Source organism: Schistocerca serialis, chromosome 3, assembly GCF_023864345.2.
Source record: "Schistocerca serialis cubense isolate TAMUIC-IGC-003099 chromosome 3, iqSchSeri2.2, whole genome shotgun sequence".
NCBI lineage: Eukaryota > Metazoa > Arthropoda > Insecta > Orthoptera > Acrididae > Schistocerca > Schistocerca serialis.
In genome coordinates, this window is record NC_064640.1 from 831,484,581 (window position 1) to 831,628,759 (window position 144,179).

Genomic DNA, 144,179 nt, shown 5'->3' on the forward strand with positions numbered 1-144,179 from the left:
CGAAATTTAACTGACGGGAAGAAGATGCTGTGATATACAAACGATTAGCTTTGCAGAGAATTCACACAAGGTTGGCGCCGGTGGCGACACCTACAATGTGCTAACAAGAGGAAAGTTTCCAACCGATTTCTCATACACAAACAGCAGTTGACTGGTGTTGCCTGGTGAAACGTTGTTGTGATGCCTTGTGTAAGGGGGAGAAATGCGTGCCATCACGTTTCCAACTTTGATAAAGGTCAGATTGTAGCCTATCGCGATTGCGGTTTATTGTTTCGTGACATTGCTGCTCGCGTTGGTCGAGATCCAATGACTGTTAGCAGAATATGGAATTGGTGGGTTCAGCAGGGTAATACAGAATGCCGAGCTGAATCCCAACGGCCTTGTATCGCTAGCAGTCGAGATGACAGGCATCTTATCTGCATGGCTGTAACAGATCATGCAGCCATGTCTCAATCCCTGAGTCAACAGATGGGGACGTTTGCAAGACATCAACCATATGCATGAACAGTTCGACAACCATTGCAGCAGCATGGACTCTCAGCTGAGAGACCACGTGACACTTCATCACAGACAGGAGTGCCTGCGATGGTGTACTCAATGACGAACGTGGGTGCAAAAATGGCAAAACGTTAGTTTTTCAGATGAATCCAGGTTCTGTTTACAGCATCACGATTGTCGCATCCGTGTTTGGTGACGTCGCAGTGAATGCACATTGGAAGCGTGTATTCGTCATACTGGCGTATCACCCGGTGTGATGGTATGGAGTGCCATTGGTTACACATCTCGGTCACCTCTTGTTCACACTGATGGCACTTTGAACAATGGATGTTACATTTCTCATGTGTTATGACCCGTGGCTCTATCCTTCATTTGATCCCTGTGAAACCCTACATTTCAACAGGATAATGCACGACCACATGTTGCAGGTCCTGTACGGGCCTTTCTGGATACAGTAAATGTTCAACTGCTGCCCTGGCCAGCACATTCTCCAGATCCCTCACCAATTGAAAACGTCTGGTCAATGGTGGCCGAGCAATTGGCTCGTCACAATACGCCAGTCACTATTTTTATGAACTGTGGTATCGTGTTGAAGCTGCATGGGCAGCCATCCAAACTGTGTTTGACTCAAAGTACAGGTGTATCAAGGCCATTATTACAGCCAGAGGTGTTTGTTCTGGGTACTGATTTCTCAGGATCTATGCACCCAAATTGCGTGAAAATATAATCGCATGTCAGTTCTAGTATAATATATTTGCCCAATGAATACCCGTTTATCATCTGTATTTCTTCTTGGTGTAGCAATTTTAATGGCCACTAGTGTATAATATATTTTTCATTTTGTGAAGTACACAATTTTACATTTATGAATATTTAAAGCAAGTTGCCAATCTTTGCACCAGTTTTAAATCTTATCAAGATCTGACGAACTATTTATGCAGCTTCTTTCCAACAGTACTTCATCATAGGTATCTACATCAACTGAAAAAAGGCTGAGTTACTATTACTATTGTCTGCAAGGTCATTGATATACAAAAGTTCTGGGCTCTGATATGCTTCCCTGGGACATACCTGAAGATACGTCTACATCTTATGACGACTCTCTACCCAAGATAACATGCAGCATCCTCCCTACAAAAAGTCCTCAGTACAGTCACAATTTTCACTTGTTATCCCATATGATCATTTTTTTGACAATAAGCATAGGTGTGGTACTGGTTTAAATGTGTTTCACAAATCAAAAAATACTGCATCTACCTGACTGCCTTGATTCAAAGCTGTCAGTATGTCATGTGAGAAAAGTGCAGTTGGATTTCACATGATCGATGTTTTCAGAATCCATATTAGCTGGCATTCATGAGGTCATTCTGCTCAAGATATCTCATCATGTTTGAGCTCAGTATATGTTCTAAGATTCTACAACAAATTGATGTCAAGGATACTGGATAGTAACTTTGTTGATTACTTCTACTACCCATCTTATAGATGGCATGTGACCTGTGCTTTCTTCCAAGAACTGGAAAGGATTTTTGTTTGAGGATCTATGATAGGCTATAGTCAGAAGGGGGGGATAAGTCAGTCATATATTCAGTATAGAATCTGATAGGGATTCAAACATGCCCTAGAGCTTTGTTCAGTTTTTAACAATTTCAGCTGTTTCTCAACACCACTGATTTCATTCATATTTCCAGTGGTCCAAAGATTAAATTGGGGCAATTTTTCTCAGTTTTCCTTTGTAAAGGAACATTTGGAAACAGAGTTAAGCATTTCACCTTTTGTTTTTCTACCCTCAATTTCAGTTCCTGTTTTGTTCGGTTGGGACTGGACATTAAATTTACAATGACCAAAATTTCTTTGGGCTTTTGTGAAATATCATTTGACAATATTCTGCTACAGTAGTCACTGAAGGCATCACATATTGCTCTCTTGACAGCCAAATGTATTTCATTCAGCATCTCTCTATCTATAGCCCTACACTTTGTTTTACACTTACTATGCCGTAATCTTTGTTTCCTTAGAAGTTCCATAACAGTGACTGTATGCCTAAGAGGTTCCATCCCATTACAAACTGTTCTACTGGGTACATATCTATCCAGTGCATGGCCAACTATTCTTTTAAACTTGAGCCATAGTTTCTCTACATTCTGATGCCCTGTGCTCAGAGGTTCAAGTTACTCATTGAGGTTTGACACTATTGACTTTTTATCTAATTTACTGTACATATATATCTTTCTGCTTGTTTTGGTTGAAGGACTTATTTCAGTAGTGGTACAAGTCCATTTTTGTTCATTCTGAGATACAGAGTGCTAAAGTTAAATGAGCACAGAAAAATCTGCATTTGAGGTACCAAAAATATTCAAGTATATACACTTGAATATTTATGCTATCTCAACTGCAGATTTTTCAGTACTCTTTTAACTTTAGGACTCTGTATCTCAGAATGAACAAAAACAGAAAAATCTGCATTTGAGGTACCAAAAATATTCAAGTATATACACTTGAATATTTATGCTATCTCAACTGCAGATTTTTCAGTACTCTTTTAACTTTAGGACTCTGTATCTCAGAATGAACAAAAATGGACTTGTACCACTATTGAAATAAGCCCTTCAGTTGTCCTTTGTAAGCTGGTAATCACAACTGCATCATAGTCATTGATGCCAGTTTAGATGCGGACATCCTCAAAGAGGTCAGAGCTGTTTGTTGCCATTAGATCCAACACATTTTCATCATGAATGGGGTCTTAATTATCAATTCTAGGTTGTTTTCAGAGAAGGCGTTTAGTAATGTTTCACAGGATGTGTTATCACATCCACCACTAACAGAACTGTAATCTTCTCAATTAATAGTTGGATTTACTAACTAACTAGCTCACCACATCTTTTGGTCAGGTGGGGCCCACTACTGTCTCATGCAGATGTAACATTGAAACTTTGTGTGGTCAGCATGTTCAGGGTGCTGATTCAGCTATCGATAGTGCTGGAAAGGTGTCGTCTATTCTTACTCATGGCAGTCCCATAACTGCGCGATATGTGATCCTGGATGACCTCCCAACTTCTTTCTTCCTTCATCATGCGAAAGAATTGCTCTGCCTGTTTACTGTACTTGATCTATCTTGAAAGCTCAAGCTAGTTCATCCTAAGACTAGGCTCGCTATTTCTGCTAACAGAAAATACTGCCTTTCAAATTCTAAAGCAGCTTACTTCTTAGTAAAGGTACTCAGCCAAGTATCGAAGACTGGACCCCACATCTGACACCAGTTTGTATGTTATAATCTGACATGGGTCACAACATACTTAGTTAGAAGCTTACGTTCATATCAGAGGTGACGCGGGTTTTGATGTCATCTGTCATTTGGAATTGACTTCATGAGAGGTGAGATGGTGATGGGATCAAGCTGAGATTTTCCACTTCTTTGTGGTTGGTGACAATATGGAATAACTTTAATGTCAGGCTAAGGAGGTAAATACAGTGATGATAAGGAAATGATACTGCGTGCCTCCTTACTTGTCTGTTTTTTATTACTTCTTCATATGTTCAAAGTGAACATGCAGAAGAGCATAGACACTGGTTTATAACTTCAGTAAGTGTAAAATGTGTTTGAGGCTTACCAGATTTTACAGTCAATTACCAGAACAAGTAGCAACCCCAGCCTGAAATGCAGAAACTGGTTGTCAAAATATTCTTCCCAGTATTCACTGCTCAAGTAACAGAGGAAGAAATCTACATTTTCATCACTGTAGCTCCTACTGGTTGATGCTAAGCAATGGTTAGAGTGCACTTGCTTCCTAGTTTAGAAGTAATTTTTTGGCTGTGTGATCTCCAAAGCTGAGTTCAGTGGTTCTGTGGTATATTTCATTTGTACATTTATGTGCATATGAGAATGGATAGGTGAAGTTTTTGTGATGTGTGTTCCTGTTTATATGGTAGGTTTCAAGTTAAAAGTTGACAAGGGATTCAATAAATCAATTATTTGCTTAGAAGCCTTTGCAAAATTAATATTAAAATCACCACATTGAATAACCCTTCTGTTTCTTTGCATTGATCTGGCGAGTGATGTATCCAAACCTTTCAGTAAAATATTTGCCCAACCAGTTGCTGCTCTGCATAAGCAAATTATGACTAACTTTTAATCAGGTATTTCAATTCCTGACCCTTGGTTATCTCTTGAGGAAAATATATATTAACTAAATATATATAATTTCTTACGAAGATATGGGTATCGCCATATTTATAAATGTCGTATGAAATTTCTATTCGTCATGCTAATATTATTTTAGGCACAATTTTTCATTAATTTTCTAGAAAAATCTGAAATTCACTTTGTTTATTTGGAAAGGGTTGTAAATTCTGATGAAATAAAAAAAAACAGGTTAGTATTTAATTTTGAGATCTGCAACATACTTGAATTTGGAAATGCTCTGCAAAACTTCTGGAACTGACTATTAGCTTTGCTGATTCCAGTATTTACATACAGAGAGGATATGAGGTCATAGTTCTTTCATGGTGTAGCTATTTTACCAAAATAAATATAGGGAAGATAGTGAGAAATCCTGAATGGAATGTGAACAACACAATGAGTAAAGACATCACTCACCATACAGTTCATATGCTGAGCATGTGATACACATATAGTAAAGAAACACAACATTAGATTTCAGCTTACAAACTTTTGTTCTCCTTTGTGCAGAACCACACGATGAAGAAGAATGCAAATCTTAGCTAAAAATTGCAGCATTTTTATATGGATTTTAATTGCTCAACATATCTACAACTCAGTTATAGTATATATTTATGATTCCACCATGTCAGGTTATTTACATAATGTACAAAATAAATTAGCTTTGTTTTGTGAGGTGTAAAAATGACTCACTTTTGGTTAGCCTTAAGATATAGCAGGTAACCATCACACAATGAAAGTAGTGCATAAGGGCATGATTCTCTCTACTTTTATCTTATTTAACATTTTGAAAACTCGTTAACAGCCATAGAAGGCAAATAATAAAAACTAAAATGTCATTTGTTTGATACTGAAATAATTATTTCTTTCGTAGGATAGAAGGACAAACTGTGTAAGACACTAAATTAAATTCTGAAAATAAGTGTGAAGGTTTCAAAGAGAGAGGAGGCATCAGTTTTTCATCATTCAGTATCTTTTCATAAGGGCTAAACAATATTGAAATCATATTGAATTTTATTCACATAATTTGCAGAAATGTAAAAAGTGTAATTATGAATTGATTGACTGATTAATTGAGAGCATTTATGGGACCAAATGGCAGTTACCCACAGAAGAAAGACGGTCTGCTAAAAGTGGATGAATCCAATCAGGGGAGTCAAACTATAAAACAAGGAAGTGAAAACACACACAGTAAAAGGTATAAAAGGTTAGATCAAATCTAAAAACTGGAAAAAAAGAGTGGTCTTTCTATGGGAGACTGGTCATGGAGTCCCAGCCCGAGAAAACATGAAGATAGGTCCCAACCACAACCACCTTGCCCCTGCTCCAGGAGTAGAGCAAAACCTTATGTCTGGAAATAAAACCCACTTTCATTGAGGAAACCGAGGACCAGTTCAACCGTGCATGAATCATCTGCTAATATTAAAATTAAGGAATCTGGAAGACTATACTTAGAACAAAGGGCCAGAAGAAGGGGACATTCCACCAATATGTGGGATACCATCAGTCAGGCTCCATAACAACATTGTTGGGGTGGTTTGTTACACAGGAGGATACAATGGGTGAGTCAGGTATCACCAATGCATAGACAGCATAAAATAGTGGACTCCTTTCAAGAGGAGTGGAAGGAAGAGTGCCAAACCACATTAGTCTCCTTCATTGTGTGGAATTTATTATCGAGAGAAAGTGGCACACCAAAAGTCATTCTGCTTTTGGGCAAAAAGAGATTTCACATAGATCTGCATATCCTCAGCTGAAGTCATGAAAGGGAATGGAGGGTAAGTATTGGCTTCTCTAGCCAAACGTTCATCCAGTTCATTACCTGGGATACCCAAATGACTTGGGACCCAGGGAAAGACAACTGAGCAGGCAGCACAGCCAAGGAGGAGAGAAGGTCATGGACAGCAGAGACTGAAGGATGATGAGAGTAGCATTGGTCAATTGCCTGCAGGCTGCTCATTGAGTTGGTACAAGTCAAAACACTGTGGACAGAGGCCTGAGTAACAAACTGGAGGGTCTTGGTAATGGGTAGCAGCTCTGCTGTAAAAACACTACATAATCTCAGCAATAAATGTCATTCTAAGCCAGTAGGACACTTGAAAGTGTATCCTGCTTTATCTGTTGTCTTAGAACCATCAGTGTAGAAGAGTGCAGCACCCTGGACTCCACAAGGATGGAAAGTACAAGATGCAGGGAGACCATAGGGGTGACAGAGACCTTAGGACCCTGGAATAGGTCAGTTCTAATCCATAGTCTAGGCATCAACCAAGGGGGTGTTTGAGAGGAAATACATGGGGCGCATTCCAGTGAGTGGAGATGGAGATCCTGACAGAGGGAGCTGAGATGCATTCCTACCGGCAATCTCACCCATGGACGGTGATCGGGAGGGAGATATCCCTTGCTTGTAAAGAGGACAGGGTACACTGGATGGTCAGGAAATCTGCGAATGGCGATTGCATAAGAAACCAGGAGTTGTCTTTGTTGTATTTGTAGAGGGAGAATCCCCACTTCTGCAAGGAGACTGTCAATGGGACTAACAAAAGAGACACCAATAGCCAGACGCACCCCTCAATGGTGAACAGGATCAAGTATTTTCGGAGTGGAAGAAGCCACTGAGCCATAAATCTGAAGTCTACAATCTAGTCTGGACAAGACCAGAGCACAGTAAAGATGGAGCAGAGAAGTTCGGTCTGCAGCCCAGAATGTGTGGGCCAGGAGAGGAGAGCATTAAGCTTCTGCATGCATGCAAAATAAGGCCCAAGAAATGGGATGTGTGACAACGTCTAGGAGCTGGTTGCCTAAATAAAGTTCTGGATCAAGGCATACTATGGGTTGATGACAAAAATGCATAACCTGCGTTTTGGAGCAAGAAAACTTGAAGTCATGGGAAACAACCCACATAGAGGTCCATTGGCGGCACCTTGGAGCCAGTGCTCAGCAGAAGCTACCGAGGGGGAGCTGCACCAAATGACGCAAAAATCGTCGACACACAATGCCAGGGTAACCAGATATTTCAACAGAGGTTACAAGCCCATTGATGGCTATGAAGAACAGTGTGACACTTAGTACAGAACCCTGCAAGGTACTGTTCTCCTGAATCCAAGGGGTGCTGGGTGAAGTGCCAACTCGAACCTCGAAGAGCCGGTGCGATAAAAACTCATGAATAAAAATATGAAGGGACCCACAAAAGCCCCAGTCAAAGAGGGTAGCTAAAATGTGATGGCACCAAGCCATGTTGTATGCCTTATATAGGTCAAAAAAGACCTTGACAAGTTGCTGGCAGTTAGTAAAAGCCTGTCAGACTGCAGTTTACAATCTGAGTAAATGGTCAGTTGGAGATCATTCTTCTCAGAAGCCACACTGACATGGGGACAAAAGGTCACGAGATTTGAGGACTCAACATAATTGAAAGCTAACCATCCTTTCACGAAGTTTACAAAGTATGTTCATCAGACTAATTGGGTGGTAGCTGTTAAGAGACGTTGGGTTCTACCCAGGCTTAAGGACAGGGATAACAATACTGTCTTGCCATTGTGAGGGGAGGCACCCATGAGAAAAATGCAGTTGAAGACCCTACATAGATACTGCCTCTGTGTTACGTCCAATTGTTGGATCATCTGGTTGTGGATGGAATCTTGGCCTTGGGTCATGTCAGGTGAAGGGGTAAAAGCCTGCAAGAATTTTCATTCAGTGAAGGGTTCATTATAGGGTTTAGCTTGGTGAGGGTTGAAACAGAGGGGGTTCTGTTCAACTCAGTGTTTCTGCTATAGAAAGGTAGCAGGATAGAAAGAGGATGCCAATGCTGTTGCAAAATATGTCAGAAAGTGTTATGTGAGGATCATTGGATAAATAGCAGAGCACCTTGGAAGATAAGCCCTTTGGCAGTTGACTGTCGCTGACAGCCCAGAAGGCTACAGAGTTTGGACCAAACCTGTGATGAAGAGGCATACACCCCCAGGCAGGAAACATAGTGCTCCCAGCATTCCTTTTTACTCTGCTTAGTAAGGTAATGAGACTTAACACAGAGACACTTAAAAGTGACGAGGTTGATCTGTGAAGGGTGTTGTTTAAGTCACTGTAGCACCTCTTGATGGTCCTAGACAGCGACTGCTATGTCCTTGGTCCAGCAAGGTACCAGTCGACGACAAGTGGGACCTGTTGATAGGGGAAAAGCAGTGGATGCAGCACGATGAATAATAGCAGAGTGGCCTGCACAACTGCATCAATGCTATTTGAGAGAGAGGTGTTGAAGTGCACCACAAATGTATATAAAGGCAACTGGCCCTGTGGAATGCCCTATGTGGGGATATGTCTGACTGGCAGTGGCAGGGGAATAATAGAATCACTGGAAAGTAGTCATTGTCACAAAGATCATCATGGGGTGACCAATGTAGGGATGCCATGAGAGCAGGGGAGGAGACTGTGAGATCGACAGGAGTAAAGGTGTCATGAGCAGCACTGGAGTGGGTAAGCAAACTCTCATTGAGGAGACACAAATCAAAGCCTGTAATAAGTTGCTCAAGTAGAAGACCCCACCCGACAAAGTTGCACTCCCCCACAGGGGGTAGTGTGCACTGAAGTCACCAAGGAGGAGATACAGGAGCAGGAGTTTCTGTATTAAAATAGACAGTTCAACATAAGGAAGTGGCCTATCCTGAGGGAAGTAGATATTGCAAATGGTGATTGCCACAGTTGTCTGCACTTTAATTGCTATCGCTTCCAAGGCAGTATGAAGGGGCATCCACTCACTGATGACATTGGCATGAACCAAAGTGCAGACCCTCCAGACATTATCCCAGGGCCAGCATGGTTTTGACAGAATGCTTGATAACCATGAAATGTTGGGGAGTGGTCATGACAAAAGTGCATTTCTTGAAGAGCAAGACAGAACGAAGAGTAGGAGGAAATAAGGTGTTGTATTTCTGACAGGTAATGATAATATCAGTAGCAATTCCACTGGATTATCATGTGATGAGAGTCCAGGTGAGACAAAGAAGCCAAGGGGAGGTCATGTCACTCAGTCTGTGGTCATCACAAATGAGGATGGGATGACATCCATAAAAACTGGACCTGATTCAGGATGAGGAGGAAGGGGCGAAGCCCCTCTGGAAGCTGGGGAAGTCTCATCCTTTTACTTGTGTTGCTTCTTCTTCTCCCTCAGAGGGATGGAGGAGGCATTATCAGTAATGAAATAGGTGGCAGTAATGTCAGGATTGGATAGAGAGTAAGTGGCTTTGGAGCCCTCAGAGTGCAGGTCTCTTGTCTGACCTGAGGATGCAAGCTTCCTGTCCTGAGAACACTGGGCAGGGGCATTCTGTGAGGGAGCCCCATCCCTAGCAGGAGCCAAAGAAGAGGATATCTTCCCTGGCTGAAGAGGAGGAGGAGAAGGAGGAGGAGGAGGAGAGGTTTCTGGTGGGGAAGGGATGGGGGCTACTGAGTGTGTGGAAAGGGAAGGGAGGCAGGATGGTGAAATGGGGGAGGGGTGAGGAGGGGGAAGACGTAACTGAGGCAAAGGTAGAGGACAGGTTTACAGGGCGAAGTCTGTCAAGCTTTTTACAGGCCTCAAAGTAGCTGAGACAGTCAAGGATCTTGATTTCCTGAATTATTTTTTTCTTCACATACACTGGACACTTGGGTGAGAAGGGAGAATGGAGAGCACAGCAGTTAACGTAGTTAGGTGGTGTGGTGTAAGGGCTGCCCACATGAATAGGGTGGCCACAGTCACCATAGATGGGAGTGGCACCGCATCGTGAGAACATGTGGCCAAACTTGAGACAACGGAAGCAATGCATGGGAGTTGGAGTGTATGGTTTCAAGTCCCATCTGTACACAATTGCCTTGACCTTCTCAGGCAGGGTATCCCTCTCAAAGGCCAGGATGAAAATGCAATGGTCCTTAGGGTCTTTCTGGGCACACCAGATAAAATGAACACCACATCATCCCAGATTAGCTCAAATTCATATCGAACTGGAGGAGATGGTCCTTATGGAAAGTTACACCCTGTGTTGCATTGAGTTACTTGTGAAGAGTGATAGTCACAGGGATGTCTCCTGAATGGTTGCAGGCACAGAGGGAGGCTGAATAACTGGCAGAAGTTGTCTTTAAAAGGAGAGAGCCAGATCTCATCTTGCTTAACAACTCAACTTCACCAAACTTATCCTCAATATGTTTCACAAAGAAAAAGTCTCCCCATCAGTCCCGGTACAGACCAAGAACTGTGGAAAGTATTTCACCCCAAGCTAATGGGTCTGGCCCTCCTCCCCGGGGGTAGCCAAGGAGGGTAACACCAGGAAGGCAGAAACAGGAACTGAGACAGAACTATGTTGAGGAATAGACGCAGCCACAGAAGAGCAGATAGAGAATTTAACATGTTTCATGTGCAAAATGTCCACCCTGGCAGCACTGACTCTGAACAGGGGTTAGCATGGTGGGTGCCACCCAGCCACAGCAACACCACCTGGCAGGATGCTCTTTGCCAGGAGTTCTAGTGGCCCGAAAAGATGGGCAACCACTCTTAGGCTTGCACAAGACATTCACAGCACAAGTACCAGCAGTATGATCCCTTTTGTGTCAGGGAGCTCAGCCAGATGGGTACATAACAGCCCCACCACATGGACTGGCTATCAAGCTGGTGATCTAGCAAGGACGCGAAAGGGCTATGGCAGGGAGGGAGGGGAGGGGGGAACAGGGAGAGGGAGAGGGAGAGGAGGAGGAGGAGGGGGAGAGGAACCCATGCCAAAGAAACTGGGGAGGGAGTTATTCCCCACCTGGCTCACACTACAGACTTTAAATTTAGAGATGGATGTTAAACCCCTGAGGGACACCAAAAAAGAAAAGCCAAAAAGGAGGAGGAAAAGCAACTAACCAAAACCCAAGAAAAAGCAAAATCATGAGGATAGCCGGGGCAATATAAAGAAGAACACCAAGAGAGGGAAAGGAAGGGGCAAAGAGAAATGAAGAAGGACAGGGAAGTAGAAGGAAGGAGAAGGTAAAGCAGCCCAGAAAAGAATAAAGGCTGGAATAGCTTGGGGTCCTGTGTGCACCGCAAAAGTACCCACAAAAGAGCCATGGGCCCAATGGGGGCATAATTATGAAGCAAAATATTGCAAGAGTTACTAATGCAGATATAGTTCAAGACAAAGTTTAACAGTGTTTTTACTATACAAAATCATTACGTTCACACATGGGAAACAAGTATTTTGGGTTTAGTTTAAGACTTCCAATTGATCACTGTTCCATTCTTAGTACTGAAGCTCCTGTTCCAAGTTAAACAAAAATATTTTGTAAGCACCAAATGTCATTAATACTGCTTGTTCAGTACAACAAAAATTATCAGATTGCATGTAATGTCCTGCTGCTGATTTGGAACACAACAGGCAGTGCTCTGTATGTGGTACCAAAAAGAAACACACATCAGACTAAAAGGTGTCCAAACACTCAATCAGTACATATTGTACCCCTATCTGGCAGGAACATAGGTATGTATTCTCATATACAAACAATCATAAAGGTGCCAAATGACATCCTGTGATATTTTGTCCCAAGAATCTTGGCCTTTTGTTGCAATCTGACAATGATTCTTGGGGAACAGGAGAATGAGAAGTTCCCACTCCATCATGTCTCATATAGGTTCAGTTTGTGAGAGATATGGTGACAATGCTGGCACGAACAGTCATTGTGCACCACAAAGAGCACATTGTGTGGCAGCAGCCATATGTGATGTGCACTGTCCTTCTGAAAAAAACACATCAGCTTCCTGTTGAAGAAATGGCAGTAGCACAGGGATAACAGCCTGTATGATGTAGCAGGCACTGGATACTTTACCCTACAAAAACACCAAATGTGACTGTGACTTGTAAATGGTGGCCACCACGCTGTAAAACCTGGGATGGGATCTGTCTGTCATGGGCAAATGCACTCTGGAATACGCAGATCCCCAGGTCTGTGACATACAATGTACATCCATCACTCACATACAGACAGAACCTATCCTCATCACTGAAGACAACAGAGTCCCATTCCACTTTCCAGTCTACTCTTTCATGAGATCAGAATAGCCACACTTAGTAGTGTCATGATGTCAGTGGTAGCCTGGGCAGTGGCACAAGTGATCTTAATCCTTCTACAGGCAAACAGTTCCAAATGGTTGCTGATGGCACAACAGTTGAAACATGCACCGTGATTTTGTTCCTGGATGATACTTGATTGGCCACCACTCATTGCACAGTGCATTGATCTAGATGTGTGTCTGTACCATACGGATGTCCAGAACTTGTTCTACAGGTGTAGGAATATTTCAGACCACTGTTTAAAACAGTGACAAACCACCAATACACTGTGTCCAAGATGTGCAGCGACCAGTCAATGCATCCATCCAGCTTCCCACAGAGCCACAGTGTGACCCCGTCATATGGCTGAAGCCGTTCAATAGGAGGACATACTAGACACTGGGGCAAGGTTGTTACCTAGAATTGATACTGAAAACACTGTTCACATCTAATCTCAGCACAGTTACTTCCTGCAGAGCCAAAAAAAAGAGAGTGAACAGACAGGCCTCACTGATGACCATGTCAAATTAATCACTGACACTACAACCTATCAGTATGAACGTGTTGTACCCTGTTGTGTCAGAACACAGTCCTTGAGGGTGTTACATTTTTTTCTGGATAGCTTATGTAAATGTTACCTCTTGTAGAAGTGTAAACTTTGCATGAAACAGTATGTAAATGACACATATGAAGTTATTTGACATTGGTTCTGTTATGAAGTATGTAGGTAATCAGATGTTGCTGAATTATATTATTCCTAAAGATGATAATTTTCAAAAGAGTTACAAACTGAAAACTCTGCAACTGCAGATTTACAGAGTCCATACAAATTTATGAATGTCCTGCTGCTGATTTGGAACACAACAGGCAGTGCTCTGTATGTGGTACCAAAAAGAAACACACATCAGACTAAAAGGTGTCCAAACACTCAATCAGTACATATTGTACCCCTATCTGGCAGCAACATAGGTATGTATTCTCATATACAAACAATCATAAAGGTGCCGAATGACATCCTGTGATATGTTTTTCTGGTGATACATAAAGCTAGTATCCAATAGCGCTGAAAACCATTTGGTGTAGAACCTTGGAACATATTCTAAGTGTAAGTGTAATGAGGTACCTTTAACAGAATAGTCTCCTCCATGCCAATCATCATGGGTTTCATAAACATTTGTCATGTGAAACCAATTTCGCACTTTTGTCACACAAGGTCCCGAAAGTCATAGATCGAGGGAATAAGGTAGATGTAGTATTTTTTGACTTCCGAAATGCATGTGACTCATTAAAATATCAATACTTATTAATGAAAGTATGATCATATAGGGCATAAAATGAAACTGGTGACTAGGCTGAGGATTTCATGATAGGGAAGACGCAGCATATTAACTTGGATATAGAGTCATCCACAGATGTAGAAGTAATTTCAGGTACGCATCAAGAAAGTGTGTTGGATTATTGCAGTTGATGTTGTATATTAATAACCTGGCAGACAATGTTAATAGTAACATCAGTTTTTCATTGATGACACAGTTATCTACATTGAATTAATATCTGCAAAGAAACTGCACAATTTTTCAGTTGTATTTTTATAAGATGTAAAAGTGGTCCACACCTCAACAAATTGCTTTAAATGTAAAATTACGTGCTTCACAAAACATAAAAGCACAATATCCTATGACTATAATATCAATGAGTCACAACTGGAACCAGTCAACTCATACAAATGCCACAGTGTGATAATTTATGATGATATGAAATAAAATGGTAATACAGGCTCAGCTCTAGATATAGGTGATGACAAATTTTGGCTCATTGGTAAGATGTAATGACTCTACAAAGAAGATTGCTTGCAAAGCACTTATACAACAAAGAGTACTGATGGGGGATATTGAATATGAATGAAGAAGAGCAACACAATGGATTTATTTAACTCACAGGAGAGCATCGAAAACATGATGGAAAACTTGAACTGACAGATATTTAAAGATAGACATCAGCTAATGAACAGAATCTCATAATATATTATAGCCACCAATGTACATGCACTGCTCCTGCAGGATCTCGAAAGGGAAAATAAGGGTAATTATGAGGGTTGGAACTTAAATAGTGGCAAATATTTATTTACAAACGATACAAAAGAGTTACATGTTTGCACCTGTTGCTGTCTTTCAAAGTAGTCGCCAGTGTTGTGTAGAACCCACTGTCAGCGATGTGGAAGGTGTAGTATACCATTAGCAGAGCCTGTTTTGTTGATAGTGCTGACTGATTTCTCACTTCGGAAGATTTGCAATGATTCTGAGTGTAAATGTGACTGAACTAAGTTGTATAAGGAGTTTTCTGTCACAAACTATCACTACATACTGCAATGATGAAAATAACATTGAATAAATGCACATGATCTTTCAGTTTATAGGAAAGTGTCTAATAAATTGGTACACAAATGGAGAGAAAAACTAAAACTGCATTTCCTGTTCATTATGCAAAGTAGTAATTTCCAGACACAATATTAAGATCAGTTAACCATGAGATGGAATGACCTGAAATTGGTACATGTTTTACATTAATTTGTACCTAGAAATTTACCATTAAAATAACTGAATACAAATCAATGTTTAAAAAATTTTGTTTCTTAGTGAAGTTCTGTATGGCAGTAAGTCCATACAGAACCATTATGAAAGTGCTGATAACATTCGGTTACACAGCACCTTAACTTATTTTCTTCTTGCATGGTTGTTTTTCACCTGATATTTAATTTATTACTATAGTTATTTTCAGTAACTATGACTTAATGGAATACACTTCTCTTCTCATGACTCATTATTGGCAAATGGCTGTTATCTTTGTATGGACTTGAGGCTTATATCTTTAGAGAAACATATCTTATCTTTTATTCTACTGTCATCTTATTTCATCTAAGGAGCAACACTGCAGATAAGAAAGAAGTGTGTGAGTGATTGCTCCAACTGTTTCACTAATTTCAGAGTTGTATGTGCTGTGTGTTGTGAAAATTGGTACTGATTTATGAAAGTGATTGATATTTTGGCTCTAATTTTGCCAATAGTTTGTCAATGTAAATGCACTAAATGAATCCAGTAAGTAAAATTATGTGGCACTAATTTTTGGTAGAGCTTTTTTTATAATATTAATGTTTGTATCTTTAACCAACTGATCACATTTATCTACATTAATCCATGACACTGCAAATTCTAACATGATGAGATGAATGATGGAGTAGTATTTTTTTAAAAAAAGATTACCACCTTACTGAATGCATAAATATGTCACAAACTAATACAGATATATAGAGCTAAATGTTACTGATTATATTAGAACAGATTTTTGCATCTTGCTTTATAAAAATCAAAGTAGCTAGGGATAAAAGTGTCAGGGATCAGAATTTCTTGCATGCTTTTTATAGCAAACTGCTCAAATTCAAATTGATTTATTTGCATGTAAATAACCATGGTAGGGTATAAGACACAATCAGTATATATGTCATTGTACAAATTATTTACATATACAAATATTACTACATAAATAACCATCCATCAAAATAGTCCTAAGTTTGATTTTATTCCTTGCGTATAAGCAGTGTCAGTGCCATAACTATGGTGGCAACTTATACTAACAACTGCAAACAATGGCTGTGCATTTGACCAGTCAATTGTGAGCAGGCAGTGTTAAGTAGTGGACATGTAGTGGTAGTGTGCAAACGTTTTTGTGTCACAAATTGCAATGGAGCAAAATGTCAAAATCAAGTGTTCAAAATACTCTCAAGACTGTTTTGAAGAAGAGAAAAGTGTATGAAAAGTTTATCCTGTACATATTGATTTCAAAACATAAACAAAAACTGTGGATGCCTGCAGTAACTTGATTGAAATGCAGAAAATGGACAATTATTTTCTGAAAAAAAAAAAAAAATCATCTTGAGTGATGAGACCTTGTAATAATAATACTGTATGGTCACTGGCCAGGAGAAAATCATTTGGATGCCACCTGAGCAACTTTCATTTCCTGAGTCAACAGCACTTGACATCCATCCAACTACTAACCAGGCCCAACATTGCTTAACTTTGATAATTGGAAGGGAACAGGTGTTTCCAACGTGGCAAGATGATTAGTCTGAGACTAGGTGTTATAAATAGAAACCTATCACAAATGAGAAAGTGCAAAAATTCACATGAAGAGTCAATCTTTTAACGACACAACTGACACCCCACCAGTGTGATGCATGATTTTAAAATATGCCCAAGAAGGACTTTTTATAGCTTTTGATAACAATCAAAGTCAAAATATGTAAGTCATATTGGAAGAATAAAATTGTGGTCAAGACATCTCAAAGTGTTTAAGTGGATCCGGTGACTGCTTTTTCTCAAAGTGCTTGTATGCAAATTGTAACTTTTATGACCGTTTCACATGGTTGTATGAACATTCTGTGCACTGCACTCAAGTGGGGGGTGACTATTCAGAACATCTGGGGAATTACAACTACAATCTTAACTTTTTACACTGTTTAAACTTTTAAAAGTAACTGAGGTAGCTTAATAAATGTTAGATGGAAAACAGGCAACTACTTCAATAGAAAATTATGCTGTAATACTCATACAGAAAGACTCTGTGGTAAATTGGCAGGAATTTTATATTGCCTAAGTAAACCGAAGGACTGCGTGAGTAAAGAGCCATTATTAAGGTATACTATGTCTTTTTCCATGTACGCATACATTATGGAATATTCCTTAGAGGAAATTCTGTCAGGGTAAAAGAAGTGTACCTCTTACAGAAGAAAGCCAATAGGTATAATGTTAGTATAAGTAACTTAAATTCTTGCACCAATAATTTATTCTGCACAAAATAATTACAGCCTCTAATCTGTTATGTATTTAATACTATACTTTACCTAACTTTGTTGATTCCATATACTACACAAGAATACCAATAAATTTTTATCTTTCAACATTTAATATTGATTATTTGACTCATTTATTCAACTTGATGAAATTGTGTCAGATTTGTAAGTGAATGTGATGAGCTGTTTGAGATATATTAACTATCAACATTAGAATATTGTGGAAAAATTTAACACTGAATACTTTTCATCATTTCACAAGCAATGTCTCTGTAAAACGTTTGCTCACCAAAACAGAAAAAAAAAAAAATCTTTGTCATTCTCATTACTTTTGTCAGAGCTGTGAGTAACCATAAAAATAATTTCAGTTTCTGTTTGCTTTCTTGTGGGAAATTATGAATGCACTTGTATACAAGTCTATTTTTATATGATCTAAAATTTTTAGTTTCATTCTGTAAGTAAACATTTTGGTGGAAAACATGTAACAGGTCATCTGTCTCAGTAAATTATATAATAGCAAAATGTTTAAAATGTTAAGGCCACCATACAGACTATGGCAATGATAGATGTCATTAGCACTCTAAAACAGAAACTTCTAGAGAACCTATTTAGAAAATGAATAATTTTTTGAGGTCTCCTCCTGAGAATTTCCAGGACTGCAAATGCTATATACATATTTTATGGGGAAAGATCATTTTCATATTGTTTTAATATTATCAATAATGCATCTACTAACCTGATTTCACACACATCCAAACATGAACTTTGCAACAGATATTTCAATATTTTGAAAAGAAAATGAGTTATTTCATTTGAAATTTGATTACTGAACGTGTATTACATAGCTTCTAATAACTGGATGTCTAAAATCCAAAAGCCTATCATCATCACTATACTTCTCTGCTTACCACAACAGAAATATAACTCTATGCTGCAGGAGAACACACTTAACTCGGAAAAATAAGCAAAGCTGTAAAAATATTTAGTTGGAATACAGTTTCTGCTTTAGCAGTGTTATTATGAATTGAAGTATAATACGAAAAAGCTGACAGTGATGTTCATCTCAGTGCAGTGAATAAATTTTGGAAAGAGGAGTTCCTCTATCTGAAAGATGAAAGATCAAACAGCTGTGATGCTTGTTATATTTTACACATCAGGCATCTGAGTAGTTATAAATGATTTTCAACTGTGTATTCAGTAAAAGCTGCCAGATTCCTCAACTCTGCCTGAAGTATGTATTTTATGAACACAATCAGTACAATAAATGTTATGTTAATTGTAAGGAGTAATGCAACAGACACAGATGAATTTATATGTCAATCAGCCATGCTCATATTTTACAAACTTCAAAAGCAGATGCTACTTTTCTGCCTTCAATGCTGACCACACAAACTTATATCAAGACTGATAATGGAGCAAACTTCACAAGAAGAAAAACGAAAAAGAAATTTCAGTTTGATGAATGGGATGTAGTAAGGAAAATGTAAACAATGTGTTAACAGTATATTTGTTACAGCTTTGACAGTTGAAGTGAAAAGCATAAGATTAATAATAATCAGTCACTTGATGCATACAGTCTATTCCACAGTATTAGCAGTCAGTTGTTACATATTTTTGTTGAATGTCAACATGCAGGTTTATTTCCACTCATTTGTTACTTCTTTTATTCACTCACAATTATGCCCAAGTCAGCAAGTGTATATATTGCATGGCTTGTTGCTCAAACAGGAGAAAAAATTAAGATGTATAAAACATTCTAGAGACAGCACAAACTTTAAGTAGTTAGAAAGAAACACAGATCCTCCTAATAGAATCTTCTGGAGCCACATACAGAATTTTGTCTCAGCTAGTAATGTAAGAACTACTGGACCATTTCTTCATAATATATATGACTAATCGACTATTTCCAGAACCATAGTGAAGTGACATTCGCTTGCCAGGTTTGTGCAAGAAAATACAAAAAACAGACTCTATTTTATATTTCAAGCAAACTTATAGTGATTTTTGGTTGAAGCATGACATGTGCGTTAACACCCATACTGGTATGGAATGCTCAGCAGCAGCAGTGAAAACAAAACCTAAAGTGGAAGATGAGTGTTGATGTTGGTGTCATCCATATGACATAATGTTTGTCTTGCTCCTTAAAGAGTACCCTGGATATTATGAAATTAAGCAGAACATACTGTCAGAGAGATATGGATAATATTATGTGCTGTCTTTGGAAAGGGTAAAGACAAGAGAAGCTATATCAACAAATATTACAACATATGAACTGACAAAAAATGTTCTCATTTTAAATCTAAGTAGAGAGAAAATGTCATTTTTTGTGGTAGCTGGCACAACAATTTGTAAAAATCAGTTAAAATATGTGGACATTTCACATAAAATTTTGCATGTCAAAAAAATCAGTTCTATGGTATTTTCAGTTATAATTTATATGCAAAGCTGTTGTGGGTCAGTCCGGGTGTTTGTTTGGTTTAGAATGCTCCTCGTCTCAAGACGTTACAGTTTTAGCTTGGTGGAAATCAAAATAATCCTCTTGCAAGGCAACGCTGGTAGGGGTTCTTGTAATAATTGCAGGAAAATTCAGTGTGATGCAATTTTCATTTCTCATTTTAACAAAAGGAGGAATTTATCTGTATGTTAAACCTCTTGTATACAACCATATTGTAAAGTATCCTGAGATATGCAGGAAGAATAATACCATGATTCACTTTCCAGAGGCCCTGCCACAGTGGTAACACTGGTTCCTGTCAGATCATCGAAGTTATGCACTGTCGGGCTGTAGGTTGGGTGACTATCTGGGTTCTGAATCTGACGAGCACTTTTGGCAAGTGAGGGGCACTCAGCCCTTGTGAGGCTATTTGAGGAGCTACTTAACTGATAAGGAGCAGCTCCAGTCACGAAAATTGACAATGGCTGGGAGAGCAGTGTGCTGATCACTTCCTTCTCCATATCCGCATCCAGTGAAGCCTATCTGTTAAGCATGACACGGTGGTCAGTTAGTACCACTGGGACTTCTGAGGCCTGAAGTACTATGATTCATCCACATTCAGGCAGAAATATGATTTGTTTAACCAGACAGCACATTCAATATCCACCATTGACCAATACTTATGTCTCTCCAATCCACTGTAACGAAAAAATATCATAGGTAGGAATGGCCTGCGTTCTCTTATCTGCAGATCTATTTGAAATAACCATGCAGTGCAATTCTCTCTGGAGCAATCATTTCAAAATGAGTTAGAATGTTCAAAAATATAGGAAGGATAGATTGATACTTGCTGCATAAAGTACACATTCAGTTACACAATGAAAAAGTAACACTGCAAATATTTGCAGCTTTTGGACAAAGTTCTTCTTCAGAAGAACACAGGAATGTTCAAAGGTGATTTGCTTCTCCATATCAAAACAATTTCCTGCAATGAGGTGAGATACAAGAAGGTGGTATTAGTCTGTCATTAGCATCTCTCCACTATATATCTGATGCCTATTATGTATCTACCACTGCTGATAAACCAGTAGCAGAGAAGGAGCTGACACTATTACAAAAACTGCCAGATCTCTCGCAGACTAATATACTTGAATTCTGTAATCCTCTTTTGCTCCTGTGTCACTTTACCCTTCCACTCCAAGGTATATGTAGTGAAAATAAATGGCACTACACTATCCTAACTCTGCTGACATCATCTGTATTAGGGTACACTTCTGAAATTTGTGGTCACTGTTGTAGCTTATTCCAAACAGGTTCTTGCAACTAGTATTACCCCTGTGTATCATATGGATAATTTTTTGTCCAACAAATGTAGGCCATTTACTGTGCAATATTATAAACATTAATAACAAATCAGCTTTTACAATGAGCAATGAAACATAATGCATCAGCCATATGCCATGAATTAATAGAATAGTACATGCTATGTTGAGTAAAATCCTTAAGACATCCTGACAGCCATGATATGAAAAGATTCTTATCTCAACAAATATAATGATGAGGAAAAGATGGTCTGACTCTTGCAGATATTTATTTATAGATTCATCCCAAAATTTTCATGTTAAGCAGTAAAATTATTAGCTAACACTAATTTGAGACTGGAAATAAACACACTATTTCACTCTTACAGTAAAAATAAAAAGGTACACTTGAGACTTAAACCTACTGAAAAATATCTTAACTGCTCTATCACAAGGTTAAAGCAAACTCCACTAAACAGTCAATAGTGCATCTATTATGAGAACAACATTTAAAGAATACTCTTTTAGATAAAGATTTACTAAGACCAATGGAGAAGTAAGATATCTTAATGGATTGTGTTATGAAACAAAATGTTCTTTAGCAATAAATTTCATCATCATCGATTTCGATATGCTATGTCTTATTGCTGCCACAACTCATCTCTATTTTGTGATGTCCACTTCATTTCTTGATCATTTTCAGATTTTAGCACCTTCAATAGCTCTTCTACTACGATACTTTCTTTCTTAGCCTCCTGATTCTTTTCTTTCCCAGAATTTTTCATTCAGATGTAGTTATCATGTCTAAACAACCAACCAAAAAATATTCTGTTTTTCAATAGCTATGAGGTCTCTTGGCACACTGATTTATTTCACAACATTAGATTTTCTTTCTTTCCAGCTTATCCTCATTAGCCACATCTGAAACTACAATTCTATCACTTAGAAGCTCAATCTGTGCTCAACAGTGTCCAGGTTTCGTAGCCGTAAAGGATAACATTCCAATTAAAAGTACAATTGTTACAATACCCAATGCAGCACAGTACTCCATATACAGTGAACAAAAAGAACTTACACACAAAGGCACATGAGCCATATTGATGTTAAACTTTACAACAGACTGCCAGTATGCACAGAAAATTTGAATATGAAAAGAAATTTGAAGCAGAACTTAAAACAGTTCCATTTGAGCAATGATTTTACTGCGTAAGTGACTATGTTGGCCAATAATATTTTGTCGATATGTTTATGTAGAGCCAAAATTGAAAAGGCTGTCCTTTGGTCCTTAAATTTTCGGTCATCTTTACATACCTAATGGACAACTGTTAGTGATGTAAAACTTTTAGATTATCATTGTTGTATATAAAAGGATTTGATGCTTAAGGAGGGCAAGACTTATGATGAACAGACTATGAATCTATTATGTTATGTATATATTTGTATGTCACATTAACCTTGTAATGAATTGACATAAAATTTATATGTATATTTGTTCAACATCCATACAACATTTGTTGCCTGCAGATAGATAAAGAAACAGAAAGAATACAATAAAACACCACAATATGTATTGGTTCACCACCAGCATCTTCTGTATTAGGTATTTGGCTTACCATTATAAGCTACTGTGTTCTTCCAGTTACTTATACTGAATAATCCAACAGAACTAAATTAAAAATCAAAATCACATTAAACACATTAAATTATGGAAGATTCCTTGGATTTTTTCACTTCTGGGTGATTGGTTTCTTATATTTGGAACTGGTACTGTCATCAGAAACCTGAATATAATTATTCAAGCTATGCTACTTACAAGTATAATTATTTTTATTTTTATTTTTGACAACAGGGACATATACCACTATGGCCTGTGTGAAAAAAGTTAACGAAGCAAAAAAACACAGTGATGAGCTGGATAAGCAGCTGAAAATATGGCACAGAAAGTATGAAAAAATAGTGAAGTTATTACTTCTTGGTGAGTGACCAAACTATTTCATATAGAATCAACTAATAATTACAACAAAATGTACCTTAGTTAAAAAACACTTTATGCTAATGCTTTGGCCTCTGAGTACCAGTGATAGATTAATTGACTCTTCTGTGAACAAATTTGCCAGGAGATGTTAAAGAATCACATAATTTTCTTGACCCTTCACTGGAGATGTTTCACCTTCAAGTAACATTTAATGTGACTTATGTTCTGCACTTTATTTGTAGGTGCTTATTGGATCTAGTACAAACACTCAAATTCGTTTCCACCATAATTAAATACCTCTGGTAAAACAAATGCTTTCTTTAGCATACACAGGATTATTTTAGTACATGTGAGATGTCAGTAATAGAAAAACTGTCACTGCCTGAGAGAGCCATTTATAGACAGCAAGAAAATGTTCCCTACACAGTGAGTTTCTTGCTGTGAACATACACATCCCTATAGTAAATGAGCAATGCAGTTATGAGAACTTTTTTCCAGCGAGACTTTGACTTTATATTATGGCAGAAAGAATGAATATATCATATGTGACAAGTGTTTAACTGTGTTTTTATGGAGCTTTCATTCAAAACCATTATTGCTTTCCGTAGACTGTATACTTATTTTATCTAAGCATGTTTCTAGAGTAATTTCTTTAAAAGAAAATATGACTAATTCCTCTATTAGAGTGTAGCAGTCTTTGGAGACATCTTTTACATAAAATAATTAAAAAAAGGCAACACACTGATATGCTGAGTAAAGAACCTAATTTTTCTTGCTTCATACTTGCATATATCTGCCAGTATATCAGCATTTAGTAAAAACATCTAACATGTGGTACCTGAAATCTTTTCATTTGTTGCTGTCTTATGGGATAATTTATTCGGGGGAATACACTATATACTGAGAAAATTTTGTCCTGAAAAATGTGAACAGTAGGATATTTTGTAAAGTTGATAACAGATTGGTATGCAGAGTCTTTTTCAAAGAAATCTGACATCTGAACTGATAAATCCATACATTTACTCTTCAATGACGTTTTCAATACATGATATATACAGATAATCAGTTGCATAAAGTTTATTTGTAATAAGCCTTGACCAGGTTTTAATACCATTAGGGGTAGCTTCTTCTGAAGGAATAAAGTCACAATACATTAAAACTATATGTGTAAATACGAGCTAAAATGCTCAAGTCAAATAACAGAAATCATAGATGAAGTCCTCCATGGAAAACAGCAAGAATTATTACACAGGTATGGCTTGTTATAAGAACAGACATTGTACTTGACGCTGAATTTCTGTTCTTATAATAAGCTGTACTTGAGGAGTAATTCTTGCTGTTTTGCATGGCAGACTTAATCTATGATTTCTGGTATCTGACTTGAGCACTTTCACTAATAATATTTGGAAATGAAATGAGCGTACGGCATCGTTGGCCGGGAGGCCCCATTCGGGGATGTTCGGCTGCCAAGTGCAAGTCTTATTTCAGTTGATGCCACATTGGGTAACTTACGCATTGGTGATGAGGATGAAATGATGATGAGGACAACACCCTGTCCCCGAGCAGAGAAAATCTCTAACCCGACCGGGAATTGAACCCGGGCTCGCTCGCATGGGAGTCGAGCATGTTACCACACAGCTAAGCAGGTGGACATAATATATGCTTATAGTTTTGACAAAAAATGTAACTTTATTCCTTCTAAAGAGATGCCCCCAGTGGGTTTGTAAACTGGTCAAGACATATTACAATAAACTTTCTGCAAGCGAATGGCTGTATACATCATTTATTGAAAGTTTGTTTATGGTTGCTGCCGTAAGCCATGTTTAAAATTATCTTCAATGACACTTGTGACTACTAATTGAACTGCACAATTAGGTAGTCAACTGCTGAGTACTGAGTAGTACAACTGGAAATGAAGACCTGTTTTTCTGGTGGGTTTTTAATGTAAGATTTAAGATATTCTTTATGCTCACTTTATTAAAAAAACTGAGTAAAGAAAATACGTTTGATATCACTCAAGCAAAACTGTTGTTGATTGTGGTAAGATGTAGCAGCTGGTGTACAGTGCTCTCCAAATGCAAGGAAAATATCTGGTTTCCACAATTGCCATTTGTTGCAGCAATTTATCTGAATAAAGTTTTTGATAGAAGATACACGCAAGTAATCTAACATTGTGCTACATACAATAGGATTTGTGGTGAAAACTTACCAGTAAATTCTCCTGAATTCACCTTGAAGTTGGCCTTAGTCATTGTGGATTATGAAATGTGTGAATAATCACTTTTAGTGAGGTGAGATCACCTATAAAGAATAAACTTGTTGGGGGATGGCTTCAAGGCATGATCTCAGTGATTATTATAGTGGGAAGGCCACTGGTTGATCTTGAGACAGCCCTGTCTTTCACCATAGTTGCAAATATAATATGATTGGAAAAAGGGTAGTATCACAACAGAACAAAGCTGTTCTTATCACAAAACTAGCTGTGTTTGTCCATTGTGGAGGTAATAGGAAATGTGTTGGCACAACAGTCTTCATTCAAATGCTGAATAGAAAGAAGTTTTCTACTCTTGCACAAATTACTTCAGAACTTGCTAGTGCTCCAGGTGTGCAAGATTCACACAGAATCAATTAACGACAGTTGCACAGTATAGGTCTGCAAGCCCCAAAAAATGTTGAATGAACTCTAATGACTCACTCCAGCTGTCATGTCAAACTATGGTGCCATACTTGTATTTTGAATCCACAGCAGTGTATTAGGGTGATATTTTCAGTTGAACCCATACAATTGTATATTCTTGTTGCTGAAAGTAACACAAAGACAGTAACTTGGTCTGATAATATGACTCTGAACAAGAATAAGGCTGTGGGAAATGAGGACTGAAGTGGGTTCTGTTCAGATTGCCTTCTCTGTGTAGAAATCCGCATGTTTGTCAAATGGCACTCTAAACAGTCACACCTGTCATTTGTCCACAATGTCATTGAACAGTGAAAGCTGTCAGATTCTGGTCATCATAGTAACATCCAGTTACTGAGGGGCCATGATGTTAGGACATGCTGAAGCAAGACTCCTCCAAAAACGCTACGTCATGCAATGCAGCATGCCTGAATGGCATTGCCATGCCTATTGTGCCCACATGTTACACAGCTCCTCCTCAACCTATGAGAAGACGAGTGGGTAGGATCTCATCTTTGTTGCTGGAAGGAGGTACACCATAGATGTGTTGTGACTTCAGTATTAACAGTTTTTTGTTCATCACTTTCAGCCCCTCTTCTTTCCCTCTGTACCTCAGCAGCAAGGTGACGGCAGATAGCAGGGGGAAGGGGGCGGCACACTGACACATTAGGTAACTTGTTTCTCTGAATTGCCATGTGCCCTGATATCTTTCAGAAGGACGCCTTCTTGAGCTTTTGTAGGTGGAGAAGGGTGTCCTGCATATTCTGGATTACTATAGTTTCTGGGTACAAGTGCTGTAGAGATTGGAGGGCCCTCAGGGCTTTGGAGATGAAGAGGCAATTGGCAGTCTGAACAAATTTCATCTGCTCCAGTGCCCTCAAGATTCTGCATAGAACACAGTGACTTCTCTAGATACGCAGAGCAGCCACTATTTTTAGTTCCTACTGAGTAAAAAAGGAGCGCTGTGTCAGTGGTTACAAGAGGGCATTCTGAGTAGGCATGGCGATTTCCACATGGAGAGACCAGCTGGGGGCCAGCAATGCAAAAATGTTGGTAGAGCAGAAAGGTAGCAAGATTGTGGAACTAGCAGGCCAGTTACTACAACCCTGAGCTAAAGGCTTTTTTTGGTGTATGTGTTTGTAAGCGGTGCTTTGGCAAAGCAAGAAGACACTGAACTTGTATAAATACCCATCATTTTTAGCCAAAGGGATCTCAGCTTGACAGCACTATTTAGAAAGGGAGAACTACACCAGGCACTTTAGCTACATGGATCCGCCAGAATCCACCACGAGACCTGATTCCCACCAACAATGCACTGAGTACTTGTTCCAAGCCCATCACAGTGGACATAGCGCCTTCTGGTTGATAGGTCACCTCTAGACTGACTCCACCCACAGCCAGTCTTCTGCACTGAGGGGGAGCTTCTTTACAACCTATGCCTGGGTGAGCATAGCAATGCTGTACACCAACGCTCACAAGGGGGACGAGGGGGGGACGCCACTACCGTGGGTGGTCTACTGTTACCAGAATCACGGCGGGTCTCCACGTCTATCGGCACGTGCTCATCGTGTTGTTGAGGTGGTACACGTGTGCCACGGACTCCACATGCCACCATTCACAACCCCACCACACAGGTGCTGTACGACTGCGCTCCTAAGTTGATGCCTGTTTTCCATTATAAGAATCACAGCGGATCTTTGCACCATCTGCGCTCTGTGTGTGCCTGCCCTAAATTGCAGGCCCAAGCTAAGAATGTACTTACATACTACTGACTCTGCATGTCAGCATTCCTGCCCCATCACTGACGTCAACCCGGCCACTGGCCACCTGTTGCATCAGTGCCGCTGTGCTCACTGCTGCTAGCACGCACTGGGGAGGGGGGGGGGGCGGGTGTGGTGTTGCTGCTGCAGAGCATCGCTACAAGAATTGTAGTTGCTTGCTAATAAAATGTATGACTATTAATGGCGTTTCCTTAACAATTACCAGTCACCTTTCCGATGTCAACCCACTGCCTCGCCGGCCAGTGTGGCCGTGCGGTTCTAGGAACTTCAGTCTGGAACCGCGTGACCGCTACGGTCGTGGGTTCGAATCCTGCCTCGGGCATGGATGTGTGTGATGACCTTAGGTTAGTTAGGTTTAAGTTGTTCTAAGTTCTAGGGGACTGATGACCACAGATGTTAATTCCCATAGTGCTCAGAGCCATTTGAAACAACCCACTGCCTCAATTCAACACTGCCACCATAGCGGTTAACCACCCACAACCTTTACATTGTTTTGTCTGATGAATTAACCGTCACTGAGACGTATGTCTGCAGCTGGACGCAGCACCACGTTATTGACACAGCTGTTCTATATCTACATGATTAATCTGCAATCCAAAATTAAGTGTGTAGTAGAGGGTTCATAGAACCACCTTCAAGCTTTTTCCCCATCATTCCACTCTCTAACAGTGCGTGGGAAAGAGGAACGGTTAAATCTTTCCATGTGGGCTATGATTTCTTTTATGTTATTATGAAGATCATTTCTCTCTATATAGGTGAGCAACAAGCAAATATTTTCACACCCTGAGGAGAAAGATGGTGATGAAATAACATGAGAAGACCCTGCTGCAACGAAAAACGCCTTTGTTTTAATGATTGCCACCCCATGTCGCAGATCATATCCGTGGCACTCTCTCCCCTATTTTGCGACAATACAAAACGAGCTGCCTTTCTTTCTTTGAACTTCTTCGATGCCTTCCGTCAACCCTATCTGATGCTGATCCCACACCACACTATAATACTCCTGTAAAGGGCAGACAAACGTAGTGTAAGCAGTCTCTTAAGTAGACCTGTCGCATTTTCAAAGTGTTCTTCCAATAAATAGCAGTCTTTGCTTTGTTTGCTCCAACATATGATTTATGAGATCGTTCAATATAAGGTATTCGTAATTGCAATCCATAGCTAATTAGTTCAATTTACAGCCTTTTGACGTGTGTGATTTATCTTGTAGCTGAAATTTAGCGGATTCCTGTTAGTACTCATGCGAAAGACTTCACATTTTTCATTATTGAGGATCAGTTGCCACTTTTCGCAATATACAGATTTTTGTCAGAATCATTTATTAATTGGTTTTGATCAGCTGATGACTTTAGAAGATGGTAAATGACAGCATCGACTGCAAATTACCTAAGGGTGATGCTCAGGTTGTCTCTTAAGTCGTTTATGTTGATCAGGAACAGCAGAGGACCTATAACACATCCTTGGGGAACGAGAGATATTACTTGTGTTTTCCTCGATGACTTTCTGTCAGTTACTACGAACCGTTAGCACCGAGAGTTACAATGAGGTGAGTGGACGAACTGTTTCGTTTCCCTTCTCCTGTTTTAGTGTTAGGGGGAAATAGATTCAAGGTGGGACTCCCATCGTAATCTGAAAGTAATATTTATGAAGCCAGAGGAACTGACTGATTTGTCGCAATTTCTTGGCAATACTAAGGAGCACTATTTTCAGCCAGTGCGTTGCTGTCAGTACAACCTACTAGACCACAATCCACCAAGTGTGTGTCGAAATCGGTGGAGAGCTTCACAGAGAGCAGAAGTTACTCATGATATGCTGTAAGATGTAAGTCAGTATCCTATGGTTGGAAGTGTTTAAGCGATTAATTTTTCTTTTTGCTCCTGTTCTTAGTGTACTTGGTTGTGGACTGAGGATAAAGTTTCCACAATGACAGTCTGGGACGCAGGTTGTTTCTGGACAGGAGGCGATTCAGTCATCAATAAATCAGGTAGCTCAATTGAAGGCGGAGATGCACAGACAAACAGATAGGGCATCATCCAGTGTGGCTACTCCATTGGTGCGCCCAGCTGCCGCTAGTTTAGTTACGCCCTTTTCTGGCAAATCAACTCAGGATGTACAGTGAGCTGTAAAAGTAATGGGACAGCGATATGCACACATACAGATGGTGGTTGTATAACATACAGAAGGTATGAAAGGGCAGTAAATTGGCGGAACTGTCATTTGTAGCCACGTGGTTCATGTGAAAAGGTTTCCGACGCGATTATGGCTGCACGATGGCAATTAACAGACTCTGAACGCGGAATGGTAGTTGGGGCTAGTCGCATAGGACATTCCATTTCGGAAGTCGTTAGGGGATTCTGTATCCCGAGATCCACAGTGTCAAGAGTGTGCCGAGAATACAAAATTTCAGGCATTACCTCTCACCACGGACAATGCAGTGGCCGACTGTGGGACGTAAGACGAACGCGTCTGTTAGTGAAGTGCGGCGAAATCTGGCGTTCATGAACCATGGCAGCAGACGGCCGACGCGAGTACCTTTGCTGGCAGCAGTACATCGCCTACTGTGTCCCCCTAGGCTCGTGACGATATCGGTTGGACTCTAGACGCCTGGAAAACCGTGGCCTGGTGATAGGAGTTGATGGTAAAGTTCGAGTGTGGCGCAGACCCCACGAAGCCATGGACCCAAATTGTCAAGGCACTTTGCAAGCTGGTGGTGGCGTCAAAACGCTGTGGGCTGTGTTTACGTGGAATGGAGTGGGTCCTCTGGTCCAACTGAACGGATCATTGGCCAGAAATGGCTATGTTCGGCTACCTGGAGACTATTTACAGCTAACCATGGATTTCCTGTTCCCAAACAACGATGGAATCTTTACGGAAGACAGTGCGCCATGTCACTTGGCCAGAAGTATTTGAGACTGGTTTGAAGAACATTCTGGACAATTGGAGCGAGTGGTTTAGCCACCAAGACTGCCCGACATGACTCCTATCGAACCTTTATGGGACATAATCGTGAGGTCAGTTTTTACACAAAACCCGGCACAAGGGACACTTTCGTAGCTATGGACGGCTATAGACGCATCATGATTCAGTATTTCTACAGAGGACAGGACATCCAACAACTTGTTGAGACCATACCACGTCGAGTTGTTGCACTACGCTGGGGAAAAGGAAATCCGTCACGATAATTGGAAATATGCCATGACTTTTGTCGCCTCAGTGTACAGGGTGATTATAATTAAAGTTTCAGTTTCAAAACACTGTAAAAAGAAGAACTATTGCTCAGAATGACGTCTAATCTGAACAGCATATTAGTAGCTCAGGGGAAAACATTATGAAAACAAAAACAAAACTAAGGAAAATTTTCGCACTAGATGGCGCTGTAGGCGTCATAAGGTAAATGAGTTCGACTAAAAAGACAGATGCATCGCAATACGCTCCATGAGTTGCACATTAAACCAATCGTACTATGCAAATTTGGCGTTCAACAGTTGTGGAACTGTTAGTGATGTAAGCCCATTCATCATGGCGGGGTCGTATCACATCGGATAGGAAAAATCGGTTTTTAATTGTTCTGAGGTCAAAACCTGCATAAAAAGCAGAAATGACATCGTATTTTAACTGCACTGAGGCCGAAAATAAGAATGTAATCAGTTTTTAACTGTCGTTGGTTTGGCGCAAGGCATGCTCAATATGCCGCCCACCGTTTTCTGCAACTAATTGAAATAGAGGAAAAGCATGTTCCACAACAGATCGGAATCACTGAGGGGTCACGCTCGGAATGCGTTCTGCAATGCGTACATTCATTTCACCTACGTTTGGAATCGGAGAACAGCATCTTCCGTATAACACCAGAGCCAGAAGTCAGTCGGATTAAGATCAGGTGATCCGGACGGCCAGGCTGTAGGGCAATGGCGACTGATAATTCTAACATTTCCGAAATGCCTCTGCCGCACCGCTTCAGTGGGTGCGCAATGTGTGGAGGAGTGCCCTCTTGCATAAAAATGATCCTACTAACTCACCCACGTTGTCGAAGGGTTGGAATGACGTTGGAGCGTGAAAGACTCTCATAGCGTTTACCAGTGACGGTACTGGTAACATGATCTGCGGGACCTATTTCCTCATTTCATTCATTACTGTTCCATATATTGTCTGTCCTTCGAGATGGAAATCATAATTCCATTATCATAACTGATTATCATTGATCGGCCGGCCGGGGTAGCCGAGTGGTTCTAGGCACTACAGTCTGGAACCGCGCGACCCCTACGGTCGCAGGTTCGAATCCTGCCTCGGGCATGGATGTGTGTGATGTCCTTAGGTTAGTTAGGTTTAAGTAATTCTAAGTTCCAGGGGACTGATGACCTCAGAAGTTAAGTCCCATAGTGCTCAGAGCCATATGAACCATTTGATTATCATTGATCATCATTCCATGGCTTTTTATTGTCCATTTCCACGCCAGCAAGAAATTCTAGAGCAAATGTTTGTCCTCCTGGCGGGTCAGCGTCAAGCAACTCCTGAACATGGGAAATCTTGTAAGGGTAGCAATGCAGGATGTTTCATAGAAAATTATGCACCGTGCTCACAGACATGTCCAAAGTTTCGGTAATTTCGCGTGCACTGTGTATCTGCACACCGCCGCTCGATCTCTCGTGCTATGCTGTGGCCATATCTTCCACTGACGTCGGATCAATTGTTCCTTCCCCCCCCCCCCCCCCTGACACATTGCACTTAAAAAGAAAGTGTCTTTTCGAATTCGTAATCATTTTCTCCAGACCACTAACAGACATCGGACCAATACCTTTTTTCACACCCTTGAGCGTCCGGAACTCTTGCACAGCTTGTGATGCACAGTCACCGTTCGTGTAAAAGAGCTTTACCAGCAGCACGCAATACTGCATTGAGAGAGTCATGCCGAGCGTCTTAAGACTCAGACTGAGGAACAGCCAAGTACCCTGAGTCTTTTATTTTGGATATTCTGCCGCTTACAGTACCATCTAGTGATAAAATTTTCGTTAATTTTCTTTTGTTTCCGTAATGTTTCCCCCTTCTTCGATAATATTACTTTCAAATTTGACGTCATTCTCAGCAGTGGTTCGTGTTTTACAGCGTTTTGAAAGTGGATCTTTAATTTAATCACCCTGTATTAGCTGGAAGCAGCAGCAAAGACTAGGTGTTGGAACAGATGAACAAATGGCTCTGAGCACTATGGGACTCAACTTCTGAGGTCATCAGTCCCCTAGAACTTAGAACTACTTAAACCTAACTAACCTAAGGACATCACACACGTCCATGCCCGAGGCAGGATTCGAACCTGCGACCGGAGCAGTCTCGCGGTTCCGGACTGTAGCGCCCAGAACTGCTCGGCTACCCCGGCCGGCGAACAGATGAACAGCTGTTGCAAATGGCTAAGTTAAGATTGACAAGGGGGCAAAAGCATTTGTCAGATATAATGAAGAGTCGAGAAGTGCACTAACATATGAGCAATTAAGACAAGGTCTCCAGCATAGCTATAAGTAGTAGAATAACGTGAAGTTTTTCTGGGAACATTTATGTGGACTATTACAGAAGTACAGTGAATGAGTGGAAAGTTTCATTGCTATGGTAAGAAAAGTCAATGTACATACTTACTAGTTAACGGGAAGTGATGAAATGAATAAAACTATCTTCCAGGAGGCCGAGCGTAGAGTACTAGATGCCTTGCTGAGGGGTCTGCTGCCTGATATGTCTAGAAGGGTTTGGGCAGGTATGCTGAAAGACCTGAACACTGCCAGCAGGATAGTAACGAGGCTAAAGTAAATAGAATAGTGACAGGGTTGCGAAGAACAGGCGAAGTAATTTATCTACTGACATAAGGCATTACAGGTGTGAGTCTTCAGGGCACATCTAGAGGCAACACTGCCAGCCACAATTTGAGATGTGTGATGTGGTTGGGCACTGATGGAGGGATTGTGGAAATAAGGGAAGGAACGGACAATGGCTAAACAGTCAGATGTTAAATGCAAACGGTAAACATAAGACCGCCGAGTGGCGTTCCCATTAAATTTTAATGCTACAGAGATGTATGTAGAAGTATAATGTGGCACAGTAGGAGTTGTAAGTGGTAAAGAACATAAACGTTTGTCGGACACAGGGGCACATGTGTCAGTGGCAAGTCTCGACCTTACAGGCAGGAAACAGTTAAACCCACCGAGATGTAGTTTGTGTGGAGTGGGAGACAGATGTGGAGTCACTAGGTTCGGAAGTATTGAGTTTGCAGGAGTATGAGAAAGTAGTGCCTCATGTAAGTGAAAGTTGCTGAGCAATCCTGGGACTAGACTTTCTGTTCAAGCATCATGCCAAAATTGTCCTTCGACGATTATGGTGGAACTCACTTCTTGATATCGGTCACTTTCCACAATGTTTGGCTCCCAAAATCGTGTGCTACGTTCCCTCCAGATGCGAATCCGTCGAGAATCATTCTCCAAACCAAACCGGGACTCATCTGTGAAAATAACATTGGCCCACTGTTCGACCGATCAGGTGGCATGTTGACGACTCCACTCTAGACGTTCCCTTTTGTGAAGACGCGTCAGAAGTACACATACAGCAGGTCTCCGACAATAAAGGACACTCTCCTGAAGCCTTCTGTACACCATTTGCTACGATACAACAAATACAGTGGACGCTGCGACGTCAGATGCCAGTTGCCATGCAGTACTAGGCGGGACTGTCGTTTCCTTACAACCAACGGTCCTCTCTTTCTGATGTCACACGTGGTCGTACTGGTCTTCGGGGTACAGTTTCGGTCTCGATACTCTGTCAACACATCCGAGAAAGAACAGAACGATTCACATTAAGCCATCGGGTGACATCAGCTTGCGACTGTCCTGCTTCCAGTCTTTCTACGGTCCTCCACGGCAGGCAGTCTGGTAGGCGTCTTCTCTGTGCCATATTGCACCGTCTGTGACTGTGGGTGTGGGACTACATAGCAAATATTACCCCATCGGTAGGTGCCCTGACATCATCGTTGACGAGTGGTTATCCGTCGACTGGGATGCTGTCTTCCGTGCAGAATACGATCGTACAGACACCTTTGACAGTTTGTATGATTATGTCGTGAATTAGACAGAAGATGGGGAAGTAGGGGTTTAATGCTTTAATTTTGGACGTCAGTATATTCTGGTTCAGTGGAGGGCTGGAGTTGTCTGTTAACATTTGTGTGATAGAATCACAACAATAGAATGATGTACTGAATGCATCGCGATGTTTTTACACAGAGAAGTATTGTACATGTATAAGAAACCAACATTGAGCGAGTATACCCATCAGTTTCAATAATTTCGGCACCAGTAAGAGAAAGCTAATCAAAGGATTGTTGGTAGCGAGTTTAGACAGTTTGGACAAAGATGATTTGGGCATGTCATATGTGGGACATAGTCATACACAAGTCAACACTACAGCTGCGTTAAATGCAAAGGTGGAGCATTTGAAGGGAACAGAGTCTGTAGAAATGAAGAAACTGTTACTGAAATCTGAAGATACCTTTAATCCTCAATTCCATTACCAGGACACCCATAATGCAACATAGAATTCCAACAGAAAACGAAGCACCTGTATATTGAAAACCGTATTCTGTACCTTGGCATTTGCCCGCAATTATGGATGGCTTCATTAACTAACAGCTGAAAGATGACATAATACAGGAGAGTGCTAGCCTTCGGGGAGCAGCTGTCATTGTCATACCAAAAAATCAGTGGTTGGAACAAAAAAGTACAGATTTTGTTGCGAATATCGACATTTGAATAGTAACTCGATAACAGATGCATACCCGATACCAAACACTACGAAAACCTTCAGTAACTTAGGGCAGTACCAGTAATTCTCTATGATAGATTTAAGGAGTGGGTATCATCAATTGGAGGTGGTTCCAGGGGACTGGCCAAGGACAATGTTTCCAGTCCCCTGGGGGTCATTACCAGTACTGATGAATACCATTCAGGTTAAAAAATGCACCAACGCGTTTCATCGATTGTTAGATGGAGTATTGACAGGGTCTGAAACCTCGTCAATGTATAGTGTACCTTAATGATATAATTATGTTTTCAACGGACATGAAGGAATATCGACAATGGTTCAGGGAAATTTTGAGGACATTACATTTCACACACGTTATGTTAAATGGGGAAAAGTGTCATCTTCCCTGGAAGACGTGAGTTATCTCAGACATGTGATTAGTTGGGAGGGTGTCAAAATGGGCTCCATATTAATATAAGCAATGCGGGATTTTCCGGCTCCTAAGACAAGCAAGGAGCACAATCGTTCCTGGGATTGGCCAATTATTATAGAAAATTCGTGAAGGTTCAAATGGTTCAAATGGCTCTGAGCACCATGGGACTTAACTTCTGAGGTCATCAGTCCCCTAGAACTTAGAACTACTTAAACCTAACTAACCTAAGGACAGTACACACATCCATGCCCGAGGCAGGATTCGAACCTGCGACCGTAGCGGCCGCGCGGTACCAGACTGTAGCGCCTAGAACCGCTCGGCCACCCCGGCCGGCAATTCGTGAAGGAATTTGTGGATATTGTAGATCCCCTTACGTAGCAGTTGAAGAAGGGTGTAAAATGCCAGTGGTCAGCGGAGTGTCAAGCCGCATTTGAGTGGTTGAAAGGGGCTTTGACATCAAGTCTAGCGTCGATATTTCGGGATTATGAGAAGGTGTTCTTACTATCAAGTGACCCTTCCAACCAGATACAGTGGTGTGTTTTAATTCAAGTAACCCATAGGGAGGAACATTCTGTGACATACACTAAGCTGCTTGTGAGATAATTAATTATTCTATGTAATATTATAGGGGGCAGGGAACTGATGGGTGCTTGTGATGGTTAATGCTTTTCAGAGTTGTAATAGTTCATGTTTGTTGCGTGGAATGTTTTCGTATTGTGTGTGTAAATTGTATGTAGTAGTCCACGTGTTCTGACTCAGTGGAATACCACGGGTAACTTATACACTCCTGGAAATTGAAATAAGAACACCGTGAATTCATTGTCCCAGGAAGGGGAAACTTTATTGACACATTCCTGGGGTCAGATACATCACATGATCACACTGACAGAACCACAGGCACATAGACACAGGCAACAGAGCATGCACAATGTCGGCACTAGTACAGTGTATATCCACCTTTCGCAGCAATGCAGGCTGCTATTCTCCCATGGAGACGATCGTAGAGATGCTGGATGTAGTCCTGTGGAACGGCTTGCCATGCCATTTCCACCTGGCGCCTCAGTTGGACCAGCGTTCGTGCTGGACGTGCAGACCGCGTGAGACGACGCTTCATGCAGTCCCAAACATGCTCAATGGGGGACAGATCCGGAAATCTTGCTGGCCAGGGTAGTTGACTTACACCTTCTAGAGCACGTTGGGTGGCACGGGATACATGCGGACGTGCATTGTCCTGTTGGAACAGCAAGTTCCCTTGCCGGTCTAGGAATGGTGGAACGATGGGTTCCATGACGGTTTGGATGTACCATGCATTATTCAGTGTCCCCTCGACGATCACCAGTGGTGTACGGCCAGTGTAGCAGATCGCTCCCCACACCATGATGCCGGGTGTTGGCCCTGTGTGCCTCGGTCGTATGCAGTCCTGATTGTGGCGCTCACCTGCACGGCGCCAAACACGCATACGACCATCATTGGCACCAAGGCAGAAGCGACTCTCATCGCTGAAGACGACACGTCTCCATTCGTCTCTCCATTCACGCCTGTTGCGACACCACTGGAGGCGGGCTGCACGATGTTTGGGCGTGAGCGGAAGACGGCCTAACGGTGTGCGGGACCGTAGCCCAGCTTCATGGAGACGGTTGCGAATGGTCCTCGCCGATACCCCAGGAGCAACAGTGTCCCTAATTTGCTGGGAAGTGGCGGTGCGGTCCCCTACGGCACTGCGTAGGATCCTACGGTCTTGGCGTGCATCCGTGCGTCGTCGCGGTCCGGTCCCAGGTCGACGGGCACGTGCACCTTCCGCCGACCACTGGCGACAACATCGATGTACTGTGGAGACCTCACGCCCCACGTGTTGAGCAATTCGGCGGTACGTCCACCCGGCCTCCCGCATGCCCACTATACGCCCTCGCTCAAAGTCCGTCAACTGCACATACGGTTCACGTCCACGCTGTCGCGGCATGCTACCAGTGTTAAAGACTGCGATGGAGCTCCGTATGCCACGGCAAACTGGCTGACACTGACGGCGGCGGTGCACAAATGCTGCGCAGCTAGCGCCATTCGACGGCCAACACCGCGGTTCCTGGTGTGTCCGCTGTGCCGTGCGTGTGATCATTGCTTGTACAGCCCTCTCGCAGTGTCCGGAGCAAGTATGGTGGGTCTGACACACCGGTGTCAATGTGTTCTTTTTTCCATTTCCAGGAGTGTATGTTGACAAATCTGTACAAATTTCGAGGTGCACCGCTCGCTTGGTAGCACATGCGAAAAGAGCAATATGTGATTTCTGCATTTCTCTTCCCACTTTGATGAATAATGGTCCAGAAAAGTCTATCACCATGACAACAAATGGTTTAGTAGGCGTAGCTCGTTCCTATGGCAGTGGTGCTTCAATTTTTTGCCCTTGTGGGTTATTCAGGATACACACGAAGCAAAAGTGTCGGACTCTTTCTATTGCCTGGCGCTCTCTGAGGATCCAGAATTCAGTTCAGAGTTAGGGAAGTACAGAACGAACGCCAAAGTGAAGGGAGCGGATGTGTGTCTCTCGAGTTACCAATTGTGTGAAACGGTTGTAACTGTCAAGGAGCACTAGATGTTTTTGTTCCCTGTCATGGATATCGCACTGCAGTCGACCCCCTAGGCGTATCAGTCCGTCTTCCACGAAAGGGTTGTACCATGTGGTCTTAGACTCTCTGGTCAGTGGTAAGTTATTCTGAAGTGTCTGTAGTTTTCCGGCGAAGGATTCTCTCTGGACTACTCGTATCCAATACATTCAGGCAGCGGATCGTTCAGTGGTCATAAGCTCTCCCGAATATTTCTCTTTCTGGCGAATGTTGTATAGAAACGGAGAGACCATGCTCCAGTATGGATGAGCCTCTAGTACGACCCGTATTTAGATAGGTTCATGAGGCTGGTCGGTGTAGATATCAACAAATCTTGGCTGTGGTTTTTCTTCGTCTTCTCCTCATGAGGCAGTCGGTCCACTGTCACCGTATCAGATGGCCAACACTCAGGAAGAGGTGTAAGACAAGGCTCTGAGTGAGAGACAATCTGTTAATTCTTTGGAGGAATACCTCTGACTTGTTGATATTTGTCGATGTATTTTCTTCTGTGACAGGAACTGAAGTTGTTGTTAGTACACTCTGTCATTACTACATTTTCAAGGCACAACACTTTTTGGTGCGGAAACCCGGGACGGAGCAAGCCGAGAAGAACAGAACTATAAAGATGAGCAGGAGAACAGGAGTGGGCACGCATTTCTCGTAGAGCGCAGAAACGTAAAACTACAACACTGTAATACTTTTGGAGTACTAGCTACCAGCAGGCTGGACTGTGTCGAAAGAGTTTGCTAAGAGGAAATACTTGCCTAGTGTTGATTTTAATTTGGTTATAACTGTTGGTTTGGTGTTACCCATGAGCATTTGTTATGAATAGTGGTAAGACTAGTCTTTTGGGTGGCCGAGATGTTCAATGGATGACAATGGAGATTCTTTTGGACTATAGCGCACCTGTGAGAATAATGGCAAAGTGCCATTAAGCGATTTATGTGTGATGCTAAATAGAGGATTTAAGCAATTTACGGCACGGCGAAGCTTTGTCAGTGGTTACATGGATTAGTTGGAGTCAGTATTAGCATTCGAATTCTGTTTTGTGTAATTTTGTGGAGAATTTATTAAGACAATTTACTGTTAAATAGTTGTCAAGGGATGTTCAAGTGGAATTAACAATTTGGTAACAGTATTCTCTAAGTCTGTAAGTGGACTTTTGAGGAAGTTACTGACCATGTATAGATGAGTATGCAGTCAATGAACCCCTTGGTTAAAACTAGTTAATTTTAAGGAAAAGTACTTATTCAATCTGTTTCTGGAATCGATGTTACAACTACACCATTATGATCCTGAAGGAAAACGAGCCAGGACAGTGTGGCAATCGCCAGGTTCTCCTATACCAAAAAAGGTGAAAGTTGTTCCACCTGCAGGGAAAGTGATGGTGATAATACTTTTTTGAGTATAATTACCAGCATGCAGTTTCCCCTCACACTACCTGTTACAGTAGCAAACTAAACGTTAGTATTGGCTAAACTGAGGAAGCACATTGGAAGGAAACGACCAGAAGTTTCTTGGACTGGATGGCAACTGCATCATGACAATGTACGACCTCATGTTGCAAATCAAGTCATGCCGTTTCTGGCTCATTTCAACATTACCAGTGTACTGCATCCGCCTTATTGCCTCGATCTTGTACCGTCAGTCACTAAAGGGAAAGCTTTGGGGCATTTGATTTGAGAACTCTGAAGCAAATACTCAAGAAATGTGAGGCGATTCTCAAGGACCTGTCAAAGAATGGCCTGCACCATGTGTTTGAGGACTGGCAGAGACGCTATAAAAAGTACATGCAAGTGGGAGATGAGTACTTTGAAAGTGATCATGTAACACGAAGTCTGCGCTGCTGACCACTAATACGTCTCCATTGCTGGTGCCTTCCTTATGGACACAATTTATCATCCAGACCAGAAGCTTGACACAGGCAATTGAGAAGCATGGTTATACATACTACTCGCTGTTCTCGTACCCTGCCGTTTACGTAATCTAAAATCATACTGCACGTTGTGCTGCAGTGATTTGACACTGAACCCGAATGTGAGGGTAAGTGTGTTGCAAATCCCGGCCCGATCACCCAGATTTAGGTTTTCCAGTGCCTCTCTAAAACGATTAAAATGAATATTGAGATAATTCCTCTTTACAAGATTTTCCTCCCCATCTTTCTCCTATCCAAGCTTATGCTTTGTTTGTAATAACCTCGTCGTCGACGGGACGTTGGAACCTCATCAAAAAAATGGCTCTGAGAACTATGGGACTTAACAGCTGAGGTCACCAGTCCCCTAGAACTCAGAACTAATTAAACCTAACTAACCTAAGGACCTCACACACATCCATGCCCGAGGCAGGATTCGAACCTGCTCCGTAGCGGTCGCGCGGTTCCAGACTGAAGCGCCTAGAACCTCTCGGCCACTCTGGCCGGCTGGAACTTCATCATCCTCCCTATTTCCTAGATTGCCATCTCAGTGCTCTGAAACAAGCGCTTTCTAAAATAAAGGAGTGGTTTGATTTTTGTGTGGATCATCTGTCGCCTAAACTCCGGCTAGAGGCCAAGGACTTGTGGAATACCCTAGTCTAAATAACGCCGCTGTTTCGGTTGCCAAAGATGGAGCAACAAGCTGCTAGATATGTGGCGACTTTATTTGGATAATTAGTGTACTATGAAACACCTACACTGCGCAAGCCACCTTACTGTAGCAGAGGGGACTTCCGTGTATCGTTGTCACTTTCCCCCTTTCCCGTTCCAGACATGAATGGTGCACCGTATGATCGAGTGCTGGCAAGAATCCACGTGAGATCAAATCCCTCTAGTTTCACTTTCAAGGTTTCTTTGTAGGATATTGGTAGGAGAAAGCAATATATTGCTTGACTCTTCTAGGAAAGTACAGTCACGGAACTTTAACACTGAAGCACACTGTGATGCACAACGTCTCTCTTGCAGCGTCTACCACGGCGGTTGGATGAGCATCTCCAGACTACGGCTTTGTAAGCCATCTCCTTCGTGGGTCTATTACAGTTCCTGAGAATTCTTTAAGCGAATATCAAGTCTGCGAAGTGCTTTTCCTAGGGTTAATTTTACATGGTCGTTCTACTTTAATCCGCTCCATACACCTGCTACCAGGTATTTAATGTACACTGAAGAGCCAAAGAAACTGGTACACCTGCCTAACATCGTGTAGGGCCCCCGCGAGCACGCAGAAGTGCCTCATCATGACGTGGCATGGACTTGACTAATGTCTGAAGTAGTGCTGGAGGGAACTGACACCATGAATCCTGAAAGGCTGTCCATAAATTCGTAACAGTACGAAGAGGTGGAGATCTCCTCTAAACAGCACGTTGAAGATATGCTCAATAATGTTCATGTCTGGGGAGCTTGGTGCCCAGCGGAAGTGTTTAAACTAGGAAGAGTGTTCCTGGAGCCACTCTGTAGCAATTCTGGACGTGTGGTGTGTCGCATTGTCGTGCTGGAATTGCCCAAGTCCATCGGAATGCACAATGGACATGAATGGATGCAGGTGATCAGACACGATGCTTACGTACGTGTCACCTGTCAGAGTCGTATCTAGACATACCAGGCGGCTCTTATCATTCCAACTGCACACGCCCCACACCATTATAGAGCCTCCACCAGCTTGAACTGTTCCCTGATAACATGCAGGGTCCATGGATTCATGAGGTTGTCTCCATACCCGTACACATCCATCCACAGCTTGAACTGTCCCCTGCTAACATGCAGGTCCATAGATTCATGAGGTTGTCTCCATACCCGTACACGTCCATTCACATGTTTCCAGCCATCAACAGTCCAATGTCGATGTTGACGGACCCAGGCGGGACGTAAATCTTTGTGTCGTGCAGTCATCAACGGTACATGGGGCCTTCAGCTCCGAATGTCCATATCGATGATGTTTCGTTGAATGGTTCGCACGCTGACACTTGTTGATGGCCCAGCTCTGAAATCTGCAGCTATCTGCGGAAGGGTTGCACTACTGTCACGTTGAACGTTTCTCTTCAGCCGTCGTTCTTGCAGGATCTTTTTCCGCCCGCAAATGTCGACGATTTGATGTTTCACCGGATTTCTGATATTCACGGTACACTCGTGAAATGGTCGTACAGGATAATCCCCCCTTCATCGCTACCTCGGAGATGCTATATGCCATCGCTAGTGCGCCGACTAATAACACTACGCTGAAACTCACTTAAATCTTGATAACCTGCCATTGTAGCAACATTAACCGATCTAACAACTGCGCCAGGCCTTGTTTTCTTATATACGCTTGCCGACCGCAGCACCATATTCTGCCTGTTTACGCATCTCTGAATTAGAATATGCATGCCTATACCGGTTTCTTTGGCGCTTCAGTGTATGTGACAGCTTCCAAAGATTGTTCGGTAAAGATGGGTCTTTCTGCCTACTTATCGCAATACATTATATTTTTTAATGCTTAGTGCCAATCCCTCGCCAACCGTCGATCGTCTGCAGCTATTCCTTCATTGATTTATGATATGGTTGCATACAGCAGCATAATTTGGGAACAGCTTCATATAGCTTCCGCTATACGTCACTAGGTCATTTGTTTACATTGATGAACCAAAATATGATGACGACCTGCTTAGTAGTGTGTTGCTCCATCTTGGGAAAGCAATACTTAGACAGTTATCCTGCCAGAAGATGTCATCGCCGTAGGGGAAGACTTCAGACACGGAGGAATATTGGTGGTCCACAATATTACCAACATAGTCCACAGCTATCATGCTGCCTTCGATTACTACCACAGGTCCTATGGAGCCCAGGTGAATGCCAAAAATCGTTCAAATGGCTCTGAGCACTATGGGACCTAAGATCTGAGATCATCAGTCCCCTAGAACTTAGAACTACTTAAACCTAACCAACCTAAGGACATCACACCCATCCATGCCCGAGGCACATTTTGGCAACCTGAGGAAAGACATGCATGGATGTCGGTTCCAGTAGGACTAGTAAGTGCAAGAGTGGGTGCGATTTGTGGAGCAGTCAGTTTCCGACCGCGCTCTTCGAAACAGGAATTGATCGCCTCTCCTCCCAGTGGAGTAACTGTCTTAACGTGTGTGGTGATTACTTTGAATGACATCATTTCATGGTCACGTTGTGGCGGACGTTTTACATTTGACTAGCTCTTATAATGCTGACGCCACAAGCTTGCGTCTGTGGCGCAGTGCATCCTTCAGCCATTCGCTTGGATGACAGCTAAGCGGGCTCGATCGTCGGCCTAATGTATCAAAAATGTGAGTCATCTGACCAGGTGACACGTTTCCATCGATCCACGGTCCGGTCTCAAAGAGACCGCGCCCACTGTAATCGCAATTGACGAAGTCCTTGGATCAACATGGGTACATGTAGGACTGGTCTGCTGCGGAGCCCAGTTTTCAACAATGTGCGCTGCACGGTGTGCTCGGAAACACTTATGTCTGCCCTATCGTCAGATGCGACAGACGGCCGCCCATCCGACTTTACAGAGCGGGTAAGCCTCCCAGTTGCACGTCCTGTGTTGAGTTGTGGACCTCCAACGCTTTGTCGCCTTCTAGCGTTTCCCCCCTTCTTGAACCAGTTTCCAGAGACGTTCACGAAAGTAGCTCGCTAACAGCCGATGAACTTTGCCGTTTCCAAGATGCTTGTTTCCAGGCACGGAGACATAACAATCTGCTTTTTGTCAGATTCACTTATACCAGTGGATTTTCCCCCATCTGCGGTCACATCGTCGCTGGAATGATTCCCCATTAGTCCCTGATCCGCTTATTTGCTTCCGTTACCACGTTACGTTCCTGAAACGCCACCAGGTGACGTTTAATTTTGCACTGGGCAGTGGTCATAATGTTTTGTCTCATCACTGTATATAGTGAATAGTAATGGTGCTATTACACTCACTATGAGTGCGTCCCAAGTTCTTTTCCGCCTGCAGATTTCTCTCCCTTAGAAATGAAGTACTCTGTTATATTTGCAAATTTTGAAGGAATTCTTCAATCCAGTCACAAAGCTGGTCTGCTACGTCGTATGCGCGTACTTTGTTTATTACACTACCGTATGGAACTGTATCGAACGCCATCTGAAAGTTACGAGGTACGGCATCAAGTTGGGTGCCGGCATCTACTTCCTTTTGGGTCTCGTGAAAGAAAGGAGCGAGCTAAGTTTCACACGATTATTGTTTGCGGAATCCATGTTGTTCTTACAGAGAAATTTTTCTATCTCCAGAGAGGTCATCCGAGTACAAAACGTATTCTAGAATTACACAGCAAACTGACGTCAGCGATATACGCCTATAGTTTTGAGTGCCTGTTCGACGAACCTTCTTGAAAACGAGAATGATGTGCGCGTTTTATCGGTTAGTAAGAACGCTTCGCTCCTCCAGACGATTGTTAGAAGATGGGCAGGTTCTTTCACATGAAGTAAAGGAATTTAACTAGTACTGGACGCAGTTGTAGTTGCCCCTCTTTAGCTAGAAAAAAGGAGTTTGTGTGGTAGATTGTTGACCCGAGACAAATAGGAATCCGTGAAGATAAAATCTGCGGCACAGAAAAACATAATATTTGTTGAAGGAAAACTGCTTATATTGGTGTGTTCTTGCACAAAACCGAGCCATGTGGGGTCGTGATTGAAGCATTTACATGGTACACAGAAGGAGACGGGTTGAAAATCCCGTGTCGCCTTCCAATTTATGTTTCCTGTGGTTTCCCTAATTCACTCGAGGCAGCTACCGGATGATTCCTTTGAAAAACACACGGTTAACTTTACTTCTCTGTTTTCGCCTTATCTGAGCTTGTGGTCTGTCTCTAATGACCTCGATGTCGACGAAATGTTAAACCCTAATCTTCTTACTTTGCTCTCGTTGCCGAGAGGACTAGTTACGGATTTATTCGCGATTAACAGGCCACCGCTCTCTTTTTTATAACTTTTTACACTCTTCCTTGCCCTCCTTATGTTTAAAGTCATCAGTTTTATGAAAAACATGTTTTTGCCACTGACTGCTACTGAAAAGTACAGGCAGTTTTCAACGTTTATATTAGTGTAACTAAGATGTTATTGCCACTGAAAATCTGTAAAACGTAATAATTTTTGTTTTCTGATTTGTATCAGGAACTGGAGAGTCTGGTAAAACAACAATTTTAAAGCAGATGAAAATTCTTCACATCTCGGGATATACTGTGAGGTATGTTATACAATGTGTTTCCTAAACTGATTAACCATTTCATGCCTGATTATTTATTCACAAAATCTGAAACCTTGTGAGTAAGCTACAGTTTCAGAACATCGTGTATATTGCATAAACACATAAAAATCATTGGATAATGGTGGAAGTACTCAGCTGAACGAGAAAAATTGTGGTAGGACTAAAACCTGTGATTCGTAATAAAATAGGAGAAGCACACTGTTGTATCTTTAACATTTTGGTGCTTTTAAAAGAAGTAGAAACAATCACTGTTTTCGAAGATTTTTGATGTCTCATAAGAGCAATTTGTTAAAAGAATATTGTAACAGATTAGTGAAGCAAGGGCCTATTTGTATATTTAACTTCCCATTTTAATATCTCATACTGAGACTTATACTGGGAGTTACAAAAAGGTACGGCCAAACTTTCAGGAAACATTCCTCACACACAAAGAAAGAAAATATGTTATGTGGACATGTGTCTGGGAACGCTTACTTTCCATGTTAGAGCTCATTTTATTACTTCTCTTCAAATCACATTAATCATGGAATGGAAACACACAGCAACAGAACGTACCAGCGTGACTTCAAACACTTTGTTGCAGGAAATGTTCAAAATGTCCTCTGTTAGCGAGGATACATGCATCCACCCTCCGTCGCATGGAATCCCTGATGCGCTGATGCAGCCCTGGAGAATGGCGTATTGTATCACAGCCGTCCACAATACGAGCACGAAGAGTCTCTACATTTGGTACCGGGGTTGCGTATACAAGAACTTTCAAATGCCCCCATAAATGAAAGTCAAGAGGGTTGACGTCAGGAGAGCGTGGAGGCCATGGAATTGGTCCGCCTCTACCAATCCATCGGTCACCGAACCTGTTGTTGAGAAGCGTACGAACACTTCGACTGAAATGTGCAGGAGCTCCATCGTGCATGAACCACATGTTGTGTCGTACTTGTAAAGGCACATGTTCTAGCAGCACAGGTAGAGTATCCCGTATGAAATCATAATAACGTGCTCCATTGAGCGTAGGTGGAAGAACATGGGGCCCAATCAAGACATCACCAACAATGCCTGCCCAAATGTTCACCGAAAATCTGTGTTGATGACGTGATTGCACAACTGCGTGCGGATTCTCGTCAGCCCACACATGTTGATTGTGAAAATTTACAATTTGATCACGTTGGAATGAAGCCTCATCCGTAAAGAGAACATTTGCACTGAAATGAGGATTGACACATTGTTGGATGAACCATTCGCAGAAGTGTACCCGTGGAGGCGAATCAGCTGCTGATAGTGCCTGCACACGCTGTACATTGTACGGGAACAACTGCTTCTCCCGTAGCACTCTCCATACAGTGACGTGGTCAACGTTACCTTGTACAGCAGCAACTTCTCTGACGCTGACATTAGGGTTATCGTCAACTGCACGAAGAATTGCCTCGTCCATTGCAGGTGTCCTCGTCGTTCTAGGTCTTCCCCAGTCGCGAGTCATAGGCTGGAATGTTCCGTGCTCCCTAAGACGCCGATCAATTGCTTCGAACGTCTTCCTGTCGGGACACCTTCGTTCTGAAAATCTGTCTCGATACAAACGTACCGCGCCACGGCTATTGCCCCGTGCTAATCCATACATCAAATGGGCATCTGCCAACTCCGCATTTGTAAACATTGCAGTGACTGCAAAACCACGTTCGTGATGAACACTAACCTGTTGATGCTACGTACTGATGTGCACCGAAGTCAGCATTACCTTCCTTCAATTGGGCCAACTGGCGGTGAATCGAGGAAGTACAGTACATACTGACGAAACAAAAATGAGCTCTAACATGGAAATTAAGCGTTTCCGGACACATGTCCACATAATATCTTTTCTTTATTTGTGTGTGAGGAATGTTTCCTGAAAGTTTGGCCGTACCTTTTCGTAACACCCTGTATAGGAGTAGAATCGTTTACATTATTTTGTGTCACTCAATGTTTCTGTTATACTTGTCGTTGCGCTATGTGCAGTGTGTATTAATCGTAGCACTATTGACATTCATTGCGACTGGGTCCAAGTAACAAAGTAAACGTAACGTACTCATCATACTTCTGTGCAGTGAGCGACGTGAAAAAGTAGCGGAAATTCTGCAGAATGTTCACGAATCAATTTATGACATCGTGAGAAACATGAGGCTCTTGAATCCACCACTGGATCTGGAAAATTCGAACAACGAAAAGAGTTTAAAATATATAGTACAACTTGGTCCTGATGGCCCATCTACTTTTTCTGAGGTATGTATTTTTATAGTTATCTTTGAAGCCAAACGTGGAGAGCATTCTTTATGTTATGTGAACTTAATTATCTTGAAAACATGTGTTACGTGGCTTACGCACCAGAGTACGTTTTGATCAGTGTCATATTACTAACTAACAAATATATTAAATTATTACAGCTGAGGTTCTCTACTTCTAGATTGGAATACAGTCCATTTGACATAATACTCAATGGTAACTGCGTATATTTTGCTGCAACAGGTCAGCAATATCGGATGGGAGTGTAAGTAGGTAATAGGCTTTGGGATTGTTTCAAGCGGCCTCAATCATTTCAAATATCTGCAGAGGCTACAAGAAAGGGGCTGGCATAGCGTGTGCCTCCCCGGATCAAACAGAAATTTCAGCACAATCATTACTTTTTTAAAACGACAGCAACTCAACTCACCACTTATCACTTTCAACGTCACGGTTTATAATAAAGAGTTACAATTACGGAAAATGTTTTACAGATGTGCATCTACTTAGTCTCAGAATTTGGAAAAGAATTTGTATCTTGAATTACATAAAAAATCAGAACCAATTGTTCCCGGGACGACAGGCAGCTAATTTACCTGCAGCAGCTGCCAACGGGACGCTAATGTTTTTGTTCCATGGGCGTAGCCGGTTGCTGTAAACTGAGCAAAACAATACCGTCAGCATGACTACATACTGCTCTCTCACATATAAATTTAAAAGTGGCTCGAATTGTTTCTGCAAGGGACACTTCAACCGTGGATGTAATCATGTGGCGAAAGTATGCGATGACTTTCTGTGACACATCTCGGTCAACGTTAATCCTCGATGTATCACACCACATGATGACTCCTTTGACCAACTGAGAGAGGCTCTGAGGAGCTATGTTTAGTGGATGTTACACGTAGGAGACAAAATAATTTACAAATGACAATGTTTACTTGTTATTCCCATGAAAGACTGATGTTTGATACCAACGTTGGCTGAAGAAGCAGCGTGTATTCCCTATCTTGTTCCTTTCTCTTTCCTCAGCCAATAAATTATTTTCGTGCATTTTTACAGTCTTGTTTTTATGTAGGTACATTACGTTTGAGCATGAATTTTCGAGACGTTTTAAGCATTTCATACGCTTATGACACAGGTCAATCACTAGCGTCTGCTTAATTTAACGAATTCGAAAGAAGCACTGGCGCTTTTGAAAAAATTGCAACTCGAAGGATATCTGTGACTGAAATCAACGTCATACCACAAATTAAGCGCACGGCAATAGATAAATAATTAGGATTACCGAACTGCACACAATATCTGATTTAGTGATATGGTGCAAAGCTCCCACTTGCTGCGATCAGAATCTCTAAATGTCGTGGCGTGTGATCAAAGTTGGGCCTGGATGTATTATTGTAGAGTCTCCCTTCAGGCGATTTGTTTGCGAACCCACAAAGCAACAACAGTGTTTACTGAAAGGATCGACACGAACAAGCTGACGACCGACAACTTGTTGGATCTGCGGTATGTCAGTCGGAAGTGTATGCCAGGAAAGCAGTGTTCCTCGCCTTTTATTAAAGAAGGCTTTCAGTTTGTTCTCCTTGTGTGACTGGATATTGTCCTACTGAAATATGATACGTGAAGTTGCTTGAACTAGAGGCAGTAAACCGGGCAAAAACCTACCTTATGTACCAGCATCATGTATTGCTCACATTGCGTTGTACCGCAGATTTAAAACACGGAACACTGGCGTAGCAACATGCCTTGTACGAGGAGAAGTGTTCCAGAGCGACTAATCAGGCTCCCAGATACAGCTAACTCATTAAGCTCTGTTCGAACTCACTCACACGCTAATACTGCGTCTTTGGGTGTCGAAGACGCATGCAGTCAGTTACCTTCATGTTTCCACTTCGTCTGATAGCTCTTCATGACTTAGCTAGGCGTACCACTGCCTTCTGCAGTCAAGCAAAAGAGGATGCTGCTGGGAATAAGCCATCGCAATCTCTTTGAAGGACTGATCATTTATTGCTGGTCAACTGATCTACGCATCCTCAAAGATTGACTTTATTCGGGCCTTTGTTTCTGTCGTATATGTAGTTTCCCCCATACTGTCATTTAGGAATACGACTGGTTGGATACCTGCGCTATGTAACCTGCGAAATAAAATTGTTCTTCAATCAGTCTAAAGAAGAGTGCAAATATTTTGTAATATGTTCGGAACAGGAATACTTCCAACACGTTGAAGCTTTGTGGAAAGACCGCGGTGTCCAGATGAGCTACCGCCGATCAAACGAATACCAGCTTATCGACAGCGCAAAATAGTAAGTAACAGACTTAGGTTATTCTCTTCATGTCTTTGCTACTATAATGTAGAGTGTCTTCATACAGTTTTCATACTTACAGCTTTCTTGATCAGCTGGAAACTCTGAAGCGGCCTGACTACGTCCCTAGCGACCAGGTATGTTAGTTTCAAAATTCATGATTTCTTATTTATTCACCGAAAATTTTGTATAAATTAACTTCTTCGAGAACTTTACGGCAAAGGAGTGTCAGCAATTAAAAGTAAATTCTTTAATTTCTCTTGGTAAGTATTGATTTTTTATGCGGTTCATAAACATTGCATGATGTGGGCGGTTAGAAATAAGGAACATTTATGAGGAAAACTACCTGGAAATATAGAATAAAAATTTCAAAACCGTACAAAAAATCGCTCTCTTCACAGCACAGTAACTATCTTTCAGTAGGCACCACTGACAACTTAATCACCGTGTTCTTATGATCGTTGTCAGCAGTAACTGAGTGTTAAGATTGCCAAATCTTGTGTTCAGTATTCAGCAAGTGTGTCACATATTCATTAAAATCTTTAAATTCAAGATTTCCTCTGTTTTTTCTTCGTTTTTTACCTCCGATAACTGTTTTATCGTTCGCTTTAAGCGTCAAACTGTGCCTTATTTCTGGATGCAGTCTCAAAATTTGGCTTTTCTTTCAGCCTGTCAACTAGGTAAAGTTCCGCGTTCTGACCCTAGACGGGCCGCTCGGACCCGACCGACGGCTGTCATCCCCTGCCAATGGCTTTATTGGATGAGGTATGGAGGGGCATGTGAGCTGCACACCGCCCTCCCGCTCGTTGTCGGGTTTCTCGACCGTGGAACCGTTACCAATTGTTCGAGCAGCTCCTCAGTTGACCTCACGAGACCGACTGCACCCTGTACCAGTCCTCCCACCAAAGAAATTCCCTGGCAGTACAGGGAACCGAATTCGCGTCTCCAGCTTTAGGTCAGCCGCGCTGACCACTCAGCCACGGAGGCAGACTACGAATTTACAGAGTTTATGGTAATTAATGGCGAAAACCGAAACAAGTTTCTACTTTTACTTATGTAGAAGATTTAGTCTTGTGAAGTCGGATGAATATGTTTTAAGGACCATGTACTTTGCGAGTGGCACTTTGAACGAGGCGTAGTTCCTTTTTACACCGACGCATCTCACAGGAATTATCGGAATGGGACGAAAATCGGTAGATGTGACGTGTATGAAGAGTCAAACAAATGTTTACAATTTCAGAAAAATTGGATTATTTATTCAAGGAAAGACCTTCACAGACTGAGCAAGACAATAACGCGTCGGTCCACCTTCGGCTCTTATGCAAGCAGCTATACAACTTTGGCATTGATTGACTAACGCGTTGGATGTCTGTCTGACTGATATCGTGCTAAATTCTGTCCAACTGGCGCATTAGATCGTTAGAATCCCAGTTGGTTGGAGGGCCCTGCCCATAATTGTCCAAAGGTTGTCAATAGGGGAGAAATCCGGCGACCTTGTAGTCAGGTAGGGTTTGGCAAGTACAAAGACAAGCGTTAGAAACTCTCTCCATGTGCGGGCGGGCATTATCTTGCTGAAATGTGAGTAAGAAAAATGGTTCAAATGGCTCTGAGCACTATGGGACTTAACATCTGAGGTCATCAGTCCCCTAGAACTTACAACTACTCAAACTTAACTAACCTAAGGACATCACAAACATCCATGCCCGACGCAGGATTCGAACCTGTGACCATAGCAGTCACGCGGTTCCGGACTGAAGCGCCTAGAACCGCTCGGCCACCGCGGCCGGCGAAATGTGAGTCCAGGATGGCTTACCTATGAAAGGCAACAAAACGGAATGAAGAATATCGTCAACGTACCGGTGTGCTGTAAAGCTGCCACGGATGACAACCAGAGGGGTCCTGCTATAAAATGAAATGGCATCACACACCTGCACATCTGGTTGTCGGTCCGTATGGGGGGCGACCGTCAGGTTGGTATCCCACCTCTGTCCAGAGGTCTCCGGACACGTCTTCGCTGATCATTGGGAATCAATTTGAAGCGGGACTCATCTCCGAAGACAATTCTACTCCAGTCAACGAGATTCCAGGCCGAAGACTGTCTGGAGACGCCCCGGACGGCAGTGGGATACCAACCCATCATATAGCCCCACAACCATGAGCGGTAGTCTGAAATTGTAATCATTTGTTTGTCTGTACACATACATCAGATCTACCGATTACCGTCCCATGCAGATAATTTCCATCTGGTACTTTTGTTTTCGCCTTAGAGTGTATGTTTAACATTTGGAGAGACGTTTTAAGCATTTCATACGCTTATGACACAGGTCAATCACTAGCGTCTGATTAATTTAACGAATTCGAAAGAAACACTGGCGCTTTTGAAAAAAATTGATTTGTTTTATTTACTGTATTAGGTAAGTTACACTGAATCAAATAATTACATGTAGGTATGGCTATAGTTAAGAAGTTGCATAGCACATTTTTACAAAGCATATTCGTCAGTTCTTCATTAGGTTATGAATCGTTATTCATTGTTTGGTGGAACTACTGTCAAATGATGTCTACTTGTACTTGATACATTCATTTACGTCTTCATTTCAGCGACCACTTTACGAGATTTTATGCATTCAAACTGAAAGAAAATTTTTATCAGTTCTGTCGTGCTGACAACTATTGAACTGTCATGACGTTTCCACAGTGTTCACCTCTGCACGATATTTTGTTTCTTTCTAGCCCAGATTTTCTTTTTCCTTTTCTTTTTTCTTTTTCTTTTATTTTTTTTCTTTTTTTTTGGTCAAGTGTCTTCATAGGGATACTTAACATGCTCACTCTAATGTAGGTGTGTTCGTGTGAGTAGGGTTTTATTTTGATTTTGCTGTTCCCTGTGAACTCTTACAGGACAAAGAACAGAGGCTCACTGCAGAGATCTCTGCACTCATGCAGAAATTTTTCTGCTGTGGGTACATTATGTGTCAAAATTTTCAGCGAAATGTATTAATCATAACCGTGATTATGAATACTTATTTGTTCAATGTCGATTACATCATACAGTAAATAAAGCAAACTTATTGGTGACGATGCAGCAGCACCGAAATGTTCCTGTGTATAAAAAAGAAATAGACTATTGCGGTTTTCTCTAGGCGGTAGCCTCAGAGACCTTTCTCGTTAAATAGACATGGACGTAAATGGCGACCTGAATGAAAGGAAAACAAACCAAGTGGACAGAAACTTATATTACTAGAGGAAGTGAGATTGTTCTCGCTCGCTTTAGAACTTTTACATGTGGAAACATCAGAGATAATATTAGAGACAGGTCTGTAGGCGTGTTCTGATAGCTTGATGGTTAAGGCGACTCAAGCAGTAAGGGATAAATCATAGTTCAAGTCTCGGTCTGCTACGAATTTCCAAGTGGCGCTACCTCTTCTCTGCATTGCAGATTCAGCATATGTGAACGGTTTGTACTGATACCATGCCAGGCTATTGTATCTTCACTGATTTCATCCTCATCAATCCATTCATTTCATGTCAATTCATTTCATTCAGTTATAATTTTCGAATAGTTTTGAAGCCAGACGAACAATAGGAATGTCGAGTAGTCAAGATGGCTACACTGGTCCCTACGCATGGGATGATCTGCTCACTGTATCTCTCCTCTGCTGCGCTGTGCGGGTCGCGGGATCTCTCCATGTAATGTCTCTGGCATGTTGGCTGGAGGGAGTGTGACGGTCGAGAAATGTAGCTGCGATGCACCCAGCGTTCCTCTTTCGATTCATGGCTGATCTAGGTGAAGCAACGGTCAAATCATTGGATTCGAATTCTTCAAACGCCAAGTTCTAACACCCATTCGATGATGCAGATAAATTATTTTCGTGGTTTTCCTAAATCGTTGAAAGCACCTTCCTTTGAAAAGAATACGGGCGATTTACTTCTCAATCATTGCCCGATCTAAGCTTCCATCTCGTCTTTAATGACTTCGTCATTGACTTAAAGTTGAACCCTAAAGTTTATTCCTTTTTTTTCTTTCGGGTTCGAGGGAAAATTCAACAGATCTGTTTTCTTTTTAACATTCGTGGTACGTGTCACTTTTTACTCGAGCTAGAGAAATAAATATGATTCCTGAGTTTTGAGATAAATAGGTTACAGTTTTTTTATTTACTGAAAAAAAATTAACGAAAACTACAGAAATCCTCAAATTTTTATTTATATTAAAATCTGATGGAGACAAAAATGAAAGGTTACTTGTCATTTATCGTAAGATGACAGACGTTTTCCTTTCGACTTTTAACTAACAGATTTGTTTCAGGATATTCTTCGCAGCCGTAAAACGACTACGGAGATCCAGAAAATAGAATTCTCCCTGAAAATTCCGAAAAGGTATGGTGGGGGATCTCAGACATTTTGGATGTTTGACGTCGGCGGACAGCGAGGGGCAAGAAAAAAATGGATACAGGTAAATATATTGTAATAATTATTTTGTATTGCTACTTGTTCATAAACAGATAAGCCGTTTGCAATGTCTCTCACGTTCTCTTGATATAACATAAGAATCATCATCTGTAAAAGTGCGAGCCGTATTGATAATTTAAAGATCTATCGTTGGCCATAAAGCGATACTGAATTTGCAAGTGTTATATAGTTCCAAAAGTTTTAAAGTCTCACGAATATCAAGACATACACTGATGAGTTAAACAATTATGACCACTGCCCACAACGAGACAATGTAGCTGATAGTGTTCGGTGCACTAATGGAGAATCGTTCTAGCGATGATACGGGGTACAAATGGGAAAATTCACTGAGATAAGTGACTTCGACAAAGGACAAATTTTTATGGCCCTGGGCTTGGCAAGTAGCGAAACTGGACGGCTGTTCGCGATCTACTGTCGTGAGAATCTGTCGAAAGTGGTTGGGCAGGGGAAATCATGAGTGGACGACAGGGCGTTGGACGTCTACACCTCTTCACAGAACACGTAACCACTGATAAGATATTCTCCTAAACAAACTGAATAACTCGGGGCGTGCTAGTATCTTCTAATGTAATGGCAGATAATACACGGCGTGCGTACTTCATTGGTACAGCGCAATACTCCACATGAGATTAAATGCAAAACAATGAAACATGCGAATGCGAATAAACACTTGAAAACTACACAAATAAAGAAACATTGGCAATTAAAAGCAAATGGAAAGGACTAAAACTCTAACTTTTACTTAATTAGCATTAATAGCAACCGTTTGCAATTATAAGAACTGTGTTATAAGTTTATGAGGCCGGCCACTGTGGCCGAGCGGTTCTAGGCGCTTCAGGCCGGAACCACGCTGCTGCTACGGTCGCAGGTTCGAAACCTGCCTCGGGCATGGGTGTGTGTGATGTCCTTATGTTTAAGTAGTTCTAAGTGTAGGGGACTGATGACCTCAGATGTTCAGTCCCATAGTGCTTAGAGCCATTTGAACCAGGTTTGTGAGCTTGCAAAATTATTATGATTATGGAAAGAAATTGTTCAATGAAGGAAAACCAATTTTAATTATTGTTCTGAATGTTATCGAAAACAAGGAAGAATAGCATTCCGATATGACAATTTACGATTAAGTAAAATAAATGACCAAGAAAAGTTACTGTTGTTTGCATATAAAGTATTTTCGCATCACTAATTAGAACAATGTTGTTCGCGGTATCTCCTATCTCCGGTATCTCCACCTAGCTGACGCACTAGGCAAGTCGTCGACTTCCGCGACGTTAGGCCATGATCCTTGAACGTGCAATCCCATAATTGTCATTGTCATGATGAGCTCCTTGGTCGTGGGCACCTGTTGCGAATTTAACAGAAACACTCGACGTTTGCAGAATTAATTCCAGTTTGCATATCTGCATGCAACCAAGAGCATAAGACACGATTCTTTTGGTCCAAATGGCTCTGAGCACTATGGGACTTAACATCTGAGGTCATCAGTCCCCTAGAACTTAGAACTACTTAAACCTAACTAACCTAAAGACATCACACACAACCATGCCCGAGGCAGGATTCGAACATGCGACCGTAGTGGTCGCGCGGTTCCAAACTGAAGCGCCTAGAACCGCTCGGCCACATAGGCCTGCTCACGCTTCTTTCCATTAGCGCGTGACGTAACCTGACGTCATAAATTTTGTTTGTTTGTTTGGTCTGGAGGAGGAGACCAAACAGTTAGGCCATCGTTCCCATCGGTTTAGGGAAGCCTGGGGAAGGAAGCCGGCCGTGACCTTTCAAAGGAACCAACCTGGCATTTGCCTGAAGCGATTTAGGGAAACCACTGAAATTCTAAATGTGGATGGCCGGAGGCGGGTTTGAACCGTAGTCCTCCAGAATGAGAGTCCAGTGTGCTAACCAATGCGCCACCTCGCTCTGTCATAATGTTCGGTACGCAGCTTAACCACAATATTTAGATCTATGGTTTACTATTCGATCGCGGCGCGGCACTTTCCATAGTATATCCGTCTGCTCTACGAAAGTAAATCAACGTATTTATTCTGTCAAACACTAGTCCGCGGTTGATACTGAACAATCAGTGTCGTGTACAATTGTCTACGTAATCATTTCAATCACGCGGCTGTCAGCACATTCACAGTTAGAGTTATTTGTATCAATATACGATAAGAAAATGAGTTACTATAGTTTCTGCTTGATTTCACAGATATCATTGCTGCCTACGATCGAAAGCAGTATCTTTACGACGTCCACACGGCTTACCGTTCTGCACATCAAAGTTTTATGCTTAGTGATTCAAAACGCAGTTCCGGGTAACCATCAATTTGACACGTCAAGTCACTAGTTCTTTAACAGCGGTATACAGCGGAATCATAAATGTAGCGTTGTTAAAACACTAATAATTTTCACCGGCCACGAACACAATGCTTACCGTAACTGTAAACGCGCGACACGACAGTCTCTTCTACTCCGTTATTCTCGCTCAAGACTCTTTGTTGGTGCTCTCCCCTGTCGACCTGTCCATATGTTTCTACACCTCTCATACATCTCGCTACATGTAATATTCTCAAGGATTCTGATTATATCGATTCACAGTTTTATAGGAGCAACAGCTTCATATTATTCTGTTCGTTGAAAATGAATTCAAACGGCATGTCAATAAACGTGAAAACATACGCCTGAATAAAGGAAAATGGCAATCACATTCCTAAAAACTACCTTACGTAAACAGAAACATAATTATACAAAGAAATATCCTGAAATAACCGTTTCAATGTATCACAAAAATAAGGCAGAAAAAAGGAAAATAAAGTACAGAAAAAGGAAAAATAAAGTACAGAAAAAGAAAAAAAAAATCCATATCGGACTGTGTTATCTACACACCCTCCACAAGCTCAAGGCATACGTCGGCACACTGGACGCACATTCGGGAGGGCGACGGTTCAATCCCGCGTCTGGCCATCCTGATTTAGGTTTTCTGTGATTTTCCTAAATCGCTCAATGTAAATGCCGGGATGGTTCCCTTCAAAGGGCACGGCCGACTTCCTTCCCCATCCTTCCCTAATCCGATCCGATGAGACCGAAGACATCGCTGTCTGGTCTCCTCCCCCCCCCCCCCCCCCCAAAAAAAAAAAACAGCGTACGTCGGCGCGACTCCGCGGTCCTAGGCAGCGGCCTGATGACGTTACGAAAGGACCGTTTCGTGGATTCATACTGATTTGTTATAATTAAAGTGCAATTACTCACAGCGGTCCAGCGTTGCCTGTAATTACCGTATCGTAGTGCAACATGGTTCTAATGTGTTAATGCGGAACCGATTTACGTTGGAAAAAAATTAGTTCTAGTTTTGGCCACTAGGAGCAAATCTGGTGCTGTGAATGCAAGAAACACGTATAGAAATGTTTCCATATGTAATGGATTAGTAATGGGACATGGGTAGAAAATCACGAACAAGTGAGAAAGGCACAATATTTATTTTATTATTGAAATGGCTCTGAGCACTATGGGACTTAACATCTGAGGTCATCAGTCCCTTAGACTTAGAACTACTTAAACCTAACAAACCTACGGATATCACACACATCCATGCCCGAGGCAGGATTCGAACCTGCGACCGTAGCAGCAGCGCGGTTCCGGACTGAGCAGCCTAGAAGCGCTCGGCCCAACGGCCGGCTATTTTATTATTAACTGCCACTTACGCAGTCTGTTCAGTAAGAGCACCGCCCTTGTGATCAACACTTGTTCGCAGCAGTTCTTGTGGAATCTGAGCAATGTGCTACTATATACTGGTCTTCAGATCAGGTAGAGACGGGAAGTGTCCATCATAAATGCTTTCGCTTACGTATCCCTAGAGAGAAAGTCACATGGGTACAGATCAGGCGATCTTGCATGCCATGTGTCTGGAAAAACCTCTGTAGATAACACGTTCGTGGAAGGTTGCGTTAAGCACATCTTTCACTGGGCGAGTGGCATGAGGTGTTGTCCCATCTTGCATGAAAACAGCGGTTTCCACAAAGTTGCGTTCTTCTAAAGCAGTAATCACATACCGTACAAAGGGGTCTTGATAACCTACACATATTCTATGGGTATATTCTCTTCAAAGTAGAACGGACTGAGAATAAAGGTGCTTGTGAATCCAAACTACACAGCCACATTCGGAGAATGCAGTGGCTCCACAACACATGTTTTGACAGTACACCAAATTCGGCAGTTTTGTGTATTCTCTGCGCGCTGTAGTGTAAAATGTGCCTCGTCACTCCATTGAATAGTATCCGGCCACACGTCATCAACTTCGACCAATGCCAGGAATCGAATAACAAATTCAGAACGTTGTTGCGCATCATGAGGTTTCAGTTGCTGCACTGTCTGGTATTTGTCCAGGTACCAGTGTACAATAGACCGCAAAACTTTCCGTACTGTTGACCATGGGATGGACAATTCTTGTGATACTGCACAAGTACTAGCACTACCTGGAGCATGTGCTATTGGTCAGTTACAGTAACAGCAACCTTGTTAGTAACTTCCACCGGGATGGGAGGCCTTCCTCTTCGAGGTGTCACATCGAGCTCACCCGGATTTTCGAATGTCATTACACTTTTGTTTACAGCATTTAATGAAATCGGACGCCTCCTCAGACTTTTCAGTCGTTGAGAATCTCTCAGTCCTTCATTTTAACTGGTGCCATTCACACAAAACAGTTTCACTAACAGTGCTCGATCTTTCTTAACAGTAGTCAATACTATTCACTCACGGTATGGTTCAAATGGCTCTGAGCATTATGGGGCTTAACTTCTGACGTCATCAGTCCACTAGAACTTAGAACTACTTAAACCTAACTAACCTAAGGACATCACACACATCCATGCCCGAGGCAGGATTCGAACCTGCGACCGTAGCGGTCGCTCGGTTCCAGACTGTAGCGCCTAGAACCACTCGGCCACTCCGGCCGGCTCACTCACGGTATGGCTTGTCAAATGACGCCGTGGACGTCATACTGTCATAAAAACAGTGTAAATGGTTCAAATGGCTCTGAGCACTATGCGACTTAACTTCTGAGGTCATCAGTCGCCTAGAACTTAGAACTAATTAAACCTAACTAACCTAAGGACATCACACACATCCATGCCCGAGGCAGGATTCGAACCTGCGACCGTAGCGGTCACGCGGTTCCAGACTGAAGCGCCTTTAACCGCACGGCCACACCGGCCGGCAAAAACAGTGTACAACGCCAGGTTTGCACCTGGTGGCCACCGTTGTAACTAATTATTTTTCCAGCGTAAGTCGGTTCCGCATTAACGCATTAGCATATCTGCCAAGTTTCCCTGCCATACGATAATTACAGCCTACACTGGACCTCCGTGAGTCGTTGCTTTTTATTTATAACCACCCATTATAGACAGTTCGACTTGCTGATGTAGTTTTGAGCCTGTAAAAGCTTTCTATAGTTAAAGCCTGATACAGGGTGACAATTATTGAACTATATGAAAAAAAGGTAAATTGATAATAAACTGCGTCGTGCACACACTTTATTCAACATGTAAACGTCACTACAGATATTCGGTTTTAGGTTATGACATGTTCGATATGCCTGCCATGACTGACGATGAAGTCGGCGCAGGCGAATAGCGAAATTCTGCATGATCACTGAGGTGTCGAACATTGATAGTGTCGATGATCTCCTGAATGGCTGTTTTCAGCTTAGCAATGGGTTTAGGGTTATTGATGTATAAATTGTCTTTAATATAGCCCCACAGAAAGGAGTCACGTTTGTTCAGATCCGGAGAATATGGCGGCCAGTCGAGGTCCGTGACAGTGGCCTCTGGGTACCTCAGAGCCAGAATGCGATCCCCAAAGTGCTCCTCCAGGACCAGAACATCGAACACTCCCCTGCTTCGATGGGGTCGAGCTCCGTCATATATGAACCACATCTTGTCGATATCAGGGTCACTTTGGATAATGGGGATTAAATCATCTTCCAAAACCTTCATGTACCGTTCGGCAGTCACCGTGCCATCAAGGAATATGGCACCGATTATTCCGTGACTGGACATTCGACACCACATAATCAACCGCTGAGGGTGAAGAACTTCTCGATCTCGGAATGCGGATTCTCAGTCCCACAAATGCGCCAATTTTGCTTATTGACGAACCCATCCAAATGAAAGTGAGCTTCGTCACTGAACCAAACCATACAGCGCATACTAATTGACATCATGCCCCGCAGCCAACCGTGCAGTTTGAACGTCCTAACGCAAACCGTTCAGAAGTTATGACGATTTTATTTCATATGGTGCAATAACTGTCACCCTGTATGAAGACTGCAGCAGTGGAAGACGATACGTTAAGCAGAGAATTATGCCTTGGACCACGGCCTTATGCCAATAAATCCAATATCAGTAAAATCGCAAGTACCGGCCATGAAACCCTACATTGCATTACTTGAGTATCAGCTTGGCGTCCGGCCAAGGTGTTCATGGCGTAACACATTCCACGTCCTTTGGAATATTTGGCTGTTAGTATGGCAAGAACTGTGTTTCTGCATTCGAAAGAGCCCTAAAGCAGATATCAATTTGCAACTACGGGTGCAACTGTTGCCAAAAATATATGTATATTTACGTTTGTAAATAGGCTTGTGGTGGTGGCTACAAAGTGAATCAGAATCAGTTTTCCTATTCCATTCGCAGATGGCATGCGGGAGGACAGTTTATATCGCTGTAAATCCAAATTTTTAGAGTTTACCATTCTAGTCATTTCGCAAGGACTCATATTGGAACGCGGTGACTCTGTATTTGGAGAGTAACGCTCTTTACGATTCATGGAGTCTTTCACGTTGTGTCTCCCATCGGATGCTGTTGGGCACTTCTGTTACTCTTTTGCCGCTGATAAAACCAGTACAGAACAAAGTGCCATAATAGCGTAGCTGATGCACATGCATTCACGAGTAGGGGGTTCAAATTTCCTTCCAGCCATGCAGAATTTGTTTATCTTCGGTTTCCCTAAATCAGTAAGGCGAATGGTCGTAAGGGACACAAATGCTTTCTGTCCACAACCTTGTCCTATCCAGGTTTGTGCTCCGTTTCTATTGAGCTCGTCAGCTTCCTTTCTCAAATCTGTAATTCTCACAGATCTTGGTTCAATCTTCAGCATCTTCTCCGCTAATCCAATTTAGAAGAAAACGTATTTTAAAAAAATTATAGTAAAATCTTCTAAAAAATTGTAGAGTCTGCTTGTCGATGCTAATCCTCGTCTATAGTGGAATCAAGGTACAACCGGTTACGCGATAGTGAATCGCATCTTCAGGAAAAATGGTTCAAATGGCTGTGAGCACTATGGGACTTAACTTCTGAGGTCATTAGTCCCTAGAAGTTAGAACTACTTAAGCCTAACTAACCTAAGGACATCACACACATCCATGCCCGAGGCAGGATTCGAACCTGCGACCGTAGCAGTCGCGCGGATCCGGACTGAGCGCCTAGAACCGCTCGGCCACTGCGGCCGGCCATCTTCAGGAAAAATCTACAACAGCAAACATACGAATTATGGGCCTGTAAGTCAAAGAACTAGTAACGCCTACTAATGAGGAGGTTAAAAACTTAGCTAGATTACAGTAAGCCATTAAACGATTACGATTTCCCAACGTTCTGTAAGGCACATTCCTGGCAACATCAAATGCAATGAATGTTGAAATATCCATTAGTAATCTTAGATACTTATCGGTCACCACTGAGGGACATACTAATGTGGACCTGAAAAATAGGGTGGATAAGAGGAAGAACACGAAACTGGATCATAAGAATCCAGTAAATATTGTTTGTTAGCGACTTACAAGTGTTTAATTCCTGATAGTACCCAGAAAAATGGCTATCTCGGCCGTGATGAAGATATGATAACATCGTGTGCAGACAAAACCGCTAGGAAGTCGTAGCAGAAACTGACGCGGCCGATGGGTCGTACTGCTGCACGAGTGGCGGTTGATGCCGGTTAAGGACACGAGGCTTATATAAGGCCGAAATACCCTATTTTGCCGGGTGTTGCTTGTCGTTGGTGACATTGCTAACACTTTTAACACAGTGGTAAAATTCTGCGTAGTGTGTTTACTTTTTCAGTTTTAATTCTCGTATAAAATCCTCTAATTAAAAATTTAAAAAAAAATGGTTCAAATGGTTGTGAGCACTATGCGACTTAACTTCTGAGGTCATCAGTCGCCTAGAACTTAGAACTAATTAAACCTAACTAACCTAAGGACATCACACACATCCACGCCCGAGGCAGGATTCGAACCTGCGACCGGGGCGGTCACGCGGTTCCAGACTGAAGCGCCTTTAACAGCACGGCCACACCGGCCGGCTAAAAATTAAAACTCATTAACATACTTGTTATTAAAAACGGCTTTCGGTCCCAGAAACAACTAGTTTAAATTAGATTAATGATTAAAATCGCAAGGTAAATCAGGAAAATAGCTAAATTTAGTAAGGGTTATAAACTGACAAACAATAAAAGAGATATCTTACTCCTCGTTCGAACTCTATAGATGAGTCAGATGGACTCTGCCGTTCCCAAGGGGGTGGGTCGTTCTTAAATTATTCCGAGCAGATGCTCCTCGTCATTTTCTGGTTATGGCAGACTCCAGTTACTGAACAGTAATATTTCTGTTCTAACAAGGGTTGTCTATGAATTGTCTTAGGTTCGGAAATAAACCGTCAGCACATGCACACTACTGGCCATTAAAATTTCTACACCAAGAAGAAATGCAGATGATAAACCGATAATCATTGGACAAATATATTATACTAGAGCTGATTACATTTTCACGCAATTTGGGTGCATAGTTCCTGAGAAATCAGTACCCAGAACAACCACCTCTGGCCGTAATAACGGCCTTCATACGCCTGGGAATTGAGTCAAACAGAGCTTGGATGGCGTGTACAGGTACAGCTGCCCATGCAGATTCAACACGATACCACAGTTCATCAAGAGTAGTAACGGGCGTATTGTGACGAGCCAGTTGCTCGGCCACCATTGACCAGACGTTTCCAATTGGTGAGTGATGTGGAGAATGTGCTGGTCAGGGCAGCAGTAGAACATTTTCTGTATCTAGAAAGGCCCGTACAGGAACTGCAACATGCGGTCGTGCATTATCCTGCTGAAATGTAGGGTTTCGCAGTGATCGAATGAAGGGTAGATCAACGGGTCGTAACACATCTGAAATGTAACGTCCACTGTTCAAAGTTCCGTCAATGCGAACAAGAGGTGACCGAGACGTGTAACCAATGGCACCCCATAACATCACGCCGGGTGATACGGCAGGATGGCGGAGACGAATACACGCTTCCAATGTGCGTTCACCGCGATGTCGCCAAACACGGATGCGACCATCATGATGCTGTAAACAGAATCTGGATTCATCCGAAAAAATGATGTTTTGCCATTCGTGCACCCAGGTTCGTCGTTGAGTACACCATCGCAGGCGCTCCTGTCTGTGATGCAGCGTCAAGGGTAACGCAGCCATGGTCTCCGAGCTGATAGTCCATGCTGCTGCATACGTCGTCGAACTGTTCGTGTACATGGTTGTCTTGCAAACGTCCCCATCTGTTGACTCAGGGATCGAGACGTGGCTGCACGATCCGTTACAGCCATGTGGATAAGATGCCTGTCATCTCGACTGCTAGTGATACGAGGCCGTTGGGATCCAGCACGGCGTTCCGTATTACCCTCCTGAACCCACCGATTCCATATATTGTGCTAACAGTCATTGATCTCGACCAACGCGAGCGGCAATGTCGCGATACGATCAACCGCAATCGTGATAGGCTACAATTCGACATTTATTAAAATCGGAAACGTGATGGTACGCATATTTCCTCCATACACGAGGCATCACAACAACGTTTCACCAGGCAGCGCCGGTCAACTTCTGTTTGTGGATGAGAAATCGGTTGGAAACTTTCTTCATGTTAGCACGTTGTAGGTGTCGCCACTTTGTGTGAATGCTCTGAAAAGCTAATCATTTGCATATCACAGCATCTTCGTGGTGTAGCAATTTTAATGGCCAGTAGTGTATAAACTTTACAAAGAAATTCCTTATAACGTATTGTTTATGTAACTGGGATTAATCCAAATATTTGCGGTGTTTATTCTTCAGCGTTTTGTTCTTTTTACCTTAGTCTTCAATAAAACAAACGAATAACACATGTTTATTTGGATTAACTGATTTTTTTGTATAAAACCGTCTAGATAGAACTTTTGCAGCCCGTCGCTCTTTATGTTCCTATAATCTTAGCTGCCGGTATCTGACGATGACAGTAGCCGAAACGGCGTTATAAATAAGGAACGGTTTAATAGCAATCTAGACGGTTTTGTATACAAAGTATTCGTATTTATCACAAACTCATACAGCAAAAGCATTTCCTTTATTAAAAGTTAAATAAATGTATTTGAGGTCCAGATCCAAACTATGCAAACAACTGAGATGTGCACAGCAGTGAGTACACCCCACTGTACGAGTTTCTTTCCCTTTCTGTTCGCGAATGGAGTGCGGGAAGTACAACTGTTTGAATGCCTCTGTGTGATCTGTTATAAGCCTAATATTGCCATTGGTTTGCAGGTTTTCGACGGTATTCGATCAGTACTGTTCCTTGTCGCATGTAGTGACTTTGATCAAACTTTGCGTGAGCAGACATCTACTAATCGGCTGAAGGAAGCTTTGATTCTGTTCGAGAACATGTGGTACAGCAGGTACGTAACCATCTCGGTTGATATTTAGGCACAAATGTTTCGATTTTTACTTATACGCGTTATCATTGATTACATTGTTTACCTACAGAGTATATGACAATAGGATGAAAAATTCTTGGTCTGGCACACAGATGATATGAATGATATCATCCAAATTTTGTGTTTTGTTATGTTTTTATATCCTGTGCAGGAATTCAGTGAAAGTTCAGTGATATAAGTGGAATAGTTCATACGAAATTTTTAAATTAATAGTGTTGCGCGCACTTCGTTGAAATGGATAAAGTGGAACACCATGCCGTCATAAAATTCTTTGTTCATGATTGTTCATAGCCAGCGGTAACTAACCAGAGTTACTAAGGGTTTCCAAAATTTCTGTGCTCTTTTTTCAAGAGTTAAATGAGGATGGATGGATTCAAAACTTGAAGTACTTCTGTTGAAAGTAGCCGCGTGATCCATGAACCGAAACTGCATCCTCAGATGAAAACATCGAGAAAATACACTATGGTATTGTATAACGGGTGTTTCCTGGTTCATGAAACAGTAGACGCCGTAGGCGTATAAGAAAAATGAGCGTGATACATTTTAGATGTAAAATTATCTATGAAAAAGCTTTGTGCAAAATAGGTTTCGCATTTGTTGAATACGGCAAAAATGAAATGCAAAAGCAGGTCGCAGTAATGTCGAGACCGTTTCGAATAGAGTGTTACTGATTTTGTGCACTGATTTGTTACTATGGATGAGACGTGGAAGGCCATAAGTGAAACAACAATCAAAACAGTGGATTGAACCTATACGCCCTGCTAGGAAGACGACCACGATTTCTGTTGCTTGCCGGGATACTGACTTGCGCTCTTGGGAACATTCTATATGACTAAGGAACAAATACAGTTTGCGCTGTATTTCTTTGAATAATTTGTAGAAGGAAATCACGCACTATATAGCAAAGTACCTAGATGCCGCATCATGACTGTGCAGCCCTTGAATTCCTCTTTGTTTTTCGACTGAAAATCTTCCCTATATCTCTTGAAAGAGGCAACAAAGAACATGGGTAAAGCAGGTCTAGATATGTAACATGTCATTTGCCATCTGTCTCTGAAGACAGGAAATGAACCATGAAATCCCGACATGTATCGCCCACATGAAATACCATTCACTCAAATTCTTTTGTTACGGCTGTCTTAAAGTTCAGTTCTACTCCTTTAAACTAATACCAAAAAATAAATTCTTGCTTTCCCGCTTTACAGTTAATCAGTTCGGAAAAACAGATCTTATCACTCTTGCGCGCAGCTCAAAGCCTGAAACAGAGATAGTGGTGGTTTAAACTCAAGAGGCATTTGTATTCGGATTAATCCAGACATGCAGGTTTTGTTTATCGAATACAAAATCTACATGTCCGGCTTAATATATATACTGAGATCTTTACTCAAGGACAAAAGTCGATATCGACAAACTGTCTATCGGCTTCTGTCTCGGGTTCTTCGGCCGACGTTCATCTAATGATTTTTCTGACGTTTCGCCAGCACGAGTGGCTGGCATTGTCAAAGCTTCACCTTCCATTGCCGGTGGTGAACTGGAGCCGAGCTCGCGGGCGCAGACTATATGTACCTGGCGCGCCAACGTCCGAGGGCTTCTCCGCGGTCATTTCCGGTGCGGTTCTCCTCTTGCTACCTGCGACGGTCGTTCGCTGCAGTACGGGAAGCCAGGATCCGTTTACCTTAAGGCTTTCCTCTTTCTTGTTCAAACTGTTCGCGTGTTTTTGTATTTCTACAGCTTCTCTGAACAAGCGCGTGTGATAGTGGTTCTCTACAGCCAGAACTTCCGTGTCGGCGAATTTTATTACGTGGTCGGTCTCATTCAGTGCGTGCTCTGCCACGGCCGATTTCTCCACCTGTCCCAACCTGCAATGTCGCTTATGCTCTTTGATCCTGGTGTTAATGGATCGTCCAGTCATTCCGACATAAACTTTTCCGCATGTGCATGGTATGCGGTATATTCCCGACATTGCAAGTGGGTCTCTTTTCTCCTTCGTCGATCTAAGACACTCTTTGATCTTCCTTGTCGGTTTGAAAATCGTCTTTACGCCATGTTTGCACAATATACGGCCGATTCTGTCCGTCACTCTGGGAATGTATGGCAGAAAGGCCGTACCCGACATTTCTTTTTCTGGTTCCTTACTTCGCCGAGTGTTTGGCTCTGTTACACTTCTAATATAATTTGTGGAGTACCCATTGCTCCTCAGGACAGTTGCCAGGTGTTGTATCGGTCCGTGTGAGTCGGTTTTCGATGCACGCTGTGTCCCAGGTTTTCGCCGTCCCTTGTGACCAGCACATCTAGAAATGGCAGTTTCTTGTCCTTTTCTACTTCCATGGGAAATGTTATGTTGGCATGGAGGCTGTTCAAGTGTCTTAGGAAGTCACCGATCTGTTCTTCACCATGGCTCCACACGGTGACTTCCTAAGACACTTGAACAGCCTCCATGCCAACATAACATTTACCACGGAAGTAGAAAAGGACAAGAAACTGCCATTTCTAGATGTGCTGGTCACAAGGGACGGCGAAAACCTGTTACACAACGTGTATCGAAAACCGACTCACACGGACCGATACCTGCACAAACTGTCAGATCACCACCCGAGCCAGAAAACAGGCATGATTAGTACGCTCGTAACGAGAGCATGACGAATATGTGAGCCGCAACACCTCAAACGAGAAATGCAACACCTGGAAACTGTCCTGAGGAGCAATGGGTACTCCACAAATTATATTAGAAGTGTAACAGAGCCAAACACTCGGCGAAGTAAGGAACCAGAAAAAGAAATGTCGGGTACGGCCTTTCTGCCATACATTCCCAGAGTGACGGACAGAATCGGCCGTATATTGCGCAAACATGGCGTAAAGACGATTTTCAAACCGACAAGGAAGATCAAAGAGTGTCTTAGATCGGCGAAGAAGAAAAGAGATCCACTTGCAATGTCGGGAATATACCGCATACCATGCACACGCGGAAAAGTTTATGTCGGAATGACTGGACGATCCATTAACACCAGGATCAAAGAGCATAAGCGACATTGCAGGTTGGGGCAGGTGGAGAAATCGGCCGTGGCAGAGCACGCACTGAATGAGACCGACCACGTAATAAAAATCGCCGACACGGAAGTTCTGGCTGTAGAGAACCACTATCACACGCGCTTGTTCAGAGAAGCTGTAGAAATACAAAAACACGCGAACAGTTTGAACAAGAAAGAGGAAAGCCTTAAGGTAAACGGATCCTGGCTTCCCGTACTGCAGCGAACGACCGTCGCAGGTAGCAAGAGGAGAACCGCACCGGAAATGACCGCGGAGAAGCCCTCGGACGTTGGCGCACCAGGTACATATAGTCTGCGCCCGCGAGCTCGGCTCCAGTTCACCACCGGCAATGGAGGGTGAAGCTTTGACAATGCCAGCCACTCGTGCTGGCGAAACGTCAGAAAAATCATTAGATGAACGTCGGCCGGAGAACCCGAGACAGAAGCCAATAGGCAGTTTGTCAACAAGTGGCCACGAAACCTCGACAATTTGATAAAAGTCGATATATCTCCTGATGCAACGAGGAAATGCAAAAGTTAAAGAACTGCATTTTTTACGCGCGGTTGTTTACACATAGAGATCTGACAGGACTAAATAGTAATCAATACTGTATTCAGAAAGGAAGGTCTATCGAGGATGGAATACATGTGGCGCTAGAACTACTCGAGAGTAAGACGTCTCGCCCTGCCGTTTCAGTGATGATCGACATTTAGTTCGCTTTTCATTACTTGTGGTGCAACCTAACCCCCTTTTCACCAGCCTCAGGGAGACGGGAGATATGAGGAATTTTTAGCTATCTACGATATTACTACAAAATTCGGAAGGTAGATGGGTCACTCCGACACAAGCTTTAAGAAATATCGCAAATGAGTGGTTACACGTGTGCGACTGTAGGGCTAAATTTTGGGTCATAGTGATAATGCCTCTTCTTGAAATATCAGAAAATATATCATTTTATTCATTATGGAGTGGTTGATGAAATGCTGCGAAAATCGTGACTCGCAGCAGCAAATGTTGGTTTACAAAAAGCAAAATCATTGTTAGAAGCATGTCAATAAGTTATTGAAGCACTAAGCTGATTGTTGATTCAGTGGATTACAGAGCACATATAGAAGAGAAATGTAAAGAAGCTCTCAGCCTGATACAGAACTGGTGTTGAGCAAAAGCTGCAAGTGGCAGAAAATAAAACAACTTACATGCTCATGAAAGTATGTGTATATGCCATATTGCTCTGTGAAAGTAGGTATACAAGGCACTAAAAATTCTATCCGTGCACTCCTACTCCGCGGATAAACACTTCTCAATATTCAACACCTCCATCTCACTCCCCCCCCCCCCCCTCCCTAAATATAGTGATATCACTATATCGTTTGTCACACCCGCCGTTGTCCCATGTCACCTTAACTGGGAGCAAACTGTGGGATGTGATCAAGAAGGCACTGGTCTCGCATTCTGACGTCGACGGTAAATTAAAGTATAATATTGCTCTTTTTTACCCTTGGGAGATACTTCAAATCCCCATCCGTTCATCGACATCAAGGATTTCTGTGGTTTCATTAACTGACTTAGGACGAACGACAGAATGATTCACTTGTGTAGTTCTCGGCCATTTACCGGTCCCCACCTGTTCCAATGAGAGCTTGTGCTTTGGCTCTAATGACCTCACCAAGGGATCATTCGTCTCTATGTTCTTTCTGCTTTGGAAAGTAACCATCGCTAAATTTCCGTCGTTAACATCGCTATCCACATCGACACACCATCCACATTATCGTCACTAGTGTTTTCAAATGAACGTTATCAATATTAATTATATTTTATTATGTTTTAATCCTTTCAACTGCAAAAAGGGATGATCACTGGCGTTTGGGCCACGGGAGGCAGAATTATCCAAACGACAAATTATTTAAACTCTCCATATGGTACGTTGGTCAAAGTGTTTTTTGTGTACATTATTGGAATGGAATAGTCTAGGGATTTAAAGGGCGACAATTATTGAACCTTATGAAGTAAAATCGTCGTAACTTCTGAACCGTTTGCGTTAGGACCTTCAAACTGCACGGTTGGCCGCGGGGCATGATGGGAATTAGTATGCTTTGGTTTAGCGAAGAAGCCCACTTTCATTCGGATGGGTCCGTAAATAAGCAAACTTGGCGCATTTGGGGGACTGAGAATCCGCATTTCGCCATCGAGAAGTCTCTCCACCCTCCACGAGTGACTGTTTAGTGTGCAGTGTCCTGTCAAGGAATAATGTGTATGATATTCCTTGATGGCACGTTGACTACCGAACGGTACGTGAACGTTTAGGAAGATGATTTCATCCCCATAATCCAAAGTGACCCTGATTTCGACAAGATGTGGTTCCTGCAAGATGGAGGTCGACCCCATCAAAGAAGGAGAGTGTTTGATGTCCTGGAGGAGCACACTGGGGACCGCATTCTTACTCTGGGGTACCCAAAGGCCACTGGCATGGGCCTCGATTGGCCGCCATATTCTCCGCATCTGAAGACATGCGACTCCTTTTTGTGAGGCAATATTAAAGACAAGATATACAGCAATAACCCCAAACCTATTGGTGAGCTGAAAACAGCCATTCAGGAGGTAATCGATGTTCCGACACTTCGGCGGGTCATACAGAATCCCGCTTTTCGTCTGCGCCACATCATCACCAAAGATGAAAGGCATATCGAACATGTCATAACCTGGATCCGAACATCTGTAGTGACGTTTGCATGATGAATTAAGTGTGTGCACGCCGTAGTTTGTAACTAATTTACGTTTTCTTCTTATAGTTAATTAACTGTCACCGTGTACATACTATTGATTATGAAGCTGAACTTCAACTCCGACTGTGTGTGGAATTCAATCAAATAACGCAACAAAAAAATGGTTCAAATGGCTCTGAGCACTATGGGACTCAACTGCTGAGGTCATTAGTCCCCTAGAACTTAGAACTAGTTAAACCTAACTAACCTAAGGACATCACAAACATCCATGCCCGAGGCAGGATTCGAACCTGCGACCATAGCGGTCTTGCGGTTCCAGACTGCAGCGCCTTTAACCGCACGGCCACTTTGGCCGGCAAATAACGCAACAGATTACAGTCCAAATTAATCAGTAGCATCCAGATTCTTGTCTTCAGCAACTGTGCAGTTAATAATGTTGGGTGTGCTTGTGTCTTGTAAGTTTCCCTACCTCTTTTTCGTAATACTACAGTTCATTTAATTTGAGACAATAGGATATTTTGATGGGAGGCAACTTACAAGAGAACACGCTCGGAAAAATGATGAAATAGTGTGTCTACTGCCCATGATGCGCCTGTAATTAACTTCCACACAAAATTAATAACTAGTGCCGACAATGATTCTCTGGAATAAAAGACGATATTCCTTGACTTAGCTTATTAATCTTCAAACGATAGAATATGCACACATCAAAAAAAGTTTTGCATCACATCGGTTCCGAGAGTTCCGGAACCTGTACAGAAAATTGGAATAGAGATCAACATAAACATCCGCCCTTTTTATTGCTCATGAAAACCACACAGAGGCGGTGGCCCAGATTGCTGTTCACACCAGAACCTCTAATACCCAGTAGCACGTCCTCTTGCATTGATGCATGGCTATATTCGTCGTGGCATACTATCCACAAGTTCATCAAGCCACTGTTGGTCCAGATTGTCCCTCTCCTCAACGGTGATTCGGCGTAGATCCCTCCGAGTTGTTGGTGGGTCACGCCGTCCATAAACAGCCCTTTTCGATCTATCCCAGACATGTTCGATAGGGTTCATCTCTGGAGAACATGCTGGCCACTCTAGTGGAGCGATATAGTTATCCTGACGACAGTCATTCACAAGATGCGTACGATGGGGACGCGAATTGTCATCCATGAAGACGAATGCCTAGCCAATATGCTGCCGATATGGTTGCACTATCGCTCGGAGGATGGCATTCATGAATCGTACAGCCTTTACGGCGCCTTCCATGACCACCAACGGCGTACGTCGGCCCCACATAATGCCATCCCAAAACAGCAGGGAACCTCCACCTTGCTGCGCTCGCTGGACAGTATGTCTAAGACGTTCAGCTTCACGGGGTTGCCTTCAAACACGTTTCCGACAATTGTCTGGTTGAAGGCATATGCGACACTCATCGGTGAAGAGAACCTGATGACAATCGTGAGCGATACATTCGGGATGTTATTGGGCCCGTCCGTACCACGCTGCATGGTGTCATGGTACGAAGGTTGACCTCGCCTTGGACGTCGGGAGTGAAGTTGCGTATCATGTAGCCTATTGCGCACAGTTTGAGTCGTAAAACGATGACCAGTGGCTGCACGAAAAGCGTTTATCAACATGGTGGCGTTGCTGTCAAGGTTCCTCCGAGCCATAATCCGTAGGTAGCGGTCATCCACTGCAATAGTAGCCCTTGAGCGGCCTGAGCGAGACATGTCAGCGACAGCTCCTGTCTCTCTGTATCTCTTCCATGTCTGAACAACATCGCTTTGGTTCACTCCGAGACACCTGGACACTTCTCTTATTCAGAGCGCTTCCTGGCACAAAGTAACAATGAGGACGCGATTGAACCACGGTATTGACCGTCTAGGCATGGTTGAACTACAGACAACACGAGCCGTGTACCTCCTTCCTGATGGAATGACTTGAACTGATCGGCTGTTGGACCCCCTCCGTGTAACAGGCGTTGCTCATGCATCGTTGTTTACATCATTGGGCGGGTTTAGTGACATCTCTGAACAGTCAAAGAGACTGTGTCTGTGATACAGTTCTGGGAACTGGGGTAATGCAAAACTTTTTTGATGTGTGTATTTCTTTCTCATTCACACTAATTTAATTAACAAATCAAACCCCCTTTATTGCAGAGATCCCACGTTTCTTTAATGTTGGCTCAATACGAATTACGTTACAGGACTTGTTGAGTCCATGCGATTCGAGCTGATGCACTACGCTGGGAAAAGGAGGTACGACGCGATATTAGGAGGTATCTGTGACTTTTGTCACCTCATTGTATGTGGTACTAACACAGTGGGTGTCTGACTTACTACTTCATTATGGCTAATAATGATTTTTGCTGGTATTGAACCCAATCTTTAATACAGACTCAGATTAGGAATGGTGTTAGCTTTTGTCACTGACAACAGGCTGTATTGGTAAAAAAAAAAAAAAAAAAAAAAAAAAAAAGGCTCCAATGGAAATGAAAGAGTTTCATGCTCCATAGCGAGCTTTGCAGCTACACAGAGAAGTGTTAACCCTGTTAGCTACAATTATAAAGGGATTACTCATCTAGGTAACAGATATATTAGTAAAAAGATTAAATTTAAATCAAATAGAAAGAGAAAAACGCAGCTAAAACTATGTGTGAAGTGAATCTAAATTTACAAAGACTTCTCAGGAGAAAGAAATAGGAAATGAAATAGTTCGTAGAAAGCTCTCCATTACATGAACAGAAAACTTCCTTCCTTCAAGATAAACGAAATTACAGTTAGTGGTGGAGACTATTGTTACGTAACTGGCAGGATACCTAGGAACACATTAGGGTTTTAGATCGGTACTTCATTCTAGTGACTGATTTCAGAATCACATGAAACAATGTGCAGTAGATACCTTCATAAGCAGTTTTCACGATTTTTTTTTACAGTTTTTGTAGTTGTTAGATATGAGATCGTGTTTCACACAAGAATTGTAAGGACTTCGCGTTCTGCATAGTTAAAGGCTGTATAATGGCGCGCCTTTTCCCCACAACTTTACCAGCATATGCTTTACACACGTATATGAGACACATATCTTCCTCTCCCTCTCTCTATCCATCTGCTTCTTCCCCATCTCTCTTTGTTCATCCCCTCCCCACCGGCTCTCTACCGAACCCCTCCTCTCTCCCTGTCTCTCCTTCCATCTTCTCTCCCCTCTATGTCCATGTACTACAGTCTCTCTCTCTCTTTCCATCTCCTCCATCCCCTTTTCTCTGACTATCTTCTCCTTCCCCCTCTAATCTACTCACCTACTCCTTCACCCTCTTCCTCCCACCTCTCTCTCTGTCAATCTTCTCCTGCCCCCATTTCTCTTTGTATCTCCCTCCCCCCGCCCTACTCAACAAATCCATCTCTCCCCACACCCTCTCTTTATCCATCTTGTTCTCTCACTTTCTCTGTCACTCTCCTCCTCCCCCCTCTCTGTCTATCTCTTCATCACCTTCTCTCTGATCATCTCCTTCTGCTCCCTTTCTCTGCCTGCCTCATCCCCTCCCCTCCATCTTCTTCTTCCCTCTCCGTGCATCTACTCCTCTCCTTTTTCTCTCAGTCCATCTCCTCCTCCCCCTCATACTTCTGCCCTTCTCCTCCCGCTTCTCTCTGTGTCTACCTCCTCTTCCCATATCTCCCCCTGTTCATTTCCTCCTCTCCTCCCTCTCTGTTCTGCCATGCTCATCTGCATGTATAGCCCTTGCAAAAAATCGATAAAGCAGGCCTGTACTACTCCCACAGCACGGCTGTCGTCCAGGGCAGCCTACATATTGGTGGTTGTAAAACAGTTTCTTGCTCCTGATATATAGGCTGCCTTCTTGCAAAGCAAGTCGACATGGAAGGACTACTCCCACTCAACATGCCTCTCGTACAGGGCATCCTTCATATCAGGGACTGAAAAATATTTTTTCTCAAATCTACATTCCTATGGGAGCTAGGAGATTCTAGCCCCGCAGTTCTCATACTCGTCAAGTGTGCTGTTTGTGTGCAAAGTTTGGTTGAAATCGATTCAGAGGTTCTGGATGAGATATTGGACATACATACATACACACGCTGCTTTATACATAAAGAAAGCTATGTGGAATACATTGTTAATTCTTCAGGCACAGAATTTTATGGAGAGTAAATTACTATATGTTCTTAGAACCCTTAATACAACATAGGGATAGTGGAGCCACACTTAACTGTTTGTGCGTCATCTTGTACCTTGATACAGAATTATCTTCAATTTCAAAATTTATTTGACTTACACCTGGTTTTTTGTAATACTGCTGCTTAATTTTATTTCACTTACTGCTTGTTGGCGTGTATTACAGTAAAATGTAACAGATAGACTATTCAATAGTAACAAGATTTTCTTGACTGCAGTACTTTTACATTTCAGTTGAATGTTTGTTCCTACATACATGACCATGTTGTGCCTTGGACGATGTTTTTATATTTGGAAAAACTTTGATATTCTGGAGTAATTTTCGTAATTTCAGAGAAAGACTGCTTCGTGTAAAAAGAGAACGCCATTATTTAAACATGGAATAATAAAATGTACTAAATTTATATTACCGAGCTGGCTAAAGTTGAAAGTCTGAAACATGTAGCAAGGTACGACACTCTATCTTACTTCAGATATTGCAAATTGAGAAATTTAAGACAACATGAAAAGGGTTGGCACACAGAACTGTAGGTCCTATAGATCGCTCAGAGGTTTCAGTAATCTAGTAGAAGAAAACCACTTATACTCATTGGTAATAAAAATAATTAATTAATGAAATAATGCCATAATTTGTTGTGAGGCTTCTCAGGCATGTTTTAATTGGAAATTGGAGCATGGTAGCTAAATTATAATATGTATTAACAGTAAATAGCAAAACTAATAGGTTAGAAGATATATCAGAAAAAATTGAAAAAGAGCATTTGATATAACCCGTACGTGGAAATCCAAGTCATTTGATAATGTAATAAAAGTTTCACCCATTAAATACAAAGGTTTACTTATATTTCACATGCAATAAGGATATTTCAAAGATTGCGAGTTATGTCACACTGATATACAAGGGACGTCCACAAAATAAGTTCCATTTGGTTATGTAGAACAAACGTGTACAGATACAGAAATAAATATTTGTTGTACAGAAATCTACAGCTGTTAAACTACTTTTCCACATAGCTTCCGAAATTTTGTAGGCACTTGTCATAGCGTGGCACATTTTTGTATGTCTTCTTCATAGAAGGTTGCCGCATGTGTATTCAACCATGTGGTAACATGTTCTACCAGCTCGTTGCCATCGTTGAAATTTTGATCACAAAGGTTAGATTTTAGGTGTAAGAAGAGATGAAAGTAGCTAGGAACGAGGTCCGGGCTGTATAGAGGATGATCAAATGCGGCCCAGTGAAATTCCCGTTAGAGTTGTTTGGTCACATTCGCCGTGTGAGGTTGGGCATTATCGTGGAAAAAAGACCACCTTTTGACAGTAATCCTCGGCGCTTATTCTGCATTGCGCGGCGCAATTTTTTAATGGTCTCGCAGTAACCATGCCCATTGATTGTTTGGCCTTGTGGTAAGAAATCAATCAGCAAAACGCCTTTTCTGTTCCAAAGAACGGTGCACATGACTTTTTGGGGTCTCAAGATTAGCTTAGCTTAACCTTGGTTGGGGATGAATTGTGGCTCCATTCCACTGATTGCCGTTTTGTTTCAGGGGTGTCGTACGATACCCAAGTTTCATCCCGCGTGACTATCTGAGAAAGAAAACCATCGTCTTCTTCATTGTAGCGTCTCGAAAACTGAAGTGCACTGCCCATCCGTTGTTTTTTGTGTTGTTCAGTAAGAATTTTGGGTACCCAACATGAGCAAAGTTCTCAAAATTTCAGTTTTTCAGTAACAATTTCATGAATTAGTGATCGTGAGATTTACAGAACTTCCATAGCAAGGACACTTAGTGTAGAGTTACGGTTGTGCTTAATCTTCTCTTCAATTGTGTGAACTAGTTCATCAGTAACCACAGATGGGGGTTCACTTCCTTCTTCATTGCACATATGATCACATCCTTCATTGAACTAGCCGGCCGTAGTGGCCGAGCGGTTAAAGGCGCTACAGTCTGGAACCGCACGACCGCTACGGTCGCAGGTTCGAATCCTGCCTCGGGCATGGATGTGTGTGATGTCCTTAGGTTAGTTAGGTTTAAGTAGTTCTAAGTTCTAGGGGACTTATGACCACAGCAGTTGAGTCCCATAGTGCTCAGAGCCATTTTTTTTCATTGAACTGTCTGACCCATCTACCAACCATCGAATCACTTATAGCATTTTGTCCATAAACCTCGCAGATTTGCCGATGAATTTCCTCTAGTTTAACTTTCTTTTCATTTAGAAAACGAATCACAGATCTGATTTCACACGTGGTGGCATTTTCAATTACTGCTAACATTACAAAGAAGCACTACAATGCACATGTCGGCAGCAGCGATCTGAAAATGGTGTACATTTCTTCTCCTTGAGTCAGAGTAACTGCCGCGCATGCTCGGAACTGCAATGGTAGCTCTGCTGCGGATAGAAATAGAAACGGAACTAACTTTGAGGATGACCCTTGTATTTGCTTACAGTTTCAGAAAACAGAGGAAAATGCTGATTCATTTTAATTTATTTAGGAAGACTGTTTCTCTTATTGAGAAAAAAATTAAGTGCAATGTCATTTCAGAGGGTTTAAAAATGAATTAATGGTCCGAGAAAATTATGAATATAATATAATATATATAATATAACTGATCTATAACAAAAGTATGTTATGTAAAACTGAGCTACATGGTTTATGAAAAAGTAAATCTCCAATTTCATGTTGAAATTTAACTAGCGAAAATATGGTCTAAAAACCTATGATTTCAGGTTTCTGCAAGAATCAGGAATTATACTGTTTCTGAATAAGCAAGATGTGCTAATGGAGAAGATAAAGCAGGGGAAGAGCATTAGACAAAATTTCCCTGAATATGACAGCTATATAATGAATCCTAAAGGTAAATCACTTAAAACGTTTGGGTAGGTAGTTTAAAAATGATTCATAGCAAACCAAGCATTATTGAAGTATGTTATTCTCACATTAAAAATTATTTTTCTTGTATTATATTTAATTTTTCTTTCCTGACATTTGTACTAGATGTTGATATTTTTTTATAGTATGACCTTGTTGAAGATATTTATGCTAATAGTTTTGTGCAATATGGAAGTGGTAATTAAAAAATGAAAAAGTATTTAATAAAAAGAAAATAATGTACATAAGTATAACAGAAATTAGTGTAACCTTTATGCTTGCTGTATGATGAATGTAAAATTCAACAGATAGAAACTGCATCTACAATTTTTGCTTGGCTCTTGCCACTCACCTGGCCTCAATTACACTAATTTCTCCTTTCATTGTTTTACTACCCATACCTCTATATTGGTCTCTGGTACACATTCAGTTGTTTATCATTTTTTTTCTTTCACTTATTTCTTTGCAAGTTTTCTTATATATTGTTGGTTGATCATTTCTACCATTTGTATCTACTTTTTTCTTTAAGTGCTGCTACCGAGTTTTATTCATCAATGATTCTATTTCTTGTCAGTGTTTCTCTGATTTCCATGTGTCATTTCACATAAGGGCAGAAAAAAATTAACGGTTATAAGAACATTATTGTTACTTTAAATAAGGAAAATCTTCATTCAGTTCACAAAAATTCTCTTTAATATAATATGTTTCTAGCATTCATCCTAGCTGGTGATGTCTTTGTACATTGTGTCTTCATGTTTAATTACAGTCAGATGTCATAATTTGTTACATCAAAATGAGAATTTCTTATTCAGCAACTTAAGTACTGCATGGTTGTTATCAACTGGACAAAACAGTACATCCACAGCTACACTTTATTGGTTTTATTTGTTCATATTTCATTCTGAATATTCACCGTATCTAGAAAAACACCTTCATTAGAGAACAGTTTGATAAAAACAGACAATAACTAAGTGACCACAAGATAAGTCATCAGTACCAACAAATGATACTACACAATGGCAATGATTATTTAACTTACTGAAAAAAAGGTGAAATATTTTGGTTCCACAACCAATCAAGTAGTGGATACAATAAACGTTCTCTTTTAGTCAAAACTGCAATAAATTTAATACTGGAAATATGGTAGGTATTATAATCATATAATACATACATATCTTTGTTACAATATGTGTGATTCAGAAACAACCAAACATCCAGTACACAATGTGCAGGCTTTTTGTTAAGCATGAAACACAAGCCAAATTTTCACCTTCAAACAGCATGGGTAAGTCATTTATTGTAAAGTAGAGGTATTGTTCTATTGTTGAGCAATGAATTTTGATGACTGGAAATACAATTAATTAAAAAGTCACTGATGCTGCCACAATATGAAATATTGTGGAAGTACTCTTAAAGGAGACTACTGAGGAGGGGCAAGGAATTCTTGGTTGTAAATTTGCTGTTATATATGTTGATCATATCATAGATATTATCTTATATCTGTTTTTAGTGTATCATAGCTATTCCTGCTTTGTTACTTGTTCCCAGAAGGACAGGAAGGACTTGGGTATTAAGCTTCTATTGTAAAATTTCTTAAAATCGTCTCACAGGAAATGCCTTATCAGTGTTGATCAGTGTATTATGATTATCCTTTTCTGCTATAAATTCATCAGTACATATTCAGCACTTTATGCACTTACCTACAGAACATACTACAGCCCAGTGGTTTCTGTAATACTCCAGAAGTGGTAAAGGAGAATATCAGAAAGAAGAAAAAGGGAAAAAATTCTAGCATTTAGTTTCCTTTGGATTTTACCTGTTGATAGTGTGATTAAAATCCATTGAAAAAAATTTTATAATTCTTTGAACAACAATGCTACATGTATGTGAACACACGAATTATTAGAAAACAGTAAGATAGTAATTTTGGTTATCTCATCTGTTTATTAGCTACTCTGGTAGTGAAAAAGCTTTCCTGTTGTGTCTGAATCTACATCAAAAGTTACAGAGCTTGCATCAGTGCATTTCAATAAATTATGCTATGTTCACAAATTTAGTTTGCTATGTGTAATACCAGGAATACTTTTATTGTTATCGTAATTTAAGGGAATACATCTGTGTTGGATTTTCACAGTCCAGGCGATACGATAGTGAATTATTACAACCATGTTGCTTTCCGTAGACATCTTTTATTTCCACTTAGTACAATACATAGCATCTGTACGACATGAAAGCACAGTGTGTACTACCTATGGCTCCAGAAGAGCGCGTATACATCTTCTGTCAGCGAAATTATTGTTCAGAGTCCCCCACACATCTTTACAAGAGGGTGTATTTTAATATACATAGGCGTATTTTGTAGCTATGCATGACACATAATCAATATGTGGTAAGTTATCACTACATTTAGTTCTTCAAGAATGTGAGCTAATATACAAAGTTCTTTCAACAATTAGTTATCATTGTTATAATGTACTACATCCGTTTGTACATACAGTAGGTTTAAAAGACTGCAACTGGTCAAATACCACCAGATCACAGAGAGATGAAATTAAAACTTTTTTAGGAACCCATATTGACTTTTTTATAAATTAAATCAACACTTGTCAATCACTCAATCACTAATTGAAATTTAAGAGTTGAAACAAGTCTACTTGTCTTCATATCATTTCAGAGCTATTTAAGATATTTTCATTTTATTTGAAAGTAAAGTTGTATTTTAATTATTATGAAAAGACGAACAGTGTGTTCTTAACACATTTTGACAATGATTTTAATTATCCAACAGATGGCCGTTCTGATGATGAGTACCTTCGGACAAGATCTTTTATCAGAGACCTTTTCCTTGTAAGTGATACAGTGTATAAAACGTAAATTGTTTAAATAATGTTACTTATTAACTTCATTACTACTTAACTGAGTTCAGAAATTAATTACTTTACTTAAATATATTGAAAAGCTGCCATATTTTTAAGAAAATTCTCCACTTCGAACATATTATATTTTGTTTGAGGGACAACAAAGCCTATTACTTTGTTTTTGTGATTGTAGTGTGTTGTAGTGTGTTTATAAAATTAATAGAATGTAATTCGATGTTTTTGTAAAAGAGTATTACAGTTTGACCAACATCACATACAATATTCAAGTAACTTACTGCTGGAAAATGATTATCATATCGAGAAAGTGGCATGCATCAAAGTGTTATTCTCTGATCTTCAGATCAATGTGTCTCTAATATGTTGCCATATATTGTCATTGTTGAATGGAATGTCAAGACAATAGTGAAGGAAGATTATATGTTTAATCCCCAATCCTTCTTTAAGCTGATGACCTGTGTTAAGAATACCTGATAATTATAGCCACTGAGGTTATTAGTAATGCTACATGGTTCATTGAGACATCATCATGCATGTAAAGCATCTAATAGGGTATTCAAACATATTCTGAAATGTAGTGTTTCTTGTTGACCAGAATAAACTACATACCAATTTTTTATTTCAGCTAATAGTGGCTCTAATGGTGTGAAACTTTAACCATGTCTTGACTAATTACAAACGAAAATGCTTGCCGGTATTAATGATGTATGATTAGACTTTATTACAGTGAATACTCTACTACTGAGTGAAATATTCATTCCACAAACAAACCCTAGGGTATTCCCCTAGAGTAAGCCATTTTATGCCATTTTCTCCCTTGTTTATCTCTGACCTATCAACACAATTTCTGATAGAGCACGTTCAGAATGCATTGGTTTTGGAATCTTAACTGTTGCACTCCATTCTGTTTCTCTATGCTTACTTTGTCTCACTTGGGTTAGTATATTGCTTCCAGGTAGTGAGATGACACAATAATTAAGTCTCTTATTTTACAGGACTCTAATTCCCACATAGCCTTCTTCATTCAGATTTTCGGAGGTTTTCTTAAATGTTTGATGCTTAAGACCATTCCTCTTGATATCTGTGGAAGATACATTAGCACATTTTTTCTTTGTAAACGTGTATTCTGTATTCTTGTTTTATGGCATGTTTTTAAGAGGTGTATATCCTCTTCCCACCTACCTACTTTCCTTCTTGTCTGGGCAAAGAAATCCCTGTAGGTAATCTAGACACAAGTTTTATAATTGTTATGTATTACCCTGAAACCATTGTAATATTTAATACTGTTCAGCAACCTTTTTAGGCATGTTTACATGATCTAATCTTTTTCATTTACATTATTTAGGTAATACATTTTCAAAGTATTGTAGTGTTTGAAATGTTATCTAAGTAGGATTTTAAGAGTTTTTATTTTTTCAGGGAATTACAACCAAAAAAACACCTGCACATCATGAATATGTTGTATTCCATAGAGTCTCATTACCTGTAGAGGACGTTATTAGGAAGAGAGGTTTCTACTACCATTTTACAACAGCTACAGATACTAACAACATAAAAATGGTGTTTGAAGATGTCCATTCAATGATATTAGCTGAAAATTTGAGTGTTGCTGGACTAGAGTAAAATGACACTGTGTATTAACATCCAGAAAAGATTTAGCTGTTGGTCTGAAATTTTTTAAATATATGCATATAGACTAAAGTGTCATATGATGGTACATGTTTCAAGCTTTAATGTGACTATACTGTATACAACGTAAATCATAGCAGTAGGCTCAGCACATTACAGCAAGTTTATTATCACTAATACTAGTATTGTATACACCAAAAAATTGGATTAACAGCATTAAATTGTAATATTCTCCTCTGGTTCAATCATTTGCTTTGAAATAACCACATGTTTAGAACAATCAAATCCTCACTTTGAGAATAATCAGAAATGAGAAGTGATCTGAAACCATTATTGTACTTCAAAAAATGATATATCTTTAAACTTATTTAAATTTTTTGTTTTTAATGTATGTGCATGTACATGGCTATTTGTGCTCATCTTCTTAAAGTGTGAAATGTTTCAAATTTCAGCATATCAATTTAAGTATTTATTGAAATAAACAAAAAAGTGCAAAAATTGCGTTTTATAGCCTATTTTGTTCTGAATCAGGAAAATCAGGAAACGAAATTTCTGCTGTCCCACTTTTTAAGTGATGCAGATTGATTGAATGTAAGATACTTTGATTTTTATGGTTTTCTCATTCACCCAAATTTGTTATACTACTGGCCTGTAAGTTTCCATCCATTTTCAATTAGAGGCATACATGATCATAAACAAGTCAATTTTGTTGCTTAAGCTTCTATACGCAAATTGTGGTGGACAAAGATATACATCCGGAATCTCAGAAATTGGGCACTTGACAAAATAGTGCAAAATTAGATGTTTGGAGTAAAGGGAATAAATTTCTCATGTATACAAAACAGAAAAAACCTAATGATGAAGTATTAACAGCAAGAAATACATGTAAGTAAACAAAGAAATTCTTTTTGTAAGTAACTATTTGCATTTTTAAACATCAAAAATATTTATATACTTGCAATTGCAAAATAATTCGAAAAAAATTGTAAATAAAGCTCATTTCATATAACTGTCATTAAATATAGTGAATATGGACTAATAAATAATGATAATGATGATGATGATGATGATGACCCTGAAATACAATAGTAGTATACCTTCGCAAATGGGAGGAAAGATGATGGTATCCAATTTCTGAACACCATTCTGTGTATCATTGCCCTGAGCCATTTTCCAAACCTCTCTAATGTATTATGGAACTTGTGACAGTTGTATGTGCGTTGACTGTTTTTATGGCCTTAGTGTCAGTCTACTGAAAAATAGTTCCTGGGTTTAGTTTCTGCTAACTTGTTTTAATTCTTCTGTTGTGGTGAGTTCTAATTTGAAGTATAGTCAATCTCATGAGGTCAGCTTGGATTGAGTTATATAAATAATTTATTTAAAAGAAGTCACTGACACAAATCATTGATGTTAATTCCAGATGAAGGGCTGTGGGGTGCATGAAATTATATTGCAGTATTGTCAATGTTGTAAGACACTGCTGACAATGATTCATCCATTTTTTAATTATTAGATGAACAGTTTATATGCTGGCAAGTGTGGAAAATTCTACACTTGCTGTTTTGAAGACAAACACAGTGATATATAGGACAAAAAATTGCCCTGGCTATTTGCATCTCACAATAAACATTTAGCATATCATTCAGTGGTAAAAAGTTGCAACAATAAACTACTTGCACTACAACCTTACATATAACACAAGTTACAGATTGTCCCCTAATACCATTAGTTGGTCATGCACTTTCCATTATTTCGTTTCATACATTGAGTATATTATCATAGTTACGACATGTATTTTAAAATACTTATAGGAAAGTGCTTACCGTCAATGAACATCTCATCTAAACTGATTTTTAAAATATAGGGCACAACAAATATACTTGTTTTAGAAATGCAAGGAAATATATCTACTTATTATATGTGGAAAAAATCTGATACAAAAGTGCAGTATTTGTCAAACAGTTGTTTGTTCAAAGTAACAGGAAAACACACTTACAAAGCACAATAAGGAAGAAGGAAGAGAAGGCAGACACAAAGAAAGGAAAAAAAGGTACATCACAGAAAAGATACATGATCATAAATTTGATGTGTATTTTTATGATTATGCTATCTTCACAGGCGCTGTATTAATCACCTAAGGTATGGTGGGATTTGATTATTTCTTCAATTTCTTACTGCCATTTTCACTGATTTTGGGAAATTCCTCCAAGTCTGATTTCCTATTAAATTACAAGGATAACTTCCATGACAGAAATTGCCAGTATTTAATTTGCTGGGATAGGTTCATTGCAAAGGTATCCAAGTGCTGACAACATCCTCTTACACATTTATCTAAATATGTATGGTAATCGTTCAGATTGATGTTGTGAAAACACTAATGTCATCTGAGTCTAGCATTATATCCAAACTACTTTTTACAGCTTTGTCCCCTCACGTCAGTTGTCTATGCCATTGACCAACAACAGATTTAACAGCTCTTAACAATCCATTATTCTTCTTTTCTTGGGTAGTTTTTACAGTTTTACATAGTTACCTACAGGATAGGCATGGAACAGCTGTTCTTGAAAATATATTAATGAAAGCTCTAGATACTGTCGCCGCAATCTTCATTAGCCATTCAGCTAAATGTATTTCTCCTTAACTGATTCTTCCATCACTTCTTAGCAGAATAACTTTGTAATTACAAATGAATAGCACAATGTTGTGTATGTTCTAAGGAATTAATTTATTTTTGTTAACTGCTTAATAGGTTATCATCAGACTGTAATTGATTGTTCCCATCAACGAAGATACAATATTTGTGAAAAATCTCAGAAAAAAATAGAACACATCAAGAGAAAGATACGAACACAGAGTAAATGTAAACCTCGACAGTGCAGTAGTAATGCAATTAAAAATGTTAAAGTACATTAAATTTAGCGTAAGTGCAATATAGTCAAATGACATTACAGTGCTAATTCTAATTATAAATTAAGCTAAAACATTAAGAGTTTCTGGGAAGATATTCCTCAGTGAAGCAGGAGTGGCCCAACAGAAAGTTATTTAATTCAGTCTTAAACTTCACTATGTCAGCCACATGACATTTAGCGTGTTGCGGTAGGTTATTGCGTACTCATGTATGAGGGGTCTTCAGAAAGTTATTTTGTTATGGAAAGTCAAGTCACCTTTATTCAATGCTACACTACACTTCAAAGTTACGTTGATGCATGACACTACTTTCCAGCAGTCACCAACTCTCAGTAAACAACGGTCAGAAAGTTCTACCAGTCGTTCAATTTCTCGACAACTTGGTAACGGAGCCATTCCAGAAGCGCTGTGCGCTCATTGCTGCAAAGTCTCCTTCCCCCCAGACGTTCTTTTAGCTTGTCGAAAAGATGGAAACCGAATGGATTAACGTATCCTTCCTTTCTGATCAGAATCACTCATATCTGGGCTGCCTTGGTCAAATTGTTGGCACCATTCCACTACGACTAGACGCGGCATTTAACTTCGTCTATATACCGCCAGAACTTCACGGCGAATGTGTGCAATTTAAATGTTTTGCTCGCGGGAATCGTACTGTTCTGCACACTTCAAATTTGGAGTACGTTACCAACTGCTGCATCGTTTTAGTCGCATCCTGCAATGCACCTGTTAACCGTACCTCATCGGAACCGCCCCTGTAGAAAACCTGGAACATGTACTCTCTTCTGGCAATGTGTCAGTCGTGTTGCGCAATGACATTAATGTGAGACGAAATGTGTAACTTACTTTATGAAAAAACTACGTATCTGACTCCTATCATGCCATCGTTCGTGTGTAAAGCTTCAGTAGATGCAACAGGATAATTCGTTGACGGACCCAACCTGCCTGTTTCATTGTACAACAGACAATGGGGATACCTAGAAGGTGTAGTGCCGTTGTGAGACTAGATGTCGCCATTTTGAACGGTTCCTATGATTTCAGGCTGTTGCTGTAAGCTGTCAGATATTTATATCAACAATCGAATAAATATTCATTTCTTTATTTCAGATATTTATTTCTAGGTATTCAGCTTAGGATCCTCTAGCACCTATAAAATGTAGAATTTGGGACAACCTGTATAGGCTACCACGTTGTGTTCCCTAACAAGATTAATAGAATATCCGGTGAATGGCATCAACCGCCTTGAAGTGTGTCTAGAGCGAAATCTGAGATTGCAAGAGTTACAATGTGGCCATTTCTCAGTAAAAGTAGTTTGGGATGTTGCTTCTGTAGGTGTAAATACAGCAGAAAAGAACTACATGGCTGTGTCGATGGCTTAATAACTGGCCCCGACTACTTCGATGTAAAATAAAGTTATAATTTTAGGCCTATACAAATTTCTTCTTATCTACTAAACTGATGTACTGGAAAATTTTTATTCTGCAGTGCAGCTGACAAGTGCGTGAGGAAACAGTGAGCAATGCCCATGCAGATCTAGATATTACGGTCAACCAATAGTGGCTCTGATTTCGGGTCAAGACTGATGTCCACTCTGCTACGTGCAATTCCAGAGCATAAGAATAATGTACCTTGAAGAGGTTGACAGTGCGATGAATCAGATATATGTAAAGTATTTAACAATCATTTTCTGAGGGTTGGTGGTGAATTAAATGAAAATTTAGTTTCTACAGGGAATCATATAACTCTCATTGAAAATGCGTTTCCGAGATTGATCTCTGAAATACGCCTCTGTGATACAGACAAGGGGGAGATTGCGTCAATAATTAAGTCACTGAAGACTAAGGACTCTCATGGATATGATGGAGTGCTTAGCAGAATATTAAAGTACTGTGCTGCACATGTTAGCCCTGTATTTAGCCATATTTGTAATTTTTCCTTTGGGAATGGTCAGTTTCATGAAGGATTTAAGTGCTCAGGGGTAAAGCTGCTTTATCAAAAGGGAGAAAGGGATAATGTAGACAATTTTAGACCTATTTCTATGCCATCAGTATTTTCAAAAGTTATTGAAAGGCTGTGTATGTAAGGATAATTGATCATTTTATATCACATAATTTTCTATCATATGTACAGTTCGGCTTTAGAAGTCGTTTAACAACTGAAAAGCTATATTCTCTTTTCTCTATGAGGTACTGGATGGGTTAAACAAAATGTTTCGAACGATAGGCATATTTTTTGATTTAACTAAGGCGTTTGACTGTGTTGATCAAAAAAATATTGCTCCAGAAGTGGGACCATTACAGAATACGGGGAATAGCTCACAATTGGTTCATCTCTTACTTAGGCAACTGACAGCAAAAGATCATTATTCACAGTGTTGAGAATGGCTGTGATGTGGGGTCTGAGTGGGTTACGGTCAAGTGGAGGGTGCCCCAGGAATTAGTGCTGGGACCACTCCCGTTCCTTATTTATATAAATAATATGCCCTCTAGTATTACGAGTAACTCTAAAATATTTGTGTTTGCTGATGACACTAGCTTGGAAGAAAAGGATGCTGTGTGCAATATTAGCTCGCTTTCAAATAGGGCAGTTCATGACATAAGTTCTTGGCTTCTAGGAAATAAACTAACGCTAAATCACGGCAAGACTCAGTTTTTACAGTTTCTAACACACAATTAAACGAAACCTGACGTTTTAATTTAACAGAATGGGCATGTGATTAGTGAAACTGAACAGTTCAAATTTCGAGGCGTTTAGACAGATAGTAAACTGTCGTGGAAAGCCCACGTTCAGGATCTTGTTCAAAGACTTAATGCTGCCATTTTTACTATTCGAACAGTATCTGAAGTGAGTGATTGTTCGATACGAAAATTAGTCTACTTTGCTTATTTTCATTCGCTTATGTCTTATGGTATTATATTTTGGGGTGATTCTTCCCATTCTAAAAGGATATTTTTGACTCATAAACGGGCGGTTTGGGCAATAAGTGGTGTAAGTTCACGAAACTCTTGTCGACCCCTGTTAACGAATCTGGGTATTTTGACATTGTTCTCTCAACATATATATTCCTTACTGTCATTTCTTGTTACCAATGTTAGCTTATTCCCAAGAATAAGCAGTTTTCACTCAATTAATACTCGGCAGAAATCAAACCTGCATTTGGATCGGAATTCCTTAGCGCTTGTGCAGAAAGGTGTGCAGTATACTGCTGCATTCATTTCCAATAAACTACCACTAGAATTCAAAAATCTTAGCAGTAATCCACACGCTTTCAAATCGAAACTGAAGAGTTTCCTTATGGGTCACTCCTTCTACTCTGTCGAGGATTTCCTTGAAAAATTGAACTGATTCTTCTTGTATTGTTGCTTACGTTTACTTAAACTTATGGCTTGACTTTTTTCGGATTCATAAACATTTTATTTTATCTGTTATTACTTTTATGTTATAATTTCATGTACTGAAACGTTCCATGGCCTTGGAGATTTGCTCCTCAATTTGGTCCTACGAAACTTGACGTGTAAATAAATAAATAAAAAATGAAATGAAGAATCTGGAATATTTTAGCGCTACTGTACTTGCTTAAACAGTATTTACGCTCCATCGTCAACCCCATCATAGACAAATGAATAAAACTATAAAAAGTTAAATGTAGACAAAGTGACAAAGCATTGTCGAAAGTCTGTGTGAAACAGTTTAAAAACTGTTGTCATTCATTTATGATGAAATCAAGACTATATTTGGCTGCATTTCGTATTCTCAATCACAATACGATACTTCAGCAAATGTGGCAATAAGGCAACTACTGTACCTCTAGCGAGAATAAACATGAAGAAAGAAAAACTAAAGAGAAACAGAAGCTCTTAGAAGTGCACCGTCTTGATTTTCGTCAACGCTTCTGCCGCCGTGTCGGGATGTGCCACGGATGAGTAACCTTCCACCCAATCAAGTGGTTCTAGTTCTGAAGTGGGATGTACGTTCCGTCGCGGCTAACGTTGTTACCTTCAAGGAGGAAAGTCCTGTGCGCCATCTGTTCGTGAATCGTGTAAACTTTGGTCTGTAAGTAACCACGTTTTCACGAGTATCTTGTCTCTGAGGTTAAGACGAATAACAAGTTCGGAACATTCTGAGAACGTCGAAAACGGCCTGAAAACCATTGGCAGGCTAGTAGCTATAGAAGACCAACCCAGCGTATGGGTTCGGCCCTAGTCTTGCTCACCTCCACATCCTGCAAGCTAGTACGCTGCGGGTTCAGCTTCACGAAGCAGCCCAATGCCCAAGAAAACACCCTCTTATAATATTGAATATTTTGAGTGCCATGGTTTCATTTAATGCATTCAGTTCAAGCCGGCTGGAGTGGCCGAGCGGTTCTAGGCGCTACAGTCTGGAACCGCGCGACAACTACGGTCGCAGGTTCGAATCCTGCCTCGGGCATGGATGTGTGTGATGTCCTTAGGTTAGTTAGGTTTAAGTAGTTCTAAGTTCTAGGGGACTGATGACCTCAGAAGTTCAGTCCCATAGTGCTCGGAGCCTTTGGAACCATTCAATTCAAAAGCTTATGTCATATTGTGCGTCCACTGTTCAACGAGGTATAAACAATGCGTGCAGGTACACTGAGGTGAGAAAAGCCATGGGATAGCGATATGCAAACAGATGGCCCTAGTATATTGTACACAAGGTATAAAAGTGCAATACATTCTCGGAGCTGTCATTTGTTATCAGGTGATTCATGCTAAAAGGTTTCCGACGTGATTATGGTCGCACGACGGGAATTAACAAACTTTGAAAGCGGAATCGCATTTGGAGCTAGACGCATGGGACATTCCACTTCGGAAATCGTTAGGACATTCAGCATTCCGAGATAGTTAGTGTCAAGAGCGTGCCGATAATATTAATTTTCGGGTTTTATCTCGCACTAGGAACAACCCAGTGGTACAAAAAGAAAATGAAATTTTCGTATGGCATTGTTGGCCGGGAGGTCCCATTGGGGTTGGACCGCCAAGTGAAAGTCTTATTTCAGTCGGCGCCACACTGGACGACTTGTGGCCGATGATGAGGATAACACAACCCCCGGTCCCTGTGCGGAGAAAATTTCCAACCTGGCCGGTAATCGAACCCGGGCCCTGTGCATGGGAAGAAAGCACGTTACCACTTTTTTTGCGTTTGGCCTGGGCGGACGTCATAAGACATCCGTTAAAGTTGATCGTTGATTCCTTTTACTCAGTTTTTTATTACAGAGGGCGAGCAGCCCTCTGACCGAACACGCTGAGCTACAGTGCCGGCGTTACCACCCAACTAACCAGGCGGACAACGCTGTGGTCGAAGGCCTTCACTGAACAACCGAGAGCAGCCACGTTTATGTGGAATTTTCAGAGCTAACAGACAAACAACATTGAGTGAAATAACAGCAAAAATCAATGTGAGACATACAACTAACGTTTCCGTTAGGACAGTGCTGCGAAATTTGGCGTTAATGGGCTATAGAAGCAGAGGACGCATGCAAGTGCCATTCTACATCTACATCTACGTTAATATTCTGTTATTCACAATGAAGTGCCTGGCAGAGGGTTCAATGAACCACCTTCAAGCTGTCTCTCTGCCGTTCGACTCTCGAACGGCGCGGGGGAAAAGCGAGCACTTAAATTTTTCTGTGCGAGTCCTGGTTTCTCTTATTTTATCGCGATGATCATTTCTCCCTATGTACGTGGGTGCCAACAGAACGTTTTCGCAATCGGAGGAGAAAATTGGTGATTAAAATTTCATGAGAAGATGGCGTCGCAACGAAAAACGCCTTTGTTTTAATGGTAGCCACTCCAAATCACGTATCATGTCTGTGGCACTATCTCCCCTACCTCGCAATAATACAAAACGAGCTGCCCTTCTTTGTACGTTTTCGATATCATCCGTCATTCTCATCTGACGCGGATCCCACAACGCACAGCAATACTCCAGAATAGGGCGGACAAGTGTGGTGTAAGCAGTCTCTTTAGAAGACCTGTTGCACCTTGTAAGTGTTCTGCCAGTGAATCGCAATCTTTGGTTGGCTCTACCCACAACATTATTTATGTGATCGCTCCAATTTAGTGTATTTGTAATTGTAATCCCTAAGTATTTAGTTGAATTTACAGCCTTCACATTTGTGTGACTTATGGCGTAATCGAAATTTAGCGGATTTATTTTGGTACTCATATGGATAACCATGAATAACCATGAACCATGGACCTTGCCGTTGATGGGGAGGCTTGCGTGCCTCAGCGATACAGATGGCCGTACCGTAGGTGCAACCACAACGGAGGGGTATCTGTTGAGAGGCCAGACAAACATGTGCTTCCTGAAGAGGGGCAGCAGCCTTTCCAGTAGTTGCAGGGGCAACAGTCTGGATGATTGACTGATCTGGCCTTGTAACATTAACCAAAACGGCATTGCTGTGCTGGTACTGCGAACGGCTGAAAGCAAGGGGAAACTACAGCCGTAATTTTTCCCGAGGACATGCAGCTTTACTGTATGATTAAATGATGATGGCGTCCTCTTGGGTAAAATATTCCGGAGGTAAAATAGTCCCCCATTCGGATCTCCGGGTGGGGACTACTCAAGAGGACGTCGTTATCAGGAGAAAGAAAACTGGCATTCTACGGATCGGAGCGTGGAATGTCAGATCCCTTAATCGGGCAGGTAGGTTAGAAAATTTAAAAAGGGAAATGGATAGGTTAAAGTTACATATAGTGGGAATTAGTGAAGTTCGGTAGCAGGAGGAACAAGACTTTTGGTCAGGCGATTACAGGGTTATAAATACAAAATCAAATAGGGGTAATGCAGGAGTAGGTTTAATAATGAATAAAAAAATAGGAGTGCGGGTTAGCTACTACAAACAGCATAGTGAACGCATTATTGTGGCCAAGATAGACACAAAGCCCATGCCTACTACAGTAGTACAAGTTTATATGCCAACTAGCTCTGCAGATGATGAAGAAATTGATGAAATGTATGACGAGATAAAAGAAATTATTCAGGTAGTGAAGGGAGACGAAAATTTAATGGTCATGGGTGACTGGAATTCGTCAGTAGGAAAAGGGGGAGAAGGAAACATAATAGTTGAATATGGATTGGGGGGAAGAAATGAAAGAGGAAGCCGCCTTGTAGAATTTTGCACAGAGCATAACTTAATCATAGCTAACACTTGGTTCAAGAATCATGAAAGAAGGTTGTATACCTGGAAGAATCCTGGAGATACTAAAAGGTATCAGATAGATTACATAATGGTAAGACAGAGATTTAGGAACCAGGTTTTAGATTGTAAGACATTTCCAGGGGCAGATGTGGATTCTGACCACAACCTATTGGTTATGAACTGCAGATTGAAACTGAAGAAACTGCAAAAAGGAGGGACTTTAAGGAGATGGGACCTGGATAAACTGAAAGAACCAGAGGTTGTACAGAGTTTCAGGGAGAGCATAAGGGAACAATTGACAGGAATGGGGGAAAGAAATACAGTAGAAGAAGAATGGGTAGCTCTGAGGGATGAAGTAGTGAAGGCAGCAGAGGATCAAGTAGGTAGAAAGACGAGGGCTAATAGAAATCCTTGGGTAACAGAAGAAATATTGAATTTAATTGATGAAAGGAGAAAATATAAAAATGTAGTAAATGAAGCAGGCAAAAAGGAGTACAAACGTCTCAAAAATGAGATCGACAGGAACTGCAAAATGGCTAAGCAGGGATGGCTAGAGGACAAATGTAAGGATGTAGAGGCTTGTCTCACTAGGGGTAAGATAGATACTGCCTATAGGAAAATTAAAGAGACCTTTGGAGAGAAGAGAACCACTTGTATGAATATCAAGAGCTCAGATGGCAAACCAGTTCTAAGGAAAGAAGGGAAGGCAGAAAGGTGGAAGGAGTATATATAGAGGGTTTATACAAGGGCGATGTACTTGAGGACAATATTATGGAAATGAAAGAGGATGTAGATGAAGATGAAATGGGAGATAAGATATTGCGTGAAGAGTTTGACAGAGCACTGAAAGACCTGAGTCGAAACAAGGCCCCGGGAGTAGACAACATTCCATTAGAACTACTGATGGCCTTGGGAGAGCCAGTCATGACAAAACTCTACCATCTGGTGAGCAAGATGTGTGAGACAGGCGAAATACCCACAGACTTCAAGAAGAATATAATAATTCCAATCCCAAAGAATGCAGGTGTTGACAGATGTGAAAATTACCGAACTATCAGTTTAATAAGTCACAGCTGCAAAATACTAACGCGAATTCTTTACAGACGAATGGAAAAACTGGTAGAAGCGGACCTCGGGGAAGATCAGTTTGGATTTCGTAGAAATGTTGGAACACTTATCTTAGAAGAAAGATTAAGAAAAGGCAAACCTACGTTTCTAGCATTTATAAACTTAGAGAAAGCTTTTGACAACGTTAACTGGAATACTCTCTTTCAAATTCTGAAGATGGCAGGGGTAAAATACAGGGAGCAATAGGCTATCTACAATTTGGACAGAAACCAGATGGCAGTTATAAGAGTCGAGGGGCATGAAAGGGAAGCAGTGGTTGGGAAAGGAGTGAGACAGAGTTGTAGCCTCTCCCCGATGTTATTCAATCTGTATATTGAGCAAGCAGTAAAGGAAACAAAAGAAAAATTCGGAGTAGGTATTAAAATCCATGGAGAAGAAATAAAAACTTTGAGGTTCGCCGATGACATTGTAATTCTGTCAGAGACAGCAAAGGACTTGGAAGAGCAGTTGAACGGAATGGACAGTGTCTTGAAAGGAGGATATAAGATGAACATCAACAAAAGCAAAACGAGGATAATGGAATGTAGTCAAATCAAATCGGGTGATGCTGAGGGGATTAGATTAGGAAATGAGACACTTAAAGTAGTAGAGGAGTTTTGCTATTTAGGGAGTAAAATAACTGATGATGGTCGAAGTAGGGAGGATATAAAATGTAGACTGGCAATGGCAAGGAAATCGTTTCTGAAGAAGAGAAATTTGTTAACATCGAGTATAGATTTAAGTGTCAGGAAGTCGTTTCTGAAAGTATTTGTATGGAGTGTAGCCATGTATGGAAGTGAAACGTGGACGATAAACAGTTTGGACAAGAAGAGAATAGAAGCTTTCGAAATGTGGTGCTACAGAAGAATGCTGAAGATAAGGTGGGTAGATCACGTAACTAATGAGGAGGTATTGAATAGGATTGGGGAGAAGAGAAGTTTGTGGCACAACTTGACTAGAAGAAGGGATCGGTTGGTAGGACATGTTTTGAGGCATCAAGGGATCACAAATTTAGCATTGGAGGGCAGTGTGGAGGGTAAAAATCGTAGAGGGAGACCAAGAGATGAATACACTTAACAGATTCAGAAGGATGTAGGTTGCACTAGGTACTGGGAGATGAAGAAGCTTGCACAGGATAGAGTAGCATGGAGAGCTGCATGAAACCAGTCTCAGGACTGAAGACTACAACAACAACAACAACATGAATAACTTCACACTCTTCTTTATTCAGGGTCAATTGCCACTTTTCGCACCATACAGATATCTTATCTAAATCATTTTGCAATTCGTTTTGGTCATCTGATGACTTTACAAGCGGTAAATGACAGCATCATCTACAAACAATCTAAGACGGCTACTGAGATTGTCTCCTATGTCGTTAATATACACTCCTGGAAATGGAAAAAAGAACACATTGACACCGGTGTGTCAGACCCACCATACTTGCTCCGGACACTGCGAGAGAGCTGTACAAGCAATGATCACACGCAGGGCACAGTGGACACACCAGGAACCGCGGTGTTGGCCGTCGAATGGCGCTAGCTGCGCAGCATTTGTGCACCGCCGCCGTCAGTGTCAGCCAGTTTGCCGTGGCATACGGAGCTCCATCGCAGTCTTTAACACTGGTAGCATGCCGCGACAGCGTGGACGTGAACCGTATGTGCAGTTGACGGACTTTGAGCGAGGGCGTATAGTGGGCATGCGGGAGGCCGGGTGGACGTACCACCGAATTGCTCAACACGTGGGGCGTGAGGTCTCCACAGTACATCGATGTTGTCGCCAGTGGTCGGCGGAAGGTGCACGTGCCCGTCGACCTGGGACCGGACCGCAGCGACGCACGGATGCACGCCGAGACCGTAGGATCCTACGCAGTGCCGTAGGGGACCGCACCGCCACTTCCCAGCAAATTAGGGACACTGTTGCTCCTGGGGTAACGGCGAGGACCATTCGCAACCGTCTCCATGAAGCTGGGCTACGGTCCCGCACACCGTTAGGCCGTCTTCCGCTCACGCCCCAACATCGTGCAGCCCGCCTCCAGTGGTGTCGCGACAGGCGTGAATGGAGGGACGAATGGAGACGTGTCGTCTTCAGCGATAAGAGTCGCTTCTGCCTTGGTGCCAATGATGGTCGTATGCGTGTTTGGCGCCGTGCAGGTGAGCGCCACAATCAGGACTGCATACGACCGAGGCACACAGGGCCAACACCCGGCATCATGGTGTGGGGAGCGATCTCCTACACTGGCCGTACACCACTGGTGATCGTCGAGGGGACACTGAATAGTGCACGGTACATCCAAACCGTCATCGAACCCATCGATCTACCATTCCTAGACCGGCAAGGGAACTTGCTGTTCCAACAGGACAATGCACGTCGTCATGTATCCCGTGCCACCCAACGTGCTCTAGAAGGTGTAAGTCAACTACCCTGGCCAGCAAGATCTCCGGATCTGTCCCCCATTGAGCATGTTTGGGACTGGATGAAGCGTCGTCTCACGCGGTCTGCACGTCCAGCACGAACGCTGGTCCAACTGAGGCGCCAGGTGGAAATGGCATGGCAAGCCGTTCCACAGGACTACATCCAGCATCTCTACGATCGACTCCATGGGAGAATAGCAGCCTGCATTGCTGCGAAAGGTGGATATACACTGTACTAGTGCCGACATTGTGCATGCTCTGTTGCCCGTGTCTATGTGCCTGTGGTTCTGTCAGTGTGATCATGTGATGTATCTGACCCCAGGAATGTGTCAATAAAGTTTCCCCTTCCTGGGAGAATGAATTCACGGTGTTCTTATTTCAATTTCCAGGAGTGTAGATCTGGACCAATTGAGGGCCTATAACACTTTCTTGGGGAACGCCGGACATTATTTCTGTTTTAGTTGTGAATTTCCGTCTATTACTACGAACTGTGACCTTTCTGACAGGAAATCACGAATCCAGTCGCACAACTGAGGTTATATTCCACAGGCACGCAGTTTGGTTAGAAGGCGCTTGTGAGGAACGTTGTCGAAAGCCTTCTGGAAATCTAAAAATATGGAATCAATTTGACATCCTCCGTCGATAGCACTCATTACTTCATGAGTATAAAGGGCTACTTGTGTTTCGCAAGAACGATATCTTCTGAATCCGTGCTGACTACCTGCCAATAAATCGTTTTCTTCGAGGTACTTCATAATGTTCGAATACGGTATATGTTCCAAAAACCTACTGCAACTCGACGTTAGTGAAATGGGCCTGTAATTCAACATAATACTCCTACTTCCCTTTTTGGGTATTGGTGTGACCTGAGCAATTTTCCAGTCTTTAGGTACGGATCTTTCTGTGAGCGAGCGGTTGTATGTAATTGCTAAATATGGAGCTATTGTATCAGCATGCTCTGAGAGGAACCTGACTGGTATACAATCTGGACCGGAAGTCTTGCTTTTATTAAGTCATTTAAGCTGCTATCATGATGGCAGTTGGTAAGAGCTGATGTTGAGATTCAAGACCCCACGAAGCCATGGGCCCATCTACATCTACATCTACATCTATACTCCGCGAGCCACCTTACGGTGTGTGGCGGAGGGTACTTATTGTACCACTATCTGATCCCCCCTTCCCTGTTCCATTCACGAATTGTGCGTGGGAAGAACGACTGCTTGTAAGTCTCCGTATTTGCTCTAATTTCTCGGATCTTTTCGTTGTGATCATTACGCGAGATATATGTGGGCGGTAGTAATATGTTGCCCATCTCTTCCCGGAATGTGCTCTCTCGTAATTTCGATAATAAACCTCTCCGTATTGCGTAACGCCTTTCTTGAAGTGTCCGCCACTGGAGCTTGTTCAGCATCTCCGTAACGCTCTCGCGCTGACTAAATGTCCCCATGACGAATCGCGCTGCTTTTCGCTGGATCATGTCTATCTCTTCTATTAATCCAACCTGGTAAGGGTCCCATACTGATGAGCAATACTCAAGAATCGGACGAACAAGCGTTTTGTAAGCTACTTCTTTCGTCGATGAGTCACATTTTCTTAGAATTCTTCCTATGAATCTCAACCTGGCGCCTGCTTTTCCCACTATTTGTTTTATGTGATCATTCCACTTCAGATCGCTCCGGATAGTAACTCCTAAGTATTTTACGGTCGTTACCGCTTCCAATGATTTACCACCTATGGCATAATCGTACTGGAATGGATTTCTGCCCCTATGTATGCGCATTATATTACATTTATCTGCGTTTAGGGAAAGCTGCCAGCTGTCGCACCATGCATTAATCCTCTGCAGGTCCTCCTGGAGTACGTACGAGTCTTCTGATGTTGCTACTTTCTTGTAGACAACCGTGTCATCTGCAAATAGCCTCACGGAGCTACCGATGTTGTCAACTAAGTCATTTATGTATATTGTAAACAATAAAGGTCCTATCGCGCTTCCCTGCGGTACTCCCGAAATTACCTCTACATCTGCAGATTTTGAACCGTTAAGAATGACATGTTGTGTTCTTTCTTCTAGGAAATCCTGAATCCAATCACAAACCTGGTCCGATATTCCGTAAGCTCGTATTTTTTTCACTAAACGTAAGTGCGGAACCGTATCAAATGCCTTCCTGAAGTCCAGGAATACGGCATCAATCTGCTCGCCAGTGTCTACGGCACTGTGAATTTCTTGGGCAAATAGGGCGAGCTGAGATTCACATGATCTCTGTTTGCGGAATCCATGTTGGTTATGATGAAGGAGATTTGTATTATCTAAGAACGTCATAATACGAGAACACAAAACATGTTCCATTATTCTACAACAGATTGACGTAAGCGAAATAGGCCTATAATTATTCGCATCTGATTTATGACCCTTCTTGAAAATGGGAACGACCTGCGCTTTCTTCCAGTCGCTAGGTACTTTACGTTCTTCCAGCGATCTACGATAAATTGCTGATGGAAAGGGGGCAAGTTCTTTAGCATAATCACTGTAGAATCTTAAGGGTATCTCGTCTGGTCCGGATGCTTTTCCGCTACTAAGTGATAGCAGTTGTTTTTCAATTCCGATATCGTTTATTTCAATATTTTCCATTTTGGCGTCCGTGCGACGGCTGAAGTCAGGGACCGTGTTACGACTTTCCGCAGTGAAACAGTTTCGGAACACTGAATTCAGTATTTCTGCCTTTCTTCGGTCGTCCTCTGTTTCGGTGCCATCGTGGTCAACGAGTGACTGAATAGGGGATTTAGATCCGCTTACCGATTTTACATATGACCAAAACTTTTTAAGGTTCTTGTTTAGATTGTTTGCCAATGTTTTATGTTCGAATTCGTTGAATGCTTCTCTCATTGCTCTCTTTACGCTCTTTTTCGCTTCGTTCAGCTTTTCCTTATCAGCTATGATTCGACTACTCTTAAACCTATGATGAAGCTTTCTTTGTTTCCGTAGTACCTTTCGTACATGATTGTTATACCACGGTGGATCTTTCCCCTCGCTTTGGACCTTAGTCGGTACGAACTTATCTAAGGCGTACTGGACGATGTTTCTGAATTTTTTCCATTTTTGTTCCACATCCTCTTCCTCAGAAATGAACGTTTGATGGTGGTCATTCAGATATTCTGCGATTTGTGCCCTATCACTCTTGTTAAGCAAATATATTTTCCTTCCTTTCTTGGCATTTCTTATTACACTTGTAGTCATTGATGCAACCACTGACTTATGATCACTGATACCCTCTTCTACATTCACGGAGTCGAAAAGTTCCGGTCTATTTGTTGCTATGAGGTCTAAAACGTTAGCTTCACGAGTTGGTTCTCTAACTATCTGCTCGAAGTAATTCTCGGACAAGGCAGTCAGGATAATGTCACAAGAGTCTCTGTCCCTGGCTCCAGTTCTGATTGTGTGACTATCCCATTCTATACCTGGTAGAAAAGTCTCCCCCTATTACAATAGTATGATCACGAAACTTCTTCACGACGTTCTGCAGGTTCTCTCTGAGGCGCTCAACTACTACGGTTGCTGATGCAGGTGGTCTATAGAAGCATCCGACTATCATATCTGACCCACCTTTGATACTTAACTTAACCCAGATTATTTCACATTCGCATTCGCTAATAACTTCACTGGATATTATTGAATTCTTTACTGCTATAAATACTCCTCCACCATTGGCGTTTATCCTATCCTTGCGGTATATATTCCATTCTGTGTCTAGGATTTCGTTACTGTTCACTTCCGGTTTTAACCAACTTTCCGTTCCTAATACTATATGCGCACTATTTCCTTCAATAAGAGATACTAATTCAGGAACCTTGCCCTGGATACTCCTGCAGTTTACCAATATTACGTTAACTTTTCCTGTTTTTGGTCTCTGAGGACGGACGTTCTTTATCAACGATGATAATGTCCTCTCTGGTAAGCCGTCAGGTATTTTATCGTTTCGCCCAAGGGGGGGTCCCTCTAACCTAAAAAACCCCCGTGTGCACGCCACACGTACTCTGCTACCCTAGTAGCTGCTTCCGGTGTGTAGTGCACGCCTGACCTGTCTAGGGGGGCCCTACAGTTCTCCACCCCTTGTCAACAAGGCACTCTGTAAGCTGATGGTGGTTCCATATTAGCGTGGGCTGTGTTTACATGGAATGGACTGTATCTTCTGGTCAACCGAACCGATCATTGGCTGGAATTGGTTATGTTCGGCTGCAGGAAGACTATTTGGACTTATTCGTGGACCTCACGTTCCCAAACAACGATGGAATTTTTACGAATGACAACGGGCCATGTCACCGGTTTGAAGAATATTGTGGACAATTCGAGCGAATGGTTTGGCCACCCAGATTGTCCGACATGAGTCCCATCGAACATTTATGGGACATAATCGAGAGGTCAGTTTGTGCACAAAATCCTGCACAGACAACACTTTCACAATTATGGACAGCTATAGAGGCAGCGTGACTCAGTATTCCTGTAGGGGACTTCAGCGACTTGTTGAGTCCATGCCACGCCGAAATGCTGCGCTACACCGGGCAAATGGAGGTCCGACACGATAATGGGAGATAACCCAAGACTTTTGTCACCTCGGTGTATACAGCGCTCATATTGTAGCTTGTCGTTAACTAAAGCACGAAGGTGCTTCTGTTACTAATCAGTAACTTAATCTCAGCTAATAGAAACTACGTATTCTGTATGATGCTAACGTGATTCAGTCTCAAAATTCAACCTGCTATGTCGTCACCATAAGCCATTAGTTACCCACTACAATAGATAAAGAGCTCCTCTAGAGAGTTTTGTGCAATACGTCCTTAACCTAAAAGGATGCCTGTTGTTACTAAGGTCCTAATATTTTCTAATGCCATCCATCCGCACAGCATTAGATATCTTTATCTTTCGTATTTCTTTCAATCCATCAAAGAAAGATGTTGGTTCATCCACCAACCAATGACTTGGGTGCATGTCAGCTCACCTCCATTTCACAGTTAGGTCTTCCTATATAGTTTATATACTTGATCTACACTACTGGCCATTAAAATTGCTACACCAATAAGAAATGCAGATGATAAACGGGTATTCATTGGACAAATATATTATACTAGAACTGACATGTGATTACGTTTTCAAGCAATTTGGGTGCATAGCTCCTGAGAAATCAGTACCCAGAACAACCATCTCTGGCCGTAATAACGGCCTTGATACGCCTGGGCATTGAGTCAAACAGAGCTTGGATGGCGTGTGCAGGTACAGCTGCCCATGCAGCTTCAACACGATACCACAGTTCATCAAGAATAGTGACTGGCGTATTGTGACGAGCCAGTTGCTCGGCCACCATTGACCAGGCGTTTTCAACTGGTGAGAGATCTGGAGATTGTGCTGGCCAGGGCAGCAGTCGAACATTTTCTGTATCCAGAAAGTCCGTACAAGACCTGCAACATGCGGTCGTGCATTATCCTGCTGAAATGTAGGATTTCATAGGGATCGAATGAAGGCTAGAGCCACGGGTCGTAACACATTTGAAATGTAACGTCCACTGTTCAAAGTTCCGTCAATGCGAACAAGAGGTGACCGAGACGTGTAACCAATGGCACCCCATCACGCCGGGTGATACGCCAGGATGGCGGAGACGAATACACGCTTCCAATGTGCGTCTACCGCGATGTCGCCAAAAACGGATGCAACCATCATGATGCTGTAAACGGAACCTGGATTCATCCGAAAAAATAACGTTTTGCCATTCGTGCACCCAGGTTCGTCGTTGAGTACACCATCGCAGGCGCTCCTGTCTGTGATGCAGCGTCAAGGGTAACAGCAGCCATGGTCTCCGAGGCGATTGTCCATGCTGCTGCCAACGTCGTCGAACTGTTCGTGCAGATGGTTGTTGTCCTGCAAACGTCCCCATCTGTTGACTCAGGGATCGAGACGTGGCTGCACGATCCGTTACAGCCATGCGGATAAGATGCCTGTCATCTCGATTGCTAGGGATACGAGGCCGTTGGGATCCAGCACGGCGTTGCGTATTACCCTCCTGAACCCATCGATTCCATATTCTGCTAACAGTCATTAGATCTCGACCAACACGAGCAGCAAGGTCGTGATACGATAAACCGCAATCGCGATAGACTACAATCCGACCTTTATCAAAGACGGAAACGTGATGGTAAGCATTTCTTCTCGTTACACGAGGTATCACAACAACGTTTCACCAGGCAACGCCGGTCAACCACTGTTTGCGTATGAGAAATCGATTGGAAACTTTCCTCATGTCAGCACGTTGTAGGTGTCGCCACCGGCGCCAACCTTGTGTGAATGCTCTGAAAAGCTAATCATTTGCAAATCACAGCATCTTCTTCCTGTCGGTTAAATTTCGCGTCTGTAGCACGTCATCTTCATGGTGTAGCAGTTTTCATGTCCAGTAGTGTATAAGTTAGTTTTAACCTTTGCTGGCCGCTGTGGCCGAGTGGTTCTAGGCGCTTCATTCTGGATCCGCGCGACCGCTACGGTCGCAGGTTCGAATCTTGCCTCTGGTATGAATGTGTATGGTGTCCTTAGGTTAGTTAGGTTTAAGTAGTTCTATGTTCTGGGGGTATCCCTATATTCGTCTGAAATGATTTAGGGAATCCATGACAATACTACATCAGGATAGCCGGATGTGTATCTGAAACGTGTTCCTTCTAGAAAATACGCATTATCTGCTAATGGAATGTTTAATTTTCTTGTTATTTTTTATTTAATTTATTACTCTCTAGCTTGAAGAAGTTTTGAAACATTATAATATGAACAGAAACAATATTAAACCTGTTCCATTCATCTATATCTATACTCGGTAGCATCTATAGTTTCTTAAGAGAAAGTTAATCTCGAAAATTCGGAGAAAATCTACAAAACACTTTCTATGTAGGTTGATCGAGATAAGAATCCGGATGTCCAGACACTTTCTTAGTAAGTCTAATTAGAAATAAAAGGTGCTGAGTAAATTAAGAGACGAGGAGAATGTGACTTGATGTTATTAATAAAGTAAAAGCTCTAACTGATCATACAGTTTCAGAAAAAAGAAAACAGTATCTACTCCAGAGAGAAGAAGTAGGCACCTGACTTTGAATATCACCATGATCTGTTAGAATGTGATGGTTGTATATATGAGAAGTAAATGGTTTAATCGTTTTAAATATGTATTTTTTATATTAATTTTTCACTTTCAGGTCTTCTGGTGAAAACCGTTAATACCTACTGATACTCAATGATTCACGTTAGTGATCCAATACACCAGCAGATATAATGAGCTGCATGAAGTCACCAATCGCGGGACATTTACGTTTCACGGAGGAAGCTTTATTATTAGGTGTGTAGTTAGTAAGAATTTTACAGGAAAACGACAGAAATTCTTGGTTAGGGAGTTGCGTATCGTTGCTTATTCTTATCAGTTAGCTGATGAATGGCACTGATCGTTTCTTTCCAGAATTGCTGCAGGTTTTGGTAAATGAAGTCTTTGGGTCATCTTTAACGAACGGAGGTAAATGATTTATCAATAATAAGGGAGAAGGAGATAAAAAATATAGCAAATGAAACAGATGAATGGGAATACATGCGTGTAAAACATGAGATTGACGCAAAATGCAAAATGGCTAAGCAGAAATGTCTAGAGGACAAATGAAATGCCGTAGAAGCATGCATAACTAGGGGAAAGATAGATGTTGTCTGTAGGAAAATTAACGAGACTATTGGAGAAAAAGAAGCAGCTGTCTGAATATTACATGGAAAGCCAGTACTAAGGAAACAACGGAAAGACAGAGAGCGTCTATGTTATAGAAAGAAAAGAGGAAGTAAGTGAAGATGCGATATGAGATGATACTGCAAGAAAAATTAATAGGGTGCTGAAAGACGTAAGTGGAAACGAGGTCCCTGGAGTAGACGACATTCCCTCAGAATTATTGAGACCCTTGGGAGAGCCAGCCATGAAAAATTATTTCACCTGATGTGCAAGATGTATGAAACAGGCGAAATATCCTCAGACGTCAGGAAGATAGTAAGAATTTCAATTCCAAAGAAAGCAGCTGCCGCATGATGTGAACACTACCGAAAGCATCAGTTTAATAAGTGATGGTTGCAAAATATTGACGCGAATTAATTTACAGAAGAACGGAAAAACTGGTATTGGCCGAGCTTGGGGAAGAACAGTTTGTATTTCGGAGAAATGTAGGTACACGTGAGGCAGTATCGACCCTACAACTTATCCTAGAAAATTAGGCTGAAGAAACCAAAACTATGTTTGCAGCGTTTGTAGATTTAGACAAAGGTTTTGATAATGTTAACTGGACTAGACTCTTTGAAATCTGGAAGGTATAAAGCATAAAATAAAGGAAGCGAAAGATTATTTACAGTCTGCACAGTTACTGGACGATAGCTATAAGAGTCGACGGAGATGGAAGAGAAACCATAGATGAGAAGGGAGTAAGATAAGGTTGTAGCCTATCCCTGATGTTATTCAATCTGTACAATGAGTAAACTGTGAAGGAAAGAAGGAAAAGTTTGGAAAGCGAATTAAAGTTCAGTGATAAGAAACAAAAACTTAGAGGTTTGACAATGCTGTTATAGTTCTGTCAGCGTCGTCTGAGAGTTTGGAAGAGTAGTTCAGCAGAGTGAATACTGTCTCGAAAAGAGATTATAAAATGACCACTAATTAAAGTAAAACAAGTGTAATGGAATGTAGTTGAATTAAATCGGGCGGTACTGAGCGAGTTAGATAGGAAATGAAACACTGAAAGTTGTAGATGGATTTGTTATTTGGATAGGAAAGTAACTGATGATGGTAGAAGGATGGAAGATATAAAATACAGACTGTCAACAACAAGAAAAGCATTTATGGAAAAGAGGAATTTATTAGCATCTAATATAAATGTAACAGTTAAGAAATATTTTGTGAGGGTATTTGTTTGGAGTGCAGCCCGTATGGAAGTGAAACGTGGACGATAGGTAATTTAGACAAGAAGAGAGTAGAAGGGTTTGAAATGTTGTGTTATAGAAAAATTCTGAAAAGTACACAATTAGATCTAATAACAAATGACCGAGCGAGGTGGCGCAGTGGTTAGACACTGGACTCGCGTTCGGGAGGATGACAGTTCAACCCCGCGTCCGGTCATCCTGATTTAGGTTTTCCGTGATTTCCCTAAATCGCTCCAGGCAAATGCCGGGGTGGTTCCTTTGAAAGGGCACGGCTGACTTCCTTCCCCATCCTTCCCTAATCCGATGAGACCGATGACCTCGCTGTTTGGTCTCTTCTCCCAAACAACCCAACTAATAACAAATGAGGAGGTACTGAAGCGAATCGAGGGAAAAATGTACGGAATACCTTGACTAAAACAAGAGATCGATTGATAGTACATATCCTAAGGCATCAAAGATTGTCAGTTTGGTAGTGGAAGGTTGTATGGGGATAAAAATTGTAGAGGGAGGCCAGTGCTTGAATACAATAAGCAGGTTTAGGTGGTTGTAGGTTGCGGTAGTTATGCTGAGATAAAGACGCTCGCACAGATAGACCAGGACGGAGAGGTGCTAAGTCAGACCAGTCTGTGAACTAAAGACCACAAGAGCAACATAACAGAGAAGTAGTTCTCTCGGTAAAACTTGGCATCGAACCCCACGAGATAATGCTACACGTTTGACGAGACAAAGATGTGTAATGTTGCGGACATCGATTCTCAGATATGTAACCATTGCTATCAAGATTTATTGATAACGCAGCTAATGTTGTAATGTCTGGAAAGACCGCATGAAGTGTTTCTGCTAAACGATAACGCTCGCAACAAGTCGAAGTCCAGCTTTTTGTCAGTGCTGTAGAATTTCCTCTTTCCTCGTTACAGTCTACGCGATATAGTTCTGTATGTTCTCATTTTTTGTACAGAATAAGAAGATTGTTTGGAAGTACAGGAAGTCGACAAAAATATGGAAACACCACCAACATTACCATGCCTGATACGTTGTAGGTAAACCGTTCGCATTCGAAACAGCTTCCAGTCACCTAGGAATGGATAATTACAGGTATTGTATGGTTTTCAAGGGAATCTTATACCAGTCTATATACTAAGATGGTATCTGTTCTTTCGGACATGCAGCTCTTTAGAATGAAATTACAATGAAATGAACACACTTAGCTGCTTTCAAGCGTTGACATACGTCAACGGGGACAGATGAAAATGTGTGCCCCGACCGGGACTCAAACCTGGGATCTGCTGTTTACATGGTAGACGCTCTATCCATCTTTTTTTTTTTTTTTTGTTCTATATTGTTCGTTGAATTTGTTCGTGGCGGACGTCCGTTGACACCCGTTCAGGATGTTCGTTGATCCGTTCACTCAGTTTTTTTATTACCCATCTGAGCCACCGAGGACACAGAGGATAACGCGACTGCAGGGATTTATCTCTGGAACGCCTCCCGCGAAATATATATATAGTTAAGGCTCACCGGCCACTTGACCATCTTCTTCTTCTGTGCGAATGCACAAACAATGCCCGAACTCTTACAGGAATTGGCAACGCCCTGCGAGTAATGAGTATAATAGGCGGGGGCACTACGAATGTAGTGCGGGACAATACGTTGAGAATGTGGGTTTCGCGGGAGACGTGCCAGAGATAAATCCCTGCAGTCGCGCTATCCTCCGTGTCCTCGGTGGCTCAGATGGATAGAGCGTCTGCCATATAAGCAGGAGATCCCGGGTGCGAGACCCGGTCGGGGCTCACATTTTCATCTGTCCTCGTTGACATATGTCAACGCCTGAAAGCAGCTAAGGGTGTTCATTTCATTGTAATTTATACCAGTCTTCCTACAAAATAGTGGCAAGTTCACATAACCATGATGGGGGTGGATAGGGATTACACGCCCTTCTATCCAAAGCAGACGACAAAGGCTCAGTAATACTGAGATCTAGTGCCTGTGGTGGGCGGGTGATATGCGACAGTTCATCTCCGTCCTCACAAAACCAGTCTGAACGATGGGAGCTGAGTCAACAGGGTCCCTGTCGTCTTGAAACACATCATCTCCTTTGGGTGGACAAACATTGTACCATGTGATGGACCTGATCAGCCAAAATGGTTACACAACCCTTGGCAGTAATGCGACCTTGGAGTTTAACCACGGGGCCAATGGAATATCGCAATACGGCTGTCCAAATTATCACCAAACCCCCACCACGTTACGCTCTTGGGACGTAAATTCAGACAAAAGTTGGAAACAATGTGAGACAAGACTCATCCGACCAAATGACATTCTCCATAGTCCATGTTTTATGGCTTCGGCACCACTTTTTCCTGCTACGGCCATTTGCATCATTGTTGAGTGGTTTTGGAATTCCAGCGCGCCTGTGATTCCCTTCTTGTTGTTTTGGTGGCAGTAACTTTTTGCAGTTGTCTTTCTTTAATTTTTCGTTAAATTGTTCAAATGGCTCTGAGCACTACGGGACTTAACTTCTGAGGTCATCAGTCCCCTAGGACTTAGAACTACTTAAACCTAACTAACCTAAGGACATCACACACATCCATGCCCGAAGCAGGATTCGAACCTACGACCGTAGCGGTCACGCGGTTCCAGACTGTAGCGCCTAGAACCACTCGGCCACTCCGGCCGGCAATTTTTCGTCACAATCCTCTTCAATGAGTGGCCGTCACGATTACTCGACACTCACTTTCTTCCGCGTTGCGACCTAGCGGATGATGTTTTTGCGATTTTCCTGTACGCTGTATAAATCTTCTTTACGATGCCTCGTGAGACACCAAACACTTCGGCTATCCTGATTGCGGAACCACCCACCATACGGGCACCAATAGTTTGTCCACGTTCGAATTCACTTAGGTCCGACGTAATGCATTCACAACTACACAGAGCATTGTTCTGATCACGATTGACACTCGCAACGTATTGAGGACATTGAACAGGCGCCGTTCGTACTCAAAGATATCCTGCAGGCTGGGGTAACATCTGCTTTTGTGTTCAAACATGCATTTCTTGCGTTGTTTCCATATTTTGTGCAACTCATAATATATTCATGAAAGTATTCATGGTTCGAATGGCTCTGAGCACTATGGGACTTAACATCTGAGGTCATCAGTCCCCTAGAACTTAGAACTACTTAAACCTAACTAGCCTAAGGACATCACACACATCCATGCCCGAGACAGCATTAGAACCTGTGATCGTAGCGGTCGCGCGGTTCCAGACTGTAGCGCCTAGAACCGCTCGGCCACCAAGGCCGGCAACATCCAATACAGTACTGATACATAACTAAGAGTGTGACAAAACTTGTCGACTCGCGAAAGATAGTAACGTCTTTGCCTAGTGTCAGAGCGAACAGCATACCAAAGACTCAAACGATCTGTTCCCTATCTCATATGTCCAGTAATGCGTCTGTCGCTTGCTCGAACGCAGAGGGACCAGATAAACGAATGAATCGTGCCCACATATTCTCAGGGCCAGTGCTGCCATCTTGGAATGCGGAGGGTTTGGGCTTTTGTCCCGTCTCGGATATTAATGCGCTCTTTACATGTTACATTACTGTTACAATGACAAAAATTACGCACGTGCGTGAGGTGACACAGAGCAACCATCGTGGCATACATGTGAAACAATTTAGGAAAACCGCAATGAAGTTTACTCAGGATACCAAACAGTGATTTGATACCAACGCATCACAAAAACCTGTCCAATGTCTTATCATGATTACGATTTTGCACACCATCTTAGCCAAAGGTATAATTATTACACAAAGCAATGTACAGAAGTGGGGCGTGTGACAACATTTGAGACTTTTATCAGAGGCACATGTGTTTATTTTATTTTTTTTCTGGTGTAGCGCAAAATGTATTCCATAATTTTACAACAAATTAACGGGCAAATGGCTCTGGAATTTTGTGTAAAGTCAGTTAATACTCTGATTTTCATTTCTTACCCGGCTAATGAATGGCTGTGTGATAGAGAAAAGTTAACTGAACCAGTTCAAAAGAAAAAGAGATGTCGCACGTTTTCACATATTTAATTGTGGTCCTTTATATGATTCGAAAGTGGAAAAATTAAAAGCTTGTATGAGTTTAACATAATATTCAGTACAATATGCAAGATTTTTCAATTTTGCTTGTTAATGATTTTTGTTTTCACGTTCGTACTCTATGGCTACTTCTTTCTATTAAGCTGCTTCATTTCAAAGCTTCTTTTAAAGCATAATGAAGTTATAGATTTTGAGAACTTTTAACATAGCAGCGCGTCAGCAATCGTGAATAATTTAAAGATTATAAAGAATCAGCCTCGAGTGGAAATTAAAACCGGATGTTGACCTAGGTTTCGGCGCGGATAACCACGCCTTCTTCGGAACACACTAAAACTACAAACTGCCTAAAGAGGCATGCTTCAACGTTCTGAATTGATGTTGGACCATGCCTCTTTAGGCAGTTTGTATTTTTAGTGTGTTCCGAACAAAGTGTGGTTATCCGCGCCGAAACCTAGTTCAACATCCGGTTTCAATTTGCAATCGAGGCAGATTCTTTATAATCATTAAAGTTGTTGATCATTTAACGCACCGTTTTATTGCTCCAATTTTTTCCAGAATTTTTGAGAAGATGTAGCCACGCACTCTGGTAATAACAGTACGTTTAGCAAGCAACTTTCATTCGTACGTAGCGCTAGCCGCAAACAAGGGAAGTGCGCGAGTAGACATTACAAAATAAAAAAAATTGACTCTGAGCACTATGGGATGTAACATCTGAGGTCATCAGTCCCCTAGAACCTAGAACTACTTAAACCTAACGATCATAAGGACATCACACACATCCATGCCCGAGGCAGGATTCGAACCTGCGACCATAGCAGTCGTGCGTTTCCGGACTGAAGCGCATAGAACCGCTCGGCCACAGTGGACGGCTGAAGACATTACAGTAGGTGGATCTATTAGAGTAATGGGCGGTTGGTTTACTTCGTTTTCTACAATAATTAATAAATTAATGTAGGCAGTCCGGATAGTTTTCTGCACTTTGTCAGGCATTCTTCACGAATCCACAGCGGCTGATAAGACTTTCGTTGTTACTGGGTGCTTGAATGTTGCTATGCTGGGTGTGTAACACGGAGAATTAGTTCTTCTGGGTACTGCTGGTGAAGAAACAGTAAGAGAGAAAATCGGAAAAAGGAGTTTTGGAAGGTACTTTCAGTGCTATCCCACACCTGTATTCGTCCTTAAATTTGTACAGCACACACACTTACATATACACAAAGACAGGTAAAGAGACACTCATGGATATAGATACACTCGCAGACTAAAGAGCCACTCACGGATACTGATACACCAAGGGACACAAATATACAAGCCAAAACACACAAACTTTCAATTCAGTATTTATATATCTAGATATACCATAATTGATAAACGTAGTACGTCACAAGTCGCTTGTTAAGTATGAAATTTTAAAATATTTGACTAAGTGTATAGATGACAGTTTAGAATGGGTGAAACTTACTTAAAACCCTCTCGAAAATCATAGCTCATTAACTTTCCATAACCTGCCATTGTCAGTTTCAAGACAAATAAATTAGTAATTTAAGAAAATCTGCCTGTTTGAACTGAGAAAAGCATCTGGAATAATACACTGAGTAACTTATTTCTTATACAAGACGCCTGCGGCACAAAAGCGTGGAGCAAACATATAATGAATACTGATAAACATTTGTAAACATTCGGTGTGTGTGTGTGTGACGTATGGATTGAATCTCTGTAGTATATTTATTGTGTTATGAAATTTGCCTCTAGTAACCCAATCTGAAAGGAACAGTGGTGACCGCAAATACAGTATTAGAGATAAAAATGTCAACCGTTATGTTCAGTAAAGCATTATTTGATTCACACAAAGATGAACAAAGCTGCTACAAAAATCTTTGGCCACTTATACAGCAGCGTAAGAGTCTTATAGAGAGAAAAAGGTCTATGCAAGGTGATCAAAATTTATTCATGCTCGACAATTTACTTTACCTCACAAATGAAATTGTCAAGTGAAAATTAGTATAAACCATAGAGCAAAATTGTTTTACTACCGTTACCAAATTAAAACATTCTTCTCCCTTTAGTATACTTACCTGGCAGTACTCCACATGCAGCAGTGTGCTTGAACGACAAGTTGTCGTGTTCCATACGATTATGATGAGTTGTGTATATGCTGTATGCAAAATAAAAATTACCGTTCAGTTTCGTTTCAGAGGTCAAGGAGGGCATCAGCGATAGGGAAGAGGTAAATGTGTGGAAAAAATGTAGAATTTTAATAAGCACTTACTTAGACGTTTAGGAAACGCTAAAACAGCAGTGCGAGAATAATCACTTCTTAGTCTAGCTGTTGTCGATGAAGTAATAAATATAAGCATTCAATTAAAAAAAGAAACAATAAAAGCGTATCAGTGCCATCAGCTGTACAACTGTATATTTATTCTCTATCGGTTTCAGTTATAATAACCATCATCATAGGAGAAAGCAATATACGTCAATGCATACTATTTCTTTCCTGTGAAGATAGTTTTTATAACTCAAACCGGTAGATAAGAAATATCTATTTGTAAAACTGTTGGCGCAAATATGCTTTTTTCAAAATACTTAACAGCTGTAGACATTCACCTAAGAAAAGTTTTAAAAACAGTAATAATTATTAACATCAGCTTTAAAACTTTTTAAGGTTCTATTTTATCGTATCTCTGTCTCCGATCCACCACGTATTCGTCTTTCCACATCATGTACTCTGTATCAAAATTATCCTTCTAAATCATGCATCATCACAATCACATGTCGTTATTTCAATGCATTCATATACTTTTTATTTGAAATTCACGGATACATTCAATGAAAAGTGAACAATATGAAACTATAGAGTTTGTCAGCATCTTCAATGAACGTCCATGGTGCAGCGATAATGTTAAATAAGTTTTTGTTTGCAAGTACATAAATTTTAGGAACACACATATTTTATGAAGCTAACTTTATACATGCTGATTTGTATTAGTATGATCTGCTTCGTAATGAAAAGATACGCAAAATAGCCTACTCACGACAATTTTAAACAATTTCACAATTCAAATCTTCGCGTTCCGTACACCTAAATTACTGCTACAACAAGATGTATTTGTTTAGTTCAAGTGCACTCAGTAAAAGTCACGTGTAAAGTTACAGACTGTGGGACCGTTGTAAAAGCCCTATATCAGCGACACGATGTTCTGATAACGTGTGTCGTGCCTTCGACAGTAGCTGTATACAACACTCGTTATCAAGAGCAGAGCATCTGAACAAACTGTAATATTGTATCTTTCTCGTTCGAGTCTTGTCACAAACATATTACGGCAGTGTCATATCACATGATTCTATGTATCACTGAGTGCAGAAATTTGAAAATATCTGAAGAAGTTTGTTGAATTTTTTAAAGGTTACAGAATATGTATCTCGTATGGAAGCACGGCATTAATTTAGCGCTAAAATTATGAATGTCGTGTAGGTATTAAAATTTATTGGGGGGGGGGGGTCTGTTTTCATGTGAGTATATTTCTGAAGTAGTTGACATACCAAATTTTACAATGGACGCTGCACTGCTTGGCTGTACTAATAATGGAGTCACCATAAAAACGAATTTTAGACGTGAAACTACGTAACACCAACATTACGGCCCAGAGTTTACTGATATTTGCAAATGAAGCTTTTCCAGTTCTGCGGTGTACTGATTGCACTGAGTTACATGTTTCGCATCTAACGAGTAGAAATGGCTGACCGAAACCTCTGGTGCTGCTACTAATTTCAAAGAAAGATGCACATTTAACTTGTAATCACCTTTCTTCAAGTAAAGTAAAACAAAAGAAAATAGGGAGGGGGTACAGCAAAACAGAGAGTATGTTCGATTTGAGACTACAGTTTTGATGGGTTTCCAATAACTGAAGCACAGCAGTTAGAAAAGACTGTCCATGTAAATGATTTAATTCAGTCTTCTCTCAAAACTATACTCTAGAAACGAATCACACGGTAGATTTGGCAGACTGTGGGAACCGGGTGAGAGTGGGGAAAGTTCCACAGTAATGCCCGCCATACACACTTTTCCACCACCATAGAAGTGACAACAGTACGATAGTAGCATCGGAGATTGTTTCTGAGGTGCTGATGCGGTAGTGGCCTCACGAGAAAGTAATAGGCAGCTTACGCTTCGGAGTCGGGCATCTCCTGATCGACTTCGACAATTTGCTCCGGCACTCGCAGGTCGATGGCGAAGCGCTTCTGCGGCACTTTGCCTTGGCCTTTAGCGCTCCGGCTGTAGGCCTGGAAGGCGGCCGCGAGGGCGTACGTGATCTTGCGGGCGCCGAACCGGCTGTCGCAGACGAACGCGTGGCACTCGAACGGGTGCTGCGACTTGCTGTCGGTCACCTCGCGCACCACTATCATGGAGAAGACGCGCGTGTACACCAAGTCCTGCACGCCGTACGAGATGGTGTCCACCGGGAAGAAGCCGATGACGTCGTCGTGCTTCTTGTCGGCGGTGATGGTGAGCCCGTCGATAGAGACGGTGACGTTGACTATGGGCAGCACGGTGCCCTGTTTGAGCGACTTGGCAGCCGCCACGAGCGCGTCCACCGGCTTGCGCGTGTGCTTGATGCCCCAGAGCCCACTGGCGTCGCGGAAGCCCAGGTACTTGACCTGGAACTTCTGCGGCAAGTCCTCCTCCTTGACGGTGGCGTCGTCGGCGTCGCTGGCGGCGGCGGACATCTTCTTGCGGCTGCGCAGAGCGGGCGCCGGCGGAGTCGGGCGCGCCTTGCGCTCTTGCTGCTGCTTCTGCGTCGCCGCACCCAGGTCGGAACCGAACGAGCTGCGCCTGTCGTCGTCGTCCGGTCCGGCGCCGGTGGAGCCCGTGCTCGAACTGAACGACAGCCGCTGCCCGGAAGCGGAGAGGCCATCTGTGGCGTCCGCATCCGCGTCGGAGCGCACGCTTCCGCTGTCCGCGTTGGCATTGGCGCTGGCGTCGCCCTCGTCGTCCTGCGGCAGCGTCTGGCTCGACTCGATGCTCTGCAGCAGGCGCGGGTCGCGGTGCTCGTACCCGTACTCGTCGTCTGCCATCTTTCCCTTCTCTGGCATCCGGTATCGCGCTCACTGAAACGAACACGACAAACGTTTCAGTACATCCTTGAAGGAAGAAACACCTTATTTACTATATTGCAACAGTAAGAAATACATAAAGAAGAATCTGCCTACAATGAAGCCAGGAAACAGATCAGTATCACTTATTACGTTACTCGCTGATCGTAACTTCAGCGATACGGAAGATGATAAAGTTAAAGCCGAACAAACAGCGTCGAATCTGATACAGACAATCGCATAGCATCAAAATTCGATACCTCGATATACAAATAACGAACTGATCCCCAAATCTGTAACTACACCACTGGCCATTAAAATTGCTACACCAGGAAGAAGACGTGCTACAGACGCGAAATTTAACCGACAGGAAGAAGATGCTGTGATATGCAAATGATTAGCTTTTCAGAGCATTCACACAAGTTTTGCGCCGGTGGCGACACCTACAACGTGCTGACACGAGGAAAGTTTCCAACCGATTTCTCATACACAAACAGCAGTTGACCGGCGTTGCCTGGTGAAACGTTGTTGTGAAGCCTCGTGTAAGGAGGAGAAATGCGTACCATCACGTTTCCGACTTTGATAAAGGTCGGATTGTAGCCTATCGCGATTGCGGTTTCTCGTATCGTGACATTGCTGCTCGCGTTGGTCGAAATCCAATGACTGTTAGCAGAATATGGAATCGGTGGGTTCAGGAGGGTAATACGGAACGCCGTGCTGGATCCCAACGGCCTCGTATCACTAGCAGTCGAGATGACAGGCATCTTATCCGCATGGTTGTAACGGGTCGTGCAGCCACGTCTCGATCCCTGAGTCAACAGATGGGGACGTTTGCAAGACAACAACCATCTGCACGAACAGTTCGACGACGTATGCAGCAGCATGGACAATCACCTCGGAGACCATGGCTGCTGTTACCCTTGACGCTGCATCACAGACAGGAGCGCCTGCGATGGTGTACTCAACGACGAACCTGGGTGCACGAATGGCAAAACGTTATTTTTTCGGATGAATCCAGGTTCCGTTTACAGCATCATGATGGTCGCATCCGTTTTTGGCGACATCGCGGTAGACGCACATTGGAAGCGTGTATTCGTCTCCGCCATCCTGGCGTATCACCCGGCGTGATGGTGTGCCATTTGTTACACGTCTCGGTCACCTCTTGTTCGCATTGACGGAACTTTGAACAGTGGACGTTACATTTCAAATGTGTTACGACCCGTGGCTCTAGCCTTCATTCGATCCCTATGAAATCCTACATTTCAGCAGGATAATGCACGACCGCATGTTGCAGGTCTTGTACGGACCTTTCTGGATACAGAAAATGTTCGACTGCTGCCCTGGCCAGCACATCCTCCAGATCTCTCACCAATTGAAAACGCCTGGTCAATGGTGGCCGAGCAACTGGCTCGTCACAATACGCCAGTCACTATTCTTGATGAACTGTGGTATCGTGTTGAAGCTGCATGGGCAGCTGTGCCTGTACTACCGCCATCCAAGCTCTGTTTGACTCAATGCCCAGGCGTATCAAGCCGTTATTACGGCCAGAGGTGGTTGTTCTGGGTACTGATTTCTCAGGATCTATGCACCCTAATTGCTTGAAAATGTAATCACATGTCAGTTCTAGTATAATGTATTTGTCCAATGAATACCCGTTTATCATCTGCAGTAGTTCTTGGTGTAGCAATTTTAATGGCCAGTAGTGTATAATGCAACAATAAGAAATACATAAAGAAGAATCTGCCTACAATGAAGCCAGAAAACATATCAGTATCACTTATTAGGTTACTCGCTGATCGTAATTTTACCGATACGGAAGATGATAAGGTTAAAGCCGAATAAACAGAGTCGAATCTGATACAGACAATCGCATGCATGGTATGCATCTAAATTCGAATCCTCCTTACTGCATACATACAAATAACGAAATGATCCCAAAATCTGTAAGTAGATTTTGGAGGGTATGCGTGAACACATAAACTCAGTCAAAAACACTTGTTAAATCCGTGCATAGAAAGCATGAAGGTATTCTTGAGAACCACAGGAGAAGTTCTCCTAACATTCTGCACCTACGTACTCTGCAAACCACTGTATGGCACATGGCGGAGGGTACCCTGTATCACTACTACTCATTTCCTTTCCCGTTCTACTTACAAGTACAGCTAGGTAAAAATTACTATGTACCTCAGTATGAACACTAATTTCTCGTAGCCTATTTTCGTGGCCCTCACGCGAAATGTATGGTTCTGGCAGTAGAATCGTTCTGAAATCAGCGTCAAATGCCAGTTCCGTAAATTTTCTCACTAGTGTTCCTCGAAAAGAATTTCACCTTCCCTCCAGCGATTCCAATCTGAGTTCCCAAAGCATCTCCGTCACATTTGCGAGTTGCGCGAACCTACCGGTAATAAATGTATCGATTCACCACTGAATTACTTCGTTGTATTCCCTTAATCAGACCTGCTACGGATTCCAAACACTCTTACTCAAGAACAGGGTGCACTAACGTCCTATATGTGGACTCCTTTGCAGATGAACCACCTAGTATACAATGTATTTCACGTATTTTCGTATTATACATTAAATTTACTTGCTATTGCGAATATGGACAACCATCAGCTGTAGAATGGAATAACAACGTTGAAAATTTCTGCCTGACTGGGACTCCAACCAGGATTTGCCGCCTATCACGAGTGGCTATGCACGACTCAAGGCCAGACACAACCTTTCACATGTCGTCCACCATGCATCTACAATCTATACTCGTAAATCCATTATACATATTCCCGTACAGGTGAGACATTTTGCCTGAAAGTCGCTTGTGTGATATCGATGGATAAATCCGATAGTAACTCTTCCACCAGATTCTGATTCTATGCCAATAATGAAGATGTTACGAACTGAAACATTTATCATTTTTATGACAATGGCGAAAATATGTGACATAAATATCTCCTTTTTATGGTGTGGTGTTTTCTTTATCATAGGATACTTATCTCACACTCGTTGTTATTATAATTATTACTATCATTATTATTATGGTTAAATGGGATTTGCCAACGGGAAGGGCAACCAGTGACAATAAACAGTATAAGATCTAGATAAGAGAGAGATAGAGTTTAACGTCGTTTAGGTGCCAGCCAGGGAAATTGCTTTACTGGTTAATAAGTAGTGCTGCAAAAGGATAACGAAGGAAACATTCGGCAGCAGTAAATTTCGTCTGAGTCGGGATGACCAAACAGATTTAAATCCCATTCACTTCTATTTGGCCGGCGTGTGTGGCCGAGCTGTTCTAGGCGCCTCAGTCTGGAATCGCGCGACCGTTACGGTCGCAGGTTCGATCCTGCCTCGGACATGGATGTGTGTGATGTTCTTAGGTTACTTAGGTCTAAGTAGTTCTGAGTTGTAGGGGACTGATGACCTCAGATTTTAAGTCCCACAGTGCTCAGAGCCATTTGAACCAACTTCTAATTCGAATCAACATGGTTTGTGATTCGCACTCGAACGTGGGCTCTCGGAATTTGCCTCTCTGCGTTGCACGACTCCTTTCTTGTAGTGCCTTGCAAAAGAGTTCGTTGATTATTTCTGTGTCTTTGACGAGCTGGCTAAACAAATCTGTGAGAGATCACTCACCTCCTGATTTAGCTGCTAATGGATATCTTCTCTACTAGATATGCCAGTGAAGTTTGATAGATGGTAATGCAGATATTTTGAGCTGAAAACAGTCTTTGATGCCAATTGTTTTTCTTTATTTTATGACGAGTTTCGATCTACAAGATGGGCCTGTGTTCTCAAATTAGTAAACAACACACAAAAAGCTTTTAGCCGAGGCTGCCACCTTCAAAACATAATAAAACTGTGATAAACTACTACCCTGTGCACGCAGCTGCAATGGAAGCAACAGAAAGAGCTTGGCTGCTAGGTGGAAACTGTGGGTGCAGGAAGCGATACCTAGTAGCCAAGCCCTGTCAGTTACTTGCACTGCAGTTGCAAAATGTTCAAATGTCTATGAAATCTTATGGGACTTAACTGCTAAGGTCATCAGTCCCCTAGAACTTAGAACTACTTAAACCTAAATAACCTAAGGACATCACACACATCCATGCCCGAGGCTGGATTCGAACGTGCGACCGTAGCGGTCGCGCGGTTCCAGACTGTAGCGCCTAGAACCGCTCGGCCACCCCGGCCAGCTGTCACGCTTCAACTTGTAGGTATGTCACGTGAATACTCAGTCTTTCCTTGTACGAGACGTATCCAGAGAGTTAGCTTCCCTATTTCTTTAAAATAAAGACAACATAGTTACATAAAAAACTTTGCTGGCAACAGGTACAGCTATTTTACGACATAGTCACTAAAAGAATAGTGGTTCTTGTCATAACCTGGGATCAACTTTTGTATTCCTGTGTTGTAGAAGTCTGCCGCCTGTAAATGGAACCTGCGTATGACAGTCGTCTTCATCTCTTCGTCATTGTCAAAACGCTGGCCGGAGGAGCAAGATTACGACTGTATGCTGGATGATCAAACAGCTCCCAGCTGAACTTTTGCTGGACAGTTGGTGTGCGCCAAGCTGTACGGGGACGAGCATTGTCATGGAGCAGCACAACTGCAGAAGGCATTCCACACCTCTTATTCTGAATGACACGTTGCAGTTTCCGCATCGTTTCACAAAAACGGTGAGCTTTCACTGTTTCACCCTGTGCAGGAAGTCAATGAGCAGATTACCCTTCCTATCCCAGAACACCGTGCACATTACTTTTTACACCGACACAGTCTCTCTGAGTTTCGTCTTGATCTGAGATCCACTGTGACACCAATGCATTGACTGCTGCTTGATTTCCGGAGCCAAGTGAGAAATTTGTGTCTCGTCGCCCTTGAGGATCCTGTCGAGGCACTCGTCGCCGTCATCATGATACCGCCGCAGAAACGCCAGCGCTGCTCCAAAGCGCTTCATTTTGTGCTGGGGTGTCAGATTTTTCGGCATCCCCTGGCACAAAGTTTCTTGAACAGCAGGTGCTTAGTGACAATTTCATGCAACAAAGGATCGCGATATCTGCGTAAAATGCTACTGAGCTCCATAGTCGTGAAGCGACGGTTGTCCAGGATGCGCTGCCGCACCAGGTCAACAAGGTGATCATTGATGAAGGACAGTCGCTCGCTGCGCTCTTCATCATGGATACTTTCACGATCTTTGAGGAAAAGCTTACACCAGCGACGCACCATCTGTTTGCTTATGATGTTCTGCCAGGAGATCTGATAGTGCTGACAATGAATCTCGATGGGCGTTACTTTTTGTGCCTTATCACTGATCGAACCTCGAAGGTGGAGGGAGAACGAATAACAGACGTCATTCGGTAGTGGCACCAGGTGGGACCTGTCCGGCCTGCACGTCACGTCATGGATCTGTTGCGCATGATCAATATTCCTGCTAAATACGTCTACTTTAAAGGAAATAACATCGGGTACTTACTTTTCGGATGCGCCTCGTATAAACTGTCTTCTTTGTGTTTTGATGTTTCAACTGCTAGCTAATTATGCGTAAGAATCGGAAATGTTGAACTAGGAGAACGAAGCCGTGGATAGGCTACAAGGTTTATCAGATTATCAGTGGTTACTTACGTCGATATTATGAGATAATGCCTTTCTAGGGCCCAAGCACACTCTGTATGACGCTGTCACACTACTTAGGGAGACCATGACATCATCATATTATTATTTTATTATTTAAGTCACTATGTGTATGAAGTCGCAAAATGATAAAGTTTAATAAATTTCCAACAGATGATGGCGATACCGGTGTATGCAAATCAAACAGGTAAAAATAATTTAAGTCATCTGTTCTTCAGATTTGTGGCCATTGTGTGCGTAGTTACTGTAAAATTATTAAAGGTATTTGAAGTACTTCTTTGCAGCTACTAACAGTGCGTATTTATGAGGGGCGTTCAATAAGTGACGCAACACATTTTTTTATTCGGCTAATTTCGGTTGAAAAAGTACGGAATTTGTGTTGGTCATCAGCCCCTATAGTTTCATGAAGTTCCGACAGATGGCTGCGCTATACGTAGCCTTCAAAATGGCGTCTGTAATGGAGGTGTGTTACAAACAGAGAGCTGTTATCGCGTTTCTTTTCGCGAAAAACCAAAACATCGCAGATATTCATAGGCGCTTACAGAATGTCTGCCACCTGCCAGTTTACAAAAGCACGGTGAGTCGTTGGGTGAGGCGTCTGTCATCGCAACAAGGTCGCACAAACCTGTCCGATCTCAGGCGTGCCGGTCGGCAACACACAGCTGTGACTCACGCAGTGTTGTACTCCAGCCTGTTCGTCGTCACAAAAATGCAGACGAGCGTCTCCCTCTCCACGACAACGCATGACTCCACGCAGTTTGGCCCAGTGAAGGATGCACTCCACGTGAAGCAGTACGTGGATGATGGCGAAGCTATTGATGCAATAGGACATTGGTTTCGACGTGGACCAGTAGAGTGGTACCAAGCAGGCATACAGGCCCTCACAGTTGGGTGGCGTAAGACCGTCGCATTGAATCGAGATTATGTTTAAAAATAGGGTTTTGTAGCCAAAAGAGTGAGGAATAATATGGTGTTGGAATTCTGAATTAAAGCAACCTGCTTTCAGAAAAAAAATGTGTTGCATTATTTATTCAACGCCCCCTGTAGTTTACCACCCAGATTCATGTCTCTCGTCGATGCGCTATATCACTTTCGGCGGGTGCTGGGGCAGTCGTTTCAAATTTAGATTTTCAGTACTCTACAGAGTTCCGTTACTAAATACATGATGCCACAAACCACATAGAATAGAGATAATGATGCATTACTTAAATGAAGGCCCATTCGATTAGCATGTGTTTTTTTTTTTCGTTTCAATGATCTAAAAAGATGCTAGAACTACAAGAATAGCAGCAAAAGCCGTTTTCTTCGTTAGGAGTAGGCGAACGGAAGACAGAATGTTAACATATGGAAAAATTTGTGATAGAAATTTTTCCTCCCGAGATATAATACGATTTGTAAATTTCGTTTAAATGTCGCAAATCAAAAACAAATGATAAGCTGGTCATATGGAACCAATAGTGTAAAAACGATTATGTAAAAAAGATTACATGTAATAATAACTTTCGACGCTGTGTTAATGAAAAACTTATTAAATATTTTAGGAAAGCATTGTAGTTAATGTGACAAAAAATTCGCACAATTCACCAATTACAACGTAAGCATTGCAGGAAAAGTTCTATGCCTGGGCAGATCCTCCTTGCAATGAAGGAGTTAAAATTTTGAAATAGTCTTCATTTGGTTGCAATAGAGAATACATGTTCTTAAAGGCAAAATGAAAAGTTTCCGGAAAGAAGAAATTAGAGCACCAGCACAAACTGATAAAATACAACTTGATTTTACTAGAGAAGTGCTGTTCAGTTGTAGACGGATTACGACACTTTACTGGAAGGAAGAGCACCAGCTGGTCTGTGCATTGATCTTTTAGGAAGGGTCCTGTCTAGACGAAACACATCAGAGCTTCCTAATTTAAAACATCCGTCCGGGTTGATGAATAAATTTCAGAATCTTAAAAAAACAGCAGATACATAAACAGTGCAACGAGGTTAATGGGGAATGCTGCTTTTCTTTTCATATCATAGCTGTATTGGTAAGGATGAAATGATACACGCATCTTTTTTAGTTTGTATTCGTTCGATCGCCGTACAGGTCTGCATTCCCGGTTGTCGCCTGCTTGAGTTTGACTTACCCTTTCCTTAGTAACAACTCGCTGGATCTGCCTCAGCGCCCTTTCTGAAAAATTTTACAAACTGTTTACTTTATCATATCATACGAGGGGAAGAAATAGACTAAACGTCTGTATATGTATCACACAATTTTCATTGTATGGGCCTGGGTTACGAATGGTCATGCAATGACTACCTGCAGCAGACAGAGGAACAGACAGAAATTGTTGTTAAAGATAATGTGAAAGACAACTAGCAAACTACGTCGAGTTTAGAGGCATTGTAATGCCTCTTAGTTACTTTGTTAGTGTGAATGTGATTAGTAGTTCACCAGTCTGGGAGATTATTACTTAATATGCTTCTGCATTAGTAGAAAATTGCAGGCGCAGGACAGAGTCAAACTTCCTCCGTTTACCAAACCTTTGGGCCAGTAAATCAAAGTGAAACTACCCTAAGCGTTACTTCTTAGCAACATATATATATATTAATTCGGGAACTGTGGGAGACTGTTATTTAATCTAAGAATGTTATTTGACACCCTGTTTCACTGAACCTGTAACTTTAATATCTCTATCTAGAAAATATTTACTTATATTACACGGCGCAACTTACTTGGCCGACGATATTCTCAGATTTAGATTGAGATTTATAGAAGACTGAAGATGAAACTTTTAAGCTCGATATGACATTGACGACAGTTTCTTGGAGAAATAATTTTACAGAATACCGCTCACGGCACGTTACAACCGAATTAATTAATTAAAATCATCAAATGGATACAACGCCACGAGTATCTTACTCTTCTAGGCACCCATCAAAACTAATTTCTGGGACATTCAAAGGAATAATGGTGGTCTGATGAAACCTTTTATTGTCTTTGTAATGGCTGTGAAGCTTTATCCGTTAAAGGAAAGTAACGCACGTTATCTGTACTCTGTGCGCGCGGCTTACTTTGCGAGGCGTCTTGTACAAAGCAAATTCAGCTGACGTAAAGTAGATAACAAAATGCTCAACATCATATCGTAGAACCCTTTGTGCTTGTAAAGGCAAAACCTGCGCATCCTAGAAGCTCTCAGAGACCAATGAGCCTTTTTTGGTTAAATTATTCTGTTTTGCATCTTTTGCATCTTGGTCAAGGTTCTGTAGGAAGCAATTCATCTTGTTTTTCCACAACTAAAATGTGATTGCTAAAGTGGTACAGTGAGTTTGAGACCAAAGTTACCCACAATTCTGACTTTTCTTTCCATCCGTAATGATATAAATGACGTACTACTGCAGTACCTTCGGTCATCGAAGAGATTACAGTTGTGCAAAACAGTTGCCCAGGATGTGAAGTCTGCTTTTTGTTGGCGTAGCAAGTGTCCGAACAAAGTGACTCAGTTGTAAAATAACGAAACTTCTCAGCAAGAGAGGACTTGGAATCCAGTAAGCCAACATAGCATAATTTACGAGTGCTTTTCCGTATTATTTTCCCGCTAAGCCATCTTTCTGCGAGGCCACCGATATTTCTTTTTCTATCCTTGTTCAGCGAGGTAATGTTCTGTCGAACGAAATAATACTATAACTAATGAAACTGACCTCGGCAGGTCAAAAATTGTGATAAGAAAAAAAAGCACAGCATTTGAAGTGCTGGGCTTGTGTTTGAGAGTGCTTGGTTTCATGTCTCTGCCCATTCCACCTATTTCGGGATTTTCCATTATTTGTCTAAATCCCTTCAGGCAGATGATGGATGGATCGTTCAACAAGACCAAGCTGATTTAGTTCCTCGTCTTACATAAGTGAACCAGTAATTCGTTTCTTTTGACTTCAGGGTCGACGCCACGAAACAATCTAATTTCCTGGTTAGCTTAAAATAATAACAGAAATAATAAGTTTCAGCAACATTGCACAACGCGAAATATCAGACAGATAATTTAATATCCGCGTATCTCAGCCAGCCAGAAACTCGAAACGTCTGTAGCGATAGCAAGGAAATGAATGCGTGGATAACAAGTCTGTTACGTCGACGACATGATAATGAAATCAACAACAAAAGAGCGACGCAGAAGGATCGTACTACTGGTTGAATTTCGTAATCATATTTCCAGTGATCGAGGCTTTCTTGCTGGCTGTACAAGGTCAATTAATGTTGACAGAAAACTATTTGAAGTGCACTGCAAAAGAACCACAGTATTAGTAGAAAGTACAATAAGTATACGGAATTTGTAGAGCCTGTACAGAGATAATAGGGCGTTAATGTGATCATACTATATCGACATTAATTTCAAGCAGCGTGGTCACACCTCACACTCTGTTTGAAGCTCCGAGGAAACTGGAAATAGCAACAGAACTCTAAAGGTTCATACAGAAAGCTTTGGTGTTTGCAAGGACATGTACAGTGGAGAAATTACTGGATAGTAAGACCAAACGTGACAATATTACCTCTTAGATTTCGATTGTTTGCATATTATTTCCTACTGTAAATGATAACATTGAATGTCAAATTATAGTTAACACCATAATAATAAAAGTCATCAAAACCTCAAACAGAATTGAAGTAGCACGAAGGGATACAAACATTTTATGGAAGAATATAATTTTAAACATGACACTTTATCAGATAGGGTATGTTACAACATCCATCAAGATCTTTATTTTGGTTCTGCTGCGTAATTTGACTCACGGTTTTGGGTAATTGCTTTTGGAGGGCGAGAATATCGCATAGACCTCACATACAAGTGCAAATTTGTGAAAATTTGTGGTATATTAGGTTTAGAATACGTAATCTTAGAAAGGTTTTTATATGTGAAGTAGAATATGCAACATAGGTACTCTTAAGCCCATTTAAAAATAGTTTTCCGCTTTCAGTTCCATGGGACAAATATTCAAAAATAAATGGCTCTAAGCACTATGGGTCTTAACATCTGAGGTCATCAGTCCCCTAGACTTAGAGCTACTTAAACCTAACGAACCTAACGACGTCACACACATCCATGCCCGAGACAGGACTCGAACCTGCGACCGTAGCAGCAGCGCGGTTCCAGACTGTAACACGTAGAGCCGCTCGGCCACAGCGGCCGGTGTCAAATGTTCCATGGGGTATATATTCTAATGGAAATTTTAAATTTTGAAAACAATACATCAATTTTTGGTCGTATGAAATGACTCACGTCCTACCCAAATAGAGAAAAAAGTAAGCGTACTTGAATTCGGTCTGTGCATAACAGCGCAAAATATTAGTTCCTGCTCTGCTTCTACGCAGTTACCACAATATGTACCTAGGAAAATGGATTTAAATATCAGGAAGTTACATTTATCAGCAACTTTTTCATTTACATCGCGTATGTTCTAAATTCATTTTCTCTGGTTATTACAACTGATAAAACGTGATAATAATTTTGATCTGGGACTGGAAATTTTTGCCCCTGAGAAATGTGTACGTTATGGAATAAATTATAATACATTTATAACAGTTGAAAAGTAAAGGTGAAGCATCCGCAATAAATTATGAAGAGATAAGTGAATAATGCCCAGGTTATATGCTGTTTCTGAGAGAAGTGAATAATCGTGACTATATAACGCAGATTAGAACGAACGAAGGTCACAGAAAGAGAACCACATCCAATTACGGTTTCAGGTGAGCAAAAGGGAGTTCTGTACATTGCAAATTCATTTTCCTCGTAGTTAAGTTGAATTATTGGCTTCCAGTCATACCAAAACCCGCTCGATTTGATAACAAAGAGTGTGGATTGGGTAGAGATGTCATTTTTATAAATCCAGCAGCAGCGCCAAAATGCTGTGCATAGAGAGAGAGAAAGCGCACTCACCCGACAGGCAATCACTTGTGGAAGGCTTCGACAGCTTCGGTGCTAACGCATGAAGACAGCTGAGAACAGTGTTGGCACCGCGCGGGCAAGCGACGGCCGATGTTCCACTCGGCTGCGACGACTTTCTTGCGCGCCCGCTCGCTTTCTACTGCCCGCTGGCCGTCACCTGCCCGCTATCTGCCTGATAACCTATCTTAGCCAATCTCGCATTATGTCTGCCGCTGCCTTCGCCCGCCTGTCTCCAGCAGCTTACAGTGTTTCCATCCAAGGGCATTAGAGGAAGGTACGCTTAGTTCGAGCTAATAAAGAATAACAAATGTGTTACACGCACTTAAAAAAAAAAAATACCGACTTCCAGAAGGGCATTTTGAAATGGAAAGAAATAGAGAAATCTGGGATATGACGAGAAAATGTAAACTGCAACAAATTACTGCAGTTTCAACGAGCGATCCACAATTCACGTGCACTGTATTGGTCTCCTCCTGTGCTCAGTAGATAGTTGGTTCAAATGGCTCTGAGCACTATGGGACTTAACATCTGAGGTCATCAGTCCCCTAGAACTTAGAACTACTTAAACCTAACTAACCTAAGGACATCACACACATCCATGCCCGAGGCAGGATTCGAACCTGCGACCGTAGCGGTCGCGCGGTTCCAGACTGAAGCGCCTAGAGCCGCTCGGCCACCAACGGCCGGCTCAGCAGATAGTGTTAAATTCTCAACTTCGCAAGCAGCCCGCTAAGTGTCGCAGAATGGTCACGTGCAAGATTCTGATTAGCTGATGACGTTCTGCGATCAGTCAGTCACGACACCCGGAGCCACTGCATAATATACTCGAAAACTTTATGATAGAGTTGCACTTTTTTAGTACGCGGCTAATTACAAACCAAATATTTTATCATGCAGTGCGGTAATACAATTCTTTGTAGAAAATGTATTCCCAGATGTGAATATGAACCACCATCGGCTGTATACTGGAATGACGACAATGAAAATTCGTGCCGGACCGGACTCGAACCCGCATTTCCCGCTTTACGCCAGCGGTCGCCTTAACAACTTCGGCTATCCGTGCAAGAATCAGACACAGACTTCCGTGTGTCGTCGTCCGTACGTCACAACCTGCACTCGTAGATTGAGTATATTCCCGTTCAGAAATGACATATTTATTGATAGCCGAGAGCCTGATATTGACGAATAAATACTAAATAGCAGTGCCTGTATTCTTCGGACATGCGTGCATGCATGCCTTTGTGCCTAGGAATAAATGTATAATGGTTCAAATGGCTCTGAGCACTATGAGTCCTAACATCTGAGCTCAAAGTCCCCTAGAACTTAGAACTACTTAAACCTAACTAACCTAAGGACATCACACACATCCATGCCCCAGGCAGGATTCGAACCTGCGACCGTAGCAGTCGCGCGGTTCCGGACTGAAGCGCCTAGAACCGCTCGACCACAGTGACCGGCAGGAATAAATGTAACTCGCTTGCAGACATACCCATCGTTTCACACCTGTGAGAAGTAGGGCTATGTCTCGTTGGAATTTTACCGCTGGAAGAGAGATAATAACGTGAGACCAATGAATGAGTATGAGATGCATCTCGGTAGCTGCACATTCCATTAACAACAGTGTGATGTAATGTCAGTGACCGTGGTCCTCTCTTCAGACGGATTCGCCGGTAATCTCTGCTTTTTTACTTTGCTAATAAATACATTAATTTGTTTATTATTTGAGTTAATAAATAAATCTATTTAAATGCGTCGAAACTTCTTTTTTTCTCTGTACGTGGATTCCTTCTGATTGTACATGTCAAAGTAAATGAGTTCCATTTTGTCAGTTGAGTGTTCTTCTTCTCTCATTATTTTCCATTCGCTAATGACACACACCAGTAACACCATTACTTGTGTAGTGCTGGAACAAACAGCTTTATCAAACTACAAATCTGTATATATTACGCATCGAAACGAATAATTTTATCCAGACAACTCTATTGCTTTAACTAAAAGAACATTTTTTCTCTCATTATTTATATGCTCTTGACATTACGTAAAAGAATATTCGTCAGAGACATAATGTCAGAATTAGAAAAACATTTTGATCTACACACTTCTCGGCAGTTTACCTCTCAGTAAGAAATGAGATTTGTTGACGATTACCGATTACTATCACTCTGATTTTGTGTATGACCTCAAGACCGGACAACGTGCAAACAGTGACAACCTCATGAATCAATGGACCCTGCATGTCAGCAGGGATCTGTAATGGCGTGGATGATGATGATGATGATGCTTGGTTTGTGGGGCGCTCAACTGCGCTGTCATCAGCGGCCGTACACATTCTCAATCTGAACACAGTCCAATCTCGCCACTTTCATGAATGATGGTGGAATGATGAGGGCAACACAAACACCCAGTCACCAGGCAGAGAAAATCCCCAACCTGACCGGGAATGGAACCTGGGACCCGTGATCCAGAGGTAACAACGCTAGCCACTAGACCACGAGCTGCGGACGTAATGGCGTGGAGCGTGTACAGTTGGCGTGATAAGGGAGCTCTGATACGTCTAGATACGACTCTGACAGGTGACACGTACGTAAGCATCCTGTTTGATCACCTGCATCCATTCATGTCCATTGTGCATTCCGACGGACTTGGGCAATTCCATCAGGACACTGCGACAACTTACTCGTCCAGAATTGCTACAGAGTGGCTCCAGGAACACTCTTGTGAGTTTAAACTATTCCACTGGCCACTAAACTCCCGAGACATGAACATTATTGAGCATGTCTGGGATGCCTTACAATTTGCTATTCAGAAGAGATCTCCACCCCTCGTACTCTTACGGATTTATGGGCAGCCCTGCAGGATTCATGGTGTCAGTTCCCTCTAGCACTACTTCAGACATTAGTCGAGTCCATGCCACGTCGTGTTGTGGCACTTCTGCGTGTTCGCGGTGGCCCTATACGATATTATGCTAGTGTACCAGCTTCTTTGGCTCTTCAGTGTAGTACGAGAACCATAGATTCGATGGGGACTAATGAGGACCTGTGGTAACTTGGGCTCGACAGTGGGTAGGTCTGGACAACTTACACGATGGATTCACACTGTCTGTACGGAGGCATACAGGTGGTTTGTGGACACAGCGAGCGAGGTGGTACAGTAGTTAGCATACTGGAGTCGCATTATGGAGGACGGCGGCTAAAACCTGCGGCCGGTCATCCAGATCTAGGTTTTCCGTGATTTCCGTAAGTAGCTCCAGGCAAATTCAGAGATGGTTCCTTTGAAAGGGAACGGCCGATTGCCTACCCTATCCTTGACACAATCCGAGCTTTTGATCCGTCTCTAATGACCCTGATTTCAGCGGGACGTTAAAGCTAATCTTCCTTCCTTTTTTTCTTCCTGCACGCACTGGATGGCTGTTCTCACAGCTGAGCAGTACCTGAAAAACGTCCTCTTCGGAGGATCCGATCCTTGAGCACAGTGATTTTTTAGGCTACTTTCCGAGGCGATGTGTGAAAATGGTTATGGGTGCCTTTATGCTAGTACTCCACAGCTTTCTCAAAGGAACATTCTTGTGTCCCTACCCGACAGCGAATCAGACAGTTTGTCGGGGCACAAGGAGCTGAGCGACAACTTGCGCGGTTACCCCCACGCCCGCAAGAAACATGACGTGGCAATCCCCTTGGTCAGCGCCAGCACATAAAGCTACTGACACGGACGCAAACATTTACTTCACTAGTATTTGCTGGAATAAGCATGACGGACAAAATAAAAAAAAAATAATACCTAGAAGACGTCAGGCTAATACTGTATAACACCACCTCCAGTCTTGATTCGAGGGTCATTCAGTAAGTAATGCAACGAATATTTTTCTCAGCCAATTTTTACCGAAAAAGAACGCATAATTTGTGGTGGGACGTCGTGGAATATTCTCGATTCAGCTGCTATAGAGAACCTCGCAGTTATTCCTAAGCGTTTGCAGAATGTGTGGTAGTGAACAAACGTACGGTGATTCGTTGGGCGGGGAATGTGTCGAGATTGCAACGAGATCGCACAGACGTGTCGGACCTCAAGCGTGACGGCCGGCATCGCACAGCTGTGACTCCTGCAATGTTGGAACGTGCCGACACTCTCATTAGAGATGATCGACGAGTCACAATCAAACACATCGCTACTCAACTGGACTACCTTCAGCCAGTAAAACATTGGCGACGGTCTTATGGGACTCTTAAAGAGTTATTCTGTTTGATGCTCTCCCTCACGGTGCAACGGCAACTCTAAAGTGTATTTTTCTGCCCAGTGGAAACTGAAAAAACGATTTCAGCGTGTTCGTCGCCGCAAAAATGCAAACGATCTTCTCCTTCTCCACGACAACGCAAGTAGTCACACAAATCTACGCAGCCGAGAAGAGCTCACAAAACTTCATTGGACCACTCTTCCTCATCCACCTGTAATCTCTCCTCTCCTTCCTATAATTCCAGCTATTGTCCACAATAAGCAAAGTCTTTTATAAAAAATTTGAGAGAAGCGAGGATTACAATACTCTTTCAAGTTTACTTGGCTTTTCGTGTAGAGTTGGCTCCAGTTCTTCTTGTCTAGAGGGTCTCATTCTTGAAGCTCACATTCTCACAGTTTAGGTCCTCATGGTTGAATTGCTCTAAATAAATTCGAAGACTGTTGTTGCAGAATTTTTGTTGTTACGTTAATATATTTTGTCACGTTTTAGTAAACATACAGTCTTTTGAATTTTTACATTAACAAAGTCGAAATTACGTTGTTCGTCCAAAATAGAAAAATACGTCCGATCACATCAAAGGCATGGTTACTAGTATTTCACTCTGCAGTAATAACCATATTCCAAAGAGTTTACAGTTTCTCTTGATAAATGAATTTCTATTAATTTCGATTAATCCAGAAATAAACATAGTAAACAGTACTAGATTACGTAATTAGTAATAGAAATTTTAAGTGTGCCAAATAATTCATAATTTCAAATGTTTCTAAAGAAATAATTTTAATGTTCATTCAGAGCTAGAACTTCTCGTTTGTAGCATCGAAAATAAAGTAATTCCTTTCCGTAAATTTTAGCTTGAAATATAACATATTGTGTATAAAGTTACATGAAAGTTTTCAGGAGAGCAGCTGAGATAATACTGACCTGTCCAAAATTTGAAAAAGAATACTGGTATCGACAATTATTGTTGAGGAAAAGTAATGCTAGAGGAGGACATCCCATTACAGCCCGGGTCTCGCACCTTCTGACTTCTATCGGTATGGCCTAATGAAGGATACACTTCACGATAAGCAGCACGTGGATGGTGAGGAGGTTGTTGATGCAGCAAGACGTTGAGCCCGACGCCAACAATTTTTGGGCATAAAAGTCCTTCCAGTAAACCAGCGTAAGGCTGTCGCATTGAATGGAGATTATTTTGGAATATAGGGTTTTGCAGCAAAAGGAGTGGGAACTAATATGATGTATTCGAATCCGGAATGAAAGCAAGCTCCTTTAAGAAAAAAAGTGTTGCATTACTTATTGGACGCTCCTCGTATTTACTGCCACTTTTCTTATGCCGTATTACATGGCTGGAAGTCATACATGATTTGTTGTGGACGCGTTAGAGAGGTTGTGTTGATACAAAACAAATGGTGTGCCTTCATTCATTGAGTGCTCATGAGCATGACTAAACTCGAGATCTGATTTCTACCACTCTGTCACGTTTTCACATCGACTTGTTTTATTGTACTGATGCCATATAACCGGTAGGCACACATAAAGGACTTCACTGACAGGACTGACGCTGGAGGCTCGCATGTCTCGCCTGTTCTACACCTTGAGACGTGCCGTCGGTTCGTTTCATATAACTTGACGAAATTTGTCACTTATGTGTCATGTTTGTGCGCAGTTATCGAGTCTGCTACTCTAAATTTTTGCCCTGGCTAGATTGCACTAAAATCTCTGGGGAAAAGATGGACGGAGCTGGGTGGTTTATTTCATTTGTTCCGATGGATGTTGTAAGGGGCTAAACCCTCAGGAAGACATCCAACAGTTCTATCAATCAGTGCCAAGCCGAATAACTGATTTCATAATGGCGAGAGGTTGTTCAATGCTTTATTTACTTTCTCAGTTCGTGAAGCTCTTTCTCTGGAATAAATCATCCAATTCTCCTGAATTTGTTCGTCTGTACATGCACATCACATCTACCGATTTTCGTCTCTTTCGGATAATTCCTTCGTGATGCGTCTGTTTTCTTGTCTTAAGAGTATATTACTGGTTTAGCCGTATCCAGCATTTAAAAGTAATCTTTACCTTCTGACAAAGCTTTTGAAATTGTGATTGTTGGTTCGTGCGCTAGCTTGGCATAACAGCGTTGATAGTGAGTCGACACAGGCTGGCCGCTCTTGCTAAATGTTCTCGCGTGAGACGTTTGTGAATAAATAATGTATTCGAGCTAATTATTCGCCCTGTGTTCTCATGTCATTAAGCACACTCACAGTAGTCTGTGTGAGTGTATCATTGTCGTTGTGCGGCTGCACTCGCGTGGGATGTGCGTTTTCGGAAACAACGGATTCGGGATAATTATTCGCTCTGCGTTCTGGCGTTCTTAAAGTTTCAGAGTGAAGCTACTGATGTTGTAATGAGGTATTATGGATGTCTCCAAAACTAAGTGTAGTTGTAATGCTTTGAGCGGAGTAATAACTTCAGTAATAAACCATACTTTCTGAAATCCGCCAATAACTCTTACCAGTTGTACCTTTCACTGTCCGCTTCTTAAAAATAAGAAAGTAAACAATTAGATCCTTGCAGTGAAGAGACGTAATGCAGCATGTATTACGAGGTGCATTGAAGTTCTAAGGCCTCCGATTTTTGTTCTCCAGACTGGAAAGAGATAGAAACATGCACATTGTTTTAAAATGAGGCCGCGTTCATTGTCAATACGTCCCAGAGATGGCAGCACCGTACGGCAGATGGAATTTTACCGCCAGCGGCGAGAATGAGAACTGTTTTAAATACTTAAAATAGCGACGTTTTCCTTACTTGAACAGCGTGCAATCATTCTGGATTTGCGTGGTGTGAAACCAATTGAAATTCATCGACAGTTGAAGGAGACATGTGGTGATGGAGTTATGGATGTGTCAAAAGTGCGTTCGTGGGTGCGACAGTTTAATGAAGGCAGAACATCGTGTGACAACTAACTGAAACAACCTCGGGCTCCCACAAGCCGGTCTGACGACATGATCGAGAAAGTGGAGAGAATTGTTTTGGGGGATCGCCGAATGACTGTTGAACAGATCGCCTCCAGAGTTGGCATTTCTGTGGGTTCTGTGCATGTAATCCTGCATGACGACCTGAAAATGCGAAAAGTGTCATCCAGGTGGGTGCCACGAATGCTGACGGATGACCACATGGCTGCCCGTGTGACATGTTTCCAAGCAATGTTGACGCGCAACGACAGCATGAATGGGACTTTCTTTTCGTCGGTTGTGACAATGGATGAGACGTGGATGCCATTTTCAAATCCAGAAACAAAGCGCCAGTCAGCTCAATGGAAGCACACAGATTCACCGCCACCAAAAAAATTTCGGGTAACCGCCAGTGCTGAAAAAATGATGGTGTCCATGTTCTGGGACAGCGAGGGCGTAATCCTTAACCATTGCGTTCCAAAGGGCACTACGGTAACAGGTGCATCCTGCGAAAATGTTTTGAAGAACAAATTCCTTCCTGCACTGCAACAAAAACGTCCGGGAAGGGCTGCGCGCGTGCTGTTTCACCAAGACAACGCACCCGCACATCGAGCTAACGTTACGCAACAGTTTCTTTGCGATAACAACTTTGAAGTGATTCCTCATGCTCCCTACTCACCTGACCTGGCTCCTAGTGACTTTTGGCTTTTTCCAACAATGGAAGACACTCTCCGTGGCCGCACATTCACCAGCCGTGCTGCTATTGCCTCAGCGATTTTCCAGTGGTCAAAACAGACTCCTAAAGAAGCCTTCGCCGCTGCCATGGAATCATGGCGTCAGCGTTGTGAAAAATGTGTACGGCTGCAGGGCGATTACGTCGAGAAGTAACGCCAGTTTCATCGATTTCGGGTGAGTAGTGAATTAGAAAAAAAATCGGAGGCCTTAGAACTTGAATGCACCTCGTAATATGACAAACCAGCGGTCGTGTTATAACAAGTCATGAAGGGTATGACAAGAGGTTCTACCATTCTTGCAACATACTGGCGAGTAAGCCTTCCTTCTACAATTACCAAATCAGCTCTGCTTTTGAGAAGTATTCTGTCTGACAAAAGGAGCCAGATGGGTAAGTGATCACTTTCTTCCAGGCGTGAATCTGTCTTCGACGGCAGGTGAGCAGAATGAGAGGACTATGGCAGTAGAATACCCTGTAGCAGTGCTGAAACGAGTAACGTGACACACGTTCATCAATACCACGTCCTCAGTTCGTGTGAGACCCAAACCGGCCGCTATGAGCGATCGGTTCTAGGCGCTTCACTCCGGAACCGCGCTGCTGCTGCGGTCGCAGGTTCGAATCCTACCTCGGGCATGGATGTGTGTGATGTCCTTAGGTTAGTTAGGTTTAAGTAGTTCTAAGTATAGGGGACTGATGACATCAGATGTTAACTCCCATAGTGCTTACAGCCATTTGATCCATTTTTGTGAGACCATAAATTACTCTACCTCGAGGGCAGGTTGTCACAGAGCTCAATAGTGCACTTCGTGCAATGAATTCCTCTTGAGGCGAAAGGGAGGGAGTAGTTCAGGAATAAGTCGTTTGAGGATCTCTCTGTCAATCGACCCGTGCGGCAGGAGGTATACAGTGCACGTAGTGACGTTTATATGGACAACAATCACGACAGCCTCTGCTTGCAGCCTATGCTTGCAGTCACCAGTAAAATTGTCTTTTCTGTGGACTGTGCTCCTGTAGACATGTGCTGGGAGCGAGGAGTCTTTCTTCTATTAGAAGTTTTAATTACTCCACGTGCGTACTGAAAGTTCTGAAATTCGACCGGAGTATGAACACCATTTAATTGTGAAAGTTTTACTACACCTTTCTCCTTCTCTCCCTCTGCACAGTTGAGGAATTTCTGTTTGCAAATTACTGGGAAAGAAATGCTTTGTCATTTTATCTTGAAACTGTTTCATTGGTCCGAGTCTGCATTAAAAAAAAAATGCAGCAACACACTATTTGTTGCTCTAAGCGAACTGATGCAGGACACAGAACGGGAACACATGCACACACACACTCATACACACACACACACACACACACACACACACACACACACTCACGCACACACACACACGCAAAAAACCACTCCCGCATTACACACAGACTTAAATAAGGAACAGAAGTCGTTAGAACACCTGCTGTGATTTTCCAAATCTTCTCGCAAAATGCGATACATTCTCGCGACACACGCGAACAGCAAGATGGCGTAACGTTTTGTATTACGAACAAGGTGCAAAAGTTATGTTTTTCTCTATTTAAAACATCTGCAAGCCCTCCAACGAATGTGAGTACATTAGAACTACAGAACAACATAGTACACACCAAAACTACATCCACAACACTAAGTCAATGCCAATAGTATAAAGCTGACTTTTTTCGTAATTGTTTACTAATAGCCACTCATACAGTTGGAGAGGACATGCTGTATTCCGAAGAAATGGCAGCCAAACCACAGAAAATGTGGTAGAAAAATCGGCAACAAAGTAAAAACCATGTTGTGACGTAAAGGAAATATGGTATTACGAAACTATTCACAGGGTAAAATATTTGGAACCAAACGGTATAAATGTAATAATACACACATCAAAAAAAGTTTTGCATCAACACGGTTCCCAGAACTCCTGAAGATAGATATTGACTGTCGATATTGTATCACAGACACAGTCCCTTTGACTGTTCAGAGTTGTCACTAAACCCACTCAAAGATATAAACAACCATGCACGAACAACGCCTGTTAGACGGAGGGGTTCCGACAGCTGATCAGTTCTAGTCGTTCCACCAGGAATGACTCCAGTGCGAGCAGTAACTGGGTTTGCCACCGGTGAGGACCGCTCCGAGGACTCTGACGTGCTGGACGTCCGTTGGATCCCTGTGGCCGGCCCACAACAGTGGCGCACATCCACTGCAGCCTCAAGCTGTGTAAACGAAGCCATCACAGCCTGAAGCTGAGAGCGAAGTGTCACCAACTCGGCTCGCATCCGCACACAACAATCGCAGTCCCTGTCCATAGTAAAGACCGTGGAAAACTAAACTATTCAGATAAACGGACTACCGGCACGTGCTGCGCAGCTCTACTGTAGATCCTGACGAGAACTCACGAACTGTGTCTAGTAACACACAGATATTCAAAAACCTAACTACCGAAGCACTCAAGTGAAACTAAATAATTTTCCCCTGATTAGGAACTTTTAATACATCACAAAATCGGTTTACTTTCTGACGCAAACAAAAACGCGAGAACTGTGGCTATTAGATGTTAAACTTACACGCAGAAACACAAGAAACTGAACTATTAAAGCACACAGATGACACAATAAAATTCGCTCCTGGTTAGGAACTCGAAAACGACACAAAAGCGTTTACTTATCTGTTGCTGCATCTGTCGCAGTCGGCTACTGCTGCCTGACTGTTCAACCATGCCTAGACGGTCAATACCGCGATTCAATCGCGTCCGCATTGTTACTTTGTGCAAGAAAAGGTTCTCAACAAGGGAAGTGTCCAGGTGTCTCGGTATGAACCGAAGCGATGTTGTTGCGGACATGGAGGAGATACAGAGAGACACGACCTGTCGATGACATGCCTCGCTCAGGCCGCCCAAGGGCTACTACTGTAGTCGATGACCGCTACCTACGGCTTATGGCTCGAAGGAACCCTGACAGCAACGCCACCATGTTGAATAATGCTTTTCGTGCAGCCCCAGGAGTCGTTTTACGACTCAAACTGTGCGCAATAGGCTACATGATGCGCAACTTCACTCCCAACGTCCATGGTGAGGCTCAACTTAGCAACCACGAGACCATGCAGTGCGGTACGGAAAGGGCCCAACAACATGCCGAATGGACCGCTCATGATTGTCATCACGCTCTCTTCACAGATGAGTGTCGCATATGCCTTCAACCAGACGATCGTCGCAGAGACGTTTGGAGACAACCCGGCCAGGCTGAACGCCTTAGACACACTGTCCAGCGAGTGCAGCAAGAGGAGGTTCCCTGCTGTTTTGGGGTGGCATTATGTGGGGCCGACGTACGCCGCTGGTGGTCATGGAAGGCGCCGTAAAGGCTATGCGATACGTGAATGCCATCCTCCGACCGATATTGTAACTACATCGGCAGCATATTGGTGAGGCATTCGCCTTGATGGACGACAATTCGCGCCCCCATCGTGCACATCTTGTGAACGACTTCTTTCAGGATCACGGCACCTCTCGAATAGAGTGGCCAGCATGTTCTCCAGACATGAACCCTATCGAACATGCCTGGGATAGATTGAACAGGGCTGTTTATGGACGACGTGATCCACCGACCACTCTGAGGGATCTACGCCGAATCGCCGTTGAGGAGTGGGACAATCTGCGCCAACAGTGCCTTAATGAACTTGCTGATAGTATGCCACGACGAATACAGGCATGTTACTTGGTATTAGAGGTACCGGTGTGTACAGCAATCTGGGCCACCACATGTGAAATTCTCGCTGTATGGTGGTACAACATGCACTGTGTGGTTTTCATGACCAATAAAAATGGCGGAAGTGATGTTTAAGTTGATGTCTATTCCAATTTTCTGTACGGGTTCCGGAACTCTCGGAAACGAAGTGATGCAAACCTTTTTTTTTGATGTGTTTAATATGAAATAAATAGGAAGACGAGCTTGAAAGTAGTTGGACTGGTAAGTACAGACGATTATAAGGTGTCAAGATAAGTTCGGGTTGTACAAAAACATGGAAACAACAAATTGGAAATTTGTGGTAAGGTCTTATGGGACCAAACTGCTGAGGCCATCGGTCCCTAAGCCTACACACTACTTAATCTAACTTAAACTAACTTACGCTAACGACGACACACACACCCTTCCCCGAGGGAGGACTCCAGCCTCCGACGGGGAGATCCGGACGCATCGCAGCAAGACACCCAAGACCGCGCGGCCACCCCTCGCGGCTGGAAACATCAGAAACACAACACATTACCATGCCTAATATGGTGTAGGAAAACTGCCGGCATTCAAAACAGCTTCCAGTCGTCTTGGCATGGATAAATACCGGTCCTGTATGGTTTTCAAGGGAATTATACCACTCTTCCTGCAAAAAAAATGCCAAGTTCGCGTAATGATGGAGGAGGTGGATTGTGAACACGAACTCTCCTCTCCAAAGTAGATAACAAAGGGGCAATGATCTCGAGGTTTAGTGACTGTTGTGGCTGGAGGAGATGCGACAGTTAAGCCCTGTGCCCACAAAACCAGTCCTGGACTACGTGAGCAGTGTGAACGGGTGTCCTGTCGTCTTGCAACACAGCATCACAATTGTCACAATTTGAGAAAATATGAAACTTCCTGGCAGATTAAAACTGTGTGCCGGACCGAGACTCGAACTCGGGACCTTTGCCTTTCGCGGGCAAGCGCTCTACCGACTGAGCTACCCAAGCACGACTCACGCCCCGTCCTCCTCACAGCTTTAATTCCGCCAGTACCTCGTCTCCTACCTTCCAAACTTCACAGAAGCTCTCCTGCGAACCTTGCAGAACTAGCACTCCTGGAAAAAAGGATATTGCGAAGACATGGCTTAGCCACAGCCTGGGGGATGTTTCTAGAATGAAATTTTCACTCTACAGCGGAGTGTGCGCTGATATGAAACTTCCTGGCAGATTAAAACTGTGTGCCGGACCGAGACTCGAACTCGGGACCTTTACCTTTCGCGGGCAAGCGCTCTACCGACTGAGACACCCAAGCACGACTCACGCCCCGTCCTCACAGCTTTAATTCCGCCAGTATCTCGTCTCCTACCTTACAAACTTTTGTGAAGTTTGGAAGGTGCTTGGGTAGCTCAGTCGGTAGAGCGCTTGCCCTCGATTGACTATTGCAACGTATTGAAAACAGGTGCCATTCGTGTTCAAATAAAACAGCGTCAACTTCAAGCTTCACTGGCATCTGCATCTGCGTTGGAACATCCATTTATCGCGGTGTTTCCATATTTTTGTCCAACCCCTTGGGATGAAAAATTCGGATTTGCGCTATGTACACAGGATTTAACATTCCACGCACAGGATTATTATAGTTGCAGCATCAGTTCACCTGATTTGAGGTGACAGATGGAACTAGCACTCTGGTGAAAGAAGTTTCTCAACAGTCATCCTGAATTAAAATTTACTCCATGATTGCCGGACCGGGTTAAGAACCCGTCTTCTTCAGGATACGAGTCCAGAGTGTCATTATTGTGCCATTTCACTCGTTACATGCAGTTAATAACTACTGATATTATTAATCAGACTGTATGAAAAGCTATACCAGTGATCTGCTCCATAATAGGTTGTCTCTGTTCATATCACTAGAAGCACATCTACGTGTGGAACGAAGGCTTTGTCTTATCGGCGATAATGTGTCACACGAGCAGAAACTGATATAAAAGCTTAAAGTTAAGGTCCACAGATTACTTTTAGAAAGAAAACTTGTGTCTATGCTCCACAATCGAGAGAGGTTCCCACCACTTTCCTCGCGATTCCAACGACAAATACATCAAAAGTCTGCCCGTGCATGTCAAGCTCATATCAACTAACTTACGACGAAAATGATGCTAAATTCCAGCATGGAAGACAGTGCTGCTAATTTTGATGAGTAAATAGAAAGACAGAAATAGAAATGAGAGTTCTGAGTGGATACCTACATTGGTCTAAATAAACTGTGGACCAGTTACGAAATGCTCGTAATGTTTTCCTCAAATGGTTCAAATGGCTCTGAGCACTATGGGACTTAACATCTTAGGTCATCAGTCCCCTAGAACTTAGAACTACTTAAACCTAACTAACCTAAGGACATCACACACATCCATGCCCGAGGCAGGATTCGAACCTGCGACCGTAGCAGTCCCGCGGTTCCGGACTGCAGCGCCAGAACCGCACGGCCAATGTTTTCCTCTTCCAGACATTTAAACAAATATTTTACATGAGAATAAGTACTCGTATATTCACCTAAGTTTATAATTCGAAAAACAACGGTAGTTTATAGTTTCATTTTTTCTGTTCAATTTGCAGTGAGAAAAATAACGATATGAGTCTATCTTGTCGAAAGCGGATGTTATGAGAACCGTGGCTGTACTGCAGTTTGAAAGTTTATAATTTAAAACAGCAACCAGTCACAAGTATTGCTTAAATCAGTTTATTTAAGTATTACTGGTTTCGAGTTAACTACTTCTGAAGGTAGATTTGAAATAAATCTGAAACCTGTAATGGCTGATCACTGTTTTAAATTATAAGCCTTATAAATAACGATAGGTGTACGTCTCTGTATGTGCTGCACTTTCTCTAGTGGTGTTACATCCTGTTAGGACCCATTATTATGTTCTTGATGTCATAACTCAAGAAAGATTCTCAGATTTAAATTTTAGTGTCTCACACTGAGCAAAGATATTCTTTTTTGGTAATATCACTCTCTTTGCTAATTAAGTCTAGTAGAAGTGTTACAACACCAGATGAGGTGTGTGATTGTTTTTAAAATGATTAATTAGTTATCTGCAAATACTGTGTCACTAAACTAGAAAAAGACTTCAGTTCTGCGTCACTGAAGACACGACCCACTCATTTAAAAGCAATGCATTAATATTTGATTTTAGGCTTCTCCTGTTTATGATGAGTTAGAAATGTCCCCAGGTATTCTACCGGGTGGTGTCGTCAAAATGGTACGATATTTCGTCAAGCCAACTACCATATTCAGGAATGTTGATGATTAACTGTCTTCTCTTTGTCGCCGTCTTAAATGACGCTCAAGGGACGGGACGTTTAAGAAGGCTTCCAGCAAAAGACAATCATAACGACCGCATGAAGATGGTAACAAGTCATCTTGCTAAAACATATCACCATCTGGACAACGCACATAAGGGATTTCATGTCAAAAAATTGGCGAAAATCAGTGTTTGGTATTTTCTGTACATATTTTTAGGATAATAAGGTGTTTACATATTTTGTAACATGAAATAAAACAAAATTATGGTACTTTTATTAGATTCTTTATTTCTTAGCTACAGTACAATGTATTATTGAGATGATGCCTCCCAGCCTTGCTCGTAAGAGCAGTCTGTTTCTATTGGGGACTCCTCTCATCATCATTGTCATCCTGAGGGACCTGCCTAACCCATTCTTCGCTTAAGAACATTAAATGTAATTTTTCTTGTAGCAAAGGTTTGCTGATTTTCTTTCGTTTCGGTCTCATACTTGTTACTGACGGATCAGATGTCAGAAGTAGCCTGCCTATTGTGTCCGGACTGCATTCTTTTTGTGAGAAGTTCCTGGCACACGTTTGTCTGTACAGACGAAAGTTCTTATTGCAGGTCTTGTCTACTTCTTCTGATAAATTGCCTGTGGGTAATGGGGCATGTTCAGTGACAGTTGGGCAGTGCACCAAAATCTTCTCTACACTAGGAGGCATAGGATGTCATATATATAAGTCAATATACAGTCTTGCCTTTTCAACAGTATGAGCAGAAACCTTGTCTACGTCTATCTTATGTCCACTGCAAATAGCTTCTAGAATAACCCTGAATGGATAAATGAGCTGCAGATCTACAACTGATATTTCTGTCGATGTTTCAGGGTCTACAGTACATCTTCTACTGGTATTTCCATCATTACTATTTCCATAGTCTTGCTTGGGAATATCTACAGATAATCCTAATCGATTTCGAAACATTTCTTGTGTGATATTTTTCCTCGCTTGAGCAAGTTTCTTTTCCTCTTTTGAATGGGTTTGCCAATGCTTATTTTTTGGGAAAATTGTAACAAATATTCAAAAAATCTAATTTGGGCGTGGCTTATAGACAGGCCAAACTGAAAATCTTCTGTATTTACTACTTTGGTTTTTGACAATTCATTAAAGTCTTTTGAGGTAGCCTTGCACATGTAGCAGCATGTCATTGTCGATAATGTCTCTGTTGCTGCATTGCAGAACTTTGCAACTGCCATAGTCATCAGCAATGTGTGTTTTATCGATAAATCACTCTACGTTCCTGCAATTTTTGTTTCTTTTAATGGTTAATTTGCTTGCTGATACAAAAAATTTCTTCATTAATAAATCTAATACTTATTATTCTGCAACAGCGAGGAGACGATGGTGTAGGATTTTTTCCAAACAATTTGGTCTTTATTGGTGCGACAAATAGGTCATAGAGGCGCTAAAGATGACTGAAATATGTTCGCATCAGAATCACGGTTGTTTTCAAATTTTTGTTTAAACTGGGTTTGGCGTGAGCTATTATAGCCCGAATTACATATGAATTCCAACGCATTTATGTCATATTTGAAAGATCATTTGAAACCTTTCACAAACGTAATATTAACCGCTTACACATATGATTAAACAAGGCTTTAAGTTGAGTCTCCGCACATGGGCCATTCACCTGACAGGATTGAGTCACTGAGTAGCACTGCTTTTTAGCCTCTTGAGGGATACTGTAACGGGGATAGACTTTCTTCTCAGCTGTTAAGGTTATTTCGTATTGTTTCCTAATAGGCAAGGCTCCCGCAAAGATTGACAAGACTTGGATATATGAAAGTCGTTTTTTTAGTTCTAAGTTTCTACATGTACATGTAGCAGCATGTCATTGTCGATAATGTCTCTGTTGCTGCATTGCAGAACTTTGCAACTGCCATAGTCATCAGCAATGATCTAATGCTTATCTGTATTTAGCTCCTCGTGAGGGAGACGAAGTAATATCTCTAACCCCTTTGGAACCCTCAACATTTCCAAATTCTCGGAACTTCATTTGACTGACATATGTTAATACTGTGGCTCCGAAATCGTTTCTCAGTAGCTGTGTCTTACGCCGTACACTTAGCTCTACGAATGAGTTTAATGGCCTACCAACTCGAGATTGGCAAATGGAATTTAATAGTAATTTGCACCCAGTTATGGTTATTTTTTTAAGAAGGTACTTTCAACTTTGTGTGAAGTAAGCCCTCATTTCGTTAATTGTGACTTTCCACAAAACAGTTTATGTTTAAAATCTTTCTTTTCTTCAACAGGGAAAGTAGGATCCGATAATATACAATTTTCCATAAAGTCCAGTCTTTTTACAAATTCTTTTTCCAAACTACTCTTCATAAGGTCACAGAGGCCTTATATTTTACTTTCGATGGACCTAAGATAAAAAAATGCTTTCAGAATTCATTTCGTAGATGACATTTCTTGTATCTGACAAATCGTTAATGTAAAATAATCGTACAAAATCAAACTGCGGTATTCAGTGTCCACTGTTTCAAATTTCCAGTAGGCTTGATTTTTCTATCACATTGTACTAACAAATATGCAGGGAAACATCCTGAACAAAACAAAAAGAATGATTACTAATTAAAGTAGTAAATAGCATGAATGAAAAAAATGCCGCGCGAGGTAGACGAGCGGTCTCGGGCGTCTTGTCACAGTCCGCGTAGCTTCCCCCGTCGGATGTTCGAGTCCTCCCACGGGCATGGGTGTGTGTGTCGTCGTTAGCGTAAGTTAGTTTAAGTTAGATTAAGTAGTGTGTATGATTAGGGACCGATGGCCTCAGCAGTTTGGTCCCATAAGACCTTATCCCAATTTTCCAATGAAAATATTTGTAAATAACGGTACATTCCCGGACCTTCGGAATACATGTTGCTTTTCAACACATTTCAAGTAAAAGCACCCTTTAACACAGTCACAAAAGCGGAGTGATTTCAAGCCACTAGAGAAGTTTCAGATGCACTGCAAGCGAGACGTAAATACAGACTAGCTGTACCGCATATCAGTATACTATAAACAAATAACACACTGCTTCAGTCATGCACCATCTATCAGATTATCGCAGGCAGTTATGCGTTCCGGGAACTACTCGTATTTGAAAAGTGGACTTTTAGCCATACCTT

At 41.9% G+C, this 144,179-nt stretch overlaps 2 protein-coding genes across 3 annotated transcripts; one reads left to right on the top strand and one right to left on the bottom strand.

Moving 5' to 3' along the window:
- The first annotated feature begins 23,173 nt into the window (after window positions 1-23,173).
- Window positions 23,174-82,817, top strand: LOC126471254 (guanine nucleotide-binding protein G(f) subunit alpha). The gene is made up of 10 exons (XM_050099372.1): window positions 23,174-23,285; window positions 45,646-45,718; window positions 47,815-47,989; window positions 50,192-50,289; window positions 50,372-50,426; window positions 54,593-54,739; window positions 65,354-65,484; window positions 78,177-78,304; window positions 81,107-81,165; window positions 82,614-82,817. Exons 1-10 carry the CDS (start codon window positions 23,174-23,176, stop codon window positions 82,815-82,817), a joined length of 1,182 nt encoding a protein of 393 aa, XP_049955329.1.
- Window positions 82,818-112,231: 29,414 nt separating this feature from the next.
- Window positions 112,232-126,223, bottom strand: LOC126469598 (uncharacterized). Of its 2 annotated transcripts, none has more exons than XM_050096719.1 (2): window positions 126,084-126,223; window positions 112,232-114,568 (listed from the first exon to the last, which is right to left on the bottom strand). In XM_050096719.1, the coding sequence occupies exon 2, from the start codon at window positions 114,551-114,553 to the stop codon at window positions 113,624-113,626; it is 930 nt and encodes a 309-aa protein (XP_049952676.1). In that variant the 5' UTR covers window positions 114,554-114,568; window positions 126,084-126,223; the 3' UTR covers window positions 112,232-113,623. The 2 variants fall into 2 exon arrangements, with proteins under 2 accessions (XP_049952676.1, XP_049952677.1); XM_050096720.1 differs by lacking the exon at window positions 126,084-126,223 and adding an exon at window positions 122,301-122,321.
- Between the last annotated feature and the right edge of the window lie 17,956 nt (window positions 126,224-144,179).

Coding starts and splice junctions, on each gene's coding strand:
- LOC126471254 (XM_050099372.1), top strand. CDS start 23,174: ATGGCCTGTGTGAAAAAAGTTAACGAAGCAAAAAAACACAGTGATGAG. Junction 54,740..65,353: donor CAAGAAAAAAATGGATACAG/GTAAATATATTG, acceptor ATTGGTTTGCAG/GTTTTCGACGGTATTCGATC. Junction 81,166..82,613: donor TTATCAGAGACCTTTTCCTT/GTAAGTGATACA, acceptor TTATTTTTTCAG/GGAATTACAACCAAAAAAAC.
- LOC126469598 (XM_050096719.1), bottom strand. CDS start 114,553: ATGCCAGAGAAGGGAAAGATGGCAGACGACGAGTACGGGTACGAGCAC.